Source organism: Mustela erminea, chromosome 3, assembly GCF_009829155.1.
Source record: "Mustela erminea isolate mMusErm1 chromosome 3, mMusErm1.Pri, whole genome shotgun sequence".
Classification (NCBI taxonomy): Eukaryota; Metazoa; Chordata; class Mammalia; order Carnivora; family Mustelidae; genus Mustela; species Mustela erminea.
The window spans coordinates 112,552,134-112,696,312 of NC_045616.1; the positions used below are offsets into that span (position 1 = coordinate 112,552,134).

The 144,179-nt window shown below is 36.2% G+C and overlaps 1 protein-coding gene across 2 annotated transcripts; it reads right to left on the minus strand.

Annotated features, from left to right (window-relative positions):
* Window positions 1-2,159: 2,159 nt before the first annotated feature.
* Window positions 2,160-60,460, minus strand: GABRA1 (gamma-aminobutyric acid type A receptor subunit alpha1). Of its 2 annotated transcripts, none has more exons than XM_032337110.1 (10): window positions 60,027-60,460; window positions 57,644-57,732; window positions 54,146-54,258; window positions 40,162-40,229; window positions 33,058-33,278; window positions 30,708-30,790; window positions 24,013-24,156; window positions 15,180-15,332; window positions 10,397-10,599; window positions 2,160-5,049 (listed from the first exon to the last, which is right to left on the minus strand). In XM_032337110.1, the coding sequence occupies exons 2-10, from the start codon at window positions 57,715-57,717 to the stop codon at window positions 4,738-4,740; spliced, it is 1,371 nt and encodes a 456-aa protein (XP_032193001.1). In that variant the 5' UTR covers window positions 57,718-57,732; window positions 60,027-60,460; the 3' UTR covers window positions 2,160-4,737. The 2 variants fall into 2 exon arrangements, with proteins under 2 accessions (XP_032193001.1, XP_032193002.1); XM_032337111.1 differs by lacking the exon at window positions 60,027-60,460 and adding an exon at window positions 59,905-60,020.
* Between the last annotated feature and the right edge of the window lie 83,719 nt (window positions 60,461-144,179).

Here is a 144,179-nt window from a genome sequence, read left to right on the forward strand (position 1 = left end):
CTGAATTAGTCCGATTCAACTGGATCATATATTTGGCAAATACAGTAAGCTTCAAAATTGGAGTTAAAAAGACATTTTGTTTTGTTTTGTTTTGTTTTGTATCATTGGGATATCTGTAGGAATATACAGCCCCCTTCTCCACGTGGTACAATGTAGCTGGGCTGAGGCTAACTAAGGAGACTGGGCATGTGGCCTGTTTCTCACAGGCCTGAGTGCTTGCTCTAGTGTAGTATATGGTCTACTTCACACCCATGCATTAGTTCCCTGGCAATAGCCTTTGTGACTCGCTGAGTGGAGTGTTACCATGTTATTCTCATCATTCAATGAAAGCCCTGTCCCTCCTCATCATCAACCATCCCCAACAACAAACCGTCTGATAAATATTGAGTCAGCTTTTAAAAACTCACAAAACTGCCCAAGTATTAAATACCCTATACCGTGTACATTTATTGGTAGTTGTACATTTTCTTTAAAGTGTTGTAACGTTAGCTTCACTTGGATGCTCTATGAATTACGAACTTTCCAAGATCATCCCATCATCTTCACTTCGGTCCTCTCAGGACCTACCACAGTAGCTGAAGGATTCAAAGAGGTCTCCTGTGTTAGATGGTGGTTAAATGGCTCACAAAGCATAGGGCTTCATAACCCCAGGCCATTGACAAATGTTCTGGGACAACTTTGATTCTTCTTACAGTTTAAATTTTAGCTTGGGCATGATTAGTTCCTACAGTTACAAGTATGTAACTTATGAACAGTTCTGTTATCCCTGCTATTTGTCTCTTAGCACCCTCTACTCTTCTCGTAGTATTTATATTATCTTTCCTTGATACTCTTTCTTCCTTTTCTATCAGAACAGCAATTTCCTTAAGGAAAAAAAAAAGTCATGAGTTATTTATGGCTTCCTGCCTATCATAGAGCATAATACTTAATACAGGATAGAGACTCAGCAAATGTTAGCAGAATTTAACTTAATTAACATTTGGAGTTTATTTGGCCAAAATGTGGCTATAACGTAACCAAGTCAGATGCTTGTTCTTGTTGGGTTATCAGAGTTGGAGAGATTTTAGAAAACTCCAACAGAAGGTCTTAACAAACAGGTATAATGAAATTCAAACAGATGGTCAGCAATTATGCCAAGTCCATTCTGATTTTGATTCCTTAGCTAATTATTATGGTGAGTCCCGACATGGATCTATTTTGATAGCCAAAATTACCATTGTTCACCACATTCATTTTTGTAAGAGCCAAGAAATCAGTGTATATGGATTCAGTTGGTTTACATGAGCAGTTTTATTTGGATTGAATAAGCAATTTGGTTGGAGGATTTAAAAATTATTAATTTTGCTAAATCCTCAATCATTTTTTTTAGCGATTATTTGTAGAGATAGAATTTATTTTGTTTTTGCCTGGCCACCATCTGACACATAAAGATTTTGCCTTGCATAGTCTTGTCTGTAGAAACCTGGTACAGTTTTATGCCTGTCATTGAAATCATTTTTCTATTGTCTTTCAAGTGATTGTAAGTATTTTGTACTTTAATCTGATTTCATGATCACAGAAACACTGAGGAATCGAATAGCCCCAAGGGAGCTTTTCACATGACAATGCTCAGACGCCCCACTCAAAACAATTAAACCGCAGTCTCTGCGAAGTAGATCAGAAAATAGATTTGCAGTATTGACAGTAGATATTCTACTATCATTTCAGCATTTTGATTCTGTTCTATTTATGTTTTATAAATTTTGAGCTGAAGTGCTACTGGTTGCAAAATAATTCCTCTTTTTTTTTAAGATTTTATTTATTTGTTTGAGAGAGAGAGTGAGAGAGAGCATGACAGGGGAGAAGGTCAGAGGGAGAAGCAGACTTCCTGCTGAGCGGGGAGCCCGATGTGGGACTCAATACCAGGACCCCAGGATCAAGACCTGAGCTGAAGGCAGTGGCTTAACCAACTGAGCCACACAGGCATCCTAATTCCTCTTTACAAAGTGATTCATTCATAGTTTAGGGTCAGACTATTGACACAGCTTCAAAACTCTTCTCTGTACCCTAGATTCTTGTTAGCACTTGGCACTTTAAGGTGCTCCCATGTGAAAATGTTTAAAGCAGGTCAGTGGTAGGACCTAGGATAATATGAAAGGAGAGTCAAGCATTCCATTTGGTTATTGAATAATGTTAGCTTTATTATTAGAATAGAATACAGTATGACATAAAATTAAGAGCTTTTGCTAAACTCTGTAAAGCAATACATGCATCTGCCATAAACAACCTCGATTCATGTTAGGTTTTATTGCCACTTCACTGCACTAAGGTGCAATAAACATTCAGTGTCATCTTTTAAAAAATGTTCCTGGGAGTAAACAGGAACTGTCCTCTATAAGAGTGTATCTTTATTTTCAAGGAAGACTTAACTAGTATTACATGGTTTAGCAAAGCACTGTAGAAAAGCTACATAGAATAATTTGTCTTTGATAAATTGTGCAATCAATTTATACAATAGAATACTATCCACACATACTAACAAATTAAGAAATGATAGAAATGCAATCATTGCATAGCAGAAAGCAGACTAATAAGAAATATTCACATCTAATGAGCAAAATACAGACAAAATGTTAGCCATGAGGAGTCTGGAAGGTAAAATGCTCTTAATAAACACATTGAGTTAACGCCGAAAAATAACAGATATAAACAGCAACACAGAGGTTAGAGCCATATTTCATTTTATTTTCTATACATGATATCTACACATGATACCAGAGGATGAAACGTCCTTGGTTCAGTCTTTATTGGCCTAGCTCATTGAATTTAGGCAGGACCAAATCAAACAATAAAGCACATTTAAAAAAGAAAACCAGAGTTTGTTTAGGAAAACACAAACTGTTTTTTCCTATATCATTGGATAGCAGCTTTTTGAAAGAAACATTGCTCAAAACTTGGGTACAGATCCCAACAGACTTATTTGGCAATTATGCTGATAAGTTTATGTTGTAGTATTCTAAATGTGGTTAGACTATGACCTGCGGATTCTGGATGCTAATTTTAAACATCTCTGAAATTCTATCAGACAAAAGGAGACTTCAAAAATACCTTCTGCATAAATATTCATCTCTAGAACATCTGGGAAGTAATGAAACAGACCAGAATTTTTATAGGGAGTATTAATGGACCTCTTGTAGTTAAAGCCCTTACATAGTAAACCTACAAATATATTGCTACAGTATAAATGAAATGTAATAATGTTACTCAATAAAAGCTATTTCCTGTACATTCTTTCATGTGTTTTTATATTTAATGCTACATATGGTACAACACTTATTGAGATAGTTGGTATCAGCAATTATAGCAATATTATACAGCTGATTTTCTAGCTCCAACTAATGCTTTTCCATTTTCTCTCTATTTTATAAGAGCCTCAAATAGGGAAATGTGGCATGACTTGAGCAGAGAGCAACTGATTTACTACTGCACACTGGATGATAGTTTACAATTATAGGCTTTCTCTATATAAGTGGGCTTTATACCCATCTATTTTAAATTCCATCTGATTCCCACAGGCTGTTCTGTTTTTAATGCAGGCTCTAAGGTATTTCCGTAGCACTTCACAACATTCTAACAGCTAAGAGCGGTGAGTCCTACACAATATTGTAAGAACACAACTTTAAAAAAGTAAAAAATGTACAATCTCATGCTGTATATTTACATACATAATTTATATAATAATCTATATTTACTAATCATAAATTTCAATCTAAAGCTTTTAATGTATTGTTATATAAAATAATACATTCAACAATTCTAGAGCTTGCAAAATATGTTTGCCCCTCTGAAAACATCTTTTCGTAATGAGAATCAAGTGATCATTGGACCCATGTGCTATCTGCATATAGACAGGGTGGCAAAGGGAGTATTTTTTAACTGTTTTATTTATTTATTTATTTGTTTTAGTTTTTGGTTTTAATGAGTGTATGTCTCTGTTAAAATGATTCCTCATTAAATCTAGTGATAAAAGCTCAGATGATGGTGAAGTAACTTATTTATTAAACCATTTCTCTCTTTTGGATTAAATGTGGTTAATGGTAAGGAACTGCATGTTTGCCTATGCAATTTTCATGAATTTTAAAATGCCTTTAACAACAGAATAATGCATTAGCCATTTTTAAACAGAGAAAAAAACAGGGATCTTTAGCTTTGGAAACAAAGTGTTAAAGCTATACATCATCTTAAAAAACAAAACAAAATGTAAACCACACAGCAGTTTGTGCAATAAAGACATAGATTTTTAAAATTTCATTAAACATTTATAATTTATTCCTTGAAACACCTCCACATAAAAATATTTTTTGACATATACAGTATCTCTCTCTCTCTCTTTTTTTTTAGAATACTTGGAAATATATATCTACAAATGACCTGGAGTTAATAAAGTTTTATTTTCCTTCTACTTTTCCTCTTAGCTTGGACCTAGTCCCCCACCTTTCCTCTCTCTTCCATTCTGTCTCCTTCTGTCATGACTTTTCTCTCTTGCTTCCTCTCTCAGAATCCTGTCTCTCAGCTGTATGCTCTGCTTTGCTCAGGACTGCTGGACAGGGGTCTGTTGTTCTTGTATGAATTATGGAAATAAGGAAACCTTCAAATTCTTTAAGACAGAGGCAATAAAGCAGGTGGGAATCACTGCGTTGAGAACAGAAAGCAATTCCCAGTGCAGAGGACTGAACAACAGAATGTGAATGAAAGGACCTATTGATGTGGGGTGGGGGCTTTTAGCTGAGGCTCTCTGTTTAAATATGTAGCCCAATAGACCAAGTTAAAGATTCCAAATAGCAGCGGGAAAGCTATTCTTGACAGTCGGTCAATTTTGCTGACGCTGTTAAAGGTTTTCTTGGGTTCTGGTGGTTTTGTTTCCGGCTTGACTTCTTTTGGTTCTATGGTTGCACTTTTAGCAATGGTGGCTAAGCCAGGGTCACCCCTGGCCAAATTAGGGGTGTAGCTGGTTGCTGTTGGAGCATAAGTGTTGTTTTTCTTAATGAGAGGATCCTTCACTTTCTTTGGCTGTAGAAGGAAAGAGTAAAAGCATTTTGTTCAGTCAGCTGTGGGAAGGAAGTTTATAAGTTGCTGAGCAAAGTGACCTTTACTTTGGAACACAAACCTATTATTTGTTTAAAATGTGAGAAATGTGATATATGACTGTATTATGGAGAGAATTTAAAAAAGCAGACACAAATGCCCAGTTATAAAATGGACAAGTTTGGGCATCTACCATACAGCACAGTGTTTACAGCTAATATAATACATATTCTAGACTTGAATGTTGATAAGAATAGGTCTTAAATGTTCTCACCACAAAAAAGAAATGGTAACTATGTGACAGGAAGGAGATGGTAACTGATGCTATGGTAGTGATGGCTTCACAATACATAAGTGTATCATATGAACCACACTGTATACCTCAAACTTACACAATGTCATGTGTCACGTATCTCAATAAAGCTGGAAAAAAGTACCCAGTACTTTCCTGGCTTTCCCATCAGGAGGTAGAGTGAGATGACGCCAGTTTAGAAGACTATTCTCAAGAAGCTTTGTAGCCTCAGCCTTTACCCTCTGGAGACATACTACTGCCTCATGAAGAAGTCGGGACTGGAAAACTGGGTGACCAGACATCACGTGCAAGGAGCGGCCCAGCCAGTACCAGGCCCGAGAAGAATGAGTGGCTACTGCAGATGATCTCCCCCTGGTGGAGCCTCTTGTGTACTGCAACCATGTTGCTGAGCCCATAGTCTACTAATGGAACTACCACCAAGTTGTTCCCAGCCCCAAAGTGTGGTGGTTTAAGGCACTAAGTTTTGGAGTGGTTTGTTTTACAATAGTAAGGTGCTGAACTAACTATTATTTGCTCCTTCTCGCCATGTTGCCAGTGGGCAAGTGATCAAGCAGAGTTATTCAGGGTATCCCGAAGTCAGTTCTTGTTCCATGTCAGCTGCTTGTCCATGTTACCTGTACAATGAGTCACAACTGCAGCATTTCTTGGGGTTTCTGTCATAAAGAAATTTCTAAAAACTGAAGCAGATCATTGTTTACAGCTATGTGGTCTGATACAGTTGCCACTAGTCACTTGCGACTATTGAGAACTTGAAATGTGACTAGTGTGTAAGTATAAAATATGTATAGGATTCTGAAGGCCTATTATAAATAAAATATTTTTGGTATATTGGTTAAAGCATATTAATAAGTCACTAATTCTACACCTGAAATTAGTATCATACTGTACATTAACTAGAAGTCAAATAAAAACTTGAGAAAGAAAAAAGAAAGGAAATTTAGTTGCACTGGTTTGTACTTTTTGATTAAGGCTAATTAGAAAATTTTAAATTATATATATGGTTCACATTTGTGACTCACATATTTCTGCTGGACAGCACTGGCATAACAGAGTAGTTCTCTTTCTTTTGTGCACACTAAACCACTAGTTAAAAATTTTTAAAGGGCAAATCTCTTGTGCACAATCTCATATTTTCAATCAGAATTCCTCAAGAGCAGAGTCTGGTTACAGAAACTGCAAAAGGGTATACAGAGAATACTGATGAGCCTCTAAACTTGACCAACCAGACTCAATGCTCTCTGGAAAATTTGTATGTTTATTATTGAATCAGAATAAAATATCACTACCAGAAGACCTGTTGCTTTTCACAAGGCACACTAGTCAGGAATTTTAACAGTTTAATTTTTTTTTTTTTTAATTATCCAGCCCTGTGACCTGCTATTCCCCCCCCCCCAAATCCTTAAGAATTATATTAGGACATGACAAAAAGCCCAGAATTTTTTCTTTCTAGTATAACGTCATTAAAAGTAAGGCCACTTAGGGGCACTGGGTGGCTCAGTTAGTTAAGAGTCCAACTCTCAGTTTTGGCTCAGGTCACAGTCTAAGAGTCCTGAGATCAAGCCCCGCATCAGGCTCCCTGCTCAGTGTGGAGTCTGCTTGAGATTCTCTTTCTCCCTTTCTATGCCCCTCCCCCCACTCATGCGCTCGCGCTCTCTCTCTTTCTCTCTCAAGGAAATAAATAAATCTTTTAAAAAAAAGTAAGGCCACTTACTTCAGATGTACTCCTATTTTATAGTGAAGACAGATTTGGTTAAGCTTTATAGAGTGACAGAAATTTCCATAATTATTTGTACAAAAATAATGCAAGTAAAAGTGATTCTTTCTTTCAATGTCAAAGTGACTACAGGTCAAAAATAAATATGGTTTAGTATGTCACACAGGGAAAGACTAATACCATATGATTTCACTTATATGTGGAATCTAATAAACAAAACAAATGAATAAATAAACACAAAGCAGAAAGAAACCCATAAATACAGAGAACAAATTATTGGTTCCCAGAGAGGAGGGCACAGGGGTGGATAGGCAAAATGGGTGAAGGGAAGTGAGAAATATAGGCTTCTAGTTACAGAATGAATACATCATAGGATTAAAAGGCACAGCATTGGGAATATAGTCAATGGTATTGTAACAGCATTGTATGGTGACCACTGGTAGCTACACTTGTGGTGAGCACAGCATTAATGTATGCAGTTGGGGAATCACTAGGTTGTACACCTGAAATTAATGTAACACTTTGTATCATCTTTACTGGAATGAAAGAATAGATACGGTTTATTTCAACACAGTTAAACAGCCAAACTGAACTTGTGTTAGTCCATTTTTTAAAAAGAAAAGTTCTAACATTGCAGACTACATTAAAAACCATGCATGTCCTTTAGATAAAATGTTTATGTACTCTATTGTGGAAGAGAGGCAATGGGTTCCAATATAATCAAAACTTGTTGAGTGACAGACATTCTGTTAGATAAACTGAAACAAATAATCTGTAGCAGGAATGATTCTTGGAGAAGAGTTTATATTATTGATATATTTCATTTTTCCTAGTCTCAAATTATAATACTCCAATACTAACACTTCTCAAGTTAAGAACTTTTTTTTTGCAACATCATGTTGAATACAATATTGAGAAATACGTGGTTGGCTTATCAGGAAAGAATACTTAATTATCTTTCTAAATTTTTGAGAATGTTGAGTTCCCCCATATTCTTTAAGAAATTGGTATTTCTTTTAGCAATTTACCGTATGAACATGGATCTTAAGCAGGCTTCTGAATCCTCTGTTGATAATGCGATGACTTACAGAAATTTGCTTTTTAATTTCAAGTTATACCATTTAAAGACTGAAAATTCAACTCTCCTGAAAACACTCACCTGGTCATAGAAAACATATTTTATTCATTTTCTCTGAATGTCAAAATGAGACCTGGATCACACTGTGCTCACACTCCCTGATATAAGCAAATGAAACTGGCAAAGCCCGGGGGAAGATTATTTTAGAGGCATAGATAATTTACAGAAAGTGTTGTCTTTCTCATTGGGATGAGCTTAGATGAATTACTGATAAATATATATGCATATATATAGATAGGATAATGACACTACCTACATCTATATTTATATGCTGAATAACATGGGCTGTAGATTGATGGAGATTAGAGTATTTTCGATGAGACATGGCACTTGAAAAAAAAATACAGGGTCAGACAGAGATAAATATAAAGTGGACTGTGAGCTCAACCAATGCCTCAATCCAAATTGTATGTTTTTCAGACGAAATTCATGATACTGATACTGACACTGATGAGACAGAATCAGAAAGACACTGGCCTCTTGCAGCAAAGAAAGTATTCAGCTAGAAAAGCAATTTTTCCCACGGTTGGCATATCACTTTTCAACTGTCTATCACCCAAGTTTGCGTACCATTAATTCTGAAGCACTTTAGCAGACTATTTCCCCGATTCTGAGATGTGCATTTAAAAAGGTTCACATTTGTGACTCTGGGCTATGTCTTACACTTGGTAGTATCTTATGATTAACTATTTTCCATGTTTGGCTCACTCTCCTTTGGGCTGCCCTTCTGTTCTAGAACAAATGGAGACCATCAATGGCTAAAGTACGGATCTGACCATCACTCTGTCCTCACTCTTTCTCTCCTCCCTCCAACTGGTAAATGCGAATCCCTTCGTCTTGTCCTTTCTCTCTACTGAACCTGAGCCAAGGTCCTTGGTTGGCAAATTAAGAGAAAAAATTTTTTTTTTTCATACTTAGCAAGCATATTTTAAGACAAGTGAATTTCGAGGGCCTGGTTCAGGTTCTGTTGGCTGCCATAATGCATTCTACACAGACTTTCTTTTTGCTTTTACTTGTGTAGGAGACCACTGGGGGGTTCAGCTGATTCATCTGTGCCTGAGGGGTAAATCTAAAGGAGCTTTTACTTGGCAGCATCTTTTCTTTCCTACTTATGCATATATTAATGGCCCATTCTATAATAGCTAACACTTTAAACTAGTTTAAATATGGTAGATGTTTCCACCACAAAGGATTCTCGTTTCTAGTACATCTGTGGAGCCCTGAGAAAAATACCACAGTTAATCTCTTTACTATAAACCCTTTTAGATTCTTGAATATCCTGAGACTCTATGATATAGAACGCAGCATTATTTGGGAGTATTCAACCAGACTTTATTCTTAGAGACTAACTCATGATACTAGTGATCTGAGGAATAGAATTTTGGGAAAAAGCTGCTATAGAGTGATTCCTCCTAGATTATTTCTAGACATCTTAGAATCTCTGTGTCTCTGACTTTGACCTTCTTTCTACCATCCCAAGACTCACTTGCATTTTGACATATTTTTCCTTCAAGCAATAGAGGTAGAAATATCCTCACCACATGTGCTTTAAAATACACTCCAAATTAGGTTGTAATTTAGAGAAACAGTAATGAGCTTGACTTGATAATTTTCTATAATGAAGAATTTTTCTGTGATTTGTGTACGATCCTTACAGCAAACCTTTAATTTGGAAAGGAAATATATTTCCTGTCCTTTACTTCACTGAAATTGGAGATAATACATTTTGTAAACTAAGTTCAACAGAGGCATTAGAGTTAATAATTTTTATGACCAAAGTGATTAAGCTCTGAAAACAACAAAAAGACTATTATTTTGAAGTTCAAATTACAGTGGTATAAATTTATTTGCACCTAATGTCAAGTTGATTAAAACTGTTCTTAAATCAATAGAGACCCCAGGAAAACATATTTGAGAATAAATGTTTACGTTCGTCTCTCTTTTATCTCCTTCTCTCTACTCTGCACATCGGCCCCCTTAAAACAACCTCTCTCTTTAGCAGTACCAAAATTGCCACAGCAGACAGTCACTTATGATTTAGGAAACAGAGAATCCTCATTACTCTGTGTCTGCACTCTTCATCCATTTCCCAAAGTCCAAGCATGCCATCTCACAGGTTGAATAAAACATACCAGTGACAGATCATAGGGGATATTAAAGTACTTACCTTTTCTGGAACCACACTTTTGCCATCCCATGCATAACCTCTCTTGGTGAAATAATTGACCGTGGCAAACTCGATCAGAGCTGAGAACACAAAGGCATAGCACACTGCAATGAACCAGTCCATAGCAGTGGCGTAAGCCACCTTAGGAAGGGAATTTCTGGCACTGATACTCAAAGTTGTCATGGTGAGTACAGTTGTTACTCCTGTAAAGAAAGAAATTAAGTGAATCTGTGGGTTCACATCACAAAATTTGATCACTGAAGGTCAGTCTATTTGTGCAAAGGGAAACCAGCAGGACTATAGATACAGTGTGTTTTTTAGTTCATCCCATTTTAATTTGGGATGGATGAGTTTTAACTTAACCCCAGTGTAGTGGGCTGTTCACTGTACAGTTTTATTGAGGGATAAACTGTTGGAGGGATAAACTGTTCTGCTATTGAGAAGCAGTTAATAAGATCATGAATTCCTTTAAATGGGTGCCTTGAATAAGGTATCCTCAGCAGAAAAGGAAGTAATACTGTCTCACTGTCCCCAACTCCTTGAAACTGAAAGCACTGATCATCATTGTCTCTGACCCACAAGAAATTGCTGGATCCTCAGCTCTGTTTAATATTCTATCTGCATATCTTAAATATATAAACCAAGAAGCCAACAGCTTTTTGTTAATCATTGATAGATAATTGAATTGTTTTAGGATAATATTTTGTTACATTATTTTAAATTAATAATTTGAGGATAGTATTTTGTTACAAACTCTTCTGCTTTACACTCTCTTTCCCTCCTAATTCTGATATAGCTCCTCTTTTGAAGAAACTCCTGAAATATGTTGCGTGTCACTTCCTTGAAGGCACACAGCACAGAAGTGACAAAACAAACCTTGGAGCACTCTTTTTCTCTGTTAATATTGCCTCATCTGCCCTCAGTCTGCACTTCCATCCCTAGTGATTAAAGTTACCAATATTCAAAGCAGTTTTCAAGTCAGTTGCTTTTAGCTTATTTGGATAATTAGTATATGTGATGCAGTAGGAATAGATTATTGTAAGATACCTTGTAAGCTATTTGAAAGGGTATTAAAAAATTCACAGTATTAAAAAAATTCACAGTAACCCAGTAAGCTATATGGTATGGAAAAACTTCTCACCTCTTCCCTTGACTAGTCCCAAACTTACCACTTACTAACTCAATGGCTACATAGGAAAATTCAGGTCTAGGGACCCCAGTCTCCATATCTGTAAGAGGGGTCATTTAGATTTCATTCTCTCAACTACCTATCATTGCTGAAATTCTAAGAAAAATTTCTGCACAGTTATTCATACGATTATTTGAGAATTAAATGTAACAATATATAAAACATTTTTTTAAAGATTATTTATTTATTTATTTGACAGACAGAGATCACAAGTAGGCAGAGAGGCAGGCAGAGAGAGAGGAAGGGAAGCAGGCTCCCCGCTGAGCAGAGAGCTCGACGTGGGCCTCGATCCCAGGACCCTGGGTCATGACCCGAGCCGAAGGCAGAGGCTTTAACCCACTGAGCCACCGAGGCGCCCTATATAAAACATTTTAAAGATGATGAATTATTCCTATGGAAGATTTTGTCGTCAGATATGTATAAAACTTGTGTCTATGATTACACTTTTTGATTAATTTTTAGAGAATCAGTAATATAACAAAGCTGGTAGGTGGTTCATTTTTCATAGCTTTTTTTTTTTAAGCTTTTATTTATTTATTTGATGGACAGAGATCACAAGTAGGCAGAGAGACAGGCAGAGAGAGAGGGGGAAGCAGGCTCCCTGCGGAGCAGAGAGCCTGATGCAGGGCTCAATCCCATGACCCTGGGATCATCACCTGAGCCGAAGCAGAAGCTTTAACTCACTGAGCCACCCAGGTGCCCCTTTTTTAAACCATCCAATATTCTCTAGTTTTCCGTGAATTTCAAGGTAGATGATCTTTGCAACACTTCCTACGTTAGGAAGTGAGAAGATTAAGAAGAAACAGAGAGGTTGGGAGAAGGGGGTGGGGTTATGGACATTGGGGAGGGTATGTCCTATGGTGAGTGCTGTGAAGTGTGTAAACCTGGTGATTCATAGACCTGTACCCCTGGGGATAAAAATATATTATATGTCTATAAAAAAATTAAAAAAATAAATTAAAGAAGAAACACAGAGACTTCTATTAAATCACATTTTTGATACATGATCACAGATGTAGGAATGGACTTACTTTAAACTTTGGAGATGTTACAGAAAGTTCTGGAGCCTTACCTGTATTATATAACCAACAAATGGTTTAAGAAATAGTGACTGGTAAACAGCCCTTAAATTTACCTATCAATATTAACATGAGCAAAGAGCAAGGTAATTAAATGTCACTATTTGAGGAACAGAACAACCCAGTTTTCAAATCCCAGTTCTTTAATTGCTGAATGACCTTGGGAAAATTGCCTCACAATTCTGAACTTCTGTTGTTTTTTTTAAAAAAATTATTTCTTGGGGCACCTGGGTGGCTCAGTGGGTTAAAGCCACTGCCTTCGGCTTAGGTCATGATCCCAGGGTCCTGGAATTGAGCCCAGCATCAGGCTTTCTGCTCAACAGGGAGCCTGCTTCCCTTCCTCCCTCTGCCTGCCTCTCTGCCTGCTAGTGATCCATCTGTCAAATAAATAAATAAAATCTTTAAAAAAATTATTTCTTTATAAATTAATAAGTCTAACTCAGAGGGCTATTATGGGTATTAAATAAACTACTGTAATAGTGTTTAGCATTGAACCTGATACCACGAACAAAGTTAATGGCTATCAACTTGCTGATACAATGTTGAACAATGTTAATTGACAACTTCAGTCCTTATTAATAAATCTCTGCTAGAGTGAATTCCATTTTTTTTTTTTTTTCAAAATTTGGTTCATGTAGGCAACTGTCAGAAGCTAATTTGGAAATGTATGCTCTTAAACTAAATGTATCAATAAATTAAGGACATAAAGAGAGGGGGTGTGTGTACACGTACATGTGCGTGTGCGTGACAAAAAAGTGTTGAGCATCTACTGAGTTCCAAGAATTCAACCTGATAATTTACATATTTTATTTTATTCTTCTCAATCTTTTAAACAGCACTATTTTACTTTAACTGTACTATCATTTTATAGTCAACTGAATCTTTTTTTTTTAATTTTTTAATTAACATATAATGTATTATTAGCCCCAGGGGTACAGGTCTGTGAATCGTCAGGCTTACACTCTTCACAGCACTCACCATAGCACATATCCTTCCCAATGTCCAACCACCCCCTCCCTACCCCCCCTCCCCTTGGCAACCCTCAGTTTGTTTTGTGAAATTAAGAGTCTCTTATGATTTGTCTCCCTCCCGATCCCATCTTTCCTTCCCTACCCCCCAAACTCCTTACTTTTAGGCAACTGAATCTTACACAAATGAAGATGGAACCTAAAACTTGGATCTATCTGGCAGCAAAATTACACGACCACATTGCCTCCAAATGACAGAGAGCATGGAGCAGCAAGAAGATGACTTCTGAAGACATAAAACAGGCTTCAGCTTTGCCGCATTCTGGACGCCTTATACTAAACTGTTACAAAGTACAACTTTTGTACCTTTTTCTTTTTCCTTTGTGTATTGTTTCTTTAAATGTCTGTGACCCTCTCAGACTTCTCACTCAGCACAGAGGAAAGTGCTGAGTTGAGACTAAAAACAATAGAAACATGTGTTCTAAGTAAATGTTAAAAGGCTAAAGGTCTTGGGAAATTGTATTTGTGATTGTACTGAACTTAAAACCTTAGAAATATATAACTTGATACACAGAAATACTTGCCACATTTGAGTTTACAGATATGTAGTTATGCTCACCGAAAGGGCATGAGTTGGCTGAGACATCAGATTGTTGAAAATGTTAAGAGCAAGGTTTTTGACTTATTAAACATTTCAAATGCTTTAGAGAATTTTCAAAAAGGAAGAGTAAGATTTATTAGGGTAAGAAGGGGGAAGTGTGAACATTTAAAAAAATCTTTTTCACTATAGTGTTACTGTTTCTTAAAAAATAAAATTCAAACATATGCTCTCTATTCTATTTTTCTTAATTTTCAGTGAATAGAGGGCTCAAACTGAATATACATATAGAAATAAACATCTTAACAAGAGTTCAGTATTTAGTGCTAGTAAGTGGCTTCAACACTAGCTAATATTAACAAATGATAATTTTTTAAAAAGTTTGAAATGAACTACTCTTGTGCTCTGCAGCTGGAAGCATTCTGGATCTTAATATACCTGTGTTTCTAGGCTACTGTCAGAGCAAAGATTTGGCAGTTTCAACCTGGAAGCACTTTGATAAATTCAGAAGAAAAGACTCTCTTCGGGGCACTTGTAGCAAAGTCTTGCTTTTTTCCTGAGATAACTGATTTTCCATTCTTGCCTATTCTTGAAGAATGATACCATAGGGATCTCTGCACATGAATAATCTTCAGATTAGATTATAGACATCTTAAGGCTTTTTATTCCATAGTAAAGAGTCTTAAACATAGCACATGCCTAGTTGATATTCACATGCATTTATCTACATACATTAAAACAGCTTTCTATTTAAAGAAAGAGGTTTTTGTTTTTTTGTTTGTTTGTTTTTTAAATCACACCACAATGAGAATGGTAATTCTTTAAACCTTTCTATTGTGCTAACTTCAGATTTTAACGTATAATTATTTTTTTATTCTACTTGCAACGTCACCAGAATAATATAACTTGCCCTCCAGACCCTTGCCTGTATGTCTTGATTGGCACTTACCAAAGACAGTCCTCGCTGGTACAGACTCTCTGTTGAGCCAGAATGAAACTTGGGAGAGAATAACTGTCATTATGCATGGCAGGTACGTTTGAATAACAAAATACCCAATTTTTCTCTTCAGGTGGAAATGAGTGGTCATAACAACATATTCTCCTAGAGGGTGAAACATACAGTAAAGTGAGCAATTTGACCCTGAAAAGAAATTATCTCTGGATTTTTTCCATCAACAGCAAAATCTTAGACTTAAAACATGTCCCATGTGACATCTGGTTCCAGAAAAGAAAACGTTTATCCAGGAAAGAACAGAGACATTATTAAAACACCAAAATGGGGTTGAGGATAAGACTGAGGTGCCAGAGATCTTATGGATATTGCTACACCCTTATCCTGGTGTATCAAACATGTAAGAGACATAGAGTATCTATTTACAGAATGGCTCTAATGACCATGAAGGCAAAGTGCAAGATCCTGATGACACAGAGTAACGGGTTAGAACATATCAAATCCCCAGTTTACCACTGTGGAGGACATTCAGACTGTCTCATGAAGGAGCTTTGGTGTCCAACTTTGGGGGAATTCCCGTTCTAATGCCAGCACTTCCTTTCAGCTGCTCTGTGGCCCTGGGTAACTCATTTAGCTTAGTCTCATCTTTGGAATGAGGAAAGTGGGATATAATCCATGGTTTCTCAAAATTTATTTTGAGAATCACGAGAATCACCTGGGAAGGTTTTGAAACATTCAGTTCTTCAGGTCCCACCTAGATACACAAACCATTCTTTAAGGGAGGCCGAGGAAAATCCACTTCAATCTAGCTTTTGAACTGTTCCAATTCATAGCCTGGTTTAGGAAACAATGGACTAGCTGGGCACACTTAATGTCTTTGTATATATCAAAGTCTGATTTCATTCAGAAAAGCAGCTTCATTTACCAAAGCAATTGACACGCAACCCAAATTACAGGATTTTTTTTTTCTAAACTGATGTTATATTTTTTCCATTACAAATCTTAGAAAATTTTAGTTTTATCCACTCTGAGTATATACTTAGCTATGGGGGGGGCGGGGGGGAGGAGAGAAATAGGTGTATTCTTACTAAGACAACATAGCTTTCTTTGGCATTCAAATTATCTCACCTTTCTCCTTCCTTTCAACTCCAAATTTTGCCCTATGCAACCTGTGATTTATGTCTCAGCCCATGAACATCTAGTTTCAGCTCCTACAAATGTAGCTAAAACTGTTCACGACCTTTTAATATCCCACTCTTCATCTTTCTGCAAAGTAATCATAGAGGTTCCTGGTGTAGTTCTGCTTTTAGGTTTCTTCCACTTTTTTTTCGGGGGGTGGGGGGGGACTCTAACCAGGAATTTCCCTTCTCTTCCTGCCCCTAGACTCATTTGTATCTAAAGGGCTGCCAAATCCACAGCCCTAAGTGACACTGCTTTCAAAATCAACCTGTATTCCCAAATATCTACTGGACATTTCAGAAATACTGATTTTCCATTGACATCACCAACTAAATATGTTCAAAAACTGACTTTAGTTAACCTTTCCCATAAAAAAAATAATGACCAGCATATACCTGTGCTGCTTTCCCATTTAAAATCTATCTCTAAATTCATGATACTCTCTCATCTGTCTGCTCACTCAGACTAAAATCCTGGGATCAAACCTTGGATGTTAAGTACGGCTTCTGAGAGAGAGAGGAAGGAATCAGTTGATCATTACAATTTTAATTTCTCCTGTGCAGTATCTTTCAGTCTATCTCTTATCTCATGGTCACTGCTCTTATCTCTTTTGTAGATCTATTAACTGCCTTGTTTATCTCCAATCACTTCCTCATTCGAGTTTTCCCTAAATTTTGATGTCAGAGTAATCTTTTTAAAGCATACATAAAGTCTTAAAATACCTTAATGGATTCCATTATCTACATTAAGATTTCTCAGCCTTAGCACTATTGACATTTCAGACCAGGTAATTGTTTGTTGTGGGGGGTGTCCCATATGTTTTGGGATTATTTGACCTCTACTCACTAGATGATACTAGCAAATGTCCCACCCTTCTCCAGTGTGACAATCAACAGTCTCCAGTGTTCCTACTGACAAGCAAACTCTGTTACCTGCATTTAAGACTCTCCATATCATACTCTAATAAGCATTTCAGTGCCATGTTTCTTGCCTTACCATGCATTTTCACATCTCAGTATCATGACCAACAAAATTCTCTACTTCACATCTATTATTGCTGAATATTTTGTTCATCTTTGGGTTGGGTTCAGTCCATAGCGGAATAGGAGGAAATGTGCTGTAAAGGAAAGTTTATTAGCTTTGGAAGCAAATGGATTTGGGTTCAAAACTTAGATATGCTATTTTCTTTCTGGATAGCCATGGGTAACTTGCTTACAGTCTCTAATCCTCAGTTTCCTATTCTATAAAAAAGTGAGAAGTATGGGCGCCTGAGTGGCTCAGTGGGTTAAGCTGCTGCCTTCAGCTCGGGTCATGATCTCAGGGTCCTGGAATCAAGTATTGCATCGGGCTCTCTGCTCGGCAGGGAGCCTGCTTCCCTCTCACTCTGCCTGCCTCTCTATCTACTTGTGATCTCTGTCTGTCAAATAAATAAATAAAATCTTTAAAAAAAAAAAAGGTGAGAAGTATATTGTGGGGAGAATAAAGAATAAGGGCTCTAATTAAGATAATGCTATGTAAGAGTTTCAAAATAAATTTTGGCTCCCTTCTCCATTTTCTTCTCTTTCCCCTCCAATCAGAATTGGTAAAAATATTGGTAAAATAAATGCATTTACTCTTTATAGGAGAAAATCATTCACACACACAAGTATGCTTTCACTGCTAATTGTTAATAACAATTGCCATTGACTGATCACTAGTAAGTAACTTCAAATTTATTCATAGCTTCTGTTTACATTTATGATTAAATCTCACACTTTTTATTTTAGCTAACTTATATCCTTCTATCCCTTTCATCAAACTGACAGTTAATTTGGAAGAGGACAGTTCTTTGAATATAGCGTGGTTTTACATACTTTAAGTATTCAACATCTGTGCATGGTGAAAAGGGACGCATTGAGGTGTAAGGGCACTCACTTAAATTAACATCCATGAGACTCTCTCTTTGGGAGGGTAAATACAATGTTTACTAATTTCTTCTCGGTTTCTGTAGATACCCTGGGTGATGACTCCAAGGTCATCTGAAAGAAATGAGTGATTCAAATTTCAGAAAAAGGCAGAAAACCAATTTTTCCAGGATTACTAAAATGTAGTCTTGTGTGGACATGGCCATGTTACATTTCACCCTCTCAGGAGTATGCATTATTATTCCTAACCATTCATTCAACTGTGGTTTACAAAATGTCATCAGCTCAAAGAAAAAATTCCATCTTTCATATAATGTCAGAAAGATGAGTGTCTATACATATTCCATTATCATCTTTTGTTGTTTGCAATGTGACATTTTAGGAAGATTCTACAGAGAATATTATTTTGGAGGAGCTATTATTCCACATTATATTTGTTCTATAAACCACTTCCTCACTAACAAGTTAGAGAAAGAATAGGAGGATTTCAAATCTATTGAAATCATTTTCCTAAATTAAAAAAAAAAATCTAAGAAGTTTTGGCACAGAACATGTAAGTAAGGAGAAAAAAGGCAGCAAAATCAGAATCATGTTGTAATAGTTTAAAAATAAAAGAAGAGCACAACAACAAAGAAATCAATCTCCTAAATTGAATTGAAAGAAATCTCTAGACATCAAGTGCTTATACACTAAGCATGGCAAATTCTTTTCCTCTAATTCAACAGTCTAGAAGAATTGTAATTCAAATATCCTTGCATATCATGTAACCCTCAGGGAAGCTTGTAAATTAGATGTGACAATATTTCTGATACATTACCATACAAAATTAAGGAGAAAGAAAGAAAAGAAGCAGGGATAGAATTCTATAAAGGAGCTTCGAGGGTTTGTTTAGTAAATGGCTTTCATTTACTTGAAGAGTAAATACTTTGCTTAACTTTATTTGACTTCAGTTTCCTAATTTGTTCGATTAAAATAATAGTGCTTTACGTAACTATTTCCTAGGATGCTGGGAGGATACAATAAAATGATAGATACAAAAGTCATTAAAAAAATTGAGTCATGTGCAAATTGAGAGTGCAAGATAGAAACGATAGAAATATATTCTCTCCAGCTCTAGAAAGTCAACAAAGTTGTAATGAACATTAGGTCCCTATAAATCGGTCCCTAATAGATAATAAATCGTTAATAGATCACTTTCCTTCCAAGTATTCTTAACTTTGTGTTTTCTAAGCTATGTATTTCCCAAGTTTTTATGCTGCTTTTTTAATAGGAATGAGAAATCAAAAATATCATTGAGGGAGGAACTGGTATTTTAATATCTGTGTCAAAGAGTTCTGGAATAGAAATAAGAAAAAAAAAATGGCTAGAGTTCTAGGCTACTGAATCTAGACCTGTCTCTTCATCTGAAATATGAATTGACCAGATAACTGCAGAAGTCTCTTTGCCCTACCCCCAATCCCTAGTTTTTACATTTTATGGCTATAGTTATTTCTCTGGAGATCATGTACTAGGCTTTGTAAATGGGGGCTCTAAGGATCCTTGGATGAATGCTGATCACTCTTATTGCCCCTGGTCAGGGAAAATGCTTGTTTTCCACATTCATTTTGAGCCTGCAGTGTCATCCTTAAATCAACTCATCCAGGAAAGACTATCTTTAAGAAAGAGGATCTCACAATTTCTCTTGGTCATTTGTTCTAAGGATAAATGACAGCCACTCATAAAGAAGAAACATTCTTATTCAGCAAGGCTAACCTAAAATTCCTTTGATCAAATCTGTCTTTGACTTTGGTAAATATGAAGGTTTTAAGGCACCATTATGTATTTTAAAAAGGCATTGCGCATTATTATATTCTTATTATTTTCTGGCCATGATATTATCATTATGCCTGGTCACTGATTTAATTATTATATTTCTTTGTATAAGTCATATTTTCATGCTCTTTAGTCATTGTTATAATTTTTGTATAGGCTCTCCTTAAAAAATTACTTAGGAAACATAATGCAGTATAGATAAGGTAAGATAGATAAGATATGGGGCAATGTCTGGGGTCCAGTTCCAAACTGCCTTCTCTGATACTTCAAGCAGAAATGACTTCTTTATGTTATGTCACTCCCTTGCACTAACTCTATCATCATTATTAATAGTAATATCTAATATTTATTACATAATTTTTATATGTCAGACACTCTGCTAAGCAGGTTACATGCATTTTTCTTATTTCAATCTCAGAGCAGCTCATGAAGTAGATCCTTTTGTCATCTACAAATTGTGCAAGAGAAAGATGAACAGAGAAATGTCTTGCCAAAGGTCAGACAGTTAATAAGTAGTATAACCAGCATTTAAACCTTCACAGTATAATTCCAGAGTCCACACTCTTAAATCCATGCTGTACCACAGCCTTGCATTTCACACATGTCTATGTTGCCTGTTACTAGTCATGTGGTTGAACACTCTGCAGCTAGACTATCCCAAGGTTCAAATCTCAGCTCTGCCATTACCTCGCTGTGTGACCTAGGAAAAGCAGTTAAATCTCTCTGGCTTCAATTATGTCCTATCTGCAAAATGGATATAATAACGTTAATACCTATACCCTGGGATTGTCGTATTAGAACAATGCCATGAGCATGTTAGCTACTTACAGCAATCAATTATGAATTTGTTGAGGGCAGGAACTAAATGTCCTTCATCTATCTTTCCCAGGCCCAATTACAATGTCAAACAACAGAAAGTGAGTAAATGGTTGAAGGAATTAGTGAATAAATTGTATTGGATAATATAGAATTGTATTGGATTTGAGAGCTCGCTGGACTCATCCTTCTACGTGACTTTAAAGGTTTTTCTCTGCCAGGTGAGTAGGTGTACTTCAAACTAACTCTCCAACTTACTATCTTCTCCCAAATCTGGTGGCAGACCTCAGGAAAGATACTGGGACTTTAATGGTTTTGTACTGAATTAAAAAAATCTAAGCATTGGATGGAGCCTCATATTCCACCCCACTCCTATGTCACTGAAGTGATCTAGAAGTATTTGACTTGAAAGAGATTACTGGTAGTACCTATGAATGTGTGTTCACATGTAAGTTGGTTCAGGCAAGTAGGGAAACCTCTTCTAAGAAGTGATTTGAATTGCTTCTCTCCCTGCAGAGAATTTTAAGATAGAGGAAGATGGTTTTTTACCTAATCATTCTCCATGTGGTGCTCTTTCTTGCTATCATTCCTAGTCTTCTGGCAAAAACAGGGAGGTAAAGCACTCAATGCCATTTATCTTAATATTTTTAGGACTCCACAAGGACATGTGAAATACGGAATTGAAGACCTTAAAAAGATCATTGTTTCTTCCCACAGAAATCTATCAGGGTGGATTTTTGATGAGGTAAAGTGGACCCAGAGGAAGTGTTTAGTTCAGTGTTTCATTGTAAGGTTGAAAGGGTACACCAAACTGAACCCCTGCATCTGAGAATTTTCTCACTATTTTCCTCACCTCCCTTCCCGTCCTCCCCACCAATATCAATTATGGGAATGACAAGAAAGAGCTCTTATTTGTACAGATAAACTTGCTGCTTTAGCACAGAATGCGTACTTTCAACAGACCCAGAGTATGAGGTACAGTCAGTTTGGTGATGGGGGGTTGGGCACTGCCTCTCATCTCCTAGCTCCACGTATGCCTGTATATCATTTCTGAATAACTACGGTGTATGTAGGCTAAATCCTGATGAAGCCAGAAACATCTCCAAGTTTATCAGAATGAGCCACTCACTTTGCTGACATGGAAATTGGTCATAAAGAGGGATGAAATGACATGTCAAGGTCACTAGCACTACAACTAGAGTGGAGGCACTCCTTTCTTTGGGTAACCCTCCTGGCTTGTGTCTACTTCTGCTATTGAATGCATGCCACTGGGGTTGAGTTATTGTTGCTTTCACATCCCTCAGCCTTTATTCTAATGATAATGGAGAATTTCTTGAGGGAAAGTTCTATGTTTATTATTTTCAATGTTCTGGACCTAAAACAGTGATTATTTGGTTTCCAACAAATACAGATTAACAACATGAAAGTCAACCCCTGCAGCAATTCCTCCTTGATTATTCTAGGCTGGGTACATTTATTGTTTTATTCATTAGTTCACAATATTTATTTAGTGCCTCTTCTGTTTTAGCTACTATAGTAAATGATAGGGATACAGAAGATAGATATGGTTCCTGCCCTCACAAAAATGTTAATCACAGCATTTACCACCCATTTTGATAATTATAGTTTATGTGTTTGTCTTCCCTTAGACTTTAGATTCCATGACAGCAAGCTCTCTGCCTTGCCTATGATTGACTCTCCGGTATCTACCACAATATCCAGTTTATAATAGCATTTGATTTTTAAAGGTGAACACTGCTCATTTTAGAATGTTTTCCCACTTAACATGAGTGAGAGAAATTCTCAGTATTTTTCCATGTTCTGGGATCTCAGACTACATAGCATTTTGAGCACTTACCATATGTATGTTCTGCTTAGTGTTTTATATCATCTCATCTTTATTGCAAAAGTACAAAATGCCCACATTTTAGAGGAGACCAGAGTTTCTAGTTGGATAAATGACTTTGCCAAAGTCACAAGACTTCTATGTGGCAGGACCAGGACTTGAGGGCATATCTTTCTCACTACAAAGCCTAAAATCTTTCCACTATGCCACATGCATTTTTAACATGGGCAAAACTGAGCAACAATCTTCTCCATTTTTCAAAAGAAGAAACATAAATATTTGGGCTTCCAGAGTAGCCATGGTTGTGACAAAATAAGCAAAATGCAAATCCCATTAAACAAGGATTTTCCAATAGCCAGAATAAGATATATTGACCTATTACTTGAACTTGTTAGAATTATCAGGGTCCTAATATAAAACTATAAAACCTGAAATTTAAGGAAGAAATTTTTTCTGACAAGAATAGCACATCTGCCCTTATATATTACCAAACTGCATATTTTTAAAGAAATTACCAAAGTGGATGAACTAATTTAAAATTTTAAAGACAGCTATAAAAACTTCTGGCTCTTGTTAAGCTTTCATTGATTGAACATAATTAAAATTATTGGGATTGAGGGAGGGTTAAAATCCAAATTTTTATAGTTTTCCAGCCCAACAATCACATTACATTTAGTCACAAATGGATATTTGCATAACTAAAGTCTTATTTCTTGAAGCAACTTCAAAATTTAAAATTTGGGTCCAGCCGCTTAATAGTATATGCTCTAGTTCTTATGTATAATGATCACTGCTACAAATTCACCAAGATTCACTGACTCCTTATAATAGATCAGGCCTAGATAATATTAATAGCTAACATTTTTTGAGAGTTTTTTTATATGCCAGAAGCTATTAAGGTACTCTTCATGGATTTAATTTATACCTTCTAACAACCTTGTGAGGTGACCACAATCAACAGACAGAGTGGAAGAGGAAGAATTTAATCCATACATTCTTCCCCAAAGTTCACATTTCTAAATACTCTGCTACCCTGATCACATAGAACTAGCATCTTATGTTGCAAACCAAGAAACAGAGGCCAGAAGACATTAAATGAGGAATACAAGGGCACAAATCTATAGAGTTTACACTAGTTCCTAGCTTAGCTGGTCTCAGGTTAGTGAAATTTTCTCTCTACTTGTGTTATTGAAGAACTTACTGATTTGTCACATTCTCACAAAAACTGTTTATATTTCTTCTGACATATCTGGAATAATCAACTGGCACTTACCTGTACTAGACTGAACAATTCCTGAGTCTACTGTTTGCCCAAGAAGATCATACTGGTTTAGGCGTGACCCATCTTCTGCTACAACCACCGAGCGTGCTGGCTCTCTGGTCCACTCATAAACAACTTCTGCTCTGGTATAAGCATCTGAAAGGAAAGGAAGGAAAATGTCCATGTGTCATGTTACTTTGATACTCCTCACTAGCTGGTAAGTGCTATTAGTTTCCTATTTTCAATTGCATGGTTCCAGAGAGCAGGCCAGGAAAAAAAGAGCCCATGTCCCTTAGCTTAGGAAAATTAAAACACGTTTTCCTGATTTGTTCAGTCATCTGTTCACTTTTACAACAAATGGTTATTAAGCATCTACAAAAGACAAAGGACCTTGCTGAAAAAATCCGTAACAAACAAGTTTCCCTGGTGTTGTGGAATATGCACAGGAGTAATGGGGACAAAAACAGACAAGCTAATAAACACATAATTTCAAGTACTGTTAAATGCTATAAAACCATACACAAGAGGCTAAGGGAGTAGAGAATGAAGGATGTGGGCCTATTTTAGATGAAGGACTCAGAGAGGGTCCTTGAGGAAATGACAGTTAAATGCATGACAGAAATGAGAGTAGGGTATGTCTTGGGGAAGAGTTTGCTGGATAGGTCAACAAAGAAGTTTCTTCCTCTGGTCCAGGTAAAAGCTTGATATGTTTGAGTTAGAGCAGGAATACCAATGTGACTAAATCTGTGTACATGAGAGATGGAATACAGTTAGAGGCAGAAGCCTGGGTCTGGATTATGTCAGGCCAAGGGAAGGTCATGATACATGTGAAATATAACACCAGAAATTCTACCAAGCACCCATTTTTAAAAGAAGTGTAACTTTACTTTCTTTTAATTAATTCTCCTTTTTATGGATGTTTACTATCACGATGATGATGTTGATGAGTTACACCATTTAGCTCATTGCACTTCTCAATCATTTTCATTCTCCATGTTACTTTTAACCTAGCCATCCTTCTACATGAGAGATGAGGTCATAATCCTGATCCGTAGTTCAGGAAGGTTGGGGGGAGAGCTGTACAGAACGGGTGAGAAGGAGAAGAAGGGATTCCATAGCTTTTCTGGTTTCTAGTCACAGATACCCACGACACATGGGGCGGAATGACAGTATATGCTGTTAGATTTTTATACACACACACACACACACACACACACACACACACACACACACACACGGCTTTATTAAGGTAAAATTGAAAATAAAATGATAAGTTATTTAAAGTATACAACATAAAGATTTGATATACATATAAACTGTGAAATAATTCCTACCATTGAGCTAACATGTCCCATTAACTTACATTTTGAATCATTTCAGCATTGCAATTCTTAATGAGGAGGACTGCATTTGTTAGCATCTAAAACATGTTTATTTTTAAAAATCCCTCAAAGAAGTGCAGAGCACTAGTTGAGAAGAACCATATTGCTCACAGTTTGTAGGAACTTATATTCAGTAAAATATTTTTCCCATCATGGTAAATTTTTCTTTTTTTAATGGAAAGGTCTAACCTAAGAACACATCTCAAGTTTATGGTAACACAGAATCATTGATTGTTAACATGGAAGGACTTTAGAGGTTATATAGATTGTCTCATTTTACAGATGATAAAGCACAGAAACATTGAATGGCTTATATATTTAAATAGCTATTTAGTGAAAAAACAAAACAAAACAGAGGTAAGAGCATAGAATGACATCCTTTCTACCTTACTGTTATAAATAAGGATTTCCTAGGCAAAAACTGTATATTATATGCTCAACATCCAAGCAAGGGGATACTTAGTGGTCAAGTAATTTGGGATGAAACCAATTCTAAACCTCGTGTCATTTTTGTAACAAATAAAAAAAAAAAAAACTCTTGCTACTGTATTGCACTATCATTAGCAGTAGTGCCTGAACTCTACTTTTTTGAACTTCATCATGTGTTGCTGATAGATAGGCTGCCAATATAGTTTTAGATAAAAAAATTTGTTACCATCCCCTTTAAACTTCATATAATTCAATGTCTCACACTTGCAATCTCTTAGAAACTCCACTGTGTATGAAACCTACAATAAACTCAGTGTTGTTGTGAAAGTGGAGACAACATATTGTCCATGTCTCTCAATGGAAATCTCCCCAAATGCAGAGTGGACCCACAAGGCTAAACAGGGGATGCGGATAAAGGAGAGCACTTGTTGTGAGGAGTACTAGGTGTTTTATGGAAGAGTGGATTGACTACATTGTACACCGGAAAATAATATTACACTATATGCTAACTAACTGGAATTTATTTTTTTAAAGATTTAAAAAAATATTTAGGGGGAGAGAGAGAGAGAGAGAGCATGAGAGAGCATAAGCAGAGGGAGGGGCAGAGGGAGAAGCAGACTTCCGACTGAGCAGGGAACCCAATGTGGGGCTTGATCCCAAGACCCCGGGATCATGACTTGAGCTGAAGGCAGACACTCAACAGACTGAGCCACCTACGTGCCCCAACAAACTAAACGAAATTTAAATAAAAACTTAAAAAAAAAAAAAAGAAAGTTTGTGTTTCATGATATAAGGCATCACAATAGGTGATATACCTTATTTCTTCATTTTAGTACTTAGAAAGGAGGTCCTATGACTGCTTCCTTCATTTGAGACTAATCAGCATAAAGAAGATAAGGTTAAAAAGAGTCTTCAGCTACTTAGTCAAAATGTTGAACTCAGATTTAAAAAAATTAGCAGATTACCTCAGAAAAATTTTAAAAAGAAGACAAAAAACTTTGATTGGGCTTGTGAAAGAACTCTGTGGTGCTACAACACTGGGAGCATAGACTTGGTATCAGAAGAGTGAGTGCTGTGAAGTGTGTAAACCTGGCGATTCATAGACCTGTACCCCTGGGTATAAAAATATATGTTTATAATAAATAAAAAATTAAAAAAAAAAAGAAGAAGAGCATCTGCTATAGACACTATCTTTTCACTTTTACAGGCCTTTGTCTTTTCATTTGTATGAAGCAGGTGCACTAAATAATTTCCAAAGTTTTTTATTATTCAGAATTTGTTTAAATTTCTACTTATCTCTCTCTCCTTATTTACAAGGCACTATGCTTGATAATCAGCCAGGAAACCATCATTTATTGAGTCCATAACTAGATCTAGCACTTGCCTAGATCTTATTGTCAGAATATCATCTGAATCTCTTCATTTAGAATCAAAGCCTTCTTTGTATTTTCCTCAAAAGCTGTTAAAAGATGTCAACTAAATCATGCACATTGTCTTCTGGTTATATGGCCTTATGAAGATGGCTTTATCCCCAATAAGCAAAAAGAGTGATATAACACTGACAATCAGGGTCGAATGGAAAGTGGTAATGGAAAGTGGAAAACATCTGCTTTTCAGAGGTTAGTTCCTATCAACATATGGATGATTTTGCTTCATTAACATTTATTACATAGTATTCTACTAAATTATTACAAAATCTTCTAGCTTATCTCTTGATTATTTTCTTCTGTGTGATTCTGGCAAGATGTTTGCTTCAAAAACTGGGTCAATGCATTTTTAGCCCACTTTTGCCTCAGTTTCTTCATTTCAGAAGTATGCTAATTAGGCCAGGACAGAGAACTAACTATACAATAAATCAACCACCACTCCTTCTCAAGTCAATGGCAGGTGATGGTAATTAGTCATGGCACTCTCCCACTGAGCTCAGATGCTTATTTTCAATTTCAAATCTTCTCTGTTTAATTACCCACAGGTCTTAAACCCTTTTCTGAAGCAATCTTCTCTGAGACTTAAACATTAAAGGGGCATTTAAAACCTGATTACTATAATTTTTATCTATTCAATAAATATTTTTTGTGTGTCTACATCATATTAGGCTCTGTACTAGGAAATGCTGAATAAAATAGGTTGTGCTTTCATGGGAGTTTTACAGTCTCCAGACAATAAAAATGTCAACCAATAAATAAAACTAATAATTATTGCTATAATACATGTAAATTAAATATGTATTATAATCAAGAAGATGGGTGGGACTGTATGTAAATTTAGATAAGGTCATTAGGGAAGCCCAGAAGATGACATTTATGCTGAGAAGTGAAAAATAAAAGAAGCCACTTACATAAAGAACCAAGGGAAGAGTAACCCAAGTAGAGAAAAGAGCATGTATAAAGGCTCTGAGGTAGAAAGCAGATTTTTATTTAACTTCAGTTTTCTTACATGAGACATTATGTGTTTTCTACTTGCTATCCATTTCCTCCTTCCTAAAATACCTCCTATTTTCTTCAGGCTAACAATGTGCTTAGTTAAGAATATTTCTTCCCAGCCTCATTTGTAGTCAGCATTGGCAATGAGACACATCTTTGATTAATGAGATACACATAAATGTCTGCTAGGATTTTAGGGAAAGCTTTTATCTCTTCAATACAGTTGTTCATTCTTTCTTTGTCCACTATTCTTTATTTTGAAAGCAGATGCAATGGCTGGAGTTGCAGCAACCGTTTTGTGATCAGGAAGAACATCTAAGGGCATCTTAACACATCATCATTTTTAAGATGCTGACAAAACAACAATCAACCAACAATCACTTACCACCATTCATCTTTTTTTTTTTTTTTTTTTTAAAGATTTTATTTATTTATTTGACAGAGAGAGATCACAAGTAGGCAGAGAGGCAGGCAGAGAGAGAGAGAGAGAGAGGAGGAAGCAGACTCCCTGCCGAGCAGAGAACCCGATGCGGGACTCGATCCCAGGACCCTGAGATCATGACCTGAGCAGAAGGCAGCGGCTTAACCCACTGAGCCACCCAGGCGCCCCCACCATTCATCTTATATAAAAATATAAACCCCTCTTCTTTTTCAGCTAGCTATACTCACGGCTTGAAAGCATTCCTGACTAGTACACTAAACAAGTAATTTGTTGTTCAAAACAAGGTATTTCTGAAGGTAAAAGGGGGCACTACTAGTAGTTATACCAGGATATAAGGCAAAAGTAAGTACTGCCCCAGGCAACCTATAACACATGATCTTCCTAAGTATAAGATTTTGTGGATTAGATGAGCTGATACATATACAAATGTTTAAAATACTGCCTGGCATACCAGTAACACATAATACATAATATTGTTAAAAATGGAGGTGGTAATCAGGAGAAAATATAGTAGTCTGAAACATAGAATATACATTAAATTGGGAAAAGAGTGAGGAGGAGGGAGTTATCACCAAAGGCCCGTTTGGCTGACAATTTTTGAAGTAGTTTGTCCTTGGGTTTCAGTATAGAATTCGATTTATAAATAAACTTGTCTTTCCATGACTAGAGCTGCTAGGAGCCTGAAGGCCCTTTGCTATTTTCTTTGCTTGCTGTCTTCCTACACCACCACTATTTTTTTTTTTTCTATGAATCATATCTTCACCAAAATAGTTGCTTAGACTGTCTGTCTAGTGGGAACAGAAAGATGGTTAGGTAGTCCAGGAGCTGACTCAGTCCAAAAGTAACTCTCCTGCAGGAAACCAGGAATACATTGTTCTTACTTCTTACTCCCTTTACATATGCATACTAGTCAAAAGCAGAAGGCTAGAGGAAGACAAGAGAACCTGACTCTGCTGGGCAGAGTTCTGTTCTCTTGGCTCCTCTAATGTGTGCCTGCATAGTTTCAAATAGCAGAAGCCTCAACAGTTATCATAAAGGTATCTAGGATACCTTCAAAAGCACTAATATACACATAAATTTCATGGGATATCCAAACAGATCTAGAACTTTTCAAAAGGCTACGATTAGGGTAAATTCTCATCAGGCAATATTTGTTAGGTGTAGGCTTCATTATGAAGAAACAATTATCATCCACTGCTGTCACCTACCAATATTTTCATCTGATAAACAACTTGCAATATTCTTAAAGTCAAACAAATGTCAGCAATGATACAAAATAAGCACAGTGATCTCCATCTATTGGCAGGGAGTTATTATCTATGTGGTAAAAGCATCCATACTCCACTTGTTTTTCCATGAATACAGCTTTAACAAAAGTAGATATTTTTCCCCTAATTAATTAAACCCACTCTTTCTTATAATAATCTCTTCCTGAAATAACATTAAAAATGAAATTAAAGATTATTACTTATAGAATGTATTTTTTTAAAGTTTTTATGTATTTATTTGAGAAAGAGAAGGAGAGAGAGAGAACGAGGAGGGGGATGTGAGGGTGGGGGTGGGGAGAAAGAGACTGAGCAAGAATCCTGATTAAGGCTTGATCCTAGGACTTGGAGGTCATGACCTGAACTGAGGGCAGACAATCTTAACATACCAAGTCATCCAGGCACCCCTAGAAAGTATTTGCAGCAAATCACTGAAATTTCTTCATTTTTATCTTTATCTGTTTTCTAACAGGTTTTACTAATTGGAGGTTTCTTGCTTAAAGACTTAGGTTTCTCAGGGGTGCTTAGGTGGCTCAGTCAGTTAAGCATCCTACTCTTGCTTTTGGCTCAGGTCATGAAATCAGGGTAGTGAGATTGAGCCCCGCATCAGGCTCTGCACTTAGTCTGGAATCTGTTTGTCCCTCTCCCTCTATTCCTCCCCCTGCTCTCTGTCTCAGATAAGTAAATGAATAAATAAAATCTTTTAAAAAAAATACTTCGGTTTCTCATAAGAATAAAGAAAAATTAAAATTAAAAATTTACTCACAGCTTCCAAATTTTAGTGGGCAGGCATGTGCATCCATCGGGAAGTCCTCCAAATGCATTGGACACTCAGCTCTCACCGTCAACCTTATCAGTTGAGGAAAACAGAGGATATAAACAAGAGCCCTATAGATTGGGCACTTACTGATAAATACGACTCGATGTTATTAACTATAGCAAATATATTAAGAAAAGCAAGCGAGGCAGGCACAACAGCAGCATGATACTGAGCTCTTAGCCAAAGTATCTAAAAGGAATTATTTACAACAACGATTGGATTTTGTTTTTGTTTTGAGAAAAACATTGACATCAGATTTTGTATGATGGGCAAGCATTTGTTATGTTTCCGAGGACCAGCTTCATTACTTAATCCACCCAGACCCAGAAAATCTCTCAGGACTAAAACTAGATGTAAGCAAATAAATACTTGGATAAAGACTTGGTCGAGAAGAAGACATGGATATCTAGGAAGAGAAGAGGATGTCTCCTCGGCTCAGGGCAGCTCTCCCTATCTCCTTCTTTAAAACAGCACCAAATGGGATAAACCAACAAAGGAAATAGGCAAAGGAGAGTTTGTGGGTGATCTCACTATATTCCCACCATTTCGTTTTATACAAATTTACTGTCTAATGGAAGCCAGGACTCTGCTTGGCTTCTGTTTAGTCCTTATCTTCAGTTCTATTTACATTTGAAAAATATATTTCACCGAAATATACTTGATTTTGTTTGGTGGAATTATGAGGGAATTTATGTCAAATTCCTCACATGGTTCTTATAAAATATATTCACTCATATTAGTAAGTAGCTCAAGAAATGTGGTAGGGCTGGCTTTATAGTCAGTAAACTCATTAAGTTGCAATGTTGATTAAAGCAAATATGAAATGTATAAATTAATGATCAAACTTGCATCTTAAAATTAAAATATTAAGGAAAGTGATGACATATTAGCAAAGGTGGTTTAGGAGTTTAAAAGTTTAGGAGATGGGCAGTAACAGGCTAGTTATTGACAAAGAACACAGCACACACCAGGTAGTATGATTTGGGCAACTTTTCAGTAGGTACAAATCTTGCCCCAGAAAATTGTCAGCTGCGAGGAATAAATATGGAACTTAGGCTCAAAAACAAGTGTAGGGTGTTTTGTAAGAGGAGAATATTTCAAGTCTCAATTATAAATAGATCCTACTTGGATGATCTGGAAAGGTCTCAGCACGTCTGTCCACTGATCCTCCATTTTTTCTCTCTCTCTTTTTTTTAGAAATTTTTCATTCTTTAATTCTATTACATGTTTACTAGTTGAGTCTAACATCTAAAGCATCTCTTGAAGCATTTTTTTTCCCTTTCTTTTTCATTTGGATATTTTGTATAAAAAGGTAAAAATTCTGGCAGCTTTCTTCAAAAGCAAGAATCACTTTAAACAAAATCACATTAAACAAAATCCACCAAGTCTAGGATTTTGTCTCCATTGCCTTTTTGTGCCAGAGGAACACTTGGGACGGTCTGAATTACCAAGTACTGTCCAGGTCTATAAAAACAACACTCTAACAAGTGACTTGGGTATGAAATAACTACTTCCCTTAAGAATGAGTTCTGGACAATTTTTAATTGCTTACAAATTAGGAATATTTTAAACATTTTTTTCTTTAAAAGTATTCATAATGTTTTTTGTTTCATATTTTCTTCATTAAACCATAAATGAATAAAGATATCTAGCTGCCAGGTTTTCCACATAATCTCAAAATGGAGAAATGTTTATTAAGCAGGAATTTTACACACACACACATACACACACGTATGTTCTTCATATATGTAAATATTCTTCAATGTAAGCAAAATTAAGAATATTTATATTCTCAGTCTAATAATAACACTATAAATTCAGATACTTCTTCTAAGTGCATACTTCCACATGAATCTACAGTTTTTAAGAGAGTTGAACTGTTCTTTTTTTTTTTTTTTCCCCTCTTTTTTTAAGTAGAAACATTTTCGGATACATACCTTGAGACTGCTTCTAGAAATATGATCTAGAACTTATTGGGAGGCAGCAATATATGAGGTTAGTAGTAGGAATAGAAGTTCCTCATATTGAATTAGAGCAAGTTGGAGAGATACTTGTGACATATTACTTAATATACATTATAAGCCTCCCCCACTTTACCTAATCATTTTACTTAATGCTTTAATACCTGCATTAAACAGTCTGTTTTTTTTTTTTTATAGCGGAATAATTATTAAGGTTGAAAAAAGAGGGCAAAGAGGAAACCAGAGGTTCCACCATGGCCCATCAGCTTCATGATCACATATATATGGAAGAGAAGTACAGAAAGAATCACAGAGAGAAACACAGTCAGCCTTACCTCATGGTGTATAACAAGGTGCCATCCTCTGTGATCCTCAGGAGTTTGTTGGGCATGGTCATGTTGTGTGCCACTGACTTCTTTCCATTGTGAAAAAAGGTATCCGGAGTCCAAATCTTACTTGCCATTAGGTTATTTAACCGGAGAACTGTCATGGGTCCTTTAAATTTTAATCTTTCATCCTTCCAGCTTTGACGGAAAAATACATCTATTGTATATTCCTAGATAATTTTGGAAAATGGCAAAGAGTTCAGGGAGCTGTATTTTGCAATGCAAATACTCAGACAATGCATAATTTTTACAACTTTAAAGGCAAAATATGAGCTAGGTGATGTTTTCAAAAGTAAATTTGTGGTGGTCTGTACATAGTGGTTTCCAGTGAATCATTTTTTAAAATATCTAAAATGCCAGAAATATTGCTTGGTCAGAAAAAATTCACAATTATCTCCTCAAGTATGTGAAAAGAAAATCATGCCCTTCTCCCTATACCTCTACCACACCAGCACTCAAAAAAATAGAATACAGTACACATAAAAACAAAACTCATGCTGGAGCTTACTGTTTAAATTAGATAATGACAGCTACTTACATATAGTATTTTGGGGGGTCCTTCCATAGTCTGAAAACCTCACAGTCAATTTCAAATCATCCATGGTTCTAATACTAGCCTGGTAATCCCCATCTCTTTTATGGATAAGCAAAAAAAAATTTTTTTTTACAGATAATGTTTATAGTCTTTCAATTTTCCACAACAAAGAAGATTATGAAAATAATCTGTTTCACTGTTAATTGGGATCTTCGCCAAAAAAAAAAAAAAATGCAGAATATGAGGGTGTGTGTGAGTGTGTATCTGAGTATATGTGTGTAGAAGACACATGAGAAATGTGTGAAGCTCATCATCATTCACAGCCAGGGAATCTATTTATTTGAATAAACACAGCATTCCTTATGGCAATACCCAGAGACAAACATCTGCTAATCTGAAAACAAGCAATGTGACTTACCAGCTCCTAAAACTGAAAAGGGTAATATCCATCTTCCTTGCAGCACTTGCTACACTGACACTAAATTTGGAACTTAATGGTTTGAAATAAAGATTACCACATTCTCCATTAATCTTAGCATGCTCCAAACTGGAAGGAAGACTAACTTGAAAACATCATGCTACATTTTCTTAATCCCCTAAACTCTAATGCATTAGAGAAAGCTGTTTTTTTTTTTTCAGATCTTATACATATCATCTTTAGAACATGCAGAAAAAATGTCTGTGTCTAAGCATATTTTGCATGAATTTAACTATCTGCTTTTTTCCTCAAGCTTTAAGTAAGATTGGGTAAAGACTGAAGAAAGGTTTATCCTTCTGCCACACATTTGGTATAGCTAAGACCTTCTGATCAAGTAATTAATAATTATTGGATAGTTTACAGAGGACCGGGCATAGTGCTATATCTTGACTGAAACAGCAACAAGGAAGTGTAACATGATGTCAGTTTATGTTTGTGGGAAGACAAACTACCTTGTTTGTTGCTTAGGAAGTGCCTTGTGTCTGGAAGTGTGACATGAAAAGGCACTGAGATAGGAATTTTCTCACCAGGAAACATTTGTTAAGCATCTTTAAATTTAGCAGAGGGAGAAATTGCTTAAACTTGGATGCTGTAAAGAAAACTCATGGAGTAGGTTGGGCATCCAATGGTATTTTCCATGAGGAAAGAGATGGGGTGGGAACCTATGGACAACACTGGGAAATGATACACAGGAGCAGTGCTTGCCAGGAAGCAAAGGGATGGATTTACCCTGAGCTCTGTATGTTCTCTTCTCTGCATGATAGGCTTATGAGATATGGGTATGATAGTCAGGACATTTCTATTACTCAGGAATCAGCCACATAAGCTCTATTTTCTATCCAACTGAACTACTTTAGCCTGTCAAATAGTAGAAGAACAGTCACTTGTTAAATCAAGATGTCCAACTGACCATATTCCTATGAATCCAAAAATTTTATTTAGTTGATTTGTTCATTTGCTCCAAGGATATTTTTGAAAATGAAATGAAATAAATGTTAAATATCTTAAAAACTTTAAAATAGATTTATTATCAAATCTTTGATAAGATACATCCCAAAGTCAGTGATTCCAAAAATTATGTCAAAACTTGCCAAATTCCTCATGTTTACATATTTGCCATGTTTACAACCAGCTTTACTTACCTGGCTAATGGCAGACACTGAAATTCCCAAATTCATATGATATTCTCCCTCCAAATACTATACTGGCCACACAAGCATGCACACACACACTGCAAAACTAACTGGATAAGCTTGCATTTAAGTGTTCCCTTCAGCTGGAAGTGGAAATGAAAAGTGAAATAAAAACACTTGGTAACAATGAGATCCTATCTAAGCAAGAGTGTAAAAATTTAGTGTCCCATTTTCTAAGAACTGCCCTTGCAACATTGCCATGGTAGCAGCAGGAGGTTCTCAGCATGACCTCACCCTTGGGGTCACAGTGCACTAGACCAGGATGGGCCGGAGCTCCTTCTTTAGGAAGCTGGAATATGAGGGAGGAGAGGCAGAACCCACAGCATAATGGGTATGGATGGAAGTTCTAAACCTGTGAACTAGAACGAAATTGTCTGTCTGCCCGATGTGTGACTGTAGGTCATTCTCTATACTCCAGATTCCACTCTATAAAGTGGGGATCATACCGTAGCGATTTCACTTGCCTGTTGTAAGAAGGGAGTTAATGATGCAAGTGAACAGTTTACAAGAATGTCTGAAACAGAGGAAGTTCTCAGTAAACATTAGAAGTTATTTGTCTCCCCATTTCTTTGCTCATCAACACAAATTTATATTAGATTTCAATGTCGCTGAGAATGAAAAAAGTGCTCTTTGTTTGGACTGGTAGCAGGATAGGAAACTTCAGGAAAGTGAGAGGGTTATAACCAAGTAAAGTAAAATCTGAAGGCAAAGGAAAAGACTCTACAGAAGACTGAACAAGTAGGAAGTTCTGACAAAGATGCTGTTCAAGGTTCAGTGTTCTAGCTGCCACCATTCAAGTGACAAGTCTCTCTCCACGTTACCCTGTTCAACAGAGTAGGTCGCTGGAGAATGTGAGTCTTACTCTGAAGACTGGACAGAACATCCATTATGTTCCTACATAAATATTGTTTTGAAGTGTTCCCACTTGCATCATCTACTACCATCTGTGTGTGCTTTGACTTCATACGTTTTCACCACTATGGAAAACAGGGCTCTGCAACTGTGCTGCCAGGGTATTTCTGTCAGAACCTAGTGCCCTGGGATTGTGCCATTTGATTGCCAATTAATGGTTTTTAAAATAAAGTTAAGGAGTTGCCCTAATTTTGTTTTCTATTCCAGATGAAGTCAGATGCCTTGGGAGCTATGGAACCTCTAGGGGCACACAGCCTGAGTTCAAGTTGCTACTTAGCTAGGTCACTTTCCTCCTCTGGAAACTGTGGATAATAATAATGACTAGGTAAAATCATGAGTACTAGATGAAATATGATCTATAAACCTATTAGCATGGTGCTTGACATATTATAAGCATTCATTACTGTTGAATTCTGTTATTACACTTATCCTTATTAGATATTTTATTAGTTATCACTTTAAAAACTACAAAGCTTTTCTTGTCTTGAAAATAGCTTTGTCATTGGCCTTCTAATTTTGATAGACTCTAAATCATACTGCTCTTTATTTGTAATTCACCCATAAAGTAGTTTAAATGAGTAATCTCCAATGAATTGGCCAGGTAGCCTCTTAGCATATCAGTTGTAGACCTGGGTAATTTGGTCCTCTGACAGAACAATTCAAACATTATCTTGTTCAGAAATTTTAGGCAATAGGAAGTATAACCGGCTTAGACACTCTGTTCCTTCTTCCTATCTGATTTTTGACCAAAGGTCATTTATGAAAAGTAATGCATAAGTCATAGACTTAATGGTGTATCGAAAACCCCAACATACACCTTTAGTCCAAGACAAAAAAAAAAAAAAAAAAATCAGTGTTTCCTTAAATGACAATCTAAGCAAATAACTCAAAGGTATGCCAAATATTTTGAAGAGAAAATATGCCTTTATTTGAGCACCGTCCTGTAACAACTCGTATTGAGCATCTAATCTTTGTGAGGCATTATGAAAGATGCCAGCGATAGAGAATATTCATTTTTAATTATGATGATGGTAATGATAATAATGATAATGAGGAGGAGGAATAATATCATTATCAGTGTGTGATGTTTGTAATGCTTCATCCCCTCTTGATGTTTCCATTTATGAGAAGAGAGCTTCACCGGTGCAAAACTTCTGAATGCTCTCCAATCCCTCATACTCCTTTATTTAGGGAGGGGGAGAGGGAAGAATAATTTCATTTGATGGGTAAATATGGAAGGAGAAATCAATCTTGCCTATCTCAGCCTCTTCTTGCTGCTCTGTCCACAAGACTCACAAATTCTGATGTTTCTCCATGCTAGAAGTTTTGTATGGACAGTCTCTGCCCTAACAAACGGAGTAGGCCAAAGTCTTACCAGGTGACTGGGTGGGTTAATCAGATCGATTCTGATGTTTACTCTCTGGAAACTCACTTGTCTACAGATATAAAGCACCTTCCACAGGACCTTAATAATTAGAATGAAGATGATGATTCTCAATTTCCAAATCCCTTATTTTATTATCTTATTTCTCAAAAGGTTCAGAACTCAGGAAAGAGGGTATTATTTGTTGCGTCTCACAAGACTTTGTTGTAAAGACAATAGAGACAACTAAACCTACCATTAAATAAGTAGGAATTCAACACTTACTATGAGGCAACCATGCGCTGATACTCTGAGGGATGTGAGGCAAATGTATCTTTACATTTTTCGGCATTACTTTAGGAAAATAAGACATTTATATAAGAGAAATAACTTTACAAAGCAGTGTTATAAATGACACCAGAAGTTAAGCTATTATTTTATAGTCAACAAATCTGACTAGAATACAGAAAGGTAAACCTCATCCATTATCGGATTAATAAAAAAAAAAAAGGTTTTCACTAAGCTTTTGGGTCTTGATTTGGGCCTTTGTGGAAATGTAGAATTTAGATGGGTGGGAAACAGAGGAAATTTTCTATGAAGGATACACAGCATGATAAGGAGTTCAGAGGCAAAAGTAATAACTATTTAGTTTACTGAGAGTTTATTGAGCACTATCTATAAACACTTTATTTACATTGCTCATTTAAAATTCCTAACTATTTTACAAGGAGAGGCTAGTACAATAATACACCCATTGTAGAGACTTTGAGGCTTATGCACTTTAGTGATTTGCCCAAGGTCATGCTATTGGCAGTGGTGAGATGTAAATTCAGCCAGCCTGGATCCTAGACAAGTTCAGCTCACCCCCAAGGGCTATGGCCTCATAGAAAGTAATATTTAAGCAAATGACTAAAGTAAATTGTCAATATTAGGAACAAGAGAGGACAGATGGTAACATCATCTGTGAACTGTACGGAATACAGGCAGAAGAGTTTAAATTTGACCTTAAACCTGACTAGGATCTATTAAATGTTCTTAATTAGAAAAGTAGCACAAGAGAATAATGCTTTAAGACAGAATTCCAACATGGGGGAATCACAAGAGGTCCTTGGGGTGAAGAGTTCAGCAAAAAATAGTGTATAACAGTATTTCAAGAAAGTGGTCTATAGATCAACCACTATAAAAAGTTGCCAAAGAAATAAATACACACTGTGCTAATTATTATATTTCTATTTCTTGCATGTATGAATTCATTTAATATTTATGATAATCCCATGAGGTATTATCATCACTCCCATGTTACACATGAAGAAACTGAGGCAAAGAGATGTTAAGGAACTTAACACACACTTATAAGCACCGAAGTTGGGAATACAAACCCAGACAGCATTCTGGTTCAGAAATCTATATTCTTACCTAACCCTCTCTTATGCTCGGTGACTCTGATTTGCATAGTTGGTACATTTCATAACCTGTGTTAAGATCTAACCTATCTAATTATCCTGAGCCAGCATTTCCCAGTGTTTGGCTCACAGAGTATTAGCTCTACAGAATGTCAACAGTTACCACATTAAAGGTTTAGACAAATATGACTGGAAAACACTAGATTAAATGTAGTTAAACAGGTTTCCTTACTTCAGGACTTGTCAGAGCTGCCAAAGTGGGTACACTTGTGAATTTCCACACTTTGAAAAATGCTGGTTTTAACTGATATTTTTTGTAGCTTTTATTCTCAATCACTTGAACTATTATGAAATCAAAGAACTTTTATGTAAAGATGGCATCAATAGAAAGGCATTTTGAAAATAATATTCAATAAGTCTATCTTTGAAATATTTCATAACAGTGTGTCTTCATGGGCTCTTTATGATTTTTTTTATTACATAGGAGTGTGGTTATTATGAGTATACAAATATTACATCAGAGTTCTACTCTTAAACCAATTCCCATCAGATAGAATAGAAATTCGTGTTAACTTATTGGGTTGGGAAAAGAAAGAACAGGTATGCATTAATTTTATTTTCATTCTTGGTAATAATTAATGAATTTCTTTTGCAGTGAAGCTAAACATTTCCCACCAATGTGTTTTATTTGAACTATTTCTCTGTCTAATTCTGGTCAACTATTCACTCAGCTTTTACACTCACATCCCCTTTCTAGCCAAGAATAATTCGGAAATCATGATGTTCATGGCTACTGTATTAGAATGCTGGCTATCTAGAGACATAGCATCTTTCAATCAACATGCCCTCTTAAATAAAATGTAAGGCAGATTACACTATTTGGCTTACAGAACATAACCCAAGTCAAAGCAATCATTTCAGGGATGGAAAAAAAGAAGACTGCAATGGTTGATATCATAAATGGGTTTGGTCTGGAAAGTAAGTGGGTATTTTCTATGATATAAATATTATATATTAGTATATGTTATATATTATATAAGTATACAGAAAAACACAAAGATATAGCTAAGCTATTTCAAGTTATTCTCTAAGTACTTGGTTTATATTTTCCTTTCAAAAGTTAAACTTAGAAAATACACCAAGAAAACCAAAAATGCAGTGTCACTTACCATATCATGGTCTGAAACAGGTCCGAAACTGGTGACGAAGATGTCAGTCTTCACTTCAGTTACACGCTCTGATGAAGCAGGAAATTGGGACAGTGAATGTCTATCAACAGTCCTTATTAGATCTCACTACCACATACTCATACCCAAATGGGAAATTTATTGGCTTTGATTAGCTATTTCTAAAATTGGTCCACTGTGTAGTCCTGATAATTTACTGCTTACACACGAAATTTCACAGTTAATATTTTTCAATGGAGAATGAAGCCTAAATATGCCACTTTGGGAGGCAGACTTTATGGAGAAGTCAGCTGCTGCTTAACAAATTCCTCAAGAATGGGCACATTTTCCTAATGATACCAAGCCATTTCACATTGTAATAAAAAAACATGTTGGCATATGGGTGTCATTTAAGCTTAAATACTCTTACAGAGCTCACCAGATCCTCTAGCTATTTCAGATACTTCTGGGAAGTATACAGTATACTGTAGCAAGCTTTATTAACTCCTTAAGGGCTCAAGGGCATGTTTTATAAATGATGCTTTCTGGCATTAAATCATAACTGGATCATCCAAATTACTCCCCAGGAAAAATTGACAACCTATATCAATACTTGCAATTTTGAGGACAAGAAGAATATATTATGGCACAGAAAAAGTTCGTTTAGTAGATTCCATTTCAAGTTCAATGCAATTTTATTTTATTAGTCTCTTAGGCATATATATCAACCAATAAAACATATTCATTATAGTCTGGTGACAACTCAACACAGGCATTTTCAAGGAAATTCAGCCACCCCCCCCAAAAAAAAATGATAGAAAAATGCTGTTTTCATAAAAGGACACAATTTGTTTAGAGGTGAGAGTGAAAAAGATGGCTTTGTAATTTTAAACTGTAGCTCTGAGAAATAATGGTCCAGTATCTTAAGCAATTCATTTTATTTATCAGGACATTTATATCTCTGAGGTAGGACATTAAAAAGGTGATCCAATATAAGCAGTAATGAATTCTTCTGAAAATCAAGAATTTTATCTCTCAGCAATTCACTTGTAAACAGTTAATACTTTCAGTATAAATTTCTCTCAAGAAGGTCATGTTGTATACTGTACATAATGTGTACCACAAATGAGAATATAACTTGGGAGGTAGAGAGAATCCCTCCAATAACCAATATAATATTTTTTGGCTCCTTTCCCTTCCCCGCTTTCTTTCTTTTCTTCCTTTTTTCTCCCTAACAATTTCATTGGCTCCAAAATGTTTAAATGGGCCCCCTGACGTAAGAATTATCTGAGATTTACTCTTTAAAAAACTTGAAAATGGAGGACATGGTTTGAGACAAAAAAAACAGAGCTGTGTTTTTAGAACTCACTTCCTAGGGCACCTGGGTGGCTCAATGGCTTAAGCCTCTGCCTTCCCTCATGTCATGATCCCAGGGTCCTGGGATCCAGCTCTACATGGGCTCTCTGCTCAGCAGGGAGCCTGCTTTCCCCTCTCTCTCTGCCTGCCTCTCTGCCTACTTGTGATCTCTGTCAAATAAATAAAGAAAATTAAAAAAAAAACTTTAGAACTCACTTCCTTCCAAAGTCAGTGTTAACCTTCTACAGCAACTAAAGAGCTTGAAAGGAACAGCCATCAGCAATGTCTTAGCTGGAGTAACCACTGGCCTGTTCAGGCTGTCTCCATCCTCTTTCTGTCTGCATTTGCCCAGTGCTTCCATCTCTTTTTCTCTCTTACACCCTCTTTCCATATGTATTCTTTACTCAATTAACTCTTTTTCTTAGTTTAAACATCTGTTATTTCTTTTTATTTTATTTTATTTTATTTTATTTATTTATTTTTATTTATTTATTTATTTATTTATTTTATTTCCAGCATAAGTCAAGCAGAGAGAGTCAATTATCATATGGTTTCACTTATTTGTGGAGCATAACAAATAGCATGGAGGACATGGGGACTTAGAGTGGAGAAGGGAGTTGGGGGAAACATCTGTTATTTCTTAAGACTCCATCTAGAGCTCACACTTTATTAGAATACCAGGACTGACTTTCAATTAAAACAATAATAAAAAGAAAATGCATGTTATCTATTCCCAAAAGCTGGAATTTATTTTATTAATTGAGCTCATTATTGTCCTTTCTTTTTCAGCATTTTCCTTTCTAGTTTAAGCAAAGGAGCCTTTGATATGAAAAAAAAAATGCACTTATTGCCATGAAAATAGTACAAAAAGAAAGATATCAGGTAATAGAGAATTGGGCACATTTTCTTCCTAATTACTAGTATCCCAGGTATGCTCCTTATTGGTAATAATTTTATTTCTTGTTACTTATATAGATTAATTTCTTTCTTTTAAAAGTACCCTATATTATGTGATCAAGGAGAATTAATATTTATATTTTCTTTTTACAAAAATCTTCAAATAGTTGGATCTTCTTGTTATTTTATTTATTTTTCTGAGTGGTTGATTCAACCTAATTTTGTTTCTAAAGTTGAGTTTATATAAACTGTAAGACTTATGGTGAATATCTTACAGATCTGGGTAACTTCTACAGAATTAAAATTATGTTCATTCTTCCTTTTTTATTTTTGTGGTAGGGATCTACTATTAAATGCATGTTCATTTGGGAAATATGTATGAATCCCTATCAGCATACTTGCAAGTGCTTTGCAGTTTGGGACAGCTTTCCTGAACTCCTTTATCACCATTATCTATTTCTTGCATGTAGGGAGGGCATAATTTTTACACTTCAAGGTAACTCTCCAAGGTAGCTAGCTTTACAAAAATTGGCTCAGCAGATGTTTTAGGAGCAACCAATCTGTTTTATCTAGCATGATAAAGCGCTCTAAAGAAATGAGATATCCACTTGCGAAATATATGGGCTATTTCCCTCTGCTGTTTTTAAATTGTTAGTAAATGATGTTGCCATATAACTAACAAATTATAAAGACCAAAAAGCCTATTTATAAAGATTACTGTACCAATAAAATGGAATGTAAAACATGGTTAAGTTCATACACATTAATTGCCAAACATAATTGTTAGTGTGCCATATAGAAGGATTAGGAATAAATGCAAAGCAGTTCACACAAATGGCTATAATCACACTTTAAAAATCTATTTCTTTAATCCTTTATCTATCCTTGCCCCTAAGTATATTTACCATACCAGTTCATCATCTTCAAGTGCTTGACCTTATTTTCTACTAGTTCTCTCCCTCTGATACCTTCCAAACATCACCACTGTAATATTCCAAGGCATGCACCCTGACTGAGAGCCCTCACCTGAGTCCAGACGACCTTCTCACTATGCACTCTAATCATACAGATATCCTTAAAGAGTTTCTGATTTGTGCTCTCTGTTCATCCTGTTTTCCCTCCAAACATATTGACAAACCCTAAGGTTAAGGTAGCAAAATTTCCAAACTGAAGACTGCCTGGTGGGGGTTGGGAGGGGTGCAGGGACACTCAACTACTAAATGTAAGAGGTGGGTGATGGCACCAGAAGAGAAAGCACGGTGGTGCTACGACATCCGGGAAACCATCTGGAACTTGGGATAAGGTAATTAAAGAAAGGAAACAACACTTTCTGTATTTTTCCCTCTAACATATTTTCCTTGCCACATACCCAAACGGTTTTCTTTGATTTGTCATCAGCTGTTTGTGAGTGGCCAGTTTCCACTGCTGAAAAACTCTGCTTATTATGTATGTCTCTGGAAGATTCATCATGAAAATTAGCATGTCAATGTCTTTAAGAAATCATGTTTTAAATAAATGTCATCAACCTTTTTTATCCCTGTATTTCCCAAACTTATCTGGGAATGTTACTCTAAAATGTTACAAAAGCCTTGGGTAAACATAAGGCTAATGTTATTTATCATGTTGTTTATTTAAATCTTTTTTTAACTTGAAAGTATGTTCAGAAATTTCAAAAAGAAAAATATGAAGAAAATTAACCCCCTTAGATTATCTTCATTCACATACATCTACTGCTAATATCTTGATGTATTCCTTTCCTCCTTTTTTTCCCCCCTATTCAAATGATTATCCTTAAACCACATTCTAATTCAGTTGAGTACAATTTCAGTGACAAGAAATAGGTTCCTTTGACCAAAAGTATGTTTTTCCTTACAACTCACAGGCTATTTCCTTAGTGATACATGAAGTCATTCTTTAGACAGAAGATTTATAATTCAGAGTGCAAAGGTTCAAGATAGAGGACCGTTATGAATGTACTTTAGTCAAATTATAAAAAGTTAACTTGCCTTTTCAGTAAAGAAATGATGATTTGAAATCCAGACCCATTTAGGTCTAGGATCAGGCTTAAATGGAAGATATGCTCATATGTATGTGCCTGGGCTTATATCTCAGAGAATTGTTGAGGAATCTTCTTTTTTCCAATTCTGGGAAGATTTAGTCATCTTTTCCCCCTCCTTTCCAACTTGAAATTCCCACAAATCCCCATTAAGGGGAGAAATAAATAGATATATAATTTTAGGATGTTATTTATTATTTAAGGAACATTAGAACATTAAAATCCAAATTGTATGCTCTAATGCCAGACTTTATTGATTCAGCACTGGACTCTAGTGTTATTAGAAATACCTAGAAAGTACTCAAGACCTTTCTACAAATCACATGAGGAAAAGTGAAGATACTTTAATGTTCTAAAATATTCTATTTAAGACCATACAACATGAGTCAGGAACTTCTAATGAAGTTTAGCTAGAGTGATTTTACTGTTATTCAAATGTAAACATCAATGAACCCCTTATGAAACTAGGAAATTGTCTGAAAATGGAAATCAATTAAAATAACCCAGTTGGAGGAAATGTTCAAAGAGCAGATTAATTAGCAAATAATTTTTAAAGTATTTTCTTCACAGTAATCCTTCCCTGTCCATTATAAAAAAAATCAACAGTCTTTAAAATTTGTATAAATTTATATACATGTTAGACTGTCATAGGGATAATCATGGAATAGTTCTGTAAAATGAAATTATAATGTTGGTGATTATTATTATAGTAATTTGGGATACCTTAAAATAGTACATCAATGTCAGCAAAATTTTTGATGATAAATAAACCAATTAAAATCAGTCTTTAAAGAAGATATCCTTCAAACATATACTTTATATACATATATAAATGCTTTATGTGCTTTATATATATGATTTGTGTATATTTATGTTATTTATATACACACAAATGTATATCTATATATACAAACACATACACATACTGTATTATATACTCTATAGCTGTTAGACAGTAGTAAATCTGTTTTTAACAGAGATTTCTTACAATGTTGATATCCTGCTGATAAGTATTGAAATAACAGATGTTTTGAAGTGATAATTCAAAAAGATGATTAGTGCTTGAGGCAGAAATGAGAAAAGCAGTATAGTATAGTAAGTAGTAAGCACACTCGATTAAAAGTCAAAACACTCAGATTTTAACTCTGATTCTCCTGGAGAACAAGCTGTGTGATTTTAGGTACAAGCCTTTAATCTTTCTGAGCCTGTTTTTTCCCCTTTTCAGTGAAGAAATAACACCTGCACAGTTGAGTACATCACACTAGAGTAAGGGCGGAATAAGATTAGATGCTAAAAACACTGTGAAATACATTTGTTGAGTATATTAGTTTAACCAACAAATGTTTACTGAGCATTTTCTATACGCCACACAGGCACTGTTCTAAGTAATAATACTGGGTTGGTGAACAAAAGTGCCAATGTTCCTATTCTGTAGCACATCTTACAGTCTTGGGGAAAACCTATTTTAGATAGGTCAGAAACATAAATAGGAAAGATAAATAGATGATAGATCAGATGCACGAATTGGTAGGAGACGACAGGAAGGTGACAGATATAATTACATATATAACTACATCCAAACACATACACGGATTATACTAATGCATTTCGGATCACTGTAAGTACTCTGAAAGGATGTCTTTTGAAGAGATAACTTTGAACTGAGACCTCAATGATGAAAAAAATTCAGGGAGGAGCAGAAAGAGAAAGATGATGAAAGGAGGAGAAGAAAGAACAAGATCTGAGGTGAGAGCAAATGTGTGATGTTTAAGACACAAAAAGCCCGGGGGCACCTGGGTGGCGCAGTCAGATAAGCATCTTCCTTTGGCTCAGGTCGTAATTCCAGGGTCCTGGGATTGAGCCCTGTATTGGTCTCCCTGTTCAGTAGAAAGCCTGTTTCTCCCTCTATCCCTTCACTCATTTGTGCTCTGCCTCTCTCTCAAATAAATAAAATCTTAAAAAAAGAAACAAAAAGTCTAATAATACATCTGGAACCTGGTTATGCCAGTGATCATGGTAAAGAGGACACTGTGGTGCGAGTGGGACCACACCTAAAGAGCTTTCTACATTTCACTAAGCAGCTGACCTTTATTCTAATGCAATAAAGAGCCTTTGGGTAATGAAGTGAAATGATGTTACTTGCGGTTTAAGAAGATAGCCGATGCTGTGTGAATAATGCGTTCTAAGAGTGTCATAAAAAATAGAATAGGGAATCAACAATGAAGAATTAAAGATGGTGTTTTATTAAGAATGCCTATCACAACAATTTATTTAATATGGTATTGGCCATATTTTCACTGGAAATGCTGTCTACTGAGGAACTCAGAGTAATATTCACTAGGCCCTATTCTGTAGACTTTCAGCTTAGGAAAGGGGTTTATTGTCTCCTTTATGTTATTTTCTATCTGTTAATTCACAGAAGCAGTCACTGTATGGAGACTAAATGGACTAACATTAGTCATCATAATAAAGTATATCTTAAAATCCCACTTGGAAATGGTCCTGTTTGGAAATTGAAAATGTTCTGAGCTCCCTACATAACCGTCAGTGTGTACTCCTGGATTGGACAACGTTTCAGCTCCCTGCCAATCTGCCTGGGGCAACATTTTTGCTCCCTGTCCTTCATTTCCGTTCCCTAAATTCTTTAAAATAATTGGCAACTTTCTCTAGCTGATATGTAGAGCTACTTAATTGTGGCTGTGTTCAGCTACTAAATCTGGATATGGGGTAGAAACCCACATTTCGAGGTAACTAACCAATCCCTGATCCTTTTGTGTTTTCAGATTCTAAGTACTCAAATGATACAAACATCTTCCGGGGGGCGGGGGGGAAGGGAAAATTTACTATGGCAGAGATGAATCTCATTTCCATTGAGAATTTCCCTCCTTCCCTCCTTATGTTATAGACAATTTCTATTGAGAGGGGCTAACCTATAGAGAGTTGGCTGTGTTGGAAGAATGGGTTTCTTTTGGTCTATGTAAGTCTTGATCAAAATTGTATAACTGGGGCACCTGGATGGCTCAGTTGGTTAGGCATCTGCCTTTGGCTTGGGTCATGATCTCCAGGTCTTGGGGTCGAGCCCCACATTGAGCTCTCTGCTCAGCGGAGAGCCTGCTTCCCCCTCTCTCTCTGCCTGCCTCTCTGCCCACTTGTGATCTTGCTCTCTGTCAAATAAATAAATAAAATATTTTAAAAAAATGTATAACCTGTAAAAGCTTTGAGGCATCATACTTCCTGTTCCCATCACAGCATTTTAGTTACATAAGACGAACACTATAGCAATCTTTGGAGGAATATGGGATCTATTTAGGACTGTGTTTTCTCTTAAGTTTTCCAAAATGGCAGAGTTTCCCATCTCAGAAACACTACAACATTATTTTTCAAGTAAGGAATTGAGATTTCACCCAGAAAAAAAAATAACCAACAGAAAACTTTTTAAAAAATATTCTACATTGCTTCTAGAATCAAGATGGGAAATGAAAACTATAAAAAGTTCAAAAGTAATTGCACAGAAAATAAACTGCGGCTGTTACTAATAATTTGGTCTTTATAACTTGAGCATAGCCTCAGTGGCTACATTTTAACTCAGGAAATTCTTGGCACTGATCTGTCGATGATTTATACACAACAGAAAACGATGAGAGTAGAAAGTTTCTAAACATGCTACAACATTCCTTTGGGTATCTAGCTTGGATTCATTAGACAAGCTGGCTTTAGGAGCTGACTAGAGATCCCAGCCAGTGAAGGTTAAAAGGTGCTCTCAGTTCATTTTAACAGTTCCTCTCGGGTTTTTAGTAACTGCTTTTTCTCAAAACTTCAACTGAATTTGGGAATGTCTAGATATAATATTTCTGTGAAAATGGATTACATTATGCCAGAGTCTGAGTATCTGCTCCACAGCTCACATTAAATGCACCAGATAAGGCTACAGCAAATTCAGAATGAAGGATTCCAGAGTCACATTTCAAAAGGTAATACTAAAGCCATGATGTGGTAAAGGAAATATAACACCACTTCCACCAACAAAAAATATTAGATGAATCTAATCTTTTAAACTTTTTGGATGTTGTTATTAATTTAGAATCTTTTCATTCTGTCAAAAGCCATCACATTGTCCCCTTAATATCTCATCCTCTTAATTTTTGAAATTCTGGCTGTTTAATAGAAATATAAAATGTATGTGTAAAATTCAGTTGAACATGAATAAAATGGTTGTCTCTGATCTCAGAATCACACAGGATACAAATAATAATAATAATAATAATGATAGGATAACTATATAAATTATAAATTAATAATTTTAAAAATTACATGAATATTGGATGCATTGGAATCCTGAGATAGAACAAAGTTGAATTTTGAAAAAGAATTAAATTATGCTTCTTTCTCTAGCCCCTAGTCACCTAAACTTTACAAAGCCACAAAAAACTTCCCAAAAGTTAATATGCTTTTATCCAGAGTGATTAATTTTCCACCTTTACTTCTTTTGATGTAAAAAAAAAACCAAAACCCAAAAGACCAAAAACCCATAACCAAAGATCCCCCAGGAGTCAACACCACTTTGCCAACTGTATGCATATCCAACCCAGTCACCCTGCTTAGCTGGAGATGCTTACATCCTCATGCTGAGATCTCTTGCAATCATTGAGCTACAAATCCCAAATTGGGAAAATTAGGAAGATAAGGAGCAAGTCTGCTTTGAAGTATGACTGTTTTTTGAACATTAGTTAGCGCTAAAATAACTAGAGAGAAAACCCCAATTATATTCCTTACAATTATTCATCTAACTGATACATTTGAGTAAAAAATGACACAAATAAATAAAAATCCTAACTCTGTATGACTTACAGGAAAAAGAAGAAAATCTTAACTAAATATGTGTTAAGGGTATGGTAGGGATAAATAAAGTCCATTATCTACCTACATTTCTATCTACTCATTCACTGATTTACTTTTCCGCTCATCCCCGGGGTTTGTCACATGATGATTATGCATTCACTCTCTTAACTTTACCATCTTCATCTTTATGGTTTGATGATACAATCTTTGAGAGGCATCCATCATCCTATATATTAATAACTGAGATTAAACCTAAGGCAATATTTAGAAATTTAGAAAATATTTCCAGAAACTATCATTAGCAGGGAGAGAGCAAGTGAAAAGTTCTGTAGTCCCTTGAAAAATGTGGCTCAACCAAGATCTCATTCCTTTGACACTACCCTGGTTGATTTCTATTTAAAAATGGTTTTACCCTAATCAGTTTTCCAAGGAATGAAATAAAATTGTTTATAGAAGAAAGATGTTTAAGAAGAAGCCTATGAACGGGAGGGACAATAACCCCTCAGCTTGGTGGTATGTTCCAGACAATAAACTGTACATATCAAACCGATTCACCCTGGGATTGTGTCATATCATTGATTAAATGTAGCGTGTACATAAAGCTGGGCAAAAGGAAAGGGTAAGATGTCACTGGAAAGGCATTACTTATCCTTAAAAACCTGAAACCTCCCTTCAGAATTAAATTTGGGATCTGTGTTTATAGGCTGTTTTTGCCCCCACCTAGAGCGCAGGGGGAACCAATGTGATGGTGGCCAAAATTTAACTTAGGTGGTTGTAGTTCAGGGGCTGTATCATTTAACTTTTTAGGAAGTTCAAGAAAATTCAGTTAATAAGGAGAAGGCTTCAGAAAATGAATTGTTTCAGAAGGTGCTTGGTTTGGTCCTGATTTAAAATGAGAAGAGGAATCTTGATTAATCAAGGAACACCTGAGTCTACTCATCTTTAGAACACAGATCCTCTCCTTTACCAGTTTCTTTGTGTTGCTCTCCATTCACATTCTCTATCCCTCTCACTTCCCTCTCCTTATCTTCAATGCCCCCTTTCCTTCTCTGTTCTTCACTAACCTGCTCTTTCCCATCTTGCCTCTTTCTGGCTTTTACCTTTTCCCCTCCTCCTACCATTTTATTCCTCTGTACTGACCAGGCTTTAGGCAAAAGCCTTTCAAAAACATTCTTTAGTTCCTGGTTGCAAGGGAGAAGTAGCCCTCGACACCCTGCCCTCAAAAAAAGAGACTTTTAAATGAGAATGAATTCCACAACTTCTGACAATTTTGATTTGTATTTTCTGGCTACTGATTATTTAAATTCAAGTCTATTTCAAGGTTCCTTCATTAACTTTGTATTTAAAATATGAACATGGCCAAATTATTGTTCTCTTTTGTTCTTGAATAGAGGACATTACATCATTAGAATTCCACACACCTGTATTCCTTTTCACCTCTCCTATCTAGAAAGAAAGAGAAGAAAAAAGAAAATGAAAAAGATAAAGGAAAAAAAAAAAGAAAAAAAAGTCCCTTCCCAGATAGCTCTTTTACGTTACCCTTGCATTTTCACCTTCTCAGGATTGCTCTCTGGGCTCTGAAAAGGTAGACAATCTGCAAACTGGTTTCTATCAACTAGATGAACCAAGTTAATATATTTTGTTTCTTAGTTATTGGACCCACGATGTATATCTCCAAAGAGTATTGCTATGCCTTCGGGTGGCAGTATGTTTTTCTGAAAAACAGGTCATGATGAATTTGCACATAAAGAGTTTCTTCCATTAGTTTCGAGTCTCAGCTTATCATATTTCTATACCTTCTGAGAACATTCAGAACAAAATATCCCTGCCTTCTGCATAACATTATTCTTAAAAAAACAAAAACAAAAACAAAAACAGACTTTTGTCATAATAGAGAAGAGAGTGGGCCCATTTCTCTCATAAGAGAAGATTAACTCAGTGGTGATGATGAAGCAATTGAAAGGAAACTTTTACCCTCTTATAAACTAATAATAATATTTCAAGTATTTGCTCTACATGGGCTTTTCATCTATGAAAATAGATAGATAAAAAAGAAAATGGATCTTGTAACAACAATAAGAAAGGTACATTTCTGCAATGGAGATCTACTGGAATGTATATCATACTTAAGAGAAATCTATGGTAAAGAAATGAAATTAAATAACTACAGAGAAATATTTATTCAGTAATTTCAGTTTATAGCACTCAGAAAGCATTGTGGTAATATTTTTCTAATTCTATAGCTGATGATGCTTCAGAAAATATCTAAAAACTGTATTTAATATTTTAAGGTATAGTATTCTAAAGATAGAGAGACATTCTCAAAATGTACATAAAAGTACTGATGACTCTGGAGATACATGTAATAAACATGTTAGTATATCCCTTAAGGTTATAAGATGCACTCCAAAAAAATTTAATGAAAATTAAGTTAGTATTAAAGCTTCCTCATAACTGTCAAATTTATCAGATTTAATTGTAGTACATTCCAGGATGATACGTAAAATAGAAACAGAGGTAAATATTTGAGCTACTTTTTAATTTGTTTTGTCTACCAAATCCTCAAAATCAATGTTTCTAGGAGTCACAGATATCAGATAAGTCATCTTTAGCAAAGATTAAAGCACAACCATTCCTTTAAATTTTCTTGAGTCCTTGAATTATCTATTATTATAGCACATTATATCCATTTCAATTTAAAAGAATATACTTCGACTATATTTGGCCAACTGCTATTTCTGTTCTTTAAACACATGTCTATTTTTTCTTACTTGGAGGGACTAAATAGATATTAAAAGTAGATTCTACCAAAACAGTAATGTTGCAAGCTCAATCAATGCAGTTGTTTCTGTTGATATATCTAGCATTATCTCATTTCTTGAAAATTAGCTTTTCAATTCATTCTTAGCCTACATTATACATCCCCAAGTTCTGTGGCTCTCTAAGGTCCAGGTATGCAGATGAAAAGTAGGTAAAATGCTTCCTGTTTACACTCTATTTGTTTAAAGAGTTAACATACACATTTATTTAAGAATTATTATATATAATTAAATGTCAAGGAGCAGTTCTGGGTTTGTTATTTACACTCCAAACAAGACAGCTGATCATTAAAGGTACCTGTGCCTGTGTGTGTGTGTGTGTGTGTGTGTGTGTGTGTGTTTAGAATTCTTCAACAAACTGAAAATTATGTGTAAAGCTTATAGAGGTTACTCATATTCACATGTTAAAGTATTAAAAGGGATTTCCTAAACTAGAATGGAAACAGTGTTTCACAGATGCATTATAAAATTCTGTTGATTAGTAAGGACTGATACCATGGAGCAGGAAGTAAAGGAATCAGATGCATGCCCATTAGTACTTTGGAAAGCCTTACTTTTTAAGAGTTGTATCACTATCCTGTTTCTTCCTTTTATACATTCTTTCCCTACCTGAAATCTTTGCAACTTATTTCAAATTTTATGAATTAAGAACAATTTTCTTGAAGCCAGTTTAAACATTTAGATATACACAAATATCATTGCAATACATCGCATACCCAATTATGCATTCCATTTAATGACCAAAACATTGTTCCTTGAGACTTTTTTTCTCAGAATGTAGTAAAGGAACACTAGGTGGAATTCAAACCTGAAGGAATTTGTATAGCATGTCCAAGAATGGACGTTTGAAATTGACAAGAAAGAACACCTGGTAAGGCCTCTGATGTATATTTGAATTGTGTCTTTGACAAAGCAGTTCCTCTTAAACCTCTCAGACACTAATGGTGTTTGTTAGCCTCAAAACAGACCTATGATCCACATTCCATGAGATTACACTACTCTCTCTCTCTATATATAAAGACTAAATTCATGCTACCGTTCCATTTTAAAATAAAAATTTGGATTCCTAAGCTTCTTATTTTTTGTATATATTTGCTACCTCAGTGAAGGAGAGATGACTTTCTTAATATTGCCATCTAATTGGAATTTAAATATTGCTATCAAATAGTTTTTAACACATGCTTCAGAGAAGGTGCAGCATTAGCTATAGTTGGGAATCAGAGATTCTCACCTTGGTTTCCTGTGTGACTTTAAACAATAATTTATTTCCTTGCTTCCCTTGTTTTAGTCTGAGATCAATATTTTGTTTTGGCTTCATTAGTCTCTGCTTAACTATATAAGATTGGTGGATTATCTTATTCAAACGTTATTCAAATATGTGAGTAATATCTAGCACTATTTATTCTTATTGTAATAAATATTGTATTATTTAGCGCTTTTTTCTTCCTAAGTAGAAATCCATTAGTATATTAATTGGTAAATTTTTACAATAGAAAATTAAGGTTTAAGTTCAAATTCATGGTTAAAAAAATTACCATCTATCTCATTCACCTTTTATCCCAGAGTTGGTACTAATCTAATGCAAAACAGTGGATCAATACGTAAAATTCAAAATAAATGTTTAGAGCATTAGGCTCAGAGATAATCTATTTGAATTCAATGTAAATATAGCAATGCCAAATGAAGTAGATGTACTCTTTGGGCTAGGAGGGAGAATATTAACTTCATATTTTCCCCGGATAATAAAATCATTACACAGAAAACATTATGATTTCCAAGTAAATGTAACATTTCTTAATGTAATTATGAGATGTTTGTATCTGTGTTTTTCGACATATAGGTATGTGCACAGAAATACCATAGTAAATTGAACTAACATTGAGCAATCTATTAAAAATAGGATTAGTCCTTAAACTACATGCTACTATTCTTACTACTTTACATTTAGAAGGAAAGCAAGGCTTCATTAGTAAAGATTTGATACTGTTCTCTAAAATAAAAACACAATAATGCAACCCACCTCCCAATCCTGGTCTCAGACGATTGTCATAACCATCTAGGAGTCGGTCCAAAATTCTGGTGAAGACAGTAGTGTTGTCTTTAAGTTCATCTTGTAATGAGGGTTGTCCATAGCTGAAAAAGACATAAAGGCAGGTAACAATCTAAATTACGTAATTCTATTAAAACCTTTTTTCCAAATAAAGCCTTCCCTAGATTTTCCTATCTTCTTTCCTATTGAATCTTAATTTGAAAATTCCTTCCGGCAAAGTTAAAAAAAAAAAAAAAGTCATTTTAATTTTTACCATTTTCTCATATTTGTTATCACACATGATAAACTCTTTATTCTAATATTTCTAACTATGGAAGAAAAATTATAGGAAATGAGTTCTCTTTGCCTGTATAAATCTCAGCATGTATACAATGCTATAATGCATGTTTCCCTGGGCAAGAAGGTTAATGCATGCTAAGGAGAAATAAAAAAATCTGGCAAACTTCTTCCAAAAAAAAAAAAACAACAAACGTATTTATGAGCTATCAGATTAGTAGTTTTGCTTTCATTTAATGTAACGTATAGCATTAGCCTAAGATTTCACCTACCAACATTTACTTCTTTCATCCACTTTATATATGTATATAGATATAGAGGTAGAAATATCTACATATATCTGTATTTATTCTTTTGATGTTCTTTTAGGATATTTAGATGAGAAAAAAAGTTAAAACTTGTTTCTTAGGATAATTTACGTTTCAAATCAGTGTGTAATTTCCATTCCCCTCAAGTTTTATGAACTGATTTCTACAATGTGCCTATTCAAATCTCTAATTAAATGAATTTTTGTCATTTCTGTCTTAAAGTAAAAGATACCTCAGAAAAGATATGACCCAATATTCTTAATTTATGGTTTATTGAACTGTAGTGTGGGATTAGTGTTTTAATAAAACATAGCAATCTGTGAGCAGAGCTTGAACTAGAACCCTGTTTTCTTCAACTTTTAGTCTAAAACTTTAGTTCTATTCTTCTATAATGGATTAATTGTTCCTATTTAAATCTTTCTAGCTTCAGGAATCATTTCTACCCCTTATCATTACTAGTCTTTGAGTTTCAACCACATAGTGACCATAGTTCAAATACTGCGCATTTCTTATAACAATCACATTATCATTTATGGTTGTTGAATCATACTTTATGTAATGATTAGGATGACACCTCCAAAATCCTTTGAGAGAATTTTTTTTTATCTCAGTGGATCACACTCACTGATACATTCCAATGACAGCTCTGACCTTGAGTAAAAAAAAAAATGGAGAGTGTGAACTAAGAAACGCCACAAAAATATCACTTTCATACTCTCTGTTTAATATGCTTTTGGCTTCACTCTTGTGTGTTTATATTACTGATCAATGAAAAAAATAGTAACATCCGAAACCAGGATTCACTTATTTGACAGGAATAAGAAATATAAAGAAAGTATCATTTCAAAAACAAACACTATTTTTAAAAAGGTAATTAGTTTTATATTGTCAAAATTCAATGGCCATTTTTCTGATAGAATTTTAATTTAATAATTGAAACTATTATAACTAAAGGCTCTTCATGATGCTAAATACATGAAATTCAACTGTATGGAACAATTTCTCATTCTCCTAAATTCAACAGTAATATCATACAGCTTGACAGTTTATTCTCCCTTGGCAAAATTAAACATCTTACTAGTTTTTTAAATCAAATTTTCACTGAGCTTTCCAGGATGTCTCATTAGCAGATGATACCAGTAAAGCAAAAATAGTTGTCTAAATGTAATTACTTATAAAAAGTCTTCACAAAACAAACTGTCACACATGCATGCATCTTTCAAGGATACTGGAAGGTCATCTTGATATAGGTGGAAAAGAAATGCTAGTCCACTTTAAATTGTGAGGAGGGCCTGATCAAGTAGTCTAAGGAGGAAAGCAGCAAAATAAGAAGGGTAAGGTGAGATGGGGTAAGTGACAGAGCACAATTCGATTCTGGATACAATTCCTAGAATTTGCAGTTGTCTATTACCTTTTCCTGCATTTTCTGCATGTTGAAGCTTATACCAAATTCAGGAAAAACTTTCATCCCTGGTTTTATCTTATAAGTGCCTTTTCCACCAATTGTATGCACAGAATGCAAATGCCAAAGGAGACTTTTCCATCCCTCCCAGAAAACTAGTTCTGCTATCCCAGCTGGAATAGTAATCTTTATTTCCTGTGATTTTCTAATGAGGGTATTTCTCATCTCCACATCTAATTTACCATGTCCAGTTATAACTGTCAAAGAATAACCCCAGAATAGAGATCAAGATTGTTTATTGCTCTTAAACACTTATGCCAATGTAAGGTTTCCTAAACAGAATATATAATTTGAAGAGAAATGTCAGTTACAGTACCTGATTTTGATTCCGAATGAACCACTCTGTAATAAAACACTGTGCACTAACTCCATCTACAGGTCATTACAATAGTAACACTTCATATAATTTTTCAAAAGAAATGGAAAACATTTAACTCCTCGGATTAAGAGTATCTGGCAATAGTGGATCTCCTCTTCATCTGATAGTCATCACTTACCACACACAACAGCAAAAAATAAAAACAGACAACTTCTTAATTAAAAAAAAAAATTCCCAAATTCGCATCTTTCCAGATTATTCCTTCTCTCCACCTTAACTTTTTAAGAGTTTACCTTCCATTACATCTCGAAGAACCTTGGGTTTTTATGTCTAAGACTGTCTTAAGGGCGACAGGAATAGACCACGCAAGAAGTATAAAAGCAGATAAAGAAGAATCTGAAATTTTTGGTCACTTACATCACTGCTACTACAATATGTTTATATGCTTGATTGGATCATCAGCAAATTTTCAAATATGGTTAAACATATGTTTAAATTTTTCTCATAACTTTTCCCACAGTAGTCACGCTTAAATAGAGAAGTTCAATTTTATGTAATGCTCTTAAATATTTGTTTAGTATATTCTACCTCTATTGATTATACAAAGAATGGTTTCAAAACACAATATGCACACACATTTATAGAGACTTAGGACTTTCAAATTACGAATATTATTTTAAACTTTCCACTTTCATGCAGTCACAAGTTACTCTATGATCTTTACAGTTGGCTAGAAATTTTCTTGTTGGAAAATCAACTCATAGAGTATGCAGACATTAATTGGGGTAACTTTCTCTATGAATTTGGAAACTACATATTTCATTCAGTTACAACTGAACAGTGAAAAGTTCAATTTAAGACTTAAATGTTGAATTAATACATTCCTTTAACAAAAGCGTGTTCAGTGTATTCTAACCATCATGCAAATAGGATGGCTATTTTTTCATACTGCTCTTCTTTATTCTTAGTTGGGATTTTATTGCCGTTAAGTTTTTTGAATTCCCTTAGTCATGAATTCATCCAAGGACAATTTTCTTCCCCCTGAAAGAATAAATGAAAAGTTACAGAAATTATCATGCAGATTTAAAATAAAGTGCCCCCACCTTCTTCCAGTCAATGTGCTCAGAAGGAGGGTCCAGGCCCAAAGATACTCAGAGAGACCCGGACTTTTCTTCATTGCGGGCTTGTGCAGCTGAAAAGTAGAACAAGTAGAGATCAATGTCTCTCGCAAGAAACATCAGGTTATAACCACTAGGGCTGACTGAGGCAGTTCAGATGAATGCTTTGAAGTCAGGAAATGACCTCACTGGGATATGACACCTCATTGGAAGCAATGGAAACCTGGACCATCCGTTCTCCACTACCCCTTCCATTTCTCCATTCAGAAATATATCAGTGTCTTAATTTCTCCTGTAAAAGAATACAAGTTGAAATGCTTTCAAGTGCCAATACTGCCCAACATAAAAACTGGGTTTTTTTCCCCTTTAGGTTTTATATTTCCAATATAGTGTGAATTACTCTCTTCTTGTTGTTTATGATCTGAAAATATTGACCTTTGTGATTGGAGTTTCCACGCCTGAACTGTGAATTGAAATTTTTAAGCTGGTGTCTGTAACGGGGAGAAATGTTTTGGAGCTGAGATGGGGTAGGTTAATATGCTTCAATGACTGAATTCATCTTTGAATTCTGGATGCACCTTGATTTCAGAAGCAACTGTATTTATCTTAAAAAAAAAAAAAAAAAAAAAAAGGAAACACACTGTTGAATGCCGAAGTCGTGCTTATGTTCTCTGCCTGTGATTGCCTTATTAAATATGCTCACTAATGCTTCTGTGAGGCTAAAGGACATACTTTACAGTCAAACCATGTGCTGATCTCTCTCATACACACAAACCACACTCACATAAATGCATACAAACATGCCCACACATATCTTTTAAGCCCTCTTGAATTCTGCCAGGTTGCTGCTAGAAAATGTTTCATCTCAAACAGATGGAAGCTGGAGTGCTTTGCTTTACATGAATACGGGAGTCTTTTTTCCCTCTTAGGTAAAGTGCAATCAATCACTATCTGATTGTTGAATTTTAGACTTGATAGTGGGATGCTGGAGGAAAGGAGGAGTATGGAAAGCTTAAACATTTCAAAAAATTATGATCTATTTGTGGAGTCAATTTTTAAAAATTAGTGCACTACCTGGTTAAGGAGCAGATATGGTAACACTTTATTTCATGTGCTACAATTAAAGGCAGTTATAACATGAGAATGTTAAAGGTATTTTTTAGCACTTCCCTGAATCTATACTCCTTAGTATAGACAGTGATTAATGGATTGCATGTCTTTTAAAGCATGTTTTTCATTAACCACTCTATGATTGAATGTGGTATGCCTTTAAGTACATCTACACAAATGCTTTCCACACTCTTGGGGATCATTTATATCAGTAAAAACCATTACAAACAGGCATGGAAGCAATGAAACATAATTAATGTGTTTGGAGTAAAATGGTCTAGATCTACAGATAAGAGCAGTGAGCTTCATAGTTTTTACTTAATTTAGTCACTGGTTTTGGCACGGATGAGAAGAAATATTGGATAAATATCATTCTGTTAAAATACTGCATCTAAATTGCACATTTATAATTCACCCTTGCATTAATCTTCAACATAATATGAAAGAAAAGCAACTTCTCTTGCCCTATTAATAATTATTGGTCTTTATAAAAAAAAAGGGGGGGGTATTCCCGAAGGGGTAAATGAAACAAAATCCCAAGACAAGGTACCATAGCTTTTTGTCCTCCTCTGGCATTTTAAAGAGAAAAACAAACCTATCATGGTACTGGAGTTGTTGAGTAAGAAAGTTTCTTGCAAATACAAACATAATAGTTTAAAAGAAATGCTAAGCTGCCTCCTTACCCTTTTCCACCTTCCCCCACCAAACGCACACCCTCCAAACACCCATATCCCATGCCACTCATATCAAATGATAAGTTGAGTTTTTCATGTTCAGAACCAGAGAGACCCCTACACCAGAGGGCATTTTAGCAGCGTCCACTGGAAAGGAGAAAAGAGGCATTTTTGCAGACAGAATGTGAGAGTGCCTTCCATAGGACAGAGCATTAAGACAGGTTTTCTGTCCCAGCGTCTTAACTTTAGATGATGCCCCCCAAAGCCCCTCCCCAGCTCAACCCAGCACCCTCTTGAAAAAAAAAAAAAAAATCAAAACAACATGTCACCACCCACCCCACGGAATAAATTCATATCTGCCTAAGAAAGGGAGAAAGAAAAGAAGAGATACAGAGGGGCAAAAATAATGCTTCTCTATCGCTGCGGTTTTCACCCTGAAAGAAAAACATTCGTTGTTTCTACCTGCTATGGGATCGGGCTCTTGTCCTGTTCCTCTTTCTCTTTTTTCTCCAGCATTCCTGTCTCTCCAGCCAGGAAAAGCAACGTTCAAAGCTCAGTGTGTAGCGGTCTGAAGCCGCACTTACCTCGGGCCCCCTCTGGGCACAGGATCGCTCAAGACCCGGGAAAAGTGTGCAAGAGAAAATCGCGGAGAGCCTGGAACCAGCGCGAGTCCGCGAGTCCGGGCGCGCCGGGAGCGGAGGGGCGTCCTCGCTCTGCCTCTCACTCACTCGGTCTGAGCCATCATGGACTCTGTGTGCTCCTTTGCTGAAGATTTCACACCCAAATTCGCTACCCAGTATCCGATCTGCAGCTATACAACAAAAGATTTCTCTTTACCAAGACAGTAGTAATACGTCCCAGGGCAAACCGGATGTGAAATAGGCGGTGACTTCATGCCAGAGAGATTTTATTTTAGAAAGGAAGGTGGTACCAGCCTCTGGATCTGGAGACCAATCCGCCCATTTTTTATATGCAGCACAATTTAACTTGCACCGCTCTGGCCCTAATCCCCTTCTCCCTGGCTGCAGACTCAAATCCTTCTACAATCTGCTGCAAGCTTTCCTTTTTTTTTTTTTTTTTGTTGGGGAGTAGGAATGGGGGAGCAAAGGGTAGACAGGATTAGAGACCCAGGGACTCCACTCAGAACCTTTTCATACTTTCAATTTATGAACACTATTTTAAGGTGTGCCCATTAAAAAACAAAAAACAAACAAACAAAAACAAAAAACACTCATCAGTGTAACTAATCCTTTGATCAAAGATTCAACCAGTGCATGCATATGAATGAATGCAGGGAGCTGCAGGGTTGCACGTGTGGAAAGCCACTGTCCTCTCGCCTGTCTCCCTCACACGCACTCCCACACACATGTCTGAGTCCCTGTGTCTTGCGGAGTCACGAATAATGAGAGATTGGCGGGGAAGAGTTCTGGCCGGGAGGGAACTGGCCACCGGGTTCCGAGGCTTTCGCACTTTCACAGGTTGTGAGCGCTTTTCACCCCACCTTGGTCTGGAGCTTAGAGGGCAGCAATAAACGCGCTCCGGAACCGCGTTTTTAATCTCTGGAGGCCACTGTTTGTCTGTTTACGTTATGAAGGAGAAAACACGGGCTCCTTTAAGTAAGAATTGTGCTGGGTCCCCAGGACGAGGAGTATTTAACTTTAAATAAAGCACCCAGATCATTTCTAGGTTTGAGAGTCATAGCTCCATTTCCGGAATCATTCCCTCGCCTCGAACTCCATCATCCTCCGGATTAGGAAAATGGGAGAGGGGGAGGAGAGAAGATTAACAAAAAGATTTTTAGAAGTCAAGACAAAACCGTCTTCTACTTTTTTTCCCCCCTCCTCCCTGCCCTCTTCTGTTACCCTCCCTGGTGGCTCACCACCCACGAATAAACCATACACTTAGGGAAGGAGGGTGTATTTCAACATCAATCTAACTAAATTTTCAACGAGCCAGGGGCGACTGAGTTCTCTCTTCGGATTTTGTGAATGGGTGTTTGTAGCACAGAAGAAATGGGTGTTTCTGAAATGACCCGAAGCTCTGGAAACTGTCCCTTCTGTACTTGCACCAGACTAGATAGGAGGCGCTGAAAAGATAGGGTGCCTTCAGGTATTTCTTCTGGTCAGTAAGGTCCGAACTTTGAGCTCCCTAGTCATTTTGACCACGAAGACTTCTAGCAGAGGAGACTTTTTTTTTTTTTTTAATAGGGGCGGAGCTTGGCAAGGAGAAGAAAAAAAACCCTAAATGGCAAGTCTATACCACTCACTGGTTTTTCATGCTGGAAGCCTTCCTTGACGTTGTGCTGCAATGCAATCAGCTTAGGTGGTTAAAACATAGGACAGGTAATTGAAAATAAACGTATCTTATTGAAAAAAATGAAGGAAAATAAAAATGATAACCACATTCAGATTTGGGCTTGGTTATCATGAGTTTTGAAAGGGAAATATTACTGGAAAATTATTTTAGAAATAAATCTTCAAGGAAGAGAGATTTGAAGACCATCTTATGTTGCCTACTTTGTTCAGATAGGACAAAGATCAATGCATTCTTAAAGATATCCATTGAGGATCATCATATCTTCCCTATAGGAGAGTCCTCAATTTTTATTTACTTATGTACTTATCCATTAATCACTTACTTCTTGAGCAGTTCTGAGAATTAAAACTCACTTCAGCAATATTCTGAAACCTGAGTTAACAATTTAAAAATATTGTTTTCTTATCTATTTAAAATGCAATTCCATTGTTTTCCTTTGATTCAACAAAGACTATTCAACAAAGACTATTTCTAGATAGTCCTAGGAATGTAATCTTTTCATCTTCTTTTTTCCTACTGGTAAAACTGTCACAGCTCCTTCTACTCTCCTCCGCAAATGGAAATAACTTTATATCCTATATCTAATGCCATACAATCAGATCACTCTACTGATTATATTTTTTTCAATCACTTACTGAAATGTTATCATTTGCACCATAATCTCTGAAAACAATGCCAATCACATCTTTCTTCAGATTAAATATTATGTGACTATCCAATAGGATGCAACTGTACAGCATTTCCATACATTTTAAGACAAATATTTATAAATAAGATTGTAGTTAAAACTACAGAAATGGAAAGGTCCATACTATGATTTTCTAAGTAAAACAAGGCAGTTTTTACTAGATGATCTATGTATGATTTGTTTTGAGACATATGTTTTAAATAAATGAATTTAATAAATAGTGGCCATTTAAAACATTGATAATTTGACTACTCCAAAAACAGCAATTGCAACTTTAAATTATCAGTGTGTTTATTATTTCCCACCAAGGTATCATTTTTTTTTTAAGATTTTATTTATTTGACAGAGAAAGAGAAATCACAAGTAGGCAGAGAGGCAGGCAGAGAGGCAAGCAGAGAGAGGGAAGAAAGCAAGTTCCCTGCAGAGCAGGGAGCCCGATGTGGGGCTCGATCCCAGGACCCTGGGATCATGACCTGAGCTGAAGGCAGAGGCTTTAACCCACTGAGCCACCCAGGTGCCCCCCATCAAGGTATCATTAACATATGCACATCATAACATATGCACATTAACATATGCACATAACATATGCACAATGAATAAATATAAGAAAAAATATAAAAAATTAATGACAAGGAAATAATTACTTTATATTGTCTTGTTATATTGACTCTTTTAGATCATTGGCGACACTCTTGTTTTTTCCTCTACCTAGGGGAATAAATTCCTTCAAACTGTGTGTGCAACTTATATCTGATGAAGTAAGTTTTTATAATAGTAGTAACATGATATTTAGTATTCTTAAAGTGTTTACTTGGTGCCAAATAATGTGCTAACAAACTTGCATAAACCAATTCAATTTAATTCATAAAACATGTCTGTGAGAGATAGTCTTAATATACCTGTTTTACTAATCATCCAATAAATTGTGGGTTAGAGAGAGTGAGATTTGCCAAAGGTCACATAGGTAGTGAATGTTCATGCTATGCAAACCCAGATTTTCTGACTTCAAAGCTTATTTTCTTGACCATCCTTCTACATTACTTTATTTCCTTAATTACTATAAGTTGTAAATTCACATTAAAATCTGTTTTATTCATCTTACATCTATGCTTACCATCTTCGTATCAGTTACATAAAACCTACCTCTGAACATTTTTAAAAAAATATTTGTTCAGGGGATGCCTGCGTGGCTCAAGTTGGTTAAGCCACTGCCTCTGCTCAGGTCATGATCCTGGAGTTCCAGGATCAAGTCCCACATCAGTTTCTCAGCTCTGTGGGGAGTCTGCTTCTCCCTCTGACCTTCTCCCCTCTCATGCTCTCTCTCTCTCTTCCTCTCTCAAATAAATAAAATCTTTAAAAAAAATTTTGTTCAGGACAAGATTCTTCTTTTGCTGGTCTAGTGCTTCAAACTGCAACACAGGGTCAGGTTTACTTCAGTGTTTTAGAGGTTTCTGCTATTTTTCTTCTTACAAGGCCACTCTCTCAAAGAACCCCCAAACCCTCACTGGTTGTAGGGAGAAGGGATCTGAGGTCAAACCTAGGGCCACAGATCCTGGGGAGGCCTAACAGCTCTATTTCCAGTGTTGCAGTCTGGTACATTTTGCTTTTTCTGTCAATTTTAAATGGCAGGAAGCCCTGACCTAATTGAAGAAGTGGTACTGATTCTTTTCAACAGAAATGTTTTTACTTTCCCCAACTAAATGTGAACCAAATGAGAAAAAAAAAAAATAGCAAGAGTATTCTTATTAATTCAGTGTGGCTTTTTATCATTTATAAAATAATTTGGGGTGAGGGAGAAGAAGAAGCAAAAATGATGAAATAACAAATAAGCATCAACTGAAATCTAGAATAAAGTGGTCTTTTTAAATGTCTTTGCATAGCTTAGATCTGGGTGCTGCAAGTACATTTTAACATGTGGGAAGCCTGGTTATCAATCTGCAACAATAATGTACAGGTTGCAGTTAAACATAATGCCACCTACATTTATTTATATATACAGTTGGATATTAAAATGAAGTTTTTACACTCACTAAATTAGTCCCCCTTTTCTAATACTCCTATTTATCATACAGACCATCTCGCTAATGAACTATATGAGCACATCCAGAGGGCTATATCTTCTATTCTAGTTGGTACTGAAATAATAGCTCAGTGGGAAAAAGAATTGTGATTTCAGTAAAAGAGCACTTTTTGTACTTTCACCTAGACACCTTTGTCATCTGGGTTACTTAGACAAATTCTTTTTTCCCATGCTAGAAGGCTAGTTTGACATCTCAGCATAGTGAGAAACAAAGTATGTATAACAGAAATAAAATCAAAATTTTCTCATATTTGTGTCATAAATATTTGGCACTCTAGAGGGATTTAAAGATTGTCTGCCCCAACCAATTTAGCAGATCAAAAATGATGTAATTTTTCCTGTGATCTTTGTAGAAGTAGAGCTCGGGTTAGCATGGCACAGTGACTGTCGTGCATGGATAGATATCTGAAGTCACGGGTATCTAACAGCTTCATGACCACTGATATATTGCTGAACTTTTCTGAACCTTATTTTCTGAAGTTTTGAGATGAGGTAATGTTAGGGGCACCTGGGTGGCACAGAAGGTTAAGTGACCGACCTTGGTTTCAGCTCAGGTCGTGATCTCAGGGTCGTGAAATCAAGCCCCACATGGGGCTTAATGCTCAGCGCAGAGTCTGCTTCAGATTCTCTCCTTCTGCTCCTCTCATTCATGGTCTCACTCTTTAAAATAAATAAATAAATATTTTTAAAAAATAAATAAAATGAAGTAATGCTGCCTCATTTGCTGATTGTGGCGTTATATGGGAACACAAATGCAAATCACATAGTCTTCCTGTATACACCTAGTAGGCGCCCAATGAAAGCCACTTTCCTTCTCTCTCTTCTATCTCAATACAAATTCACTATTTTTCAAGCACTATAGTACACTCTTAACAGCATATTCATATGGCACAACAATTCTATTATCCCTATTACACATTAGATTTAACTGAAACATAAAACCCCCAGTTATTAGACAAGATACCACGACAAGCTGGCTTACATGCCAGGCTTAATCCTAGACCCATACTCATCTCTAAGGTGCTCTGAGAAGAATGGTTCTCACTACACCTGCCTTAGGCACTGAGTATTTTTTTTTTTAAGATTTTATTTATTTATTTGACACAGAGAGATCACAAGTAGGCAGACAGGCAGGAGAGAGAGGGGGAAGCAGGCTCCCTGCCAAGCAGAGAGCGTGGCAAAGGGCTCGATTCCAGGACCCCGAGATCATGACGTGAGCAGAAAGCAGAGGCCCAGCCCACTGAGCCACCCAGGCGCCCCGGCACTGAGTATTTTACATGTATTCTCAACCAGGAGTTTTGAAGACAGTTCCAAGATAGAAGCAACCATATCACATGCTCCAACCACAGCTTCTACAGTCAGCTACACACCCCCTCCTCCAAGAGACATTATACAACATTTTCCCATAAGATTTAAGAAAAATGCAACAAATACCCTTTAGGAATAAAACATGTATATGAGAGCCAGACTCTTTTTAATAGTTACATAAGTAGGACAGTATCCAGTTTTCTTTTGTGGCAGTTTTCAGTTTATCAGCAGCTCACGTGTAACCCAGATTCACCCATTTTCTTTCAAAGTCTTTTCTTTTCACAGATGTCAAACACATCAACCCAGGCAGGAAAACGCAGATTTATTCAGAGTTCAGAGGAATGATAATAAGCTGATAGTTGTAAGAATTACTTATTTTCAAATAACAAGTATCAATAATTTTCAAAACTTTGAGAAGATTTTAGACTGTAGATTCCATTAGCAATGTGAAGACTGCAATGCAAGTCAGGAGGGAGGTAAGAAAATGAGCACAATGTTGTCCCAACTCTAGATTGGGTATTTTAAAATGGTATATCCTTTATAACTTGACTTGATGAAACATGCATTTGCTATTTTTATGGTAACTTTCAGCCATTCAGGATATGTTTTCTTTGGTAAACTTCAAGTGTATATATGTGCACATAGTCTCTGGGTAAACTCCTCTAACCTATTAGAATGCATATTTCCCCTTATTTTTCTCTGTTAAGAAGAACATAATAAATAAATTGTCAATATCAATTATTAAGTGTCTAGCATACAGAAAGGAAAAATAAAGATCTGAGTTGTGGAATCAATTTAGAAAGATCACTTATCAGAAACAGTAAAAAAAAAAAATTAAAAAAATAGGCATGTTGGTACCAAGAAATTGCATGTAGTTTATTCAGTATCTTCTGAAATGATAAGGATACACCTAGTTTAGAATATTTGAGGATTTTAATGTGGTCTCATTACCCTGCTGGGCAGCTTCATTTACATATCTGTTCGCGATCATAAAACACAGAAAGTGACACAAACGTTAAAGCAGCATTTAAAAAATCATTCATCATGCCCTGAATGGCCATAGGATTTGTGGAAAGGATATGAAATGGAAGGATTTACTAGAACAAAGATCAAGAATTAAGACACTAATGCCCCATCTGTTCAGTAGCTCCCAATTCTTGATGTTTACAATAATTGTGTTCTGTGGAGTGAAATGAAAATGAGTTTGTAGATATGGATGAATTTTTTATTATTGTTGATCATAAATATATCCCAAATTATCTAATGTCCCTGTGTTAAATGGAGAACACAGAACCAATTAATTATTTTCACCATAATTTACAGCTAAACAATCTCAACCTAACTCACTTCCAATTTTGCTTATAATAACATTCACCATGCTTTCTCTTGGAGAAAATTCCACGATTTCCATTTTCATTACATATATGACCTTGGGCAGGGGTAGGGGGTAACAAAAGAGTTTTAAAGATGAGTGATAATTACTCTTGAGTAATTTCATTTATGAAACAATCAGCCCATGCAAATCTCAGGAATGTGGACTGTTGCGCATGAGAACTAGAGAGTTAGCCCAGAAAGCATTGCATTGGATGGGTAAAGAGATAAAACATCAGAAATCCTGCAGACCAATATCAACTTAACATAAAGGATCAAGAAGACAAGTGAAGACAGATTTACTTGTTCCACACATCATCTGCTTATAAAGATGACAGGACATAATTGCCTTTGAAAGAGGTGAAGTGCTTCTGAAAACAACAGAGCAGGCTTACAGTTCATCGCTACTCACATTTAGTGTTAGAATCTCGACATAGAGTGGACCATTCTTAAATTTCATTTAAGGACATGAGAGAATGAACTCTTAAATGCCTCTTCCTCTCCCCATAAAAGAGATTATTTCCTATTTAGTAGCTAAAGTATACCAGAAACTATATATATTTTTCTCCCCCACATAATATTTGCCATTGCATTCTTGCAGTAATGTTGTTTACAGAGAACCTAGGTTCAAAAGAATAGTGGACTTTCCTAGACACACCTGGTTCATAATTTAGAGCCCAGATTTGAACCCGAGGAAGACACTGATTTTGTGGCTTCCAAAAACTCGTGATTATAAAGTAAATGAAGGTAAGTCTCTCTTCCTTGTTGGCTGGGAATGGAACTGTCATGAGAGACTCATGAAAATATTTCCGATCACAGATTTGCAATTTGTGAAGAAATGTAATTATATGAATAAAATTTTTAAAAAATATTTAGTATGGGGAAGCAGAATAATATATTTAAGAAAGTGGAATTTGGAGTTGGATATTTTCTTTCTCTGTCAATTACTTACTGTTCAGCCACTTAATTTCTCTGAATTTGTATTTCTTTTTTAATAACAGAGGATTAATAATTTCATTTTACATGGAATATTCATGAGATAATAGTTACAAAGTAGGTAATACATTAAAATATTTTCAGCAGTTGGTAACTATGGTTATTATTAACACAATCCTTAACAATTGTGATAATGTGTAACTTTCCCTAAAACATTTCTTAGCTTTTCAAATATTGAAATTAAGTTTTTATACACAGCAACCAATTAAGTTATGGCTTTGCAGTTGGACCAACTCACTCAGCCAAAATTTATCAAATATCAGATTGGCCATTTGATTTTTTTTTTCATCATATAGTTATTGCCTGAAGCAAACAAAGCTCTGGCTTTTAGAAGGAAAGTGAATTCATTATTTCAGAGAAATTCGACTCAGCAGGTGGTAGAACATAAGACATAAAACGCTCAAGGCGGAAGCAACTGCAAGACTCAAGCATAACCCCACAACAGGAGGTGAAAAATTCTCTCTGTCCAACTTCTGCTCAACTATTTTGCCAATAAGATGATGTGGGTTTAGTCAAAATATAGCATGGCTTAGTATGAAAATCAGATAAAATGGAATACAAAATAGATGGGATGAAAATCAATGAACAAATTAGAAGTTAAGAAAAAAGCTCTACTCGTTCTATGTTTTACTCTTTTTCTGACAATCAGAGGAGATAGATACCCCTGAAGGACTAAGCAGTTCAGAAATTCTAGAAGAGAACACCAAAAGGCAAATTGTTTCTTGTGGATTCAGCAAATTCTGAAATTGAAAAGTAACTTTTTAAAAAAATTTATTTGACACAGAGAGAGAGAACACAAGTAGGCAGAGAGGCAGGCAGAGAGAGAGGGGGAAGCAGGCTCCCCGCCAAGCAGAGAGCCCAATGCGGGGCTTGATCCCAGGACTCTGAGACCATGACCCGAGCCGAAGGCAGAGGCCTAACCCACTGAGCCACCCAGGTGCCCCGAAAAGTAACTTTTACTAGACAAAGAATGGGTCAGGGAAAAGTCTTGTAGAGATTCATTTTTTCATTTCATTTTCATTTAGCTTGTAGAGATTCATTTTTTTTTATATCATGCTTTTGATTTTATTTATTTGTGTGGGAATATTTTATTTTATCAGGGAGGTTCATTCCATAACAGACCATTTGAATCATATCAATATTTTAGAATTCAAATTAAACACAAATATCAACTACTCCTGAATTAAAAATCATGCACCGCATTTTGTTTGTTTTACAATTCTTTCTATAAGCTAATTTCAGTTAGAAGTATGCTTTTCTAAACTGCCAAAGTGGAATTAAGGCAGAACTTTAAAACAAGTGTTTGAAAAGCAGCTTCACTAGATTGCTCTTCTGTTCTTTTCCTTCATTATTAGTTCTGTGAACCATGTTAAAATATTATAGTTACTCTTTGGGTGACCTTGAGAGACTTGATACCTCTAGGAAAACTAGCTATTTTAGGGATTGAACTGTCCTAAGTTAGTCTGACAGCCATATGTTTAAATCATGATTTCAGTGCCTGGAGAAATTTTTGTCAGGCTCCCAAGAAAGCGAATTCAGGAGAACTGCCTTGTGGCTTTGGAAGAACATGGTTGGGGAAGGTCAGTCAAGGTTTAGAAGCCTTTGTCAAAGGCTTAAGGAGGACACAAATACAAGCCATATCCCCAGACAAAACAGCATCTATCTCCCATTTATACACTCACGGAAGGCCCCATAAATTTAAAAAAAAAAAAAAACCATTACAAAATTTGCCTATCTTCCCCCTCTCTCTCTGCCTGCCTCTCTGCCTACTAGTGTTCTCTCTCTCTGTGTCAAATAAATTAAAAAAAAAAAGTTACTTTTCAATTTCAGAATTAGCTGAATCCACAAGAAATAATTTGCCTATTTTTAAAATAAGTGTGTGATTTTGTGTGAGCAATAAATAAAAACAAAAGGGGAAAAAATAACAAATGGAAGAAGGGCTAACAATTTCCTTGAGAAGAGCTTGTGAGTCACCAGAAAAATGTAAGAGAAAACCCAAATATTTTAGGACTAAATTTGTTTAAACTGTATAGCAGTTCCTCTACTCTAATATATGGGAACAGGTAGAAAAAGTGTTGCCAATATTTGCGATTGTAATCCCCAATTTTATCATTCTTTCCCTTTGAAAAATCATGCTAACTCTGAAGTTGTTAAACTCCCTTCTCTTTTGAAGCACATTAAGATGTGAAGAGAAATATAGTCTTCAGAGCTCAGCACGTCAAATACCATGCAAAACTAAAATTTTATATAAAAGTCTTAACAGAAAGACTCCTGGACAATATTAAGTAATTATTTGTTCATGCCATTTTTATTGAAAGAAGCCTCAGTAACCATCCTTTGCATAGATCTTTATTTTTATCTAGTTTCCAAATCCAAAACCAAATCTGAGATTTCCTCATTTAACAGCACACTATATGAAAGGACTCACCTGCTCAGGCCTACTATTTTCACTTTTTCATACCCGTTTGCAAAATTCATGTCTATAAGTATTACTGCCTTTGAGTTTCCAGAATTTATTTCATACAGAATCTTTACAAATGTACTGAATAATCTAATCAGATTATTTTTAGAACTGTTTAAATCCATTTAAAGTTCTTCTGAGGAGTAAATAGGAACAAAATCATCAAAAAAAATTTTAAGAGAAAATTCTAAGGATAGAGATTGTTCTACCAGATATAAAAATGTACATGAAGAAACTATAGTAAATAAACTAAACAGTTCTGGCTCAGATGCAGATGGAAGCTTAATGTAGGATTATCTGTAAATGCCCCTAAAATTAGAGGCATCTTAAATATCCAAAAATAGGGGAGAAATTGAATAAATTTTAATACATTCATATCATGAAATTATATGTAGTACTTTAAAAAATGAAGTAAATTTTGACCCATTCACATAAAGTGATACTTGCCATGTATTGCTACATCAAAAAGCAAACATAAATAGTATGATTACTGTTTTGCAAAATACATATAATAACAAAATAAAATATAGGCCTGAAATGGTACACATTTCAGATACATAAAGCCATCAACAAAGATCACACCTTTAATTTTATCTTTTCCATATAATATTTTTTTGTATATGTATACCTTCTGCAAAAATTTTTTTATAAAACAATAACAGAAAGAAAAAAAGAAAAGTGATATGACTTAGCTTCCTGGATACAGAAGAAATGAAACAGTGACACTAACCCCAGAATTCTGTTATTGCAGTTGTTATTGTAATTATCACCCAGGAAGAGTTGGATTCTCAAAATTGCTGACATTTCATTCACTTGTCTTGGAAGTTGAAGAGGAAACGGCAGCACAGTGCTAGAAATTCATACTCACTTTCTTCATCTTTCTAATTATATAGTTATCCAGGAGTAAAACTTCTCTTCAGAAATAAGATAGATACTTAGTTCACTATCTTAGGCACTACTCCAAATAAAATGTTTCTAAGTTTATTGTAACCTCAACAATAAATGATAAAAAAAAAAAAAAAGGCTGTCAATCAACTAAACAGACATTGGCAAGTATAAAAGACTTTCTGGTGTGTGTTATAAATCCCAGATCATTTTACAATATTATGAGTCTAGAGACCTACACCCACTTTTTTTGTTTGCTTGTTTTGTTTCAGGCAGAATTCATTTTGTGCCTGCTGGATACCTTAGGGAGCATATGTTTAAGTATGTCACATCACATTGATGGGAACCAAAGTTCTTCACCTGGCTCTCTGCCTATAGCACTTGGAACTCTTCACTAGTCGCATAATTCTCACAGTCCTATTGTTAAATGAATCACCTCCTATTCCTTCTGTTGAAGCCATGTGTAAGTTTGGCTGTGTGGTTTTGCACAACAGTTATGTAAGTAAACATCTCCAAATCCCTATTAAGCAAGCTCTTTTCTCTCATTTGAAAGGTTCTCTCCCAAGCCCCTGCCCCTGCCCACTGACACACATGGCCTTAGCAAGAAAAGCAAGTTTTAAATAAAGAGTAAATTTAAATGATTCAAATTTCTTTATTTCACTCCAATAAAATGTACTATTATAAGTTAGTGTTTATGGAAACATTCAAGAAAGAGCCTCATGGCCAAGAAAGAAGTATAGTTCTGCTTTGTATCTTTGTATGAAGAAAGAAAAACAATTCTTCCATATATGAATAGCACACAACTTTGGGCATCTCTTTTCTATGGGTTCAAATCCTATTTTTCTCTATCTTTATTCTTTTTTAGAGATTTATTTACTTATTTGAGACAGAGAGAGAGAAGGGAGAGAATCCTCAAGCAGACTCTATACTGAGCACAAAGACAAATGTGGGACCCAATCCCAGGACCCCGAGATCATGACCTGAGCTGAAACCAAGAGTTGTACATTCAACAAACTGAGCCACCTAGGCACCCCCGAAAACCTAGCTTTCTATTTAAAGGATGGAAAGATCAGTTATTGAAACACTTCTAATAGTAATTATTACATTTACTATTAAGCTTTGGTAGATGAAATTAGCATTTCTTATTTTTCACTTAGCTAAAATAGGTTTGCATTTCAGAAGAGTAGGTAAACAAAGATAAACTTGACAGTTGTATAGTGTGGGCATGCATCAGTCTCCAGATTGGTTGTTGAAAAGGAGGATTTCCCCTTTTCTCTTGAGATCAAATGAGAGTAGATGGTGGCAGTAGGGCCTAAGTGTCCAGTCTTGGATGGGCATAAAGATGGCAGAGAGGTTCTATTCAAAACTCAATGAAATAAATGTCCAAGAGGAGAACAGCAAAGCAGTTTCAGGGAAACACAGGTCATGTCTGAACTCAGCTAATTACTGAGCTGAGACAAGTTACTTAAGTTTTTTATATTTCCAATTTTTCATCTGAAAATTAAGACTAAGAGCCAATTTTTTCTTAAGAAGCCTAAATTAGGTAACTTAAAGAAAGTGCTTAGCACAGTGCATGGTACATGAGAAATGTTCAACGAATACTTTTTAATGTTACTGGTATTAATTCTACTCATTAATATTATATCATCACTATAGTAAAACCTTTCTGATACTGAGTTTCTAAATTTTTATGGATTGAGATTAATATCTCTTCTTCACAGTGAGGTTAGAAATCAATAATCCAAAGGAACTTTTACTATAGCTACTATTACTGGAAACACTGACATTATAATGTTTTTATTTAGGGAATACCTCTATGTCACCATCATTTGAGAATTTACAAAATAGCCATGTAAATGACATACATCAGGGAACACATGTCTCTCTGAATGCACTGTACAATTTAGGATTTAATGGATGAATTCAAGATTCCTAGAAGAAGTGATGCCAAGGTATATTAGCATGAACAGTCATTATAGTCTTCAGATAATCTTATCTTAAATACTGCACTCTAGAGTCACTGAGGTTTAAAAAGATTCAGGTTTAGAAATATTGATGTTAAATCAGTCAGAATGCACTTCTCCTTGGCTCTACGAATCTATGCATAGGTAAAAACAGGTTGATGTTGCAGTATTCAAATTGTGTATGCTCCCTCCTCTTCCCTGTTTCTTTTTGAATATGAAATTCCATGTGTCTTATTGTAATAATTAAGCAAGAAAATTGTTTCCCAGTATACCAGCCCATATATTCCCTCATGCATAAGTGAAGGCCTAACTGAATATTTGCAAACATTTGACAGTTGATTCTAGGATTCTACTGGACTAAAATACAATATATAATATATATACAAAATACAATATATAATACTTTTTAATGTATATAATACATTATATATATATTATATATATATATAATACATATATAATACAAAGTACATATATAATACAAAGTACATATATAATATAATACATATATAATACATATATTATATATTATATTATATGTATTAAATATTAAATATATTAAATTATATATTTAATACATATAATATATATTTAATACACATAATATATATTATATTATATATATTTATATATAATATAATATATTATATATACTTAATACATATAATATATACATATACATACAGATATAATACAAAGTACAAATATAGATTGTATCCCAAGCTATGACAGGCCCATTTCCAACTCAAAGTTTTAGAACCATGCTAATTAGGGATATTCTGGTTATTACAAATTCTAATATTGGGGTGCCTGGGTGGCTCAGTGGTTTAAGCCTCTGTCTTCGGCTCAGGTCATGATTCCAGGGTCCTGGGATCAAGCCCCGCATCAGGCTCTCTGCTTAGCAGGGAGTCTGCTTTCCCCTCCCCCTCTGTCTGCCTTTCTGACTACTTGTGATCTCTCTGTGTCAAATAAATAAATAAAATCTTTAAAAATAATTCTAGTATTAGTGATTCACATGAAGGAGTTCTCAGTGCAATTGTGCATGAACTTTTCTTGCTGGGTTTAATATTTCTAAGTGCTTCAGAAGACACCCAATCCTCCATTCTCATCAGAAAATATGAGTTGACTACCTCCTGTCTATTATACTCCAAGAAGCAGTGGCAACCACTAGAGGCTGTGCTTGCAGGAGTGAGATGGGGTAGGGAATGCTGGTTTTGGAGCTGGAAAATCTGGATTTCCTTATTCACTAACATTAGATTGTAGGTTTCCTGAGAGCCAGAAATGTTCAGAGTAAACAAGTAAATTGGTTAAGTCATAGAAAAGGTAGACTCTAAAACAGCAAAATAGACATTGGGGTGAATTGTGAGTAAGAGTTAAAGTGACTTATTGGGAGGCAATTCTCTATTGTTTTCTAGCATTTCTGCACATATTATAAGCAGAGAAAATGATGCTTTGCTCCAGATTATTTTTTCAAGGATGTTTCTGTAGTAAACAGTCTGGAAGGTAAAGATAGTCTTGCCCTAGAGCATAGGGCAGGGTGCTTCTCATAATAAGAGATAGGGAATCCTAGGGTGCCTGACTGGCTCAATCGGTACAGCATGCAACTCTTGATCTCATAGTCATGAATTTAAGCTCCATGTAGGGAATGGAGTCAACTAAGAATAAGTAAAATAAAATAAAATCTTAATAAAAAGACATGTGGGTTCCTTAAGTTCCAGGTTCCTATCCTATGATGCACTGTGCTCTACAGGCAAGTGCCATCTGGCCCTCTTCCTTTTGCCCTGTGGAAACTGGGGTATGGAGCAGGGATGTAAATGTTATGCTGCTGGTTGTGCTTTGAATAATAAAGCCCTTTGTCTTTGACCAAAGTGTCTTATGTCTTCTGTGTCCATCTAAAGAACTGCAGAAGGGGTGCCTGGGTGGCTCAGTGGGTTAAAGCCTCTGCCTTCGGCTCAGGTCATGATCCCAGGGTCCTGGGATTGAGCCCCGCATCGGGCTCTCTGCTTGGCAGGGAGCCTGCTTCCTCCTCTCTCTCTCTGCCTGCCTCTCTGCCTACTTGTGATCTCTGTCTGTCAAATAAATAAATAAAGTCTTTTAAAAAAAATAAAGAACTGCAGAAGAATAAAGCATTAGTTTGCACGTAAAGTATTAGATACCTCATAGCTCTTGACAATATAGAGAAATAAAGGGATGCAGCATAGAAAAGAACTCTAGAAAGATAAAGGAGCAAACACTAGCCTGCAATTCCCTTCCTTCATGTTTAATAAAGGTTCACTTAGCATTAATTCATTTATTCATATACTGAGCACTTTCCAATGGGCAGGTATTACTCTAGGACAAGGAATACAGTACTGACTATGACTGATAATGTCTCTTCTCTCTTGTTACACACTTACTAATAACCAGAGACAAATATAAATAGGTGAACAATTTCAGATGGTCATAAATGTTATAAAGCCAAATAAAAAGTATAATGTAATTAGGGACAACTTCTTTAATTAGAGTAATCAGGGAAAGCCTTCCCTTTTATTTAAATTCAATTTAATTAACATGTAGTGTATTCTTTAGTTTCAGAGGTAGAATTTAGTGATTCAGCAGTTGCATATAACATCCAATGCTCATTAAATCAAGTAGCCTCTTTAATGCTCATCGCCCAACTACCCCATCCCCTGATCCAAGGGAAGGCCTTTCTGAAGTGATAACATTTGGTTTAAGGTCTGTCATGTAGAATTTGGGGGAAAGAACATTCCAGGAGGTTAGGGAAAAGGAAGGGAAAGAAAGAAAGTGAGGAGAGAAAAAGGGGAAAAAGAGAGAAACAGAGACAACATGAGTAGAGACAAGGAAACGTGAACAAGAGACATAAAAGCAGTGTTGCTGGAACATGAGTGATGAATGAGAGGAAAAGTAATACTGGATGATTTTAGCAATTTGTGCAGAAGCCAGATCATATTGTAAATTACAGACTACAGTAGGCAATCAGATGAAATAGATGCTGTCTCTTTTCCTTTAGGAAGTTAAATGGGCTCACTTTCTTCATTATTTTTAAAAAGACACAAAGTTTACTGATGCTCTGAGTATTCACAAAATAAGGAATATATTTGCACTGTGTAAGGCAGGTGTTTGGATTTACAGAAAAAATGAAAAAAGTTTTTGCCTAGAAGCTTCTAGAGAACAGAGCTAAGTATATTTGCAACAAAATACTATTAATATTAAACACTAATACTTCTATTACTACTAAAAATGACAATATAAAGATAAGGGAAAGGATGAGGAAGGAGACAAGAAGAAAAATAGCAAATTATAGAGTCATTGCCAGGAATTATGCTCAGTGCTTTATATACTTTTTTCAAACATCAAAATTATGTTGCAAAAGGCTTTGATGCTCCTTTCATTATTTGGAATTCAGACTCAGAGAGAAGAGGTTTTTGCCTGAGATTTTCCAGCTAGCTTATATCTGAGCCAGGATTTGAACCTTGGAACTATCTTGCTCCAGAACCAGAAACTTTGCAGAATAGACAGCCCATATTCTAATGCAGCAACTCCATGCTGAAGACATTCTTTCCTTATAAAGCAGGCAGCTTTGTCATCAGTTGATAGAGAATTGTAGTATCCCAGAGATTGTTAGGTTTAGTCATGGAACAAAATGATTGGTTGTTTTTATCTGCATTGTTTGTAAAGTCTGGCTCTAAATAGAGGCTGAAATACAGCACACAACATTTTTTTTTTTCCAGTGGATGCCATAGCAGACAACAGATGCACCATGACTATACAATAAGATGGACAAAAATGCCTAAATCGATCATCTAGCATGAGAATATAGCTGACCCATGCTTTTTTTCCAGGTGCTTCTGGACTTTGGTCCTCTGGAAGAAAAATAATGCGTTTTTGGAAAATATCTCTAAAGAGAAAGGATTATTGTCATCCTAAAGAGAATGATTCATAAATGTACAACGTCAAAGGTAAGAGAACAGAAAAAAATATCTGAAAACTAAAAAGGCAGGTTTTGATCTAACAGAAAAATAGAATATCATATCCAAGGGGATCTGGAATATACTTCTTAGGTAATTAGTAACTAAGAACATGTTATATTGGGGAGATATGTCTGAAGCAGATTGTCTAGATGAGTGTTTTCCAAAACTGTTGCAACAAACGCATATTTCTGGAAATGCCAACATTTTATGAAGTTAAGACTTCATTGTTTGGAAAATCTCTAGCAAAATTTATCCAAATTTCTTCTTTCTTATAAAATAAAGAACTCTTATTTAGTTTTATGTGGGGTTGAAGATGGAGGCCAATGGTTTGGTAGGTTCTCCACTGGTGAATTTCAAACATAAGAATGGGAATTTAAGGCAAAGAAAGAGAAAAACAAGAAGCACAATGGTCAGTTATTGAAAGCAACCAAGCTCTCTAAAACAAAGGAATGTGGGGAGAGGTGTCCTGGCTCTTTCTCTGGTCCTGTGGCTGGCAGTGTGTTTATTGGAGATAAACAATCTTTGTCTTTGAAGTGGATGCCCCTTTGAAATGGATGTCTCAGAAGTCAAAGCTTAAGTCAGACACTTGCATCACAAAAAGAAAAGCTAACTGTCAAGGCTTACACTACAAAAACCCACAGATGAAATTTACTCTGTGACCCACCCTGGTGTACCTACATCTTAACTCTTTTTGGGGAGGGGAGTGAAAATATAAATCTTAATGTGTTTAAACAATTGTGACTATATCTCTGTTACATACCAGCAATTGCATGCAATTCTTGATACACACTTTGTGTGTTGTACATCTGTGCACTGTACATTTCACTTAAAGGTTTACAGGCACATTTAGTCACTGAAGACTGGAAATTAATGTCATAAATAATACATTCATAAATAAAACAATTATTAAGAAATTACTATGTGACACTGTGCAAAATGCTGAGGATGTGGGAAACTAAAAGACAGAATGATTGACCCTGAATATGCCATGGAAGTCTTCTTAAAAGAAACTCAGTTAGGTCTTGAGGGGAGAAAAGGAGTTTTCTAAATAGAGAAGAAATAGAAATACAAGACAAGTAGGAAATGTGATAAATGCAAAGAGATATAGTAGTATGTCCCAAGAACTTCAGCAACTTTGATAACAGCTGAGGAACAGAAGTAAGTTGGATACATGCTCCTGTGACAGAATTACACTTTTGAAGAGGTAGACAAAGGCCAAACTATGCAAGGCTTTTTATGTCATTCTACTGCACTTAGGTATTATACTCTAGGCAATGTGGCACTATTAAGCAATTTTAGACAACGAGGAACAAAATCAGTTTTGTGTTCTTGAATTACCTCTCTGGCATTAAGGTGCAGCATGGATAAGGGAGTTTCACTGTGAAAAGTGGGCAAGGTAGGGCATAAAACCAGATAAGAGAACATCAAACTGGATTCCACTCAAGAGGCCATCAGCCACTGCAGTAGTAACCTCTGACTGACAAGCAAAAGGTTACTAGGATTTATTAATAAAACAATACCACTTACATAAAACTATCAACAGTCATAGGAGATAAAGAAATCCTGGCTCCCACACCAATAGAAAGCGTTTGAGGAAACCAATTCCATGAATTAATAAATTTTTGAAAAACTTCCCATTTTCCAATTTTTTTTTGTTAAAGAACTTTATTTATTTATTTATTTATCTATTGAGAGAGAGAGAGAGAGAGCACACATGTGTGTACACGCATGCATGCACGGGGGGATGGGGAGAGGGAGACAGAGACTCTTAAGCAGGCTCCCCACCCAGTGTAGAGCCCAACACAGGGCTTGAGTTCACTACCCTGAGATTATGACCTGATCCAAAATCAGGAGTTGGACACCTAGCCACGCAGGTGCCCCAAGAACAGCTTTTATTTATAAAGAGCACAAAAATACAGATACATGTTTGATCTATAGCTCCATGCTGAAGACAGTTTTGATTTCTTTGCCATTTTGAAGATATCTCACTATTTTGAAATAAGAGAACAGAGTCTCCTCATGTCTTCATATCTGTAGTCAAGGAGGTTTCCATTTTCCCGGGGGGCCAACATTCCTGACATTGAGAAGAGCTGAGAAACTGTCTACTATGGTATTTACCATTACACTTGCTTGCAGTATTGTGACTGAAGCTAGTATCATTTTCACTGAGGTAGTACCATGGATACTAAGAGCCAATGACTGCAACATCAATAAAAACCTGCACAGTCCTGATTTCAGAGTGATTTCTTTGGGAGAAAATAACACCTTTAGGATTCCTTAGTATCCCTAAAATCAAAACAACTACAACAGCGTGTAACCAGCTTCATGAGTTCTTGTAACAACCTTCTACCACACCAGATTCTGAAGAGATTCTGAGCTTTTAAACAGTCCTACCTCTGCAACCTTTGTGGAAGAGCTGTAAAATATTTCTGAATGAGATTCTTAGATTCCTCTTTTCATCAGTATCTTCCTCTTGAGATGGTTGGAGGTTGGTTATCTTTTTTATTGTGGTTTTGCTGTCATTTCTATCCCACCTGTCACTCTCATCCACTCCACCCTGCCGATTAGATTTCAGGGAGGACTCAGTCAGTGTGTGAAGAATTAAAACTCAAGTTCTCTCCATGCTGCTTTTGCCTACCATCAATATTCTTTTACAAAGACTCCTGCCTCTGATTTTATTCCACTAGGAAACCTTTTTCTTTCAAACACATGAAATAGATCACCTCATGAAGAGAATGTATCTAAGATACTCTGCTCGAAAGGATTTTTGGCAAAATGCATCACTATCTTATCAGATAATGGCAGAGGCTGAGTATACAGATTGGGGGGAGGGGAGTTGTGTGACTGTGCTGAATACCCAGTAAGCTTAATAAATATTTTATTAAAAAGTAATGATTAGAGCATATGACTTGTAGAAAAGAATAAAAGTATATTTTTATTTATTTTTATTTGGACTTCATTTAGTTCCCAAAGAAAATTAGGAGTGGCTAGTGGTATATACACTCCCTCTGCTTTATTAACTGTTCTACTGAAAGTTTTGCTGATGTCCTAGAGTACAAATTCAAAGGAAAGGACATTATTACACATAGTACTTTCTCCTTTACTGAAATTAAATTCAGCTTTTTTTATTTCTGTAAGAACAATATAATCGATGAGATGAAAAGGCAGTAATAATTTGAGAATCAGGCAGAGAAACAATCATGTGGCTCAGGCTTTGTTTTTCACAAATGGAGAAAAAAAACATTGAGATAAAAATCAGGGTAGTGAACGTTTGAAGGGTTTACATGGCAAATCTTATCAAGAATTATAGGCATGTCCTAATGTCTAGAAAACATCTTGACTACAGTCTTATAAAATTAGTAAGAATCATGAAATCTCAAAGATCCTGAGATCAGTTTATGGAATGATCATTTTTAGAGAGCATTTAATCCAATGCTTGAACATCACAGTAAGGAAACAAACATTCCAGAGCACTAAAGTGACTTTTCCAATGTCACATTTAATAGTGGCTATTTGGAGGGGGCTATATTTCAAAATTATTACTGTGTGGTGTGCTCCCAGGCAATTTATTCTAGGGGAAAAGCCATGGGCTAGGATGCAGGTTTTCTCCCTTCCACAAAGTAGGTAGGTGTGTGTATAATTTAGAACACACTGATTTCCTGAATTTTGTTAGAAGGTCGAACCTTGATTTTTGAAAATCTAACAAAAACACCTAAAGTAACAGCATCTGAACCAGTGTCAGAGATCAAAGACTGGAAGGTCCCCTGTTTAGAAACTAATGTGATGTAATTCAAATCAGATTTCAAAACTAGGTAGAACACTTTATGTAATTACTTCCCTTAAGGAAGGGAGACATGAGAACACCTTATTTCAACTAAAAAGGCCTTTATTATATTCAGTTGAGGCTCCACCGGTTAAAAGACTAAAAAAACTTCCTTAGGTTTCTGAAATATTTAGTAACCCAGTTTCATAAGATCCCATCACATCACAGCAGGATGCATGTTTGAGAGCTCTTCAATATAAAAGTTTAGACCAGGGAAAAAGAAGAGCCAATCCAGTGGAGGAAAGTATTCTCTTTTTTGGAGTTTTACCTTTAGTAATTAAATTAATCAAATAGATATATTCCTTTTCCTTCCATAAAATACAAATTTAAAGACCATTCAAATACAAAATGCTCTCAAAATCATGCTAATTGGCTCTCTGGTAAATCAAGAGATGACTTCTTGATGAAGAAAATAATGATGAGCTCTCAAGGGAATGTAAGGAAATCTGATTTTTAAAAGTAGTCCCACTTATATTTTTTTCAAGTTACAAATAAGAAGAAACACTTTAGAATGGAAGCTTGAGAAGGGTTCCTGAAAGGGAGAGTAACGGTGATAATGCATCATCTCTAAATCTCAGAGTAAAAAGGAGGAAACCTCTGAATTACACCTTATAAGTTGAGTAAGAAGACAAACTCTCAGATAATAGGATGAAGCAAGGTGCCCCACTTAGTTTCACAGTTATGGTTTTCCCCAAATATAAAGACTTTGTAATTGCTCATATTCCATTATTGTATGTGAAAGAGAAGACCATTTCCTACCTCTGTGCTGCAAAAGAAATGCTTAAAATTTATAGCGCAGAGAAATAGAAATGTTCCTGGAATCTAGAAGCCTGGCAGTCTCAGTTGGTTGCCCCATCTGCCTATTTCTTTGCAACAGAACCTCCATTTTTTTGGATATTCACTCTCACATAGTTCAGGGGGAAAAAAAAAAAAAAAGAGGATAATTATGTTAGGTCTCAAACCCTTTGGTTGTGATTGATTAGTTATGAATGTGTGACCCAATCCTGACCAAAGAGCTAGACAGGTAAATCAATGTAGCTTCACAAACAAACAAACAAAATGATGTGAGAGTTGGGGCACCTGGGTGGCTCAGTGGGTTAAAGCCTCTGCCTTCAGCTCAGGTCATGATCCCAGGGTCCTGGGATTGAGCCCTGCATCAGGCTCTCTGCTCAGCGGGGAGCCTGCTTCCCTTCCTCTCTCTCTGCCTGCCTCTCTGCCTACTTGTGATCTCTGTCTGTCAAATAAATAAATAAAATCTTTTAATGATGCAAGAGTAAAAATATCTTTTTCACTAGATATGGCCATATGTCAAGATGATAACACAAAACTGCTATAAATATCTTGCAACCATAAATAAAAATATTTCCAACTCGCTGAAGATAAGAGAGGACTAACATACTGAGCATCTGTGTCCATGAGATCGTTGACTTGCAAAATCAATTCTGGAATCATCCATTGGCTGAGCACTGAGAAACAATTTTCCATGGGTCTCTTTATTTCTGTACCTCTTGCAAAAAGCAGTACTGACTACCTGTGTTTCTGACGACATTTTCAAGGACGTTTGTATAATGAAGAGGCTTGGAAGATAGAGGTACTGTCTCCTTCTGTAACAGAGCCAGTCTGTTTACTTTTCAGTATGATGAAATTAATGTTTACCTCCACGACAAAGCATAGGCAAGACTATCAAAAACTATTCAGGTTTCCTAAGTTTAGAGGTCTTCTCTTTTAATACAACCAACTTTATGGGCACATATTACCTGGACCTTTTAATTTCCATGTGGAAATGGGATGCATGGAACCAGCAAAAACTGATACTCTGGCTGTTGTTAGTGTTGTTGAGTAATAAAGCCTTTGTTTCTGACCTAGAGTCTGGTGTTCACATGCACTCATGAAAACTGTTACAGGCTATTTTGGCTCAGGTAAAGTGAAATCTCAGACCATTTGCAGTTATTCACATTAAATTTCCTATTGTGTGAAGTAATATCTATCCCCAATAATTAATCTCTTTTTAATGGGATATTCTACGGTTCATGGCTAAAATCAACCACTGAGATATTGTCAGAAAACTGTACATTTTTGGAGGAGAGTAACATTTTGTAGGTATATGTTTCATGCTATCATAAAGTCAGAGGCAGTATATGAAAGAACTGGAAGAACTGGATACTTCTGAGATCTTAGAAAACTATTTGCTCCTTTGGCCTAAGTATTCTTTCTCATTAAATGGTGACAGTAAATATGCTCTACCTATATATGCTCTTATATAAAGGCCAAGCTTTGCAGGCAAGATAGTTGTTTTCACTGAATTAAAAAATCATACAATTTTACATGATTATTCTCTAGAAATAAACTTAGAACTGTATACAGAATTAGTATCTCAATACAACACTTTTTATTATAACACCAGGGTTCACAAATGGCAAATGTCTTAAATTCTACAATAAACACCTTTAACTTAACATAATTTGGGGGATAGAACTGCAAAGAAATATCTTAGGCACAAGTATAGAACTTTTTTAAAGATTTACTTATTTTAGAGAAAAAGAGAGAGAGAGAGGACACACATGTGACTTGGGCGAGAGGCAGAGGGAGAGGATGTCAAGCAGACTTTATGCTGAACATGGAGTCCAATGTGGGGCTCGATCCAACAACCCTAAGATCATGACCTGAGCTGAAATCAAGAGTCAGACGCTCAATTGAATGAGCCACCCAGGTGTCTCTAGAATAATTTATTTAGATAACTCAAATTTAAATATGTGCCCCAAAGGGCAACCAGAGAGAGCTTTTTTTATTTTCCCTTCTTCTTTTCCTTTCTTTTTTCCTGTTGGTATAGCATAGACTTTATTTAATGAATATTTTGTGAAGTACCTGTTAGTGGACAGAAATGGTGTTAAAAATTCTTTATCTTGGGGTGCCTGGGTGGCTCAATGGGTTTAAGCCTCTGCCTTCAGCTCAGATCATGATCCCGGGTCCTGGGATCAAGCACCGCATGGGGCTCTCTGCTCGTCAGGGAGCCTGCTTCTTCCTCTCTTTTTCTGCCTGCCTCTTTGCCTACTTGTGATTTCTGTCGGTCAAATAAATAATAAAATCTTTAAAAAAAATTCTTTACCAGTTTTTCTTTCCTTTGGCTTTCCTTTCTAGAGGAGAACAATACGACAAGTGGCATGTGAGGTAGAGAGGGAGGAAGGCGTTGAAAAACTGCATGGAGGTATGGAATGGCAGGGATGATGGTCAGGGATGTTAGGCAGACTAGAAGATGCGATGACCAACAATGGGAGTAATGAGAAGAAAGTTAGAGATGACAGAAAAGATGGCTGGCATGGCTAGAGTTTGGCTACATGTATGTATTACATAAATAAGCATATTTACTTATTTGCTACATTGAGCAAATAAATGTACTGAGAATAATATGAAGCCCCTCGAAACAAGAGAAGATATTAACAAAGAAAGGTAAAATGATGGAAAGAAAAATGAGGTGCTAGACTAAAATTAAAGACTCATGATTTTGTAATATATATACACAGCTATGTGTATAATAGTTTTAGTTGTATGTATGTATATGTATTCATATACATATACGTCCAAGCTCTGCATATTGACAGGGCAATAATACTCTTGTAACATTCAGTACAGTGAGTGCTAAGACACTGGTTTTCTAACTGCTGACCTCACTAAAAGGAACCAGGGCTTCTTGAAGTACCAACTTTTCCTACAACTAGGACAGGGAAAGTAGAAGATGAGCTTTGACTATCATATTGTGCCTTAAATTAAGGTAATGCTCAATGAATGTTGAGGGTATCCATTAAAGTCCCCAGAGAAAGGATTGTTTCATAAGTGTCTCGTGAGGTGATGCCCCAAGAAGTGTGTAACAACATTTCTGCAGAATTCCTGCCAAAAGTGCATGAACTGAGTCAGGACAGGAAGAATTACCACATGGACTCAGGTTGAGGTTCATAAAGGCCTCTTCTCTTTGAACTTGTCAAAGACACAAAAGACAGAAAACTCTGAGGGACTGAACCAGGATGGAAGAATCAGAAAAGACCTAACAATTAGATGTCACATGGTATCTTGGATAGGAAACAGAACCAGAATGGGAAAGTTGTCACCGTTGGGGCAATTGACAAAATTCGAATGGGAACTTGGGATTGAGTGGTAATATTGTGCCAATTTTAAATTCCTTATTTTGAGGGTTATGTGATTATTATTCAAGAAAATATACTTGTTTGGGGAACAGAAATAATGTACTGTTTGGAGTAAGGGGACATTTTGTTCACACCTTACCCTTGAAACTTCAGAAAAAGATAAAAGATAATGGCTGTTTATATACAAAGAGAGAGAGAGAGATTGGGAGACGGAACAAAAGTGCCAAAATTAAACAACTGGAAGATCTGATATTTATACACTAATATTGAAGCTCACATAACTATTAGAAAAAATGGAATTATTTCCATTTAAATTTAAGATGGGTACTCAACATATCATTTGTTAGTCCAACAAATATTGGGATTCTGTATTGTTTGTCCCATATTTTGGGGGCACGACTTACAGAGGGAACAAGAAAAACAATTTAGACTCTGGTAGAATTCATATAACCATGGAGGTCTGTGATTCCTTTTCTGAGATAATTAATTCATTATGACATTATTTTCATTTATGCTATTTTTAGACATTCCAAAGACCCCGTGGAAGGTAGTGAGGAAATATGAGCAGAAAGTTATAACATTCAACCAAATAATAAATACATCCACTGAAGCCTGTACTTTATAACAAATGTACTCTATTTCTTAATTTCTGGGATCTTGAATCTTGAAGGTATGTCATTTCCATTATTGCTACCAGAATTATGAATAGAGGTTGCTTTTTTTTTTTTTTGAAGTTTTTCAAAGACCTTTGTAAGTATGATCTCGTTTGTCAGGGCTGAAAGCAGTCTAGTAGTGCACTGCCTCTTCAAATAATAAATACTGTATTTCTTTACTTCCAGCTCCCAGTTCCTTAAATTTCAAAGGTCAGCAGCATTCTGAATAAAAGACTAAAGACTAAAAACCTTTATAAATTGTGGTGAAGGCCCTTAGTGGAAACATTATTTTTAAAGTGTTTAAATCAAAACAATAAAAAAGGTGGTTTCTACAATATTTTAACACATTTCTTCCAACTCCATTTTTTAAACAATAAAACTTTTATTGACTTTAATTTTTTCTTATTCTGTTCTGTATCTATCATAAGTATAGATTTCCAAAACCACAAAATATATTAAAATTCTTAAAAATATTTGCAATCTCACAAAGGGTCTATATTTTATTTCCCTTTGTTTTGTTAAGTTGCAATACTTTTTGCCACTGTAGTGTGACAAATGACTAATAAGAATTACCCTAGATTCCCTATTACTGCATATTGTGAATTTACTTGATTTCTCTGTGAATAGTAGTTATTTGGAATATATGCATAGATGAAAAGTCGATTTCAACCTAAAACATATTTGTCTAAGGCTGAACTATCTCAGGCCCAATGCTACTATACACATGAAACATAAAACAAATGAAAAGTAATCCTTCAACCAGAAACTCATTTTGGTAATAAGTGAATAAGAATCCAGTAAAGAAATCTATTAATATATTCATAAATAAGGGGTAGAGAAAATTTAGAGAAAAGTGTGACTCTCTAATTAAGGAAGTACCAGGGATGGCTTTCTGTGGAAGAGAAAAATAGCCAAGGTTTTAAAAACGAGTAGAAGTTCATCAAACCAAAAACTAGGAGTACCCAAAGATACAGAAGAATAAGACAATAATAGAATATGAGGAATATATTCATTACTGCCTCAACACAGAGTATGGGTGCATGTGAGATGGATGGGGAGGACTGCTTATAAATGTGAGAATGGAGAGAGATGTAGGGGCCAGATCATGAAGAACTTTGAATGCCTGCATTTTATCCTACAAAGTAAAAGAAAATGAGGAGCTAATAAAGAACATTAGATGGAAGGATCACATGGTCCTAGGAAAAAAAATTAAAGAAAACCATACTTAGCAACTGGGTAGTATACTGGAATAAAGTGCATCCTAACAATGGAAAATATGTAAGTCATCATTACACACTGAATATTTTATGTATGAAATTATATCTAGGTTCAGTGTTTCATTCATAGTAGAGTTGCCACCTGTACAGCAGGGTCCTAGTCCACGTGAGGCTGCTCATGCTGCAGAAGTCAGGCAGTTGGACCAAGAAAAAAGGAGACATATCATTTGGTGTTCAGAGACATGGGATGCAATCATTAACTTGTGTCACCATGTACCAAGTTCTATGCAAAATCCTCTTTTTCCCCATCCTATAAATCCAAAGGCAGCACGTGGGGTGTGCAGGTATATGTGTGCACATGTATATTTTGCCCATTCCTAGTTCATTCTCCACACAACAGCCAGAGTGACTAGTTCAAAACCTCAAAAACTCAAATCAGATCATCTTACTCTTCTAGCATAAAACTTCCAGTGGCTTCTACTGCACCTGGAATAAAATGTGAATTCCCTTATATAACCTACAGCATCATGCAGTATCCAGACCTTGCCTAATTCTCAAACACTCTCCTTGTCACCCACTAATTTCTGACCATTTTGTCATCCTGTAGCATAACCCAGGCTCTCCCCTAAAATAAGGCCTTTGACCTTACTGACTTTTTTGCATAAGATGTCTTTCCTACTAGCAGAGTGGCTGCTTTATATACTTTATGTTAGAGATTAAATGTCACTCAGCTCTGAAAGGCAAATCCATATGGTTCAAACTAATATTACATAATGTTGTTTTTCATGGCCATGGTGACATTAAATGTTGGAAAAAAGATAGAAACAGTTGGCACAATGGGATGCCCATAGGGATTGGGCCCAAATCTGTAGTAAAGATTGCAATTGTGCAACTTACAAATTGTGACTGGATAAATTCCTTAACAATCTCTTAGCTTCATTCATTCAATTTTGCATTCACAGGTTCATTCATTTGTTCACCCAAGCACTGTTATAGACAGTGAGGATTAAGCAGGGACCAAGACAGATAATACCTCTGCATTATTGAAGCTTCCACTGATGATAGGGGAGATAGATAGATAATTATAATTTCAGAGAGTGATGAGTGATATGACTTGGATACAGCCTCTTTTCTACAGTTTGACAAAGAAAGTCTTCCTTAGAAAGCATTTTGGCTAAGTGAAAAATGTTATATAGTGAAATTAGTGACAGAATGTCAACAAGCACAAATCCAGAAACAATAATGGAGATACTGGAGTGCTTTGGGAATAAAATTTATAGATACTGAGACCATTTTACAAGGTTCCTATTTTAGGAATTAAGTTAAGTGTAAGATATACAGCATTGTACATGAAACCTGATCAGTATTCAATGTTAGTTTCCTTCCTTGTTTTATGGGACTAATGAAGACTGAGAAAAAGATAAAATCACACTGATATTGGGCCAGCACTGTTATTACTTGCAAACTCATACTTTCATACTTTGTTTGTGTGTACCTAAATGTGCCAACTTATATGAATCACTGAAATATATTATACAGTAGGGAAAAAGTTTTTTTTTCCAAATTCTTGATCATATCTCTAACAGTATATTGATAACCATTTCTAGCAATAAGAACTTCCTAGTAATATAATGTCAAAAAAAAGGGATTTAATTCAAACCAATTTTATTTTGAGTCTATGATCCATCATTTGCTAGTTATGTAAACTTTGTTTAAAGCACCTCATCTATGTGCTATGGTGAGTGCTGTGAAGTGTGTAAACCTGGAGATTTACAGACCTGTACCCCTGGGGCTAATAATACATTATATGTTTATAAAAAAATTTTAAAATAAAAAAAATCAATGTGTGAACTCAGTAATAAAAACATCATTTAATTATAAAAAAATAAAACACCTCATCTTTTTGCTTAATTTTCTTATCTATAAAAGAATTTCAATCATAAAGCTAACATTTAGTGTGCCTATAATGTCTCATTCCACAAAAGCATGTTACGTGTGCTAAGATATATTACTCACAGCCACCTCCGATATATTCATATGATTCAGATGAGGAATCTGATGTACAAAGGAGGAATCTGATGTACAAAGGAGGAATCTGATTTACAGATAGGTCACTTGCCCAATGTCACACCATGTGAGTTTAAGAACAAATATTTGAAAAAAAAGAACAAACACTTGAAACTAGTCTACATATGGTACGAGTGAAAAATTAATATCTGTCATTATAAACTATTGAGATCTTGTGGTTGTTCATTATCACAACAAAGCTGTTGTGTTGTTGGAGTTTTAATACACTCATGCATTATGACTCTAAAGAGACAGCTACTGTATAAGCATTTCTCAAACATATTTAACATACTCAATATAACAATTATTACATATAGGCAGTGTTCTAAGAACTTTATAACTAACTTGTTTAATTTTCATATCAACACAAGGAGAAAAGTACCACTTAAAGCTATATAGTATATATGGACAATGGTATTATGCAGTATATTTCCCTTAGAGCTGAGGGTACTGAGTCACAGAGCAATTAACTTGCTCAAGTTCGCATAGCTATGATGTTGCAGAACCAGGCCGTTAAACTAGGGTACTTGAGTATGTGTTCCTGATCACCAAGCTATTACAACTTCTATGTATTGATAACATGCTCCACAAAGCTTGTGCTTCTTCCTTGCAGAATTCATGTAGCAAATTTCTGAATGTTGGAAATGTGGTTATCTTGAGTACAGAAGGATCTCAGATAAATAAGTCTCTGAAGGACTACCATGAGCTTATGTAGGTTTCTGTTAGAGAATTAATTCTTCCCTTGAAGAAGAAAGATGTTATATATCTTTCTTATTCTCAACAATAATCTTTATTATATCTTCCTATTAGATGTTGTATACTCAAAAGATTTGGATGACTAAAAGTTTAAATGAGGCTACTTGATGTTTTATCATAATTTATTTTTATTTATTATTTTTTAAAGATTTTATTTATTTATTTGACAGACAGAGATCACAAGTAGGCATAGAGGCAGGCAGAGAGAGAGAGAGAGAGAGGGGGAAGCAGGCTTCCTGCAGAGCAGGGAGCCCGATGCGGGGCTCGATCCCAGGACCCTGAGATCATGACCCGAGCCGAAGGCAGCAGCCCAAACCACTGAGCCACCCAGGCGCCCCTGTTTTATCATAATTTAAATACAGCTCTTAACTCTTGTTCCTGAAAGATTTCACTAGCATTTGTCAATTTGTGGCATTATGGTACAGAAAATGAAATTATTTTCTTTAACTTTCTTATTTGAAAAAGTTCGGAGTTAATCCAAGTTAAAATTGGATAAAAAATCCAATTTTAAAGCAATTGGATTGCTTTAAAAACATAATCTATTGGCAAATGATGTGTATGAGCATGGTACAACATAAGTGGGAAAACTTCAAATTTTGCATGATGCTGACCAAATAATGTAAAATTTATGCAATCTATGAAGTCTAAAGCAAAGATATATATATGTATATACATATCTCACTGTGCCATAAGAAGACAAAATATGTATTTTAGAAATAGTCTGAATTCTGATTTTCTCCCTTAGGGTCTTCTATACCTTCCATCTACTTGGTGAGACATTGAGTTAGTATCAGGACGGATAGCTTGAAAAGAAGTATTGTCGGTATTTCATCCCGTGTCACCACACAAAAACATTTAAAAAGAAATGGTCTTCACACGACCCTTTTAAATCAGTATTTGCCGAGTATCTCAGGAGAAAGAAGACTGTCACTCTGAATATGTCAACATCTTTTTAAAAGTTTTAAACCACAGTGGACTGTAAATTTCTGCAATAATGGTAATTGCTGTGTTTGCAGAAAGGTCAGTAGAGGGCTATTCTTGAAAGTGGTAAGGAACGTTGGTACACTCAAGGTTATTTATAGTTCAACCATACTATTTACTTACTAAGGATCACATGAGCTTGTTTATCCAATTCCATCCCTCTCTCCCTAAATATACTTGGTGTCCATGCTAGTATTATGATAAATAGTTTTTTAAAAAGAACTTTTTTCTTTTTAGATTCACAATAGATTTGGAAGTAAATACAGAGATTTTCCATATATCCCCTGCACCCCACAATCTCCCCTATTTTCAACATCCCCTACCAAAGTGGTACATTTGCAATCAAAGTTTGTATGCAGCATTTTCAGATAGTTTTCTTTCACTTAGTAGTATGCCTATTTAAAGTTCCTCCAAGTCTTTTCATGGTTTGATAGCTCATTTCTCTTTAGCACTGAATAATGTTTCATTGTCTGGATGCACCAAGTTTACTCCTCCATTCACTTGCTACAAGACATCTTGGTTGCTTCCAAGTTTTGGTAGCTATGAATGAAGCGACTATAAACGTTCACGTACAGAATTTTACATGGATGTAAGTTTTCACCTCTTTTGGGTGAGTACCAGAGAGCATGATTGCTGGATCATATGATAAGAGAAGGCTTAGTTTTGTAACATACCATTAAACGGTCTTCCAAATGTTTTTGTCATTTTATGTTTCCACTCCTGACAGTGTCTTTTGCAGAGCTAAAAATTTTTATTTTAATAAGGTATAACTTACTATTTCTTCATAGATCATGCATTTGGTGTGATACCTAAAAATTCATAGCCATACCCAAGGCCATCTAGATTTTCTCCTATGTTATCTTCTAGGAATTTTATAGTTTTGTGCTTTAAATTTAGGTCTGTGATCCATTTTGAGGAAATTTTCATGAAGAGTGTAAGGTTCATGTCTATGTTTTTTTGTTTGTTTGTTTTTTTGCATGTAGATTCCAAGTTCTCATGACACCATTTTTTGAAAAGACTAAATTTTCTCCCCTATATTGTTTGTTCCCTTGTCAAAGGTCAGTTAACTGTATTTATGTGGATCTGCTTCTGGGTTCTTTATTCTATTTTATTGATCTGGGTATTCTTTTGCCAATATCCTGCTGTCTTGCTTACTGTGTATTTATAGTTAAGTCTTGAGGTCAGGGAGTGTCGGTTCTCCAACTTTCTCTTCTAATATTGTGTTGGCTATTCTAGGTCTTTGCCTCTTCCCATAAATCTTAGAATCGGCTTGTCAATACCTATGAATAACTTACTGAGATTTTCATTGGGATTGCATTGATCCATGCTAGTATTATGATAAACAAATTTTATAGATTTCTAAGTGCTGTTTCTACACTGAAGTGTGAAACAAACTTGAGATTTTGTTTTAGTCTAGACCTAAGGACAGGAGTGCCATCTACTGCATTATTGTTCACCTCTCCTATCTTGCCCAGATTAAAATGTGAAGACATCAAAACCTGGAATAAGATCATGTGATACCTAAGGGTCCCATAAACCTCAAAGCATGATGGAGAGCTGATACTTTTTTTTTCATTTTAATTATATATTAAGATTTTATTTATTTATTCATGAGAGACAGAGAAAGAGAGGCAGAGGCAGAGGGTGAAGCAGGCTCTCCATGGAGCAGGGAGCTTGATGTGGGACTCATGACCTGAGCTGAAGGAAAATGCTTAACCAACCAAGTCACCCAGGTGTCCCACACTGGCACTTTTTAGTGTACAATTAAACCACTAAATTTGTCATCTTTAATAAATGTTTCCTTAAAGTTTAAGTTTTTAATTATTTTGTGGTATTTTATGAGACATCCTCAAACACGTCTTTCTGGCTCTAAATTACATAAAGGAATGAACATTTTTTCATGTGTCTGTAAGCCATTTATATGTCTTCTTTGGAGAAGTGTCTGCTCATGTCTTCTGCCCATTTTCTGACATGATTATCTGTTTTTTGAGTGTTGAGTTTGAGGAGTTCTTTATAGATCTTGGATGTCAGCCCTTTGCCTGTAGTGTCATTTGCGAGTATCCTCTCCCATTCCGTGGGTTGCCTCTTTGTTTTGTTGACTGTTTCCTTCGCTGTGAAGAAGCTTTTGATCTTGAGGAAGTCCCAAAAGTTCATTTTTGCTTTTGTTTCCTTTGCCTTTGGAGACATGTCTTGAAATAGGTTGCTGTGGCTGATGTCAAAGAGGTTACTGCCTACTTTCTCATCTAGGATTCTGATAGACTTCTGCCTCAAGTTCATCATCATTAGCCATCAGGGAGATTCAAATCAAAACCACATTGAAATACCAACTTACCCTAGTTAGAATGGCCAAAATTAACAAGACAGTAAACAACAAGCATTGGAGAGGATGTGGAAAAAGGGGAACCCTCTTACACTGTTGGTGGGAATGCAAGTAGGTGCAGCCACTTTGGAAAACACTTAAGAAATTTACAAATAGAGCTACCCTATGACCCTGCAATTGCACTACTGGATATTTACCCCAAAGACACAGATGTAGTGAAAAGAAGGGCCATCTGTACTGTAATGTTCATAGCAGCAATGGCCACAATCATCAAACTGTGGAAAGAGCCAAGATGCCCTTCAACAGACAAATGGATAAAGAATATGTGGTCCATATATACAATATTATGCAGCCATCAGACAGGATGAATACCCAACTTTTATATCAACATCGATGGGACTGGAGGAGATTATGCTGAGTGAAATAAGTCAAGCAGAGAAAATTAACTATCATATGGTTTCACTTACTTGTGGAGCATAAGGAATAACACAGAGGATATTAGGAGAAGGAAAGGAAAAGTGAACTGGGGGAAATCAGAAGGGGAGAAAAACCATGAGAGACTGTGGACTCTGAGAAACAAACTGAGGGCTTTGGAGGGGGTGAGGGGTTAGGTGACCCTGGTGGTGGGTATTAAGGAGGGCACATATTCCATGGAGCAGTGGGTATGGTACATAAACAATGAATCTTGGAACACTGAAAATATAAAATTAAAAAGTAAATTACATATGGAGAAAAATCCACCAAGTGACTCAGAAATCATTTTAAGTTTCAGTGTTGTTTTGCCTATTTTTCAGTTATGGTTCTTTTTCCAAATAGATGCAATACATACTAAACCTAACATAGTGAAAAGTGTAGTAACTGAAACATGGAAAAAATATAATGATAATCTCACTGTTCAAGTATGCCTGCCATTAATATTTTATTTCTCATTCTTTTCAACTTTTGTTATTAATAGAGAAATACCTACACATAGAAATTAATCTTTTTTTCCTCTTCATAAATGTCATAAAATAATGAACACTTTGGAAATGCATATTCAAGGTACTAAACAGTATGCCAATCTGGCACTACAGTTAGTTCAATATCTCCTAAACTGGATGGATTTACATTTGAGGTTGGCAGGAATTTAACAAAAATTTTATATAATTAATCTTATTATAATGCTTCTGGATTTAAAAAAAAAAGATTTTTATTTATTTATTTGACAGACAGATCACAAGTAGGCAGAGAGGCAGGCAGAGAGAGAGAGAGGAGGAAGCAGGCTCCCCACTGAGCAGAGAGCCCGATGTGGGGCTCCAGAGGCTTTAACCCACTGAGCCACCCAGGTGCCCCTGCTTCTGGATTTTTAAGCATACCTTACCAGAACTAGAATCTTTCAAAAATTCAGTTACTATCATTTAATTCCAGATTCATAACTTTTTTCAAGTACGCAAAATTGATTTGATTAGTAAACCCTCTCATTTAATAATTTTCCAAATGGCATTTTCAATTCAGCTTAACAGATAAGTCCTCACTACTTGCTAAGGAAGGTGCATATTATTAAGTATAGAACATTGTCCTTTCTTGTATGCTCATTATACTGAGAATAAGGCAAAATAAACACACAGACACACAAACACCCACAAAGCAGTGAAATAATATGAGATTGCTAAGATTTGGTGAAAATAAATAAGTAAAACAGAAACCTCATTGTTCCCTTCATCTGCAGCAGTATACACAACATGTTTCTGAGATCAGAAATGGGAATTGTCTTGTATAGAGTCAGGGATACTTTCTAAAGAAGAGCCATTGTTCACCTGGTTTCCAGTCCTGTGGCACTGTATTTCCTACTGTACCCCTGTGGGTCAGAATGAGGGACAGAAAACGTAATTCTACAATATAGAGACTGGTTACTTAAGGAGCAAGCTGAAGCTAGATTTAGAGACAAATGGATGAAAATGAAGGAAGGAGAGCCCTCTAGATGTACTGCATCACACACTCTGTGCCTACTCTTCAGTGTAGGTGGTCAACAGCATTTGTTGAATGAGCTAGTGAGTCAGGTATAAAATTTTCTTGATGACTAGGAAGAAAAGCCGGCATTATCAATGGGAATTATTTACATTGAGCTGATGAAGTTTTACTCTAAAATACATGTGCCTATGGAATATGAGCATTTCAACTCCTAGTAACATGAGTAAGTATAAATTCAAGATTCAAAGGTTTTTTATCTGCAGGCTGTAGAATGTTGACTTTTCAATTAAAAAGGTGATTTACTTAGTTATTGTTAAAGAGTTTATTTATTTGAGAGAGAGAGAGCGCCTGAGAGAGAGAGATCACGAACAGGGGGTAGGGGTAGAGGGCCAATGCAGGTTTAGATCCCAGGACACTGGGATCATGACTTGAGCTGATGGCAGATGCTTAACAGACTGAGCTACCCAGGCACCTGAGGGGTGATTTAAATGATGTTTAATTCTATGTAAATTTATGCAAAATAATGTTTAATTTTAGGTAAATAGTATTTAAATGACATGGCTTTTTCCTAATGAAGCTACTGTGCAGGGAGGAAGGTGGGGATAAAATCAGACATGGAACACAATCAAGGAGGTATACTTTCTGACTTATGCTCTCCTGAGCAAACTTCCCCAGCTCTAATTCCTTTTATCAGAGTAGACTTAGAGGATTTAAAGAAATTCCTAGTTTTTTTGGAAATAGTTTTTCATAATCTCTAAATAAATTAATCCCCATCAGTATTGCTATGACATGCTATTTCTGCTATGGTTACTTTTTTTTTTTTTAAAGCATAAGAAGAAACTAAAAATAAAAAATCATTAGTTTAAATTCATTTAGTTAAGGAAAGCTGCATGAAGATTTTTTTTTAACAGTCTTCTTCCTTGAAGCAGATTCTTAACATACAATCTTATCTAAAAGTTTTCCATTTATATCACACGGCAATTCCAAGACCGCTATAATAATCAAGAGACTGATAGAGAGGTGTCTCATTAAAAAAGTAAAGAAAAATTCTAGATTGAAAATAATGTTTGACAGTAAGTAACAGTTAATAAATGAGGTTAGAATTCTGCAATACATTTAACTACCTCTATAAGTTTGGGCACATCACTTCCTTTCTCTGAATCTGTTTCCTGATCAATAAAGCAAAGATAGAAATAGAAGTGATCTATAAAATCTCTTCTATCTTTCATGCTTAATTACTCTAACAGTCTACTTAAACCAAATAATCTACCTGACTTTCGGGGGGAAATCCCGTAACACCACCTACAGTTTCTGTCCCCCCCGCTTTTCCCATTTTGCAGTCTTTTGGTCAGAAATAACTACTTGAGCAGCACATTGATTACACCTCTGTAATAGCACATATGGCCTCCTGTCTTATTTGACAAATTGTTTCCATGCCAGCCAATACCTATCAATGCTTAAGACACTTGTGAACTTCACAGATACAAGGATCATCATATATATAGAGAGCAATACTGTGAGGCACCACCCAGCTCCCAAAGGTCAGGGTATCACCACACATGCCTGGACTGTCGAGTTGTTATTTCCCATAGACTGTAAGTTGCATGAGAACTGAGATCCCATTTTACTCCTCCTGTGATAATACAAAGCCTAGTTCAATGTTTTGTACATACTGAATGAATAAATGAAGGATAAACTAAATGTATTATCCTTTATTGAGCAATTAGTTCCTAGTTAGGCTTAATGTGGAAAACAAATTCATAGAATGTCTCTCTGAAAACAGATTTTAGGGGGCTCCTGGGTGGCTCAGTGGGTTAAAGCCTCTGCCTTCGGCTCAGGTCATGATCCCAGGATCCTGGGATCGAGCCCTGCATTGGGCTCTCTGCTCGGCAGGGAGCCTGCTTCCTCCTCCCTCTCTCTCTGTCTACTTGTGATCTCTATCTGTCAAATAAAAATAAATAAAATCTTAAAAAAAAAAAGAGAGAAAACAGATTTTAGGAAACTAGATCCTCTGCCAGTGAACACAGGCAGATAAACACAGGTGGGAGAGAAGAGGAGGAAAAAAAAAAAAAGCCATGGGGTGGGGGGAAGCCATGAAATCTGAAACTACAATGCTTATTTATTTTTTTCAGGATGTAATTTTTTTTTTTTTTTTTTGCTCTTTCTCTTTTCTGTTTCAGGTGTTTTGAGCTAGTGACTGAAACTAGGTAAAACTCTTATAATTTCTTTTGGGTCTTTTAAAAATGTAACTAAAAAAATCCTCTTGTCGTCTTGTTATTGGGAAAATATTTTGATAGCAAGAATATTCTCTAAGCTAAAATATAACTTGCAAAACTGAAATTTTAGAAGATTTCAGGAACTGATGCCCAAATCAATGATAAATTATTCAGTTTAAAATTGATGCAGACTGCTCAATTTTTAAATAATTGTCTAAATATGGAATTATAATATTATAAGTATTTAGACAGATATCCTTGGTTGTTGCTTTTATTAGACTTCTGTTGATTTGTAGCTTACCAAAATAAATCTAAGTATGTAGTTATATTTATCCATTAAATATTTCTTGTGGTAATAGCATTCATTCAACATATTTGTATATATTCCCATTATGTGTAAGACAGTGTTCTAGATGCTGGTTATTATTACTAAAACAGCAGCCCAAATTTTCTCTCCACAAAGCACTTTCATCCTAGTGGGAAGACATCACATAAACAATATAAAAATTCTGTACTTGGTTAGAAGGTATTAAGAGAAAGGTATTAAAGAGGGGGGGGAAGGCAAAAAGGGGGTATAAATATATATAGGAAGGATAGATAGGTAGGTGACATTTAAGTGGAATGACCATAGAAGACCTCACTGAGCAGATGATACCTGAGCAACATCTTGAAGTGAGTGAGGGAGAAAGTCCTGTGATGGTCTGAGGAAGTGTTACAGACAGAAGGAACAGCAGGGGCAAAGGTGTAACACACAATGCCCCATGTGTTAAAGATGCTAAGGTGGCTTATGAAAAATGAGAAACTTTAAAAAAATAATTTTAAGGATTATTGACAAATAAAAAAAATCTTTCTCTTAAAATTCTCACACATGGCACAAATACAAAAGCAGTAAGTCATGTGTCTACTCCCAAATTTTATATCAGAATACTGCAGGAACAGAGAACAGGTACTGTCTAATCATAACCACTAAGGAAGAACAAAAGCTGGAGTATACTCACAGAATATATGTTCAAGACAAAGGTTTATAACTGAGATCAAGGATCAGGAAATTTTTTGCTTCAACTTTCTTCTCCCTCTATCCATACGGCATAAAATAATGTATCTCTGTATTAACCTATATAGAACCCAGCCACAGAAAATATGTGTGATTCTGTATTTTTTTTTTCTGACATTGTTCCAAAGATTGTGTCCCTGCTTGAAAAATAAAGCAGACCATTATGATGCTATCCGTACAATATAAGCAGGCAAAAATCCCATTAGTCTGAGATGCTGAGATAACTTAGGCAGGTCACTGCTTTCACTGTTTCTCTGCCCGTTGCACAACAAAGCGATGTTAGGTCTTTGTTTCTTCTCTCTGCCTCTTCTTGTTGTAACGATCCTATACACAATAAATCATTTATGTGGAATCCAGATAGTCAAACATACCCAAAGAAAATACCAGATCACCCTGCTCTGGTAAGACCAAAGTTGCAGCCCCCTCAGAGGCTCTCACTGGACCTAACTTTCATGTTACCTGAACACTGTACCCCCCTCGCTTTTGCTTTAGTCTCTTTCAGGTCAGCTCTCTCAACCAAACATCTAAATCTATTCCCTGAAAATTCATTCTGAATTTTCAGAATGAAGAAGAGCTTTAGATGGCTGACTTTCTCACCTGGCCTGTTATTTTCTGTCACCTGGGCATTCTCTAAAACAAGCCAGGTTCCTGGATAAAAGGAACAAAAAGTATTAGCCCAACCCACTTTTCTTTCTTATGCTTTGTATCAGAGTCAGATAAACAAAGGAGCAGAGGATGCCAGTTATCTGTCAAGAAAGATATAGGGAAGATATTTATCTGTAGGTAGATATTTGGGCTGAAAGTATGATACAATGGCGTAAAAAATATTTAAAACTGAACTTTGGAAAAACTTAGATTTACAAGAGAAAATTTCCAAGATATAAGAATAAGACACAAGATATAAGCATGCTATAATGTGGTATGTCTTTATAAATATACGTACTCATGCATCTACATACAAATAATATATAGGAATGTACATATATAGAGGCAAATATATGTGCATAAAAGAAATAAAACATTATCATTAGTAGTAAAATTACAGGTAAATTTTGGGGATATTTTTACATTATTCTGTATTTCCCAAATGTATATAATTCATCTGTAGAGCTAGTTTTTCTTTCTTTCCTTAGAGATTCACACAAAAAACAAACATTTAAAAAAGTAAGAAAAACCTGTTGGAACTAGTAAGTGAATCGATAAAATTGTAGGATACAAAGTTAACATACAAAAACCAGTTGTATTTCTGTATACTAACAACAACCAATGTGAAAAAAAAACTAAGAAAACAATTCATTTACATTGATAAGCATCAAAAAGAGTAAAATACTTAGGAATAAATTAACCAAGGAGGTGAAAGACTCGAGCATGGAAAACTACAAAATATTGATGAGAGAAATAAAAATAACAACAACAAATAAATAGGAGGCTATCCTATGTTCATGGATTGGAAGAATTAATATCTTTTTTTAAATCTCCATATTACCCAAAGTGACTTGTAGATTCAATTCACTCTTTTTTAAAAAAATAAATTAATTAATTTTTAATTAATTTATTTTTTTAAATAAACATATTATGTATTTTTATCCCTAAGGGTACAAGTGAATCGCCAGGTTTACACATTTCATAGCACTCACCATAGCACATACCCTCCCCAAAGTCCATAACCCCACCCCCCCTTTCCCAAACTCCCTCCCCCCAGCAACCCTCAGTTTGTTTTGTGAGATTAAGAGTCACTTATGGTTTGTCTCTCTCCCAATCCCAACTTCTACCCCCGTAAGGCACCCATGTTGCATCTCCACTTCCTCATATCAAGAAGATCATATGATAGTTGTCTTTCTCCAATTGACTTATTTCGCTAAGCGTGATACCCTCTAGTTCCATCCACGTCATCGCAAATAGCAAGATTTCATTTCTTTTGATGGCTGCATAGTATTCCATTGTGTATATATACCACCTCTTCTTTATCCATTCATCTGCTGATGGACATCTAGGTTCTTTCCATAGTTTGGCTATTGTAGACATTGCCGCTATAAACATTCGGGTACAAGTGCCCCTTTGGATCACTACGTTTGTATCTTTAGGGTAAATACCCAGTAGTGTGATTGCTGGGTCATAGGGTAGTTCTATTTTCAACATTGCGAGGAACCTCCATGCTGTTTTCCAGAGTGGTTGCACCAGCTTGCATTCCCACCAACAGTGTAGGAGGGTTCCCCTTTCTCCGCATCCTCGCCAGCATCTGTCGTTTTCTGACTTGTTAATTTTAGCCATTCTGACTGGTGTGAGGTGATATATCATTGTGGTTTTGATTTGTATTTCCCTGATGCCAAGTGATGTGGAGCACTTTTTCATGTGTCTGTTGGCCATCTGGATGTCTTCTTTGCAGAAATGTCTGTTCATGTCCTCTGCCCATTTCTTGATTGGATTATTTGTTCTTTGGGTGTTGAGTTTGCTAAGTATTTTATAGATTTTGGACACTAGCCCTTTATCTGATATGTCATTTGCAAATATCTTCTACCATTCTGTCAGTTGTCTTTTGGTTTTGTTAACTGTTTCCTTTGCTGTTCAAAAGCTTTTGATCTTGATAAAATCCCAATAGTTCATTTTTGCCCTTGCTTCCTTTGCCTTTGGCGATGTTCCTAGGAAGATGTTGCTGCGGCTGAGGTCGAAGAGGTTGCTGCCTGTGTTTGCCTCAAGGATTTTGATGGATTCCTTTCTCACATTGAGGTCCTTCATCCATTTTGAGTCTATTCTCATGTGGTGTAAGGAAATGGTCCAATTTCATTTTTCTGCATGTGGCTGTCCAATTTTCCCAACACCGTTTGTTGAAGAGGCTGTCTTTTTTCCATTGGACATTCTTTCCTGCTTTGTCGAAGATTAGTTGACCATAGAGTTGAGGGTCTATTTCTGGGCTCTCTATTCTGTTCCATTGATCTATGTGTCTGGTTTTGTGCCAGTACCATGCTGTTTTGATGATGACAGCTTTGTAATAGAGCTTGAAGTCCGGAATTGTGGTGCCACCAACTTTGGCTTTCTTTTTAAATATCCCTTTGGCTATTCGAGGTATTTTCTGGTTCCATATAAATTTTAGGATTATTTGTTCCATTTCTTTGAAAAAAGTGGATGGTATTTTAATAGGAATTGCATTAAACGTGTAGATTGCTTTAGGTAGCATAGACATTTTCACAATATTTGTTCTTCCAATCCAGGAGCATGGAACATTTTTCCATTTCTTTGTGTCTTCCTCAATTTCTTTCATGAGTACTTTATAGTTTTCTGAGTGTAGATTCTTAGCCTCTTTGGTTAGGTTTATTCCTAGGTATCTTATAGTTTTGGGTGTAATTGTAAATGGGATTGACTCCTTAATTTCTCTTTCTTCTGTCTTGTTGATGGTATAGAGAAATGCAACTGATTTCTGTGCATTGATTTTATATCCTGACACTTGACTGAATTCCTGTACAAGTTCTAGCAGTTTTGGAGTGGAGTCTTTTGGGTTTTCCACATATAGTATCATATCATCTGCAAAGAGTGATAGTTTGACTTCTTCTTTGCCGATTGGGATGCCTTTAATTTCCTTTTGTTGTCTGATTGCTGAGGCTAGGACTTCTAGTACTATGTTGAATAGCAGTGATGATAATGGACAGCCCTGCCATGTTCCTGACCTTAGCAGAAAAGCTTTCAGTTTTTCTCCATTGAGAATGATATTTGCAGTGAGTTTTTCATAAATGGCTTTGATGATATTGAGGTATGTATCCTCTATCTCTACACTTTGAAGAATTTTGATCAAGAAGGGATGCTGTACTTTGTCAAGTGCTTTTTCAGCATCTTTGAGAGTATCATATGGTTCTTGTTCTTTCTTTTATTAATGTGTTGTATCACTTTGATTGATTTGCGGATGTTGAACCAACCTTGCAAACCTGGAATAAATCCTACTTGGTCGTGGTGAATAATCCTTTTAATGTACTGTTGAATCCTATTGGCTAGTATTTTGGTGAGAATTTTCGCATCTGTGTTCATCAAGGATATTGGTCTGTAGTTCTCTTTTTTGATGGGATCCTTGTCCGGTTTTGGGATCAAGGTGATGCTGGCCTCATAAAATGAGTTTGGAAGTTTTCCTTCCATTTCTATTTTTTGGAACAGTTTCAGGAGAATAGGAATTAGTTCTTCTTTAAATGTTTGGTAGAATTCCCCTGGAAAGCCATCTGGCCCTGGGCTTTTGTTTATTTGGAGATTTTTGATGACTGCTTCAATCTCCTTACTGGTTATGGGTCTGTTCAGGTTTTCTCTTTCTTCCTGTTCAGTTTTGGTAGTTTATATGTCTCTAGGAATGCATCCATTTCTTCCAGATTGTCAAATTCGTTGGCATAGAGTTGCTCATAGTATGTTCTTATAATTGTTTGTATTTCTTTGCTGTTAGTTGTGATCTCTCCTCTTTCATTCATGATTTTATTTATTTGGGTCCTTTCTCTTTTCTTTTTGATAAGTCTGGCCAGGGGTTTATCAGTCTTATTAATTTTTTCAAAGAACCAGCTCCTAGTTTCGTTGATTTGTTCTATTGCTTTTTTTTGGTTTGTATTTCGTTGATTTCTGCTCTGATCTTTATGATTTCTCTTCTCCTGCTGGGTTTAGGGTTTCTTTCTTGTTCTTTCTCCAGCTCCTTTAGGTGCAGGGTTAGGTTGTGTGCTTGAGACCTTTCTTGTTCCTTGAGAAAGCTTGTACCACATATATTTTCCTCTCAGGACTGCCTTTGTTGTGTCCCACAGATTTTGAACTCTTACGTTTTCATTATCATTTGTTCCCATGAATTTTTTCAATTCTTCTTTAATTTCCTGGTTGACCCACTCATTCTTTAGAAGAATGCTGTTTAGTCTCCATGTATTTGGGTTCTTTCCAAATTTCCTCTCGTGATTGATTCCTAGCTTCAGAGCATTGTGGTCTGAAAATATGCAGGGAATGATCCCAATCTTTTGATACTGGTTGAGACCTGATTTAGGACCTAGGATGTGCTCATTCTGGAGAATGTTCCGTGTGCACTAGAGAAGAATGTGTATTCTGTTGATTTGGGATGAAATGTTCTGAATATATCTGTGATGTCCATCTGGTCCAGTGTGTCATTTAAGGCCTTTATTTCCTTGTTGATTTTTTGCTTGGATGATCTGTCCATTTCAGTGAGGGGAGTGTTAAAGTCCCCTACTATTATTGTATTATTGTTGATGTGTTTCTTTGATTTTGTTATTAATTGGTTTATATAGTTGGCTGCTCCCACGTTAGGGGCATAGATATTTATAATTGTTAGATCTTCTTGTTGGACAGACCCTTTGAGTTTGCTATAGTGTCCTTCCTCATCTCTTATTATAGTCTTTGGCTTAAAATCTATTTGATCTGATAGAAGGATTGCCACCCCTATTTCTTCTGATGTCCATTAGCATGGTAAATTAAAGCATTTTAAATCTGGAGGTGTCTTCGGGTCTAAAATGAATTTCTTGGAGGCAACATATAGATGGGTTTTGTTTTTTTATCCATCCTGATACCCTGTGTCTTTTGATTGGGGCATTTAGCCCATTAACATTCAGGGTAACTATTGAGAGATATGAATTTAGTGCCATTGTATTGCCTGTAAGGTGACTGTTACTGTATATTGTCTCTGGTCCTTTCTGATCTACTACTTTTAGGCTCTCTCTTTGCTTAGAGGACCCCTTTCAATATTTCCTGTAGGGCTGGTTTGGTGTTTGCAAATTCTTTCAGTTTTTGTTTGTCCTGGAAGCTTTTTATCTCTCCTTCTATTTTCAATGATAGCCTACCTGGATATAGTATTCTTGGCTGCATGTTTTTCTCATTTAGTGCTCTGAATATATCATGCCAGCTCTTTCTGGCCTGCCAGGTCTCTGTGGATAAGTCTGCTGCCAATCTAATATTTTTACCACTGTATGTTACAGACTTCTTTTCCCGGGCTGTTTCAGGATTTTGTCTTTGTCACTAAGGCTTGTAAATTCTACTATTAGGTGATGGGGTGTGGACCTATTCTTGTTGATTTTGAGGGGGGTTCTCTGCATCTCCTGGATTTTGATGCTTGTTCCCTTTGCCATATTAGGGAAATTCTCTCCAATAATTCTCTCCAATATACCTTCTGCTCCCCTCTCTCTTCTTCTTCTGGGATTCCAATTATTTTAAAGTGTTTTGTCTTATGGTGTCACTTATCTCTCAAATTCTTCTGTCGTGGTCCAGTAGTTGTTTGTCCGTCTTTTGCTCAGCTTCTTTATCTCTGACATTTGGTCTTCTATATCACTAATTCTTTCTTCTGCCTCATTTATCCTAGCAGTGAAAGCTTCCATTTTTGATTGCACCTCATTAATAGCTTTTTTTAATTTCAACTTGTTTAGATTTTAGTTCTTTTATTTCTCCAGAGAGGGCTTTTATATTTCCCTAGAAGGTTTCTCTAATATCTTCCAAGCCTTTTTCGAGCCTGGCTAGAACCTTGAGAATCGTCATTCTGAACTCTAGGTCTGACATATTACCAATGTCAATACTGATTAGGTCCCTAGCCTTCAGTACTGTCTCTTGTTCTTTTTTTTGTGGTGAATTTTCCCACCTTGTCATTTGTCCAGATAAGAGTATATTGAAGGAGCAAGTAAAATACTCAAAGGGTGGCAACAACCCCAGGAAAATAAGCTTTAACCAAATCAGAAGAGACCCCAAATCATGGCGGGGAGAAAGGGGATACAAAGAAGTTCAGGGAAAAAAAAATACAAACAAACAAAAAAAGAAAACAAAGAATAAATATAAAAAGGAAAATATATATATATATTAGATAAACTAGTTAAAAATGTTAAAAAAAAGTTAAAAAAAATTTAGCAGAAGAACAAAAAAAATTGAAAAAAAAATTAAATTAACTGCAAGACTAAAGAATCATGGGGAGAAATCCATGAGTTCCATGCTTTCCTTTCTCCTCCTCTGGAATTCTGCTGTTCTCCTTGGTACTGAACCTGCACTCCTTGGTAGGTGAACTTGGTCCTGGCTGGATTTCTTGATCTTCTGAGGGAGAGGCCTGTTGTAGTGATTCTCAATTGTCTATGCCCCAGGCAGAATTGCACCGCCCTTACCAGGGGCTGGGCTGAGTAATCCGCTGGGATTTGTTTTGGGGAGTTTTTGTTCCCTGAGCGCTTTCCATAGAGTTCCGGAGGACGGGAATGAAAATGGTGGCCTCCCAGTCTCCGTCCCCGAGCAGCCGAGGGCTCGGGGCCCCACTCCTCAGTGTGCCCTCAAAGAATAGCGCCCAATCACTCCCGTCTCCCTGGCATCCGGCCGCGCTCTGAGCTCACCCAGCCTGCGACCGGTTCAAGGTAACCCCGAGCTGAGAGCTCACTCTTCGGGCTCCGTCTCTGTAGCCGGCTTCCCATTCTAATACCTGCAAGCTCTGTGACACTCAGACACCCCCGATCCTTCTGTGACCCTGCAGGACCTGCAGCCACGCTGACCCCGCGTAGGCTTCACCCCGGTTTAGCCTCTGGAGCAATTTCCCTCAGCAGAACAGACTTTTAAAAATCCCGATTTTGTGCTCTGTTGCTCCACCGCTTGCCGGGAGCCGGCCCCTCCCCCCCAACGGTCTATCTTCCCGTGGCTTTGGATTCACTACTCCGCCAGTCCTACCTTTCAGAAAGTGGTTGATTTTCTGTTTCTAGAATTGCTTTCCTTCTTCTCTTTGATCTTCCATTGGATTTGTAGGTGTTTGCAATGTTTAGATAAGCTATCTAGCTGATCTCCTGCTAGCTGAAGTAGTCTCAGCCTCCTACTTCTCCGCCATCTTGACTCCTCCTGTTCAGTTCACGCTATCAAAATCCCACTGGCATTTCTTTTTTACAGAAATAGAAAAAATTCTAAATTTCATATAGAACCATGAAATTCCTTGAAGTATTAAAGCAATTTTGAACAAGAACAGGGTCAGAGGCATCACACTTCCTGGTTTCAAAATATACTACAAAGCTACAGTCATTAAAACGGTATGGCTATAGCATAAAAATAAACATATAGACTAATGGAAGAGAATCAAAAGCCCAGAAATAAAACATATTCATATACAGTCAGCTGATCATTGACAGATTTCAAGAACACACAGTGGAGAAAAGATAATCTCTTCAATATGGTATTGGGAAAACAGGCTACCCATATGCAAAAGATTGAAATTGGATCCTTAATTATGAGTTCATACATATATAAACTCAAAATGTGTTAAAGATTTAAGCATAAAATCTGAAAGAATAAAACTCTTAGAAGAAAACTTAGGGAAAAACTACTTGACATTGGACTCTATAATAATTTCTTGCATATGACATCAAAAACACAGGCAAAGGGGTGCCTGAGTGGCTATGACATCAAAAACACAGGCAAAGGGGTGCCTGGGTGGCTCTGTGGGTTAAGCCTCTGCCTTCAGCTCAGGTCATGATCTCAGGGTCCTGGGATCAAGTCCCACATCAGGCTCTCTGCTCAGTGGGGAGCCTGCTTCCTTCTCTCTTTCTCTCTCTCACTCTCTGCCTGCCTCTCTGCTTACTTGTGATGTCAAATAAATAAATAAAATCTTTGAAAATAGAACACAGGCAAAAATAGACAAGTGGGAATATGTCAAACTAAAAAGCTTCTGTGAAGCAAAGAAAGCAACAAAACGAAAAGGGAACCTATAGAGTGGGAGAAAATATTTGCAAACCATTTATTACAAAAGGAGTTAATATACAAAATATATAGGGGACTCCTCAATACCATAGCAAAAAAAAAAATTAAAAAATGAGAAAAGGATCTAAAGAGACATGTATCTAAATATGACATATAAATGGCCAGTAGATACAACATGACTAGTCATCATGGAAATACAAATTAAAACCACAATGAGCTATCACTTCACACTTATTAAGATATTTTCAGAAAAACAAAATAATAAAAAAAAAGGATAGCAACTGTTGGTAAGGATGTGGAGAAAAAAGAATCCTCATACACTCTTGGTAGGAATGTAAATTGGTAAGAGTCATTATGGAAAATAATATGGAAGTTCCTCAAAAAGTTAAAAATATGATCCCAACAATCCTAACTCTGGGTACATATCCAAAAGAATTAATATCTTAAAGAGATATCTGCATCCCTGTTCACTGTAACATAATTCATAATAGCAAAATATATAAATAATCTAAATGTCCATCAGTGGATGAGCATGGAAGAAAAATTTATATATAAATATCTATCTATCTATCTATCTATATATACACACACACACACACACACACACAACGGAATATTGGTAAGCCTTAAAAGAAAAGGAAATCAGACTACGTGTGACAACATGGATGGATTTGGAGGATATGATGGTAAGTGAAATAAGCCAGACAAAGAAAGACAAATGTTGCATGATCTCAATTTTATATGGAATCTAAATAGTCAAACACAAAGAAGCAAAGAATAGAATTCAGATCTAAGAGGATAGATCCTATGTTAAGTATTCTAAACACAAAAGGAAAAATAGGGGAGTAGCAGAGGAAACTTTTGGAAATGACGGATGAGTTTATGACACTGATAGTGATAATGCTTTCGCAGGTGTATATTTATCTTCATACATATCAGCTTATAGAAATTAAATATTTACAGTTTTGGGGATGTTAATCATATCTCAATAGAGCAGTTAAGACTGTAATGTTTACAATTTAAATTTTACAATCAGGGAAAATGATCTTTTCAGATGATATATTGTATTATCTGTATTATTGTTTTGCTTCTGTCCTTAACAGAGAACAAAATGTGTGTGTTAAATAGGAACATCTCTTAAAGGCATAAATTCCTTACAGGGGAGAAGAAAATCTTACCATCAGATAGCTTCTCTCCAGCCTCTATGGCACCAATGACAGAGGTTCGTTAAGTTGCTAAGGTCAAGGAGCATGTGACCGCTACTGTGTGTGGACCTGTCCCCAAGGGGATAATTCAGAGGACACAGCCTGGTGAATATGGCACACAAATGTCCTATTTTCTTAGACTGCTGCAACCCTTAAATGTATTTGGCAGCATAAGCACACAGTTTCTTTCTGAAGGAGGTTTTCTGCTGAAGGTTATGCTGTACATTCCATTAAAACATAAATCTGTTGGCTGTTTGTTAAGCCTCTTGTACAACGAAATCAAAGCAATCGTCAATGGATATGGTTCACTGGAAAAATGTAAACTGGCTTCTCCACCCCAAGAGAAATGGATTAAGTTATGCAGGAGGTTTTGCACATATTCTCTACACACATAATCTCTCTTTGTAAGGGAAAGCTTTCCTGCAACACTTATTGCACCTGCCAACTCCCTCTTTTCTCCTGAAAGCACAAATCCCCATTCTACATCGAAGAATGATTAAGGCCTCTCAGTGCCCAGAATGTGTTTGTAATAATTGATATTTCATCCCTGGTGCCAGGCTACATGAATAGAGTCCTTTATGTTGAAGGCTCAGGAATGTGCTTTTATCTCTTTAGTACTGTAGGGGAGGAAAACCTCCCTTCTTCTCTTCTAGGTTCTTTGGCTGGCCTCATGATTAAATTGACATAAGACAGATAACAGGAGAAAAGCAAATTTAATTTTGTTTGTACACAAGTCCCATAAGACACGAGAGGCTCACTGACAGGTAATTGAGGTTTATATGCCATCTTGAGCTACAGAGAAGGGGATAGGGGTATAAGACTTCAAAGGGGAGGAAGGCAATTCATAAATAAATAAATGTTTAGCATGTCTTGCAGAGAGGCCTTTCTTATGTTAAAAAAAAGTTATCTTTGGTAATAGCTCTCTTCAGTGTATAAGCTCTTTACCTAAAATTCTTTCAGGAAGTTAAGGGAGAGGTAAAAGCTCCTGAGTTTTTGGGCTCTGATCATTCTCAGTTTGAAATAATCCACATGAAAATGTGGTACATTCTGGGGTACCCTGAACCCTATTGGTATCCTGCCCAGATTAAGTATGCCCACAATCTATGTGGGGCCACTGCAACCCAAGCACACAAGACAGGCAGCTCACAGAGCACAGGAGGACCAGAGTCTTACATAATGTATCAGAGATATAAAATTTTCTTTGGAGAAGATAAAATATGATCTAGAAAATACCTGGGGGAATAAAAACACCTCAGTTTTTATAAGTCTGATCTTTATTAATAGGGATATCATGGCATGAAATTAAGACTCCAAAGTTTATTATACTTCTAAAGCTCCTTGTTTAAATCAGGTATTGTAATTTACTGTTATAAATTGCCTCTGCTCTTCATCCAAGCTATCTCCACTGCTATATTTTACATCAGTGTTTAATTATAAAAACAGATAGCTCTTACTCTAAGTGATTTTACCACGATTATCTGCCACAGTGACAAAAGAGAATAAAAGAGTGGGAAAGGAAAAATGACCTTAAAAATAATTTGATAGTTGGTATATGAAGAATCAATTATCTTTCCAATACTTGGTATTTAGGAAAGAAAAAACTTTTATCATCATATGAATCTCATCTATCACTTTATGAATATAGCTCTGTTATTTAAATAATTCTTATCCATTTACTTAAACTTCTCTTGGATATTCATGATTGTGAAATACGAATTATAAGCATTGAGAATGAAAACTGATATCTGTCTCTGGGTAATTCTAAAAATTGCCTAGTTGGTGATAGTTGGTTATTGTGTATTACTAATTAATTGGTTGATAAATTATTAGCATTTTTCTGTTCCCTAAACAGTTCCACCTCCCCTATCTATCCCATCCCCACATCTTCACAATGTGGTATTTTTGCCAAATCAAGAAAAGGATACCCTAAGCCTGACCCTAAAATGTCATCAACTGAAAGTCAAAGTACCTATTTTGCATCCTTTGGAGATATCTCCAATTGTCATTCCTGGAGAGTCTGAAAGAACTGTTGGCAAAAGAAATGTCAAAAAAAAAAAAAAAAGAGCAACAACAAAATTGACTTATTAGGTGTTTGTTATGTTCATTTCTCCCTTAATGGAACATGCACATAGTTTTATCTGAGCACCACTGAGATTCTTACAGACTTCCCAATCTCAAGGGCTCAACTCTGTACCACGGCCAAAGTCTTCAATGGAGCCTCTCAGGAGTAAAACCATTTGGGCGTATGGACTACTTGACTTAAACACAGCTGAACACCAACAATAAAATATCTGAAAAAGAAATGTTTGCATGTATAGACAATTAATATTTGAGAGGGGAGCCAAGGATACTTAATAGGGAAAGGATATTCTCTTCAATAAACAGTAATGGAAAGTTGGATAAGCATATGCAAAAGAATGATACTGAACTCTTATTAACAAAAATTAATTCCAAATATATTCAAGATTTAAAAATAAGACCTGAAAATGTACAACCTCTAGCATAAAACAGGGAAAAAAGCTCCTGGACAATTGGTTTTAATAGTGACTGCCTGCATGTGTCACAAAAAACACAAGCAACGAAAGCAAAAATCAATGTGGGACTCCATGAAACTAAAAAGCTTGTGAACAGCAAAAGAAACAACACAATGAAAAGGCAATCTATAAAGTAGAGAAAATATTTGCTAATGGTCGATCTGATAATGGGTTAATACCCCAAATATATAAGCAACTCATACAACTCAACAACAACCCCAGACCATTCAATTAAAAATAGTCAAAGAAACTGAACAGACATTTTTCCAAAGAAGACATACAAATGGCCAATAGGCATATGATAATTTTCTCAATATATCTAAACATCAGGGAAATGACATCAAAACCATAATGAGGTATCAATTTCAGAAGGACAGTTATCTAAAACTTGAAAAATAACAAGTGTTGGCTATGATGTGGAGAAAAGGGCACTGATGATGGTAATGTAAATTGGTCCAACCACTATGGAAAACATTATAAAGTTTCCTCAAAAAATTAAAAATAGAACTGCCATATGATTCAGCAATCCTACTTCTGGATATATATTTAAAAAAAGTGAAATCAGGATTTCAAAGAGATACATGCCTTCCCATGTTCACCGCAGCATTATTCACTATAGCTCACATATGGAAATAACCTAAATGGCCATCTACAGATAAATGGATAAAGATGTGATATGCATATTCCACAATATTCAGCCATGAGAAGAAGGAAATCCTTCTTGTGTATTACAATTAGTAATACACAATAACCAGAGATAGTAAATCATGTGGTATCTTAGAACACAAAATAAAATGCCAAGTAACAGAATGGACACTGACTACAGAAGCTTAATCTTAAGGGCCTGTCTTATATTATCATACTCTTCCTCTCATGTTAAAAAAAAGTATGCTATGACAATGCATGAGTCAGCTTTCACTATATTATGCTGAAATAACAAATATATCCCCAAGTTTCTGTGGCTTATAACAATAAAGATTGGTTTATTTATTGCTCGTGTCAATGTCCCTTCTAGGTCAGTTTCAACTCTGTTCCATATCCTTTTCTTTCTGGAACCCAGGAGAAAACAAAATTTCCAGCTTTAGCTGTAAGACTCAAAACCTCTTTGTAGACATGACATCACTTCTACTCACATGCTACTGTACAAAACAAGCCTTATTATAAAATTGGGCATCAGTGGGGAAAGAAATATTGGGGCACCTGAGTGGCTCAGTGGGTTGAGCCTCTGCCTTTGGCTCGGGTCATAGTCTCAGGGTCCTGGGATTGAGCCTGGCATTGGGCTCCCTGCTCAGTGGGGAGTCTTCTTCCCCCTCCCCCTCTTCCTGCCTCTCGCCTACTTGTGATCTTTCTCTCTCTCTCTCTCTCTCTCTGTTAAATAAATAAATAAAATCTTAAGAAGAAGAAGAAGGAGGAGGAGGAGGAGGAGGAGGAGGAGAAGAGGAGGAGAAGGAGGAGACTCCAGGGAAAGGTCCTACCAGGGTGAGTCAAGAAAGCAGTGGATATATTTTTTTTTTATAAACATATATTTTTATCCCCATGGGTACAGGTCTGTGAATCGCCCAGTTTACACACTTCACAGCACTCACCAAAGCACATACCTTCCCCAATGTCCATAATCCCACCCCCCTTCTCCCAACACCCCTCCCCCCAGCAACCCTGTTTGTTTTGTGAGATTAAGAGTCACTTATGGTTTGTCTCGCTCCTAGTCCCATCTTGTTTCATTTATTCTTCCCGTACCCCCTTAACCCCCATGTTGCATCTCCACTTCCTCATATCAGGGAGATCATATGATAGTTGTCTTTCTCCGCTTGACTTATTTCGCTAAGCATGATACACTCTAGTTCCATCCACGTTGTCACAAATGGCAAGATTTCATTTCTTTTGATGGCTGCATAGTATTCCATTGTGTATATATACCACATCTTCTTTATCCATTCATCTGTTGATGGACATCTAGGTTCTTTCCATAGTTTGACTATTGTGGACATTGCTGCTATAAACGTTCGGGTGCACGTGCCCCTTCGGATCACTTTTGTATCTTTAGGGTAAATAGTAGTGCTATTGCTGGGTCATAGGGTAGTTCTATTTTCAACATCACGAGGAACCTCCATGTTGTCTTCCAGAGAGGTTGCACCAGCTTGCATTCCCACCAACAGTGTAGGAGGGTTCCCCTTTCTCCCCATCCTTACCAGCATGTGTCATTTCCTGACTTGTTATTATTATTATTATTTTTAAGATTTTAGTTAGTTATTTGACAGGCAGAGATCACAAGTAGGCAGAGAGGCAGGCAGAGAGAGGAGAGGAAGCAGGCTCCCTGCGGAGCAAAGAGCCCGATGTGGGGCTCGATCCTGGAACACTGGGATCACGACCTGAGCCAAAGGCAGAGGCTTAACCCACGGAGCCACCCAGGCGCCCCCCTGACTTGTTAATTTTAGCCATTCTGACTGGTGTGAGGTGATATCTCATCGTGGTTTTGATTTGTATTTCCCTGATGCCGAGTGATATGGAGCACTTTTTCATGTGTCTGTTGGCCATCTGGATGTCTTCTTTGCAGAAATGTCTGTTCATGTCCTCTGCCCATTTCTTGATTGGATTATTTGTTCTTTGGGTGTTGAGTTTGCTAGGTATTTTATAGATTTTGGACTCTAGCCCTTTATCTGATATGTCGTTTGCAAATATCTTCTCCCATTCTGTCAGTTGTCTTTTGGTTTTATTAACTGTTTCCTTTGCTGTGCAAAAGCTTTTGATCTTGATGAAATCCCAATAGTTCATTTTTGCCCTTGCTTCCCTTGCCTTTGGCGATGTTCCTAGGAAGATGTTGCTGCGGCTGAGGTCGAAGAGGTTGCTGCCTGTGTTCTCCTCAGGATTTTGATGGATTCCTTTCGCACATTGAGGTCCTTCATCCATTTTGAGTCTATTTTTGTGTGTGTTGTAAGGAAATGGTCCAATTTCATTTTTCTGCATGTGGCTGTCCAATTTTCCCAACACCATTTATTGGAGAGGCTTTTTTCCATTCGACATTCTTTCCTGCTTTGTTGAAGATTAGTTGACCATAGAGTTGAGGGTCTATTTCTGGGCTCTCTATTCTGTTCCATTGATCTATGTGTCTGTTTTTGTGCCAGTACCATGCTGTCTTGATGATGACAGCTTTGTAATAGAGCTTGAAGTCCGGAATTGTGATGCCACCAACTTTGGCTTTCTTTTTCAATATCCCTTTGGCTATTCGAGGTCTTTTCTGGTTCCATATAAATTTTAGAATTATTTGTTCCATTTCTTTGAAAAAGATGGATGGTACTTTGATAGGAGTTGCATTAAACGTGTAGATTGCTTTAGGTAGCACAGACATTTTCACAATATTTATTCTTCCAATCCAGGAGCATGGAACATTTTTCCATTTCTTTGTGTCTTCCTCAATTTCTTTCATGAGTACTTTATAGTTTTCTGAGTATAGATTCTGTGCCTCTTTGGTTAGGTTTATTCCTAGGTATCTTATGGTTTTGGGTGCAATTGTAAATGGGATTGACTCCTTAATTTCTCTTTCTTCTGTCTTGTTGTTGGTGTAGAGAAATGCAACTGATTTCTGTGCATTGGTTTTATATCCTGACACTTGACTGAATTCCTGTACAAGTTCTAGCAGTTTTGTAGTGGAGTCTTTTGGGTTTTCCACATATAGTATCATATCATCTGCGAAGAGTGATAGTTTGACTTCTTCTTTGCCGATTTGGATGCCTTTAATTTCCTTTTGTTGTCTGATTGCTGAGGCTAGGACTTCTAGTACTATGTTGAATAGCAGTGGTGATAATGGACATCCCTGTCGTGTTCCTGATGTTAGCAGAAAAGCTTTCAGTTTTTCTCCATTGAGAATGATATTTGCGATGGGTTTTTCATAAATGGCTTTGATGATATTGAGGTATGTGCCCTCTATCCCTACACTTTGAAGAGTTTTGATCAGGAAGGGATGCTGTACTTTGTCAAAAGGCAGTGGATATTTTTGACAACTAATACAGCCCACAAAATATATGTAATGTAAGAAAAATCCTTAATCTAGTCAGAGAGTCAAAGTTTGAGGTACTGTCTTAGTAGTGTTCTAATGGATAAAATATGATTGCCTAAAAGCTGTGGTCCACAGAGAACATCCCACATAGTAGAAATGGCAGGTACAAATATCATGTGATGCAAGTAAGCATGGCTTTTTAAAGAATTGAAAGAAATAAGGCTGAAGTAAAGACCATAAAGACAGGGGAGATTGTCCTGAGATGAGTATGTAGAAGTAAGCAACAGCAAGATTACACAGGCCCTTCTTCATTCAGACTGCATGTTTATCTTGATAGTAGTATACTAAAGTATTTTAAATAAAAGAATGACTTCCCTGGTGGTTTTGGAAGCTTTAAGAAAGAATCATTCTAGGTGAGCTTCACTAACCTAAAGATGTCATCATCTTCCTAATACTATTGTAACTGTTTAAGAAGAGAAAGTAGAGCTAGCTTTTCTACTAAGTTACCCCTAGTTCACTTTCAGATTCATCCAAATACAGTGATTCAGAACAGAGTTAGTAACTTCCCCCTTTCTCTCAGAGAACAGTTTATACCCTGTCATCTCTATGGTTCAAGTTCTTCCCAGTCACAGAAATCCTTCTGTGTTCCCCTCTTGTCCCTGAGGAGCTGAAAAGGGAGCCAGCAGTGACAAGGCAAGTCTGCATAGGAGGCCATTTGCCCTTTATAGTAAGGAGTAGTACTCAGCTGGGAACTATAATAGTTTAGAATAGGAAATATGTGCAAATTACTTCTAGTAGAGTATTCAATTTGGAAAAGGTGCAGCATGTGCTTTAGATGTTTTTAGTAGAAATAAATGCCACCACTCCATTGTCATGGCATCCATCATTCCATTCTGATGTGAACACATGTCTGCCTCAGGCACTCCATGCAGAATTGTGCCATCCCCCAAATGGTGTACAGCCAGTCCTTGCCTGTCTTCCTGTTACTGGTAATATAGGTCCATTTTATCTGTCTCTTCAACTCCTAACATTAATTTCTGGATGCTGTCAATTAAGAAGAAAACAAAAAAACAAGAGGAAAAGCATCCACAATATCCTTCACTACTGCAATACCTGGAAAAAGTTATCAGTCAATTTGTATCAGCTACAGAGAACATATCGTATTTGTTAGAATAGTGCCAGGTTCTACCACTGTGAAGCATCAAAATTCCAAATTCCATTCATTAACTGATCATAAATGCAAGTGAACAGTTTTTTTTTAAAAGATTTTATTTATTTATTTGACAGACAGAGATCACAAGGAGGCAGAGAGGCAGGCAGAGAGAGAAGGGAAGCAGGTTCCCTGCTGAGCAAGATCCCAACATGGGACTTGATCCCAGGACCCTGGGATCATGACCTGAGCCAAAGGCAGAGGCTTTAACCCGCTGAGCCATTCAGGCGCCCCACAAGTGAACACTTCTAAATGATCATTCAGGAAACCAGCATCCTTCCAGTTTGTGAGTCTACTACCCCTGAAATCCTCTCATTGGTCCTCTCATTATTCACTAGGTAAGGAGAAAACATGGATGAACCCTCAATGCATGTATTTTATGAAGTAAGTATGGAAGGGGAGTGTGTTACCTTCTGCTCACACACCACATGCCATGAGCTGCAACCCAGCCATATGGCCATACTGAACTAATGGAACAGCTGGGAAATAAAGTATAGTTGTAAGTACAGGAAACAGAAGAAACAGATTTGGAGAACAGCTAAGTACTCTACCGCACACGTTATGTCTTTATTTAATCTTAAAATTTGGAAATGAAATGGTAATTTTTATGTTATATGCATTTTACTACCACCACAACAGAAAATATTGGGGGAAAGGATCTTCAGGAACAGTCAATTTCTGGTTCATTAACTAAAAAATATCCTTTGAGTGGTCTTGCTCTTACTGTTGAAAGTGAAATTCAATGAACTCATTTTCTTCTCTTATTTAGCATAATACAGTCTACAATTTTTGGTATTCAGACTGAAGTTCCAGAGGGTGATTTTAAAAATCACTTGAAGTCATACTAACTATAAGTGACTTTATGGTTTTTTTTTCCTCTCAACATCCACTATTTTGTTTATTTTTCCAACGAGGATCTATTGATTGCCCATTATATCCAGAAACTGTATGAGACAATGGGTACACAGAAATCCCTAACCTGACCTTGAGGAGGTTCTATTCTTCAGAGACAGAAGAATATTACAGAAGGGAAAAGGCCAGTTTATGAACAACTATATGATGTTTGTTACAAAGCACACAGCCTGTCCTAACAATGTAGAGCTAGAAAAACAGCTGTGGTCTGTGCAGCCAGCAGAATTTAGTTGAAAGAGAAGGAAGGGAGATGGAAAGGCATTTCAGGCACTGCTGGTACAAAGACTCTAGTTGGGAAGGGGGATAGCAACAATAGAACAGTGTGAGGGAGAGGGAAAGGTACAGGACATAATAATGGGAAATTAGGTAAGGCCAGATTAAGCATGGACATAAAATTCTAAAGGATTTTAAACTTGTTTCTGAGTGCAATGTAGAGTCATTGAAATTTTGGAGGAAGTTATCAGTTACCATTTGGAAAGATGACCCCAGTTGGCCTTTTTGTTTTGTTTTGTTTCCGGTTTTTGTTTTTCTAAATTTTTTACTTAAATTCAATTTAATTAACATACAGTGTATTATTAGTTTCATATCCTTTAATTACTTCAAACTGAGTAAAGCCCAAACTGACCCATCCCGGCTCTGCATTATATCCACAGATCCACCACCTACTAATAAACCCACTAAAAATTTTCAGCTCCCATATCTCTAAAATTCACATCTAATTGGTGGATAAACATCATTTTATTTACCTCCTAAATATCTCCAAGTCTCTTCACTGCTTTCCAAGACCTCAGCACTATCAGCTCTCTTCACCTTTCTCTGGGTTGTTCCAACAATCTCTAACTTGTCTTATCCTTCAGTGGCTTGTTCTTGCTTTCAAGATAAACTCTGAACTATTTGAAATAGCAGAGACATTTCTCCAGCTGGCCAAATCTCTCCTTTGTCTTCTCCAGCTACAAGATTAACCAGTTTGTGTTTCTTTGATAAGAATTTCAGTATTAATAAGAGTATTGTTATTTTCCCTAAGAAGCCTCCCTTGCTTGTTTCTTGTGGCAGATTTAGCCGTTTCTTCCTCTTGGAATCCACAGCTCTGCGTGCATTCTTCTTCCTTTTTTTTTTTTTTTTAAACTATCAATTGTACTATTACATCATAATAGGTTGTTTCCATGTCTGGATATGGGCTTCGGATTTGGACCTATGGCAAAATATTTTACTCATATTTGTGCGCCTAGTACCTCACACCACCTAGGCTTACAGTGTATGTCTAATATTTCTGAGAATGAAAAATATAGGTAAACAGATAATTAAATTAAAAATATGGATGAGTTGTATTGATGGTGCAGTGTATGTTATTGTGTGTACAAGCCTGATTGCAGGAAATTGGGGGTAAGTAAAGATGATGAATTTCTAAGAGAGATTACATAGTCACTTAAATCTGTGTTTTTAGGGGAATAGGAATATATATAAGCAACCATAAATGTGAGATTTATAAAAATACATAGAGTGAGGAGCACCTGCATGGCTCAGTGGGTTAAGCCTCTGCCTTCAGCTCAGGTCATGATCTCAGGGTCCTGGGATCAAGCCCCACATTGGGCTCTCTCCTCTGCAGGGAGCCTGCTTCTCCCTCTCTCTGCCTGCCTCTCTAGCCAATTGTGATTTCTCTGTCAAATAAATAAATAAAATCTTTTAAAAAATATAGAGAGTGAGATCCCACATTTTTAAAAATTTTTTTAAATTAATTTATTTTCAGAAAAACAGTATTCATTATTTTTTCACCACACCCAGTACTCCATGCAATCCGTGCCCTCTATAATACCCACCACCTGGTACCCCAACCTCCCACCCCTCCGCCACTTCAAACCCCTCAGATTGTTTTACAGAGTCCATAGTCTCTCATGATTCACCTCCCCTTCCAATTTACCCCAACTCCCTTCTCCTCTCTAACACCCCTTGTCCTCCATGCTTTTTGTTATGCTCCACAAATAAGTGAAACCATATGATAATTGACTCTCTCTGATTGACTTATTTCACTCAACAAAAATAAAGCTGGGGGAATCACGTTACCTGATTTCAAGCTTTACTACAAAGCTGTGATCACCAAGACAGCATGGTATTGGCATAAAAACAGACACATAGACCAGTGGAACAGAGTAGAGAGCACAGATATGGACCCTCAACTCTATGGTCAATTAATCTTCGACAAAACAGGAAAAAGTATACAGTGGAAAAAAGACAGTCTCTTCAATAAATGGTACTGGGAAAACTGGACAGCTATAAGTAGAATGAAACTCGACCATTCTCTTACACCATACACAAAGATAAACTCAAAATGGATAAAAGACCTCAACGTGAGACAGGAATCCATCAGAATCCTAGAGGAGAACATAGGCAGTAATCTCTTCGATATCAGCCACAGCAACTTCTTTCAAGATATGTCTCCAAAGGCAAAGGAAACAAAAGCGAAAATAAACTTTTGAGACTTCATCAAAATCAAAAGCTTCTGCACAGCAAAGGAAACAGTCAAGAAAACAAAGAGGCAACCCACAGAATGGGAAAAGATATTTGCAAATGACAGTACAGACAAAAGGTTGATATCCAGGATCTATAATGAACCCCATATATTTTTTAAAAAGTATGTGCATAGTATTAGAAATACATGCACGAAAATAGACTGGAGGAAAATGTACCAGAGTAATACAGTAATTCAGTGATATGATGATAATCATGAATTTTATTTAACCATTGATTTAATAATCTAAAAAAATAGCCAATAAGTACATGTTCTCACTAGTTGTATTTTATACCTGCCCACTTTCCCAGGATTTCTTCTCAGAAATTTGTTAACTGTTGATAGTCCTATTGAAATGTCAACATGCTACATAGCCCTGAGCCAAAAATTGCCTTTATGTTGGGTAGCTAGTTACTTACTTACAAGATATTTCACTTCGCATTTTTGTTTTAAAGATTTATTTATTTTAGAGAGAGAGAGCTCACAAGCAGGGGAAGGGGCAGAGGGAGAGGGAGAGAAGCAGACTCCCTGCTAAGGACAGAGCCCATGCAGGGCTTGATCCCAGGACACTGAGATCATGACCTGAGCTGAAATCAAAAGGTGGTCTCTTATCTGACTTAGCCACCCAGGTGTCCCTTCACTTGGCACTTTAAAGATAAGATATTGAGGGTGTTAGCATTTGGAATGGAAGTACAAGTGTTTTAATAAAGGAGGAGGCAATGAAAACAAAAGGAAGTAAAAGGAAACTGCAGTGATGATTGATGTATTAAGAGCACAAAGAAGCAGAGGCAATGATCTGGTATTGAGAGCTTGACTAGGCAAGACTAGCAAAGCTGCACTGTCTGCCCTTCAGCTCCTGAGAGGGATAGATAGAGCTGGGTCTGTTTTTGAAAGTTTTCCTGTTTCTGTGATTACTGGCTGTATAGTGATCTCTGTACCTCAATCCCAAAGAAATACATGTCTCATTATGATAAATTCCCTTTCCCTCCTTCGAGATTACTTGTCTCACTGTTCTTGCACCCAGAAAAATTCTAAATAAAATAAGCCTTTTCCAGTTCATAAAGGCAGGATATAGAACTACTGCTCATTGAAAGATTTAATGATTCCCCATTTCTGCTGACTTCACCTCTTGTTATTAATTTCACTCATCACAGAGAACTTGAGCCCTTCATTATAGCACTTGGGATATTTGACTTTGCAATAAAACTGTTTCTATACCATAATTTCCAATAGAGGACAAGGTCCATGCCTTTGTTCACTGTCTTTTTTTTTTTTTTTAATGAATATATATATTTTTTTATTTCCAGCATAACAGTATTCATTATTTTTGCACCACACCCCGTGCTCCATGCACCACCTGGTACCCCAACCTCCCACCCCCCGTCCCTTCAAAACCCTCAGATTGTTTTTCAGAGTCCATAGTCTCTCATGGTTCACCTCCCCTTCCAATTTCCCCCAACTCCCTTCTCCACTCTAAGTCCCCATGTCCTCCATGCTATTTGTTATGCTCCACAAATAAGTGAAACCATATGATAATTGACTCTCTCTGCTTGACTTATTTCACTCAGCACAAAATCAGGGGTGTTCACTGTCTTTTATTTTATTCATTTTATTTATTCTATCCACAAAGATTTATTGACCACCTATTTTTTCAAGGACCTAGCACTGCGTGAGGTACTGGGGATACACTAGAAAACAAGGCAAACATTTCTGATATTGTGGAACTTATAGTACAGTGCAGGGGACTAAATTCTGGGGTTACACTGAATAAAGACTAAGTTAAACATTACTCTTTTTTATTTTAATTCAATTAATTAACATATAGTATGTTATTGGTTTCAGAGGCAGAGATCAGTGATTCATCAGTTGTATATAATACCTAGTGCTAATTACATCACCTTGCCTTCCTTAACAACCATCACCCAATTACTCCATTCCCCCACCATCCTTCCCCCACAGCAAACCTCAGTCTGTTTCCTATGATTAAGAGTCTCTGAGTCCCTTATGGTTTGTCTTCCTCTCTGCTTTTTCTTGTTTTATTTTTTTCTCCATTTCCCTATGTTCCCCTGTTTTGTTTTTTAAATCTCACATATGAGTGAAATCATTTAATTGTCTTTCTCTGACTTTTCACTTAGCATAATACCCTCTAGTTCTATGCACATCATTGCAAATGGCAAGATTTCATTCTTTTTTTAAGACTGAGTAATATTCCAATGTATATATATACCACATCTTCTTTATCCATATCTGTTGATGGACATCTGGGCTCTTTACATAATTTGGCTATGGTGGATATTGCTGCTATAAACACTGGGGTGCAGATATCCCTTTGGATCACTACATTTGTATCTTCGGAGTGAATACCCAGTAGTGCTATTGCTGGATTATAGGGTAGCTCTATTTTCAACTTTTTGAAGAACCTCTGTACTGTTTTCCAGAGTGGCTGCACCAGCTTGCATTCCACCAACAGCATAAAAGGATAGTCCTTTTTCCCCATCCTCCCCAACATCTGTTTTTCTTGACTTGGTAATTTTAGCCATTCTGACTGGTGTGAGGTGGTATCTCATTTTGGTTTTGATTTGTACCTCCAAGATGCCGAGTGATGTGAGCGTTTTTGTGTGTCCGCTGACCATTTGGCTGTCTTCTTTGGAGAAATGTCTGTTTTTGTATTTTGTCCATTTCTTGATTGGATTATTTTTTTCTATGGGTATTGAGTTTGATAACTTTTTTACAAATTTTGGACACTAGCCTCTTATCTGATAAAACTTTTGCAAATATCTTTTCCCATTCTGTAGGCTGCCTTTTGGTTTTGTCAACTATTTCCTTTGCTGTGCAAAACCTTTTAATTTTGATGAACTCCCAAAAGTTCATTTTTGCCTGCTGTGGCCAAGGTCAAAGAGGTTACTCCCTGTGTGCTGCTCAAGGATTTTGGATACCTATTCTTCTGAAACTGTTCCAAAAAATATAAATGGAAGGAAAACTTCCAAACTCATCTTATGAGGCCAGCATTACCTTGATCCCAAAACCAAAACCAGAGATCCTATCAAAAAGGAGAATTACAGACCAATATCCCTGATGAACATGGATGCAAAAATTCTCACCAAAATACTAGCCAATAGGATCCAATAGTACATTAAAAGGATTATTCACCATGACCAAGTGGGATTTATTCCTGGGCTGCAAGGTTGGTTCAACATCCACAAATCAATCAATGTGATACAATATATTAATAAAAGAAAGAACAAGATCCATATGATACTCTCAATAGATGTTGAAAAAGCACTTGACAAAGTACAGCATCCTTTCTTGATCAAAACTCTTCAAAGTGTAGGGATAGAGGGTACCCACCTCAATATCGTAAAAGCCATTTATTAAAAACCCACAGGGAATACCATTCTCAATGGGGAAAAGTAAGAGCTTTCCCCCCTAAGGTCAGAAACATGGCAGGGAAGTTCACAATCACCACTACTATTCAACAGAGTACTAGAAGTCCTAGCCTCAGCAATCAGACAACAAGAAGAAAAAAAAAAAAAAAAGGCATCCAAATCGGCAAAGAAGTCATCGAACTCTCACTCCTTGCAGATGATATGATACTTTATGTGGAAAACCCAAAAGACTCCACTCCAAAACTGCTAGAATGCATTCAGGAATTCAGTAAAGTGTCAGGATATAAAATCAATGCACAGAAATCAGTTGCATTTCTTATTTTTTTTTTATTCATTTGAGAGAGAAAGAGAGAGTCAGAGCACAAGCAGAGGGAGAGGCAGAGGGAGAAGCAGGCTCCCCACTGAGCTGGGAGCCTGATGTGGGGCTCGATCCCAGGACTAGAAATCATGACCTGAGCTCAAGGCAAATGCTCAACCATCTAAGCCACCCAGATGCCCCATCAGTTGCATTTCTATACACCAACAGCAAGACAAGAAAGAGAAATTAAGGAGTCGATCCCATTTACAATTCCATCCAAAACATAAGACACCTAAGAGTAAATCTAACCAAAGAGACAAAGCATCTGGCTCAGAAAACTATAGAATACTCATGAAGGAAATTGAGAAAGACACAAAGAAATGGAAAAACGTCCCATACTCATGCACTGGAAGAACAAATATTGTTAAAATGTCTATGCTACCTAGAGCAATCTATACATTCACTGCAATCCCTATCAAAATACCTACAACATTTTTCACAGAGATGGAACAAATAATCCTAAAATTTGTGTGGAGCCAGAAAAGACCCTGAATAACCAGAGGAATGTTGAAAAAGAAAACCAAAGCTGGTGACATCACAATTATGGACTTCAAGGTCTATTACAAAGCTGTAATAATCAAGCCAGTATAGTACTGGCATAAAAACAGACACATAGATCAGTGGAACAGAACAGAGAACTCAGAAATGGACACTTAATTCTATGATAATCTTCAATGAAGCATGAAAGAATATCCAGTGGAAAAAAGACACTCTTCAACAAGTGATGCTGGGAAAACTGGACAGCCACATGCAAAAGAATGAAACTGGACCATTTACTTACACCATACACAAGAAATAGACTCAAAATGGATGAAAGACCTAAATGTGAAACTGAAACAAATATTAAGGATAAATTTATTTCTAATTGTACACTCTGTCCCTAATAGTACACTCTATTCCCTTAGAAAACCATGCTACCATTTTCTGATTTCCCATAAAATCACCAGTGTATCCACCAAGGTTCACTGATGAATACTCCAAGTTTTAAATGTTGGGAGCATGGTATACTGGAAAGAAGACAAAAAGCCTGAGTCAGGAAATTTGGGTTTTTCTCTTGCTTCTGCCACTAATTTAGGTAATTGACCTCATATAAGCATAGGACCATCATGGGCTTGGTTTCCATCATCTGCAGAGTGAGAAGAATGAACCTAAACATCTATTAAAAAGATCTGCCACCCTTTTTTTGGGTCCTAACTTACATTGACAAATGAAATGGTTTTGATTGGATACTAGCTAATGGCAAGGAAAGGGACAAGGTGAACGGGCAGGTTTATCTCCAGAGATACCAGAATTGCTGTATCATGTGGTAGCTGAGGGATGATGAGAAAAAGCACAGAGAAACATCATTTGTTTCATTAACTTACTTATTTTCAGGTTAATGTTTTGCAGTGGTCATTAAAATAAACACTGCAAAGGGAACTGGGATGCTTTACCTACTAATTTTTTTTATTATCTTACAGTTTTCTAATTTCATCTCTATAAGGATCCTTTCTTTCTTCAGGTCAAAAATGTATTCATTTTGCTCAACACTAGAAAAAAAAAATCCAATTTAAAAATGAGCAGAGGACTTGATATTTTTCCAAAGAAGACTCACAGGTGGCTAAAGACAGGAAAAAATGTTCAACATCACTCATCATCAGGGAAATACAAATCAAAACCTGTCAGAATGACTAAAATCAAAGACAAGAAACACTAAGGATTGGCAAGGATGTGGAGGAAAAGGAATCCTTGTGCACTGTTGGTGGGAATATAAACTGGTAAAGCCCCTGTGGAAAACAGTATGTAGGTTCCTCAAATAATTAAAACTAGAAATACCATATGATCCAATAATTCCTTTATTGGGTATTTACCCAGGAAAAATGAAACATGAACTGCGAAAGGTATATGCACTCCTTTGCTTACTGTTTACTGCTACATTATTTGTACACGTATACACACACACACACACACACACACACACACACACACACACACAGGAATATCACGCAGCCATAACAAGGATCAGATCATACCATTTGAAGCAACATGGATGGACCTAGAGGGCATTAAGCTAAGTGAAATAAATCAGACTGGGAAAGATAAATACCATATGACTCCACTCATAAACGAAATCTTTAAGAAAGGGAAAAAAAAAGCATAATTAGGGATATAAATAGAAAAACTGATGATTGCCAGAGGGGAGAGGGGCTGGAGGTTTGGCAAAATGAGTGAAAGGGAGAGAGGGAGATACAGGCCTCCAGTTATGGAATAAGTCATGGGAATAAACAACAGAGCACAAGAAAAATAGTGGTATTGTAATAGCAATGGAATTGGACAAATGGCAGCTACACTTGTGGTGAGCATGGCATAATGTATAAACTTGTCAAATCACTAAGTTGTGCACCTGCAACTAATGTAACATTGTGTGTCAAATATACTCAAATTTTAAAAATAATCAACACAATAAAGGCTATATTTTCTGACTATAAAAAAATCTACTGGGCGCCTGGGTGGCTCAGTGGGTTGAGCTACTGCCTTCGGCTCGGGTCATGATCTCGGGGTCCTGGGATCGAGTCCCGCATCGGGCTCTCTGCTCAGCGGGGAGCCTGCTTCCCTCTCTCTCTCTCTCTGCCTGCCTCTCCATCTACTTATGATCTCTCTCTGACAAATAAATAAATAAATAAAATCTTAAAAAAAAAAATCTACTCACCTTATTCTTTTTTTTTTTTTTAAAGATTTTGTTTATTTATTTGACAGAGAGAGAGATCACAAGTAGGCAGAGAAGCAGGCAGAGAAAGAGAGAGGAGGAAGCAGGCTCCCTGCTAAGCAGAGAGCACGATGTGGGGTTCGATCCCAGGACCCTGAGATCATGACCTGAGCCGAAGGCAGAGGCTTTAACCCACTGAGCCACCCAGGCGCCCCTACTCATCTTATTCTTAAGCATTAATGTCATCTCCCATATTTTTCTTTTTTTCCTCTTTTATATATATCCTTGAATAAAAGGATATATTTTATTATATATCCTTGAATAAATGAAAGATATTATATATCCCTGAATAAAATAAAATAAAGAGTGGGTCCTGGGGATGACAAAATTAACCCTTTGGCAATCAACACAGTTGTTCAGTTACTTTCTTAACATGCTCTTATGCAGGACAAGTTTAGTGAAAGGAAAATTATGATAGCAAAAATTAACATTCCGATTGTATTTTCTCCTCCCTTGTTATTTTTTCCCCTATACAAATAAATACATTTATATTTGATTAACTATCCAAATAAGGTATGACTATAATTCTTTGTTGGTTATTTACTATTTTCAAACAAATAGTTGGTGCTAATGATTTCTTACAATATGGTAGTTTATAATCCTCAAATGTGGTTTACTATACTTTTTCTTAGGCATCAAAAATTCCTGAGAAGTTCCAGGGAAATAAGGTCTCCAATGTACAGATGATGAAGTGAACATCTTAAGATGCTAATTATTTTTCCTAATTAACTAGCTAATTATATGGCCAGTCAGCCCAGATTTTATAATAAAATGAGACTCACTCTATTTTTTGCTTCTTTTTCCCCCATCTTTTTGGCCTTATGTTTTCTAAATCACCATTCAATTTATTTTCTGGCAGAAAAATTATGAAGTTAAAATACGTCCAGATATTTGCAAGTATGAGTAAAATGTGCTTCAGGTGAGAAAATTTAACTATTTCAGTTCACAGTATTCCTGTATTCACAATTAACACTTGTTTCTCATCATAGTGGTGCTGTCTGGTCAGTGAGATGCTAGGAACACAACAGAGTATCTGAACTCCAACAAACTCCCCAGGTAAGGTACAACTGTCACATGCATGGTAAGACTGATATCACAGACACTGGAAAATGATCTAAAGTTCTTTCACATGGGTGTCTTTACAACCCGGCTCACAGAGAGCACGTGTAAGGCAGGGGAGTGCTGCACCCTGTGTCCTTGAATATCCGGTGTGGTGCCTAGCTGCCACTGATCCCACAAAATTAGTGTAAAGATCCTTGTCAAGAATTTTGGTCTTATGAAGCTGACTGGCATGTGGTGAAGGAGGATATCTTCCGATTATTTCCCACTGATTTTGACACACTTACATGAATGCTTATTGGGTCAAATAACAACCTTTGTGTATGGTGTAAGAGAATGGTCAAGTTTCATTCTTCTACACATAGCTGTCCAATTTTCCCAGCACCATTTATTGAAGAGGCTGTCTTTTTTCCACTGTATATTTTTTCCTGCCTTGTCAAAGATTATTTGACCATTGAGTTGAGGGTCCGTAATCTGGGCTCTATACTCTGTTCCACTGGTCTATGTGTCTGTTTTTGTGCTAGAGCCATACTGTCTTAGTGATCACAGCTTTGTAGTAAAGCTTGAAATCAGGTAACGTGATACCCCCAGTTTTATTTTGTTTTTCAACATTTCCTTAGCAATTCGGGTTCTCTTCTGGTTCCATACAAATTTTAGGATTGTTTGTTTCAGTTCTTTGAAAAATGTCTGTGGAATTTTGATCAGGATGGCACTGAAAGTATAGATGGCTCTAGGCAGTATAATTTTAACAATGAGCATGGAATGCTCTTCCATCTTTTTGTGTCTTCTTCAATTTCTTTCATGAGTGTACTTTATCTTATTGTTCTTGATGCTATAGTAAATGGAATCGATTCTCTAATTACCATTTCTATTTTTTCATTGTTAGCGTATATGAAAGCAACTGATTTCTGTACATTGATTTTTGTATCCTGTCACATTTGAATTGCTGTATAAGTTCTAGTAGTTTGGGGGTGGAGTCTTTTGGGTTTTCCATATAAAGTATCATGTCATCTGCAAAGAGAGTTTGACTTCTTCTCTGCCAATTTGAATACTTTTATTTCTTTTTGTTGTCTGATTACTATTGCTAGGACTTCTAGTACTATGCTGAACAACAGTGGCGAGAGCGGACATCCTTGTCGTGTTCCTGATCTCAAAGGGAAGGATGTCAGCTTTTCCCCACGGATGATAATATTCACTGTGGGTTTTTTCATAGATAGATTTTATGAATTGAGGAATATTCCCTCTATCCTTATACTTTAAATCATTTTAATCAAGAATAGATGCTGTATCTTGTCAAATGCTTTTTCTGCATCAATTGAGAGGATCATGTGGTTCTTTTCTCTTCGCTTACTGATTTGTTCTGTCACATTGATTTGCAAATGTTGAACCACCATTGCATCCCATGGATAAATCCCACCTGGTCATGGTGGATAATTTTTTTAATGTACTGTTGGATCCTATTAGCTAGGATCTTGTTAAGAATCTTGGCAACCATATTCATCAGGATATTGGACTGAAATTCTCCTTTTTGGTGGGTTCTTTTCCTGGTTTGGGGATCAGGGTAATGCTGGCTTCATAAAAAGAGTCTGGAACTTTTCCTTCTATTTCTTTCTTTCTTTCTTTTTTCTTTTTTTCTTTTTTTTTTTTAAACAGCTACAAAGAATTGATATTATTTCTTTTTTGAATGTTTGGTAGAACTCTCCAGGGAATCTGTTAGGTCCTGGGCTCTTGTTTTTTTGGGAGATTTTTGATCACTGTTTCAACTCTTTACTAGATACTGGTCTATTCAAATTGTCATTTTCTTCCTGATTCAGTTTTGGAAGTTTATAATTTCCAGGAATGTATCCATTTTGTCTAGGTTGCTTAACTTTTTTTTTTTTTTTTTTTTTTAGGTTGCTTAACTTATTGGCATATAACTGTTGATAATTTCTGATGATTGTTTCTATTTTCTTGGTGTTAGTCATGATATCTCCCTTTTCATTCATAATTTTATTAAGTTGAGTCCTCTCTTTTTTCTTTTGGATTAGTTTGCCCAATGGTTTATCGATCTTATTGATTCTTAAAAAAAAAAAAAAAACAGCTTCTGGTTTTGTTGATGTGTTCTACTGTATCTCTAGTTTCTATCTCATTGATCTTTGTTATAATCTTAATTATTTCCCTTCTTGTGTGTGGGGTTGGCTTAATTTGTTGTTGATTCCCCAGTTCTTTAAGGTGTAAAAAGAGCTGGTGTATTCTGGATTTTTCAATTTTTTTGAGGGAGATGTATTTCCCCCTTAGGACTGCTTTTGCCCTATCCCATAGGTTTTAGACCAAAGTTTCTTCATTCTCATTGGTTTCCACAAATTATTTAAGTTCTCTTTGATTTACTGGTTGATCCAAACATTCTTAAGCAGGGTAGTCTTTAGCTTTTAAGTGTTTGAAGTCCTTCCAAACTTTTTCTTGTGGTTGAGTTCCAGTTTCAAAGCATTGTGGTCTGAGAATATGCAGGGAATAATCTTAATCTTTTGGTATTGGTTGAACCCTGATTTGTGACCCCATATGTGGTCTATTCTGGAGAAACTTCTATGTGCACTCGAGAAGAATGAGTATTCTGTTGTTTTAGTGTGGAATGTTCTGTATATATCTATGAGGTCCATATGGTCCAATGTGTCATTCAATGTTCTTGTTTCTTTATTGACTTTCTGCTTGGATGATCTATTACTGAGAGTGGTGTGTTAAGATCCCCTACTATTAATGTATTCATATTGATATGACTCTTTATCTTGATTAACAGTTGTCTTATGTAGTTGGCTGCTCCCCTATTGGGGGCATAAATATTTATAATTGTTAGATCTTCTGGGTGGATAGACCCTTTAAGAATGATGTAGTGTCCTTCTTTATCCCTGAGTACAGTCTTTAGTTTAAAATCTAATTTATCTGCTATGAGAATCACTACCCCAGCTTTCTTTTGAGGCCCACTGGCATGAAAGATGCTTCTCCATCCCTTCACTTTCAGTCTGGATGTATCCTTACACTCAAAATGAGTCTCTTGTAGACAACATATGGACAGGTCCTATTGTTTTATCCAATCTGCAACACTGTGCCATTTTATGGGAGCATTTAGGCCATTCACGTTCAGAGTGATTATTGAAAGATGTTTTTATTGACATCATATTGCCTGTGAAGTCCTTGTTTCTATATATTGTCTATGTAAATTTCTGTTCTATGACACTCTTGAGTTCTTTCTTCTTTTATAGATGCCCCCCCCCCGCCTTAATATTTCTTGTAGTGCTGGCTTGGTGGTCACATACTCTTTTAAACCTCACCAGTCTTGGAAGCTCTTTATCTCTCCATCTATTTTGAATGTAAATCTTGCTGGATAAAGTATTCTTGGCTGCATGCTCTTCTCATTTAGTGCCCTGAATATGTCTTGCCAGCCCTTTCTGTCTTGCCAGGATTCTGTGGACAGGTCTGATGTTATTCTGATGGACCTTCCACTGTACATAAGGAATTTCTTACCCCTAGTTGCTCTCAAAAGCTCTTGTCTAAAATTATGATTCATCATTATGATTCATGCTTTGAGGTCTTTCTAGATTAATCTTGGGGGGTATTCTTTCTACTTCTAGGACATGAATGCTGGTTCCACTCTCCATACACAAAGATAAACTCAAAATGGATAAAAGGCCTCAATGTGAGGCAGGAATCTATCAAAATCCTAGAGGAGAACATGGGAGTAACCTCTTCAATATCAGCCACAGCAACTTCTTCCAAGATACATCTCCAAAGGCAAAGGAAACAAAAGTGAAAATGAGCTTTTGGGATTTCATCAAGATCAAAAGTTTCTGCACAGCAAAGGAAACAGTCAACGAAACAAAGAGGCAAACCATGGAATGGGAGAAGATATTTGCAAATGACATTTGAGGAATGGGAGAAGATATTACACAAATGACTATAGATGAAGGATTGATATCAAAGATCTATAAAGAACCCCTCAAACTCAACACACACAAAACAGATTATCACGTCAAAACATGGGCAGAAGACATGAACACACACTTTTCCAGAGAAGACATACAAATGGCTAACAGACACATGAAAAAATGTTCATCATTAGCCATCAGGGAAGTTCAAATCAAAAGCACGTTGAGATACCAACTTACACCAGTTAGAATGGCCAAAGGCCAAAATTAACAAGACAGTAAACAAAAAGTGTTGAAGAGGAACCCTCTTACACCGTTGGTGGGGAATGCAAGTTGGTGTAGCCACTTTGGAGAACAGTGTGGAGATTCCTTAAGAAATTAAAAATAGAGCGACCCTATGATCCTGCAATTGCACTTCTGGGTATTATTGACCCTAAAGATACAGATGTAGTGAAAAGAAGGGCCATCTGTACCCCAATGTTCATTCGACAATAGCAGAACCAAGATGCCCTTCAATGGACGAATGGATAAAGAAGATATGGTCCAGGGGCACCTGCGTGGCTCAGTGGGTTAAGCCTCTGCCTTTGGCTCAGGTCATGATCTCAGGGTCCTGGGATCAAGCCCCACATCAGGCTCTCTGTTCGGCGGGGGACCTGCTTCCCTTCCTCTCTCTCTGCCTGCCTCTCTGCTTACTTGTGATCTCTGTCAAATGAATAAATAAAATCTTAAAAAAAAAGATATGGTCCATATATACAATAGAGTATTATGCCTCCATCAGAAAGGATGAATACCCAACTTTTGTATAAACATGGATGGGACTGGAAGAGATTATGCTGAGTGAAATAAGTCAAGCAGAGAGAGTCAAGTATCATATGGTTTCACCTGTGGAGCATAAGGAATAACAAGGAAGACATTGGGAGATGGAGAGGAGGGAGTTGGGGGAATTTGGAGGGGGAGACAAACCATGAGAAAATGTGGACTCTGAGAAACAAACAGGGTTTTGGAGGGGGTGGGGGGTTGGGTGAGCCTGGTGGTGGGTATTATGGAGGGTACGTATTGCAACGGACCACTGGGTGTGGTGAATGAACAATGAATTTTGGAACACTGAAAAAAATTAAATTAAAAACAAAACAAAACAAAAAAACAACAAAAAAAAGAACCACCAATGTCACTGAATCATGAGTTCCTAAAGGATTTCATCCTGGGCAAGGAGATTTGAGTCTACTGAAGATCTTTCTGATGTAAATTAACTAGACTGATATCTCTTGGCTGTCACTTGTACTAGAAGTAGTAAGAATACAGTCAGGACTCACAAAGTAGTTATAAAATTTAAGGACCCTTCTGTGTGCTACTTTATTTTCTGGGTCAGTAAAAATAGCCATCTGACTTTTGTGACAGGTAACTAAGTTTTCTGCTAGACTTTCTGTTCACTAGAAACTTCATTTAACCAGATGCCTATTCTCAGCATCGTTCAGGGCATTCTGTCTATGCTTACATCAATCTGTGTTCACCTACCAAGACTCCTCAAAATACAGATTCTCAATTTTTGTTTGCTTTCTTGGTTTTGATGAGTGTCAGTGGGGGTAGACTTTCAAACACCATGTTCCATGTAGGGGAAATTCTTAAATAGTAATGCTATGTGCAATGCTAATTCTTTTGAAAGGTTAAAAAAAACCTCTATGTGCCTTATATAACATGATCTATTTATACTCTGTCACTAAGGAGAGTCAGCTGCATTTATGTTTGGGGTGAACAGAACAATTTATTTGTACCTTCTCATCTAACTGATCACTACCAATACTCCGGGTTAGGTTATGGGAAGTTATTAGAAGCATTAATATATTTGGAACTGAAGTATTTAGCATAAAAATATTTAACATGAGAATTTCACTAACAGAGAAATTTAAGCACCAGAGTTTCTGTATCTTCTTCCAGTATCAGCTAAAATATTAAGTTCTGTCAGAGGATATTATACATGACAACAGTTACTAAGAGACTCCTGCAGTTGCAATGCCAAACTGGATGCTTTCAAAACTCCTTCAGTATTTCCAGCACCTGGTAGTAACTACTGACAGCCCATGTGTTTGTTTGAACCAATAAAAAGCTCTTTAACTGACTCTAAAGCAAATTATTGAATTGTGAATTGCGACCATAACAGAAAATTCAGGAAGGGAGAGACACATATTCTGGATTGTGTAGCTTCTGAAACCAAAATTTGACTATGATTTACTAAGACTATTAATTACATTTCCTTCATTTATGTGTGGAAGCCACCACAATACATCAAATGTTACTATTTTTACATCCCTTTCTTCTCTAGGCCTTTCATTGTTTCTATCTGTTCTTAGTACTTATTTGACGTTTAGCATATACTCTCTTTTGTTTTCAATTTCCTCATAATAGCTTATTGTATGGTGTACTGTATAGAGCACATTACATGCTATGTTTCCACAAACTGTCACAACAAATCTTATGCAGTAGGAACTATTGTTATACCCATTCATGGAGGTAGAAACTGAGGTTTAGAAAGTTGTAACTTGCCTAAAGTGATATAGCATGTAACTGATAGAAGATGTGAGCCCTACCTGCCTTCAGCTTCCACATTCTTACTCTCCTTCCTCCTTCCCTCATTTTTCTCCCTCCGCTCATCCCAACATGACAGCAAAACCAAGGTACTGGGCATTTGAAGAACAAAGAACAAATTGAAGCCAGAATAAATTTCCACATAATGGAAGTCACTGACAGGATTAAAAATAAATTATTTTAGAATTAGACTGTATTTCCATGCTTCCTAATTTTTTTCTCTCTTCTCAATCCCATATATAGGAGGATGCCACTGTTGTGTACATGGACCACACAGTTCTCCTCTTACCTGACCGCAGAGACACTAGAAAATCTAGCATGCTGAAAGGCACTGCCAGGCTTCCCACCTGAGTCAAACATTTATTACACAAAGGGGGACTCTTTGAAGATTTGCTATTAAATTTGCTATTAAATACTTCAAGTTTTTTTGTGTGTGTGTTGTTTCATATCTCACTAATGAGTTTAATTCAGTTTTATTTATTCTTTGCTTATTTTATTACAGTAAAAAGATGCCATTTATAATCTCACAAATTATATCCCTCTTTCTATTTGTGTTGTGTAAGTCTTTTGGTAAACCTTACAAAGCAAGGTGTAATGAAAAACAGCCTCCAATTCAAGAAACTAATACAAAGAAAAAGGTTCTTTGAGAATGTAAACATAAACAAGTGAGGAATAAATTGGCAAAGTGCATTGTCATAACCATACATTTTTAAGACATTAAATTACACATAATTTTAAATTCTGCAAATTAGTTACTTAAGGATGGCAGATAGCTTTAAATGTGTAATATTTTTCCAAGAGAATGAAGCTAAGGTTGGCGTTTTTCTTACTATTATCTTCTCTATTTTTTCTTCAAAAATGATAATATTTCCATGTTTTTTAATAATACATACTTCTATCTCCACCAAACTAAGAAATAAAATAGGTATGAATTAGATATTGCAAAATTACATCAGATAATTTACATATATACCCCGGAGATTTTATCAGACTAAAATAATAGGCTACAATGAATATATCCACCTTTAAAACAATCTAAAATGTAACAGATTTATAAAGTTGCAAACATTAAAAAAAAAAACTGGCTCTAAACTTTCTCATAATTTCAAAGCTCATGCAGTCTTAAGACTTTCTCTACAGTATAAACATTATTTGAACTGCAATGAGCCCAATAAGGAAATTGTACAAAAAGGGGTGTGAAGAGTCAGGATATAGAGTATTTGCATAAATTTGCATCACTTACACATCCAGAAAAATTTCACTCACCAGCCAAATTTAGTTTAACAGATGAGAGCATTTCGATTCAAGCTCCAATTTCTGACTGCAACATTTGTTTCAGAGAGCCATGTATCCTCTACTCCTATAAAGGGTTTTGTTGCTTCTTCTGCACACATACCACTATCTACTGCACAAATTTGGGGGAAGGTATTTGATAAATGCCTGTTTTCTTCTATTGCGATAGTAAATTCCACAAGGGCAAAACTTGCCAAGTCTCTCTCTGTATCTCCCAGTGCCCTATGTAGTGCTGAGCATACAGCGGATGTTCAATAAATAGTTTTCAAATGAACAAACGAATACATTGGTTGTCTCATTAAACTTCTCAGAAGCAAAAAGCAGATCATCTACTGGCCTAATTTAAGTCCTTTTATTTTGGTGTTATACTGGTTCTTTGATGAGTCTGGTTCATTCTGATGACTAGGAACAGCATGGTTTGAAGTAATCTGAACTGAGCAAGGGAATTAGAGCTAGAGAGATACAGTGTGTAGTTTTGGTTCAGAATAGAATTAAAACTGTTTAGACAGCATTCAGTTTTGGTAAGTTAATATTAGAATTTTTAATGGCACTATAAAAATGTTTTGAACTGTGATAAGGTTTAGATTTCAGTTTTGAGGATGGTTTAGTTTTAGTTAATTTGAATTAGGTTTCCAAGTAATAACCTACTTTCCAGCATGCTTCTTAGAGCAAACTTGTATGTGTATGTGTGTGTGTATATATATACACACACATACGTACATATACGTGTATATGTATATACACATATATATCATGTACCATATACACGTATATATACATGTACCACTCTGGGTCCCCGCACCTATCTCTTCTGGAGTCTTGATACTGTCAAAATAATGTAGGAGGCAGGGGCACCTGGGTGGCTCAGTCTGTTAACATCTGACTCTTGATTTTGGCTCAGGTCATGATTAGGGTTGTGAGATGGAACCCCGCATTAGCCTCTGTGCTGGGCATGAAGCCTACTTAAGATTCTCTCTCTCCTTCTCCCTCTGTCCCCTCCTGCCTCCCCACTGCCACCAAAAAAAAAAAAAAAAAAAAGAAGAAGAAAAAAAAAAAAGAAAAAAGAAAGCACTTTGAGGCACCTGGGTGGTGCAATCAGTTAAGCAGGTAAGCATCTGACTCTTGGTTTTGGTTCAGGTGGTGGTCTCAGGGTTGGGAGATCAAGCCCCACATGGGGCTCTACACTCAGCACAAAGTCCCTTAAGACTCTTTCTTCCTCTCCCTCTGCCCCTTCCACAGCTATCTCTCTCTCTAATAAATAAATAAATATTTTTAAAAAGTCATAAGATAGAAGGCAGAATTAGGGGACCTCTTTGTACACATTGAGTTACTGCTGCCTGTGTCCTTTATATAGCATACGAAGACAAAGATGATCAAGTCAATGACATGGAGGTTTCCTTTAAACATTAAAATTATGGGGGCGCCTGGGTGGCTCAGTGGGTTAAAGCCTCTGCCTTTGGCTCAGGTCATGATCCTGTAGTCCTGGGACTGAGCCCCACATCAGGCTCTCTGCTTGGCAAGGAGCCTGAATCCCCCCCCCACTTGTGATCTCTATCTCTGTCAAATAAAAAAAATAAAATAAAATTCTGAAAAACATCTGTGTAGCCTATACTCACATTTTTAAAGAGTACACATTGACATTAAAGTATGCCAAATAGTATCCATATATCCAAGATTATAAATACATACCAATTTCCATATATAAACAATATTACAAATCCTCTACTTGTTTTAAAAAATAATAGATTTATTCTATCTAGTTGTATAGTTTTATTTCTTTCCAAGGTATTTTATTAACTAAATTAATTTCTGATTTATGGAATCAAAGAATTTTCTCTGTATTAATTTCTAATGCCCAATTTCACGTAGCATTTCTGAGACAGAACTTAGAATCGCTTCACTGGGTAATCTCCATTCCTTACCACCATCATCAGTTCTATCTAGATGGAGACCAATTTGCATGTGTCTTTCTTTAGAAATGACCAAAGATAATAAAGTACAATAATTAAGTAATGAGTTCAATTAATTAATACATATGTTTTAATACTTCATTTCTTTGGTTTTACTGTTTTCTTCCAAGGTTGTCTTTTTGAGCTCTGCAAAGTGACCAATTTCCTACTTTTTCTTCCTGTGTCTCTTCTAATTCAAACATGCAAATGTGTTATTGTGTTGCTTGCTTTTAAGCATTCAGCCATTTTTCAAACTGAGCCTGGACTCAGCCATAAATATATGCTTCAGCATATGTGAATCCGAGGAACCACCTTAAGTCACTACCACCCACTGTGACCTCACTCCTTCTGAATTCACAGTGTGTGAACTTCTCGTGACACTCACTCAGCAATTAATCATGCCTGCCTTGTGACATTTCTGATGATGTATATTTAACATCACATAGTTATATAATTTGTCAGTGTATCCCCGCCCAGCCGCCTCATTTGAACTGCAAGCTCCTTGAGGCAGATTCGGTGTTGGCCCTACAGAATGCCCTGTAAACAAGGAAAATATGTGCTGATTGATTATTTGATTGTATGCATTTAGTTATGAAGGAAGTCAAGCAGCATGAACAATGGAAAGTTAAAAATGTCTCCCCCTGGGTGCCTGGGTGGCTCAGTTCATTGGGTGACTGCCTTCTGCCCAGGTCATGATCCTGAAGTCCTAGGATGGAGTCCTGCATTAGACTTCCAGCTCCATGGGAAGTCTGCTTCTCCCTCTCACCTTCTCCCCTCTCATGCTCTTTCTCTCAAATAAATAAATCTTTTTAAAAAAAAAAAGTCTCCCCCAGTTAGGTCGTCTTGGTTATATTAGTGTCTAGGAAGCAATTGTGACAGTTCTCAATAAAGAGTCCATATATTTCTTTGCCTTTGAAAAGTGAAGAACAAGAATGAGGTATGAACTGCCATGGGATGAACATTATGCTTTATTTCTTTAGATGACTTGATACATGTTGAGTCCAAATCTTTCTAAACTGAGCTGCCATTTCCTAGAAATTGTGCCCAGTGAAGTTAACAGTGTGACTTCAAATAATGGGACCAAGAGTCAAATAAATTAGAGAAAAACTAGCAAAAATAACATTAAACAGATTTCCACCCAGTCAGAATTCACAGAACTTTTAATATTCTCATACTTCCCAAAGTTTGAGACAGAGACTACAGTACACCTCTTTACCCAAATTTGTGTAAGCACTGATTTCTTTTTAAAATTTGTGTGCCATAGTGGTCACTTTTAGAAACACTGAAGTAGAAATTTCATGCACATCTTACACAATTCATAATGCCTAAAAATGGTTTATCAGCTGAAGAAGACCATTTCTTATTTTGGAGGCAAAAGTCCAATATTAAATTGACTTTGGTTCTTTACTCCCTTGGTATTTTAAAGGTCGACAGAAGATCCTTCAACTTCTTTCCTTTGTGGCCATTTCCTCCCACTATGTTAATGAGGTTTCTGTATTTTGACACTGTGTTACTGCTTTTTTAAAATTCATCTCATTTAACCAACTGGATTTTAGAAATCTTTATCATTTTTGTCTTTTTCTTCCACTGCACTATGATGTCCTTTGCAGATTGTTTAAGCATGTCTGCCTGTGTTGGATAGCAAGCAGTGTTAAAGATCCACAGCAAAGTCCTAGCCTACAGCCATTAGATGTATGACCTAACTTGTCACTTCCCCTTCTAGGTCTCAGCTTTGTTCTCTGCATAAAGATAAAAAATTATAAAAAGGAGAGGTCTTAGTAAACCAAAAAATTCTTTGCACATGCAAGATATTATTTTGATGTCATTTTACAATCAATTTCTTATATTTATTCCTACTTTGGTTAATGAGAAACTGTTACTAGTTAAGTCTGGGGTGTGAAACAGGAAGTGGTAAAAAGCACAAGGGAAATTTCTATGGTATACCTTTCTGTGTTTTTTAGAAATTTTATTTTTTTATTCTAAATATATTTTTCCAAATATACATATATAAAAATAATATAAACCCAAACCAGGTACCATCATACTATCTGTTTATTTCAAGTGACACAAGCCTAAAACTCTAACTTAAACAAATGTGGAATCTGCAAGGACAGGACCAAATATTGATCAAAATGTTAGTAGCCTATTCAGTTCTTTACAACTCTAGATGAAAAAAAAGGAAGCTAGTGCCCTATCTAAAGGGTATGCACAAATGATCTGCCAAAGCACAGTTCTCATCCTTGCACATCTTTGATGGGAGTAGGGAATGTCCTCTCCATTTTCTTTTAAGGATGTGACAAAAACATTAATCACAGCTTTTGTTTGTACTATGAGAGCATCATTTTTTAGAGGAACCTCCCGTGTTTCTCACATTCAGATGCTAATCAATTATGTCCTGTTTTGCCTTTGGATAAAAATCAAACAAAACATCCATTAGCAAATTATCTTCATTAGACTCTGGGGAAATTTTGAATAACACTTTTAGAGACTCATGGTGCTCCCATGGGAGAGAGTTGTTAAAGAAGCACTGATCATGGGATTAATATTAGTAAAAATTTACTCTTACTACTGAAGATTTATATGACAAATGGTGTTTTAGTTTACTGAGACAGATTTCCCAGATTAGAAAGACTTTCTCTACATTAAAAAAAAAACTTTTATAGAACTGAAGAAATAAGTCTGCCTTATTGCTTATGTCAAGAAATTGGATTACATTTTGTCAATGTTAATAGGAAGAAAATTACCAAATAGATTTTCTTCTAAAGGTAGAAACATCCATATATATAATAAGTGCAATAAGTAATGTAAATATCTGTAGCTCTGGATGGACTTCTCTGCATGTAACTCAGGTTTGACTACTTTGCAGCACCAGAATCAAGTGTTTATCAAGAAGTTTGGAAAGTTTATACTTTATTTTTTAAAGATTTACTTATTTATCTTGGAGAAAGAGAGAAAGAGAGAGAGAGAGAGAAAGCAAGCATGGTGGGGAGGAGCAGAGGGAGAGAGAATCTTAAGCAGACTCTGCTGAGCACAGAGCTCACGATGCTGAGGTCATGAACTGACTGGAAACCAAGAGGCCATGCTTCATCAACTGAGCCACCCAGGCACCCCTATACGTACTCTATTTTAATAATGGTTTATTTCTGTAACTGCCCTCACATTTTTCATTTCCATGAGTTTCATTCGTTTGTTCCATGAGCCCTTTATCCTGCCTCTTTAATCTCTACCACTCCACATATGTCCATATTCCTGGGAAGAAATGCTGGACATTTTGAATATCACATTACTGAGAGCTGTATTTTGTTTTCTTTATAGATTAATGCACTTTATTTGGCTGGCAGTAAGTTACTTGTAGAACATCTGACCCTTTTTTAAAACTTGTTTTTATGCTTTGTTCCAGCAGATCTGTTGTAGTCTTTACAGCTAGTTTGGCCTTCCTACAAAGTCTTGTGCTCTTTGCCTAATGGCCTGAGTGCTCAATAAGGACTTCCTCTCCTATTGCTTGGAGAAATTCTCCCAGCTTTGAGAAAACTAGAAGAATGTTCTAGTTTACAATTCCCCAGTTATTTTTTTCTCATTCTAGAGTTTCGTTCAATGTACATCCGTTTCAGTATTCAACCACACCACTATAGATTTATGATGTTGTTTTCTCTGTTTAGGTCTCTCTTCTCTGGTGCTCTGACCACAAATATCAGCTGCCTTAGGATTCTCAAACTCCAATCTCTGTATACTCAACTGAATAATTTGCTGTGTTCTGCTTGGTTTCCGTATTCCTACACTCTGGTCCAGAAAGTGCCCCCAAAGGCCAAGGTAATTGTAGGCTCACTTGACTTTTTTCTCTTTCTTCTAAGGGCTCATAGTCCTATACAGGATCTTGACTAATGTCGGTAGCAACTGATTTATTTACTTATTCAAAAGTTTTTCATTTCCCATCATGGAGTATCACATCTGGTTCTAGTTATTCCATCATGACTAGAAATGGACACCTAACTTAAGTAACATCTAGAGTCTCAATTACTGGTTTGGTTTGGGGAGATGATGTAATTCTCTAATTCTTATTTTATCTACCGATAAAAGTGAATTTGACAGATACTATTGTGTTTAACAAGTTTTCACTTTTTCCCTGTTATGCCTGCAGTAACAAGTGGCCATGCAATTGCCTTCTGTCCAACAGACTATGAATAAAAGGGTGATAGGCACTTTGGGGTTTGTCCCATTAAATACCACCCAGTAGTCCTCTATCCATTTCCCATCTCTATTGAATGAATGCAGAATGCTCCAAGGACTTGTAAAATGGGTTCACAAAATGGAAGGCTGACTGTGAAGCATATCCACATTGGATGAGTACAAATAAACATTTACCATATAACTCTCTCCCCTCTTGGGATTGTCTGGTTCGGCAGTTTGTCCACCTTGACTGAATGAGTGAATAGCAATAATGCCTATACAACACGTTATTATTTCACATCAGTGCAATCAAATTAGAAAATATATTTTAATAGATACACTAGATAAGTGTCTGTTAATGACAAATGTTATTGTTTTACTATTATTCCTACTAATCCTATTATATATATATTACTATTTTAGTGAAATAATAATGGAAAATATTTAAATCAACATTAACATGCCAGATAATACTTTATAAAGTAAATGCACAAAAACAAACTCAGTTTTCTATCTGTAAACAGCCAACAAAGGTACATAAGTTTTAAGATCCTGAGTTACCCTGTAACCTTTTAAATCACTTTTAAATAGGAAATTTGTTTAGTAAGTGAAAATTATTCAAAATAGGAGCTTTTAAGGCTGGCACTGACAGATTCATAAAAATCATCCTATCCTTTCCTATGCCTAATGTAAGATATTTCTGCCCTTAGATACTTGGGTCTGAATGACCCTTCAGACTTAATATTTGCACTCAACATGGCCAGAACAGTCATCTCGAAAACAAAGCTGAGAATGCTGTGATGATAAAGAAGCTACTGAAAGTAACTAAGAATCAACTCTGATGGTCTGTGAGCAGGGAGGAATAATTATTTCTTCTTATAACTCCAGGTTTTCTCCTTGAGGTGTATTTTCTATTATTAGCAATTAAGTAGACTTTATAATGTCACTTGAATTCTCCATCTCAGCACTGCACTTGGATGATTAAGCAGCCACCAGAGTTAGTAATGATCTAAGGTTGCTTTTAAGAACAGCTATGTTTTAGTCAAATCAGGGTAAGGTGGGTGTTAAAGAGGGTGGAAGATACCTTAACCTGCAGATTAAACAGGCTGCAAAATACGATCTCCTACACAAGATGCAGGGTGCTACTGCACATCATGGCATGTCTCTAAGTCCTATCTGATTCATTACTGTTCCCCCAATAAGTGAACATCTTTAACACACTGTAAAAAGTTTGGCTGACAAAATCACCTCCTGTTTGTGCTATGGTAAAAATCATGCATTTAACAGCCAGATTATCAAAGTAATTAGTTGTTAGTGGTGATTCCTATGTTGGCACTTTATTTATTAGTGGATCCATGTATTTAGTTTAAGTAAAAATTTAGAAAACTGTCAGAAAAGTATTTGTTTATGTCTTAGAAAAATCTGTTCATGTTAACCACCTTGGATAACAAGTTTTAATTTTTCATATCTTAGGAAAAAAATAAACAATTTTCTATTAACTAAAAGAATAGTTTTCCAACATTGGTGCCCCATGGTAAATACTGGAAAACTGCCATGTCTCTCAGGAGTCACTAAAATGGAAATATGGAAACAGAGGAAGAGAAGGTCACAAACATGGTCACCTGGGATAATTTAATAACATTTTGTTTCACAGGATGCTTAGAAAGCATATATAAAAATAAGGATGCACTGAAGATAATGTCTTTATATTTATACAGAACAGTGAAATATATACATATTTATGTAATACAAGTATACTCTGTATATGTGTGTTATATATACAAGTATATTTGTGTGTATACAAAATTATAAAATATTTAAGACTATTACAATGGATATCATTTAGAGGGCTCAGCAAAATTATCTAGACTAAAATGCTCTGCAATTGTCCTAAGTCTGCCTGTCCATCTATCTCCCTCTTTCTGTCTCTGTCTCTCTCTCAAACTCTCTAGAATCCAAGCATATCAATGTCCTAGAACCTGAGGTTAGAGTCTTTTCCTCCCAGATGTTGTTGGTCTTCTCTACCACAGAATTATGTTTATTTTTCAGATTCAAGAAGCTTTCAACTTGATAAGACTTCATTTTTCTTTAATAAAGAGTTAGCAGTCCCGTCCATGTTGCTACAAAAGTTGGGTATTCATCCTTTCTGATGGAGGCATAATACTCTATCCCCAGGGGTACAGGTCTGTGAATCACCAGGTTTACACACTTCACAGCACTCACCAAAGCACATACCCTCCCCAATGTCCATAATCCCACCCCCTTCTCCCAAACCCCTCCCCCCAGCAACCCTCAGTTTGTTTTGTGAGATTAAAAGTCACTTATGGTTTGTCTCCCTCCCAATCCCATCTTGTTTCATTTATTCTTCTCCTACCCACTTAAGCCCCCATGTTGCATCACCACTTCCTCATATCAGGGAGATCATATGATAGTTGTCTTTCTCTGCTTGACTTATTTCGCTAAGCATGATACGCTCTAGTTCCATCCATGTTGTCGCAAATGGCAAGATTTCATTTCTTTTGATGGCTGCATAGTATTCCATTGTGTATATATACCACATCTTCTTGATCCATTCATCTGTTGATGGACATCTAGGACGGGACTGGAAGAGATTATGCTGAGTGAAATAAGTCAAGCAGAGAGAGTCAATTATCATATGGTTTCACTTATTTGTGGAGCATAACAAATAGCATGGAGGACATGGGGACTTAGAGTGGAGAAGGGAGTTGGGGGAAATTGGAAGCGGAGGTGAACCATGAGAGACTATGGACTCTGAAAAACAATCTGAGGGTTTTGAAGGGACGGGGGGTGGGTGGTTGGGGTACCAGGTGGTGGGTATTATAGAGGGCACGGATTGCATGGAGCACGGGGTGTGGTGCAAAAATAATGAATACTGTTATGCTGGAAATAAAAAAAAAAAAAAAAAAAAAGAGTTAGCAACTTCCTACCATGTGCCATCATTCTAAGTGCTGGGGAAAAAAATGGCAAAGAAAGGCAGAGTTCCTGCTGTCATGAAAGATGCAGGCCAGTGGAAGAATAGATCAATTAAAAAAAAA

Coding starts and splice junctions, on each gene's coding strand:
- GABRA1 (XM_032337110.1), bottom strand. CDS start 57,717: ATGAAGAAAAGTCCGGGTCTCTCTGAGTATCTTTGGGCCTGGACCCTC. Junction 33,279..40,161: donor CTGTTTCAGACCATGATATG/GTAAGTGACACT, acceptor AAAATTATCTAG/GAATATACAATAGATGTATT. Junction 24,157..30,707: donor CCCACTAAAATTTGGAAGCT/GTGAGTAAATTT, acceptor CTTTCCTTTCAG/ATGCTTATACCAGAGCAGAA.